Raw genomic sequence first — 116,674 nt, forward strand, 5'->3', positions numbered from 1 at the left:
TAACGAAGATGTGATACATCTTGCCAGATTCTCAGAAAATATGAAATTTATCTTTGATGTGTCTTCCTGGTTACTAGTATTCCTGTTCTTTGAAATTCTCTTTTCACAAGATTCTCTGTTCTCGGAAGGCAGACACAAACAAGGATATATCAACATATATTTGATCGGACTAAGGAATATATACATGTATTCAGTTGGTCTTAGTAGTTGAACACTTTCAGTTTGGTATGAACATTTATTAGGTATTGATCATTATGAATAATTGATTACTTTTATAATTATGGTGAAAACTGAAGTTTTGTCAATTCATAAAATTCATTCCTCAGGATATGTTCAGAAATCAGTCCTGTCAATACATTCTGAATACAGACAAGCGAGAGAGTATGGAGTTACACTGATTTGACCTATAATACAACTGTATTACAGCATACTGGTGGCCTGGCACCAAAGGAGTGAGTGAGTTAGTTTAGTTTTACACCGCACTCGGCAATATTCCAGCTATATGGGGGCGGTCTGTAAATAATCGAGTCTGGACCAGACAATCCAGTGATCAACAGCATGAGCATCGATATGCGATACCCTTAATTGCCTCTTATGATAAGCATGGGTTACTGAAGATCAACATTCTAACCCGAACCTTCACGGGTCTGGCACATAAGGACGGGCCTGCTCTTATTGTACCCACTCATCAAATGAACCAGAGCAGACAAGAGTTCAGATGCTTATCTTTATTAGGAGACATAATTCTTGAGTAGTTTTTTCACGCACATGGTTTGCAACACTTCTATATTATACTATGAGTTAATTAATATTGGTGCTGAGCACCTTGTTATTATTTTCTGTATACTTTGGGGCAAAGTAACCGAGAGATACGAATGGAACAATCCATGGATCAATAGCATGAACACTGATCTGTTCAATTGGGACACAATGACATATGTCAACCAACTCAGCGAGTCTGACCACCTGATCCTGTTGGTCGCCTGTTATGATAAGCATGGGTTGCTGAAGACCAATAATTCTAACCCAGATCTTCACTGGTGTTTTAAGAGGTGAAACCTAACATTTTTCACTCGCATTTTCTTCTATCATAAGACTAGTGGTACCAGCATTTATATGGCTTACTTTTGTCAACGTCAAACCTGTAATGCTTTGATTACATGCTGCCTTCAAAAATTTCCAAAAAGACCATAATTTGTGTTTTCATATTGTAGGTTAAATACAGGGGTAGAGTATGAGCAGAAAATCAGACAAACCTCCATGTATATCCTCCAGAAATACTGTAAGACTATAGTTTGCAGGACAGGCTGAACTGACCATAGATAACATCAAAATGCACCTCTTTACTTCACAACCACAACATTTACAGCCTGACGAAACATTCAAATATCTTTGAGAAGTTTGTTAATACTTCTTCATAAATTTTAAAACACAGCTTAACTATATAAGACTAAGTGTTTATTGTTTCCACCAGTCTGCAGATGTGGTTATTTCCTTCAGCTGAAATGAGACAATGTAACAACACTACCCTAGGATGTGACTGGTTTAGAAAGTGTCTTACACTTAATCACATCCTCTTAAACCAAATAACGTGGTATTCTTACCCACGTAACAATATTCATCAGGCTGTTGTAAACAAATGAATGGAAATATAAACTGAAGTTCAGGGTAGGCTAGAACAGAATTACTTGTTATATCTGGAACATTTTAACATGAGACTGCATATCATGAGAGTAAGATCTCCCTGCATCCATGGTGTCATCTGACCTGACACAAGTAGTATCCCCTGCAGCTGCCAATACAGTACTGGACAGTAAGACTGGTGACATTACCAGTACGTCTCACAAACACCACACAAATGGCACTTTCACTTATCTTCACATTATATTTGTACACAATTAAATAAGATTTACTTGCTTTTTATTTGCATGAAGTGGGGCATAACACAGCTATCTCCACCTTTCTCAATACAAAAGTCCATAGACAAAACTGTAGAGGTAATGACCTTCACACTTTTGAACGTGGGTATATTAACTTTACTTACTATTAACACCTGTGGTAGCTAGAACTACCTGTATGTCAAATGGTAACTTGATCATACACAATTATCAACTTGTCAAAAATATGAAAAACAATAACATCATGCAAAGTTCATTTAACATGGTGTAGTTTTTATTTTCTTCCTGCATTTGGCACTGTTTACTTTTTCATGAAGGCATGCAAAGAAAAAGAGGAGGTTGTCATACTGTCCTTCATATGTTGTCGAGAGGAACAGTTCATGGTAGTCACACATGAAGTAGTAAATGGCCTCTATTGTGGAGAGGTAGGTCTCGGGGTTACCTTGGTGATTTCGCCAGAAATTGGTCGTCCGAGACTGCAGCTCCACTTTCTGTAAACCTGTAATTGGGAACATGTATCAAGTATCAGAACTGTACAATGTGTGAACATGGTGAAATAAGTGCCTGCTTGTTAGCCTCTTTTCACATTCTTTCCATTATGGGGCATGATGGGGTAGCCTAGTGGTTAAAGCATTCACTCATCACGCTGAAGACCCAGGTTTGATTCCCCACATGACTACGATGTGTGAAGCCCATTTCTGACGTTCTGATATTGCTGGAATATTGCTAAAAGCAGTGTAAAACCAAACTCACTTCTCATTATGGCTTGTGAAAATTAAACAGAGGCATACAAAGTCTGACTACCACTGACGTCTATGACTATGAGCTTAAGGTCAGAGGAGTTACCCCCCTTGTTCAGTTAGTCCCAGTATGAGGCAGCTGGTGCTGTATGATGTATCAGCAGTGAGATGTCTTGTGTATCAGTGATAGTTATGTGTACCAGTGGTAACAGCGTTCGAAAGAATCACCGGCCCGGAGGCCCAGCGCCGGTTGTTATTGTATCGGGCCGGCAGTTTCAAATATTTGCAGGCCCTTATGGCCTTCAGTAAATTATACGTCATTTTTTTTTCAACTGAAATCTTTCCCATATTTTTTTTTATTAACGTTCGGGGGTCATCCATGATCCATCATGTTGTGATAACTTAAACTTTCACTGCCTGGTATTTCCGCGCTTTGCGCATAGGAATATCAACACCAGTCTTTAACAAATACAAACTTCTCTCTGCGCTTCCCTAATTGATTTTATAGAAACAGCATGAAACTTTGTACAGTGTAGTCTGTTTTGTTTTCATTGGTTTGACTGCAGATGGGCCTGCAGATTTCATTCAGGGCCTGTAGATTTTACAGCCTGCAGGCGACAGCAGGCCCTGATGGCCAACTACAAATTAAAGTATTGCAAACACTGAGTGGTAATACTCTCTATCCTGGGTAGATCAGGTTTCATAGGCGAGTCACATGCTCACAATAACGGACCCATGTGTAACTAGTCATGTTCAGGCACTGAACCCATATAATCCTGTAGAGGTATATAGAGAATCTCACCAGAGTGTCTTTTGATATCAAATATATCACCACGAGTTGATAAAGTTACAAATTTTTTTTACTTTTATCAACGAGTGGTTGATATATTTGATATCAGAAGACACGAGGGTGAGATTCTATTTCTCATCAAAAATCACTCTTCATTAGTTTTCATTGAAAAAAGTACATCTCTGACCACCGTTCTGCCATTAGACTTGCAGTGCAGCGATGTCATAGCATTGTGACGTCATCATGCTCATGACGTCATAGCATTGTCAGGATATTGTACAAAATCTACTGTCAAAATGATATCTCCTAGGAGATATCGTTTGATCTCACACAAGCGATATCTCCTGTGGAACACAGTTTTGGATGATAAAGCAATGCTGCCACTGCCATCAGTTTAACACATTGTTTAGACACTTGATTGTTAACATTGTCCAACTACAAAGACTAAAGTGTCCTACCTTTTAACCTCTCATCCTGTGAGATTCTGTAAGTTTGGTTCCATGTGGAGTCGATGAACACCACACGATCAAATGGTGGAGGTGAAGCTGCCTGGGCCTTCTTCTCCAGGCCATCACAAGTAGCCTTGCCCACATCTTCAGATGATAACTGGTTCCTTGGTGGACTGTTGTTCGGTGGACTGTTGTTAGGAGGAACTATGGTATCAGCTCCATTTGCATGACTGGGATGAAAGTTATCACTTGAGCATAATCTGTCTTTTATATCCAAGGAATCTGGAGGGTGAGTATTGTCACATTTGGTGCTTTCTTCTGTTTCACGTTTGTCTGAAGACGAAATTTCCAAAGAATGAAATACACAGATATCTGGGCACTGTAACAAATATACACAATCATATAATATCTAATGTTACAAATGCACTGAAGGTGAGAGGAGTTACCTCCCTTGTTCTGCACCCTGTGCCACCACTTTTGTCTAGTACTTGTCACAAATATGTATGAAGTGATTGGAATGGCCAGATAGAACTAATAAGTAATTTTCTACCATGTACAGGGTAGGCAAAAACAGAAGCACTTCTTACACACACATAGACACACACACACAAAGTTAAAGGGACAACAGAAAGCTTGAATTTTGGTGCTCTGAACAGTTTACTCTTGACGCTTGTCACAGTGAGTGAGTATGGTTTTACGCCGCTTTTAGCAATACTCCAGGAATATCCTGGCAGTGTAGACCAGAAATGGGCTTCGCACATTGTACCCATGTGGGGAATTGAACCCAAGTCTTCAGCGTGACGAGTGGAAGCTTTAACCACTAGGCTACCCCACCACCCTGTCACAGTGAGAGTTATACATATGAATAGTGACCTGCCATGCAGCACTAAACCTTTAAAGGATTTACTTCTTCATATATGACTTACAGAACAGTTGTCACACACTTTCAATGCCTGTTCTTTATGTGATTAAGATGGGCCTAAGCAGCGTTCGAAATACCTGCCAGCCTGAATGCCCGGGACGGGTTATTTTCAACGCGGACTGCCAGATTCTCAAATTCACCTGCCTGACGGTCCGGTTAACATTTAGACATGTATAACAAGTTAGTATTAGGTTTTTCAATATTTTACAAGTTTTAATTTAATTATACTAAGTAAATTAGTATTTTTTGTAGGCAGGTAAGTATTGGTCTGGGCTGACAAGTTTTACATCTAACCAGCCCTGTGGTCTGGCTGAAATTTTGGGAGTTTTCCGGTACATATCCAGACCTTAGTAGAATGTCTGACTACTGGTCAAGCCCTTACTTACACCACCCATCAATATGGCTCTCGAAAGGGATTGATTGTCTCTCATTGTCTCTTACCTGTAACAGGGTCTGTCAGCGAGGTCTGATGAGACAAGGCAGCCAAGTCTTTCAGCTGGACGGCATCCTCACCAGGAAACACAAGTAGTGTCTGTCAGATAGATACAGATTATGTACCTGGGGGGTGAATCAATCATAATGTGTGTGGAAAATACATGACAAATACAGTCAAAACACTGCTTTGCCAAAAGGTGATAGCTCCTATGTAAGAACTTTTAGTTACCAAAGGTTCCAGAGAGCCATAACATAATGACTCAATTAGGAATACACAAGGACCAAGTTTATAATTTAAAACAACCGTACGTCCAACATATCAAAGATTGACATAATGGCTTTGACTGAAAGTAGAACTTTTGTATGAACCTAAGGATGCAAATGTTTTAGACAATATTCTAAGATTTTCTGGATTATATTACAATGCAAAAGCACAAATGATAAATACTTAACACACAGAATTACTGATGGGAGTCTAAAGATTAAATTGTTTACGAATCCATGGACTTGTGGTGTTCTTAAGGCTGGTACGACTGCCCATAATATCATGTGTAGAATAAGGGTACCCCAAGCCAACTGCCAATCCAGGCATTCAACACACACAACACACTAACTTGGCTTACTGATGTTGTCTATATTTTAGTCAATCTGAAGTTATTGAACTATAATGATGGCACCACACTACTGTTGTTGAGTTAATTCTGAGGCCATTTTGAAAATGCATTTTTCACAGGTAAAACTGGTGCAACTCTCCATGTTTTTACAAAATTCTACAGTTGGAGAAATCACTAGAATCTGTTGACTCCAGAGGTAGAATCAATGAGCCCTTCTACGTCCGGAATCTACAGATTCGAGTGTTTCTTCATTACAGAATTACTAAACTACACAGAGGCTCTCCACAGTTGCCACTTAGTACAGTAGTAGATTCTGAGACTTATCACACTAAGTAGAATGACTCTGGTGTATGCTCTGTGACTGCATGAAGGTTCCTTACTCTGTTCTTGTCCAAGTCTGGTATAACTGGGAAGACATGGATGCTGACATCAGGGGAGATAACTGCCGCATGACATGCTGTGCTCTTGCCATCTCTTTCATAGGGATGTTTAATCACATCAACTTTTAATGGCAGCTGAATGAAATGAAACTACACATGATGATATATGTGAAACAGCACTGAAACGCTATTGAAAGACTGGAAATTTTGATAAAATCATGATCATGTTCTCAAAGATAATGATCATAGTAGCTATCTTCATATGATTTCATGGCAGCACAGAACAAACAATTAAGTAAGTAAATTGTACCAGTTGAAGAAGGACCCATTCACTTGTTGAGGATTATTGACAAAGTTTCAACTTAAAATACAAGCAAACAGAAATTCTGCTGATAAATACTCCATTAAATGTAAACTTAACTAAACCTGGTCTCCTGTCATTCCAAATTATAGACATACAGCAACTTTGAAGTGATAGATACATATGCCATTCATTGAAAACAATATGCATTAAAAGTGAATCAGATCCTGGTCTATCCAGCAAAACAAAAAAACAGTCAGTGTCAATGAATTAAATCATTACTGATATCCATATGAATTATCACAATATTATCATTTTTTTCAGGCAAGTATTTGTAAGTGTGACAGTTACTTTAAACAACATTGTGCAAAAATGAATACAGCTGAATCCATGATACCATACCTTAACTCTGGGAGTCAGTTCTTCTAGCCCTAAGACAGGACAGTAACAAGAGTAGCAGAAGTATTTCCGAGATTTGTTACATTTTTCACATGTTGTGCGTCCTTCCACCTCATCTAGCCTGTGATAGTTGTCAATCTTCAAGCCAGAAAATGGTGATTCATTATTCATGGTTGTCATCTGGTCAGCATCTGAAGAACAAAGCATATATCCATCAAATATTCTGGTAAAATGACTCAGCTCTTGCCTTATGATCCTATTTATACACTACAATGTTTAGAATAGACAGACAGACAGTTTTATTCAGTAAAAGGCCACTGGCCCATAATACAGACAGATGCATGGTGACACATCACATAAATCACATACACATAGAGTTATAAACAAGCTCTGCTCTTAATTTTAATTTGTACATTATATAAAAATAGACTTACATTCTTAATCACATCAACATTGGTAGATTGCATAATATTTAAGTTGTTTTTTTGTAGGAGGTTGACTAAAATATTTCACAATATATTTATCTCGAACATCAGAAAACATTCACAGATATACAAAATATGTAACACATCTTCAACAACATTAATACCTTTTGATTTACAAAATAAACCAAATCTTTCATTAGAAGCAATATTTTCATATCTCCCAGTCTCTATTGCTAAATTAACATTTCCACATCTGAATTTTGAAAGGGCAGACCTCAAATTTAAACAAATGTTACAATTTAAGTATTTTTCTACATCTAATAGGGTTTTATACTGACAATAATATATAGTTTTGTGTGAATTTTCAATTTAGAATACTCGGTAGAAGTATCATAAAATTGGTACTTGGTAAATTGACAACAAACTGGAGCATTTAATAAGATCATACAGTTGTATTTGTTTTCAGGCAAAATGTGGTAGAGGACAGACTTAGTTCAAATGTCCTTGAACTACATGTACATGTATACAGTATACTGTACAGTCGTTAATCAGTGTGTGTAGGCAGTTATATACCCCTTCTCCACAGACAGGATTGGAACACAAGAAAATAAGGATTTTGATGTAAATTTTCAGGCATGATATGATGAACATATTAAGAACAGATTGTTTGGGAAGCTTGTCAGAAATTGTGCAGGGTGGTTATACAAGAAGTGTTTTCACTAGTTTGGATATATAAACAATTTTTTTTAAATTCAACAAACATTGAGTTGAGAAGTTATTATAGAGAATAATGTCGTTTTATGCATTTGTATACAATGTATTCTATATTCGGTGTCCATTATTTATAGACTCTCTGATTACATTCATACACCTAATGCGTTCATATCACTAGTCCTGAGCTGAAGCACCGTCTAGACGCCTAAACTTATATCCACATGCAGACCACTGCGATTAGTGCGAACACGAATCTACAAAATAGGCCAAGTTTCTCAGCATTAAGTGTCAGTACTGCGTTTCCTTTGGCTATATATGTAACGGATGCATACCGGCCAACCCGCATTGATCAATATCATATTCATACCACAAAAGGTAACAGGAAAGATGAAACTACTCGTAAAGAAAAGTAGGCCATGCGATGATTCAACAACGGAAAGAGCGTCTGCACGTATCGCCCTGAACCGGAAGTTAACAGGTGCGCAAGGAATTCGTCGATAGACGGAATGTTCCTATCACTGCAAACCTTAAAGGAACAAAAATCTTTTGATCTCGACACGAACGTTACTACAAGACAGCGCCACGGCCTTTATGGCACACATATAAAGTTACAAGAATTCAGACAATCGTGTTAGAAAATACAACTGTAATAAGTTTGCTGATCTCCGAGGATACGAAATATATAATCTAAATACTGCAAACGTGATGATGGCTGATATACGGAATTTTCCTTGATGATGCGATAGAATTATATATTGATTGTAGTTTACCGCTGTTGTCAGCAGTCTTCCGGCTATAATGCAGACATGTTGAATGATCGAGTCTGGACCGAACAAACCAGTGGCTGACAGCATGAACAGCGACCCATGACATCGTGGAACGATGACCCACAATCAGTTAGCCTAACGACCATGGATGAAGTTGTCTTCACTATGCCAGGTAACTTACAATTACTGTTGTGTCTCAGGGACCTTCGGATGTCGCGAGGCTTTACGCAGGGTGCCAACTACACTTAGTATGCTGGTAACCACTTTAGTATGCCGGTAACCACTTCAGTATGCCGGTAACCACTTTAGTATGCCGGTAACCACTTATGCCGGTAACCACTTTAGTATGCCGGTAACCACTTCAGTATGCCGGTAACCACTTCAGTATGCCGGTAACCACTTCAGTATGCTGGTAACCACTTTAGTATGCCGGTAACCACTTTAGTATGCCGGTAACCACTTCAGTATGCCGGTAACCACTTAGGTAACCACTTCAGCCCGGTAACCACTTTGCAACCACTGCCGGTAACCACTTTAGTATGCTGGTAACCACTTTAGTATGCCGGTAACCACTTTAGTATGCCGGTAACCACTTTAGTATGCCGGTAACCACTTTAGTATGCCGGTAACCACTTAAGTATGCTGTAACCACTTTAGTATGCCGGTAACCACTTCAGTATGCCGGTAACCACTTTAGTATGCCGGTAACCACTTCAGTATGCCGGTAACCACTTTAGTATGCCGGTAACCACTTTAGTATGCTGGTAACCACTTTAGTATGCCGGTAACCACTTCAGTATGCCGGTAACCACTTTAGTATGCCGGTAACCACTTTAGTATGCCGGTAACCACTTCAGTATGCCTGGTAACCACTTTAGTATGCCGGTGGCATGCCCTGTTAAGTGATGTTACTCAACTTGGATACAGACACTTAAAGAAGGTTTGACCATGTGGATTGTCACGAGTTGATTCCCTTAAAAAAACTAAATTGTTAACCGGGACGAATATCCCAGGGTAGATAGTGATCGCACACTGTGTTGGCCTGCTTATACATTAAGATGTTATGTGAGATAAGATTCAATAACCGTCTCCCCTTGTATACCTGTCTTAGGCCGATGGTTCTGGAATAAGGCTCTTATAGGTCATTCTATAATATTCTTAGGGGCAGAACATGGTGAAAGACCTGTGTATAGACATATTCATGATTGCTAGAGATCGAGTATGTAGATATACGTGCGTATGCATAAACACTACAGACTATGTGGAAGTACACATGTGTTAAGACACATACCAGAGACTGACTATGTGGATGTAAACATGTGTTTAGATACATACCACAGACTGACAATGTTGATGTAAACATATGTTTAGACACATAACACAGACTGACTATGTTGATGTAAACATGTGTTTAGATACATACCACAGACTGACTATGTTGATGTAAACATGTGTTTAGACACATACTACAGACTGACTATGTTGATGTAAACATGTGTTTAGACACATACTGTTGATGTAAACAGACTGACTGATGTTGATGTAAACATGTGTTTAGACACATACAGACTGACTGATACAGAGACTGACTATGACTATGATGTAAACATGTGTTTAGATACATACCACAGACTGACTATGTTGATGTAAACATGTTGATGTAAACATGTGTTTTAGACACATACCACAGACTGTGTTAGACACAATACTACAGACTACTACAGACTGACAATGTTGATGTAAACATGTGTTTAGACACATACTACAGACTGACTATGTTGATGTAAACATGTGTTTAGACACATACTACAGACTGACTATGTTGATGTAAACATGTGTTTAGACACATACCACAGACTGACTATGTTGATGTAAACATGTGTTTAGACACATACCACAGACTGACTATGTTGATGTAAACATGTGTTTAGACACATACTACAGACTGACTATGTTGATGTAAACATGTGTTTAGACACATAACACAGACTGACTATGTTGATGTAAACATGTGTTTAGACACACACTATGTTGATGTAAACATACAGACTGACTATGTTGATGTAAACATGTGTTTTGAGACACATACCACAGACTGACTATGTGTGATGTAAACATGTGTTTAGAAACAGATTTTAGACACATACTACAGACTGACTATGTTGATGTAAACATGTGTTTAGACACATACCACAGACTGACTATGTTGATGTAAACATGTGTTTAGACACATACTACAGACTGACTATGTTGATGTAAACATGTGTTTAGACACATACCACAGACTGACTATGTTGATGTAAACATGTGTTTAGACACATAACACAGACTGACTATGTTGATGTAAAGATATAAACATGTGTTTAGACACATACTACAGACTGACACACATGTGTTTAGATACATACCACAGACTGACTATCTTGATGTAAACATGTGTTTAGACACATAACACAGACTGACTATGTTGATGTAAACATGTGTTTAGACATATACCACAGGCTGACTATGTTGATGTAAACATGTGTTTAGACACATACTACAGACTGACTATGTTGATGTAAACATGTGTTTAGACACATACTACAGACTGACAATGTTAATGTAAACATGTGTTTAGACACATAACACAGACTGACTATGTTGATGTAAACATGTGTTTAGACACATACCACAGACTGACTATGTTGATGTAAACATGTGTTTAGACACATACATGTGATTAGACACATACTACACAGACTGAGTTGATGTAAACACATAGACTGACTATGTTGATGTAAACATGTGTTTAGACACATACCACAGACTGACTATGTTGATGTAAACATGTGTTTAGACACATACCACAGACTGACTATGTTGATGTAAATGCATGGACTCTCAGTCACAGTTTTGAAAACAAGACAATGAAAGTTTCATGATGCATAATCAAGAAGTCTATATACATTATGGAATACTGGTTATTACGACGTAAATTGTAATAAAAGTTTATTACAATTTGCTGCAAATATTACAATTTACGTTTTTATTACAATTTACGTCGTAACACTGGTCTTATTTATGGAATACTCAAGAACATGGATGTCTATTATCCGTATGATTTGGAACCCTTATATGACCCTACACCATGTCTGTCAGATGGAACGACATTTCAACATCCACCTCGCATTTCAAATTTTCCACCCGTCTTGAAAGATTAGCTCAAAAGCTCAGTTTTCTTTCATCTTCCAGAAACAAGACTGGATTTCGAGTGTGACGGTGAGTTTTGTTTTAGCTATTCATCTTTTAGTGAATTGGATGTAAAGAATATATTGTCTGAAAGTTCAGAGAACTTACGATAAATCCCAACGAAGCATAGGGGCCGTAATGATTTCACTTGCTCTTCGCCAGTGCTGTTGTAATGCAAATACGTGGAATAGTCCGTGATTAAACCTGACGTACCATAAACATATCTTTACATCAGTATTTTTAATGACAAAAATTTGGCAAATTTCTCAACCACTTAAAAGTCTAGGTTCAAAAGCGCAAAAGTCTCAATTTTGTATTTTCACAATAAATACTAGAAACTAATCGCGCATCAGCATGTTTTGTACATTGAAGTACCATAGTACACATTATCGGAAGTTAGGGAGGGGGCGGAGGGACGGACGGCGATTTGTTCTTTTGACGTTTGGCATACAAACGTACATCTCTGATAGTAAGTACCGACAGGTGGGTGGAGGCAAAATCAAATGTGACTGAAGAGTCATCCATGTGCAATCGCAGATATCAACAAGACAGTTTCACTCCACTGACAATGCTACGAAAACTACACCCTATCCGATTCCAAACAAGCCTTTGTCGCCATACGGCAACTCTAGAATGGTAATTATCAGATTATGCGAAAACGCTTAAGTTATTATCACGTTTGACTTTGTTTATGTCAGGTTACGGCGTCTGCATATTTGACATTCCTGAGGTGAAGGGTCACATACCTGTACGAATACAAACCCATAGGGGGTCCCAGCCGACTATGTCAAGTGTACTGTTGCCTTTGTACCCGTCATAAAATGACAAGTGCGACTTGAAGCTTGTATTCATTCTATGTATATATTATAAGTCGTTTTTTACGGTGTCAAGGGAAATATTTCTCACATTTCTCAAGACTCTACAGCTCAACCAGAACGCAAGGCGCTGAACACTCGGTGGGGGCATGTGACCATGACAGCGGGGCCCCAAATGAGGTTAATTGTAGTTTGATTGAGGTGTCGCTTTGCCACCATATATAAGACTTGCGTTACAGTTGATTTAGCTCTTTCTCTGCGGTTTCACAGGCATTTCTGTTGACTTTTAGCAGACGATAGTTTTTACGTGATGACATGGCTTATCCATAGATGCAGTACATCATTGAGCATTGTCAGGTAGGTTGGTCCGTTTTGTACTCATTGCTTCTAATTGTATGTTTCTTAAAGCATGTCATTTGAATAATGACAACATAATTTGTTCATGATGCTGTGTTGATCATAATCAATAGGCAAATCATTGCAGCACGAATGATTAATAATAATCCAAACATAAAAGATATATTGTACCCTCTCAAACTTGCAACCATGATGATTGAAGTTCGTCAGGATTAAAAGATATTGTAAGTCCCGCTTGTCAGAGACCACTAAAATTCAGGATGGACTAGTGATTTCCTGGTGGTGTGCCACTTTCACCATTTGGCAGATGGCAACTCTGTGTCATGTCATTTTTGTGGACAAATGAAAATATGAAATAATTTTAACCCTGATGTTTTCATGCTTACGTTTTCAGTTAATTAAGAGATGATGTAGACCTATTTGGTAATTCAGTGGATAGTAATAACAATATCAGTTGATGAGTGCCATTTTAAATGGAGACAACTGACAAGGGGCAACCAACAGTGACAGAGGGGCTTACTTTATATGGACTGATCCTTGACTCTTTAACTAATGTTTTGTATCATTTTAGTCTTGTTGAAGGGATTATGCTACCATGAAACTGAATGAGACTGACACTGTTAACTCACATGAAGCTGGATAAGATTAATGTTTGTGTAAATCCGTAACAATATTTGTCATATTCTATTTTGTTGTAGTAAATATGACAGTTTAGTTAATACGTAGTGACATTACTGACTGGAGACATGCAATAGCTGGCCATGGAGATTCCAGGTTAGACTAGTCTTCAGCAACCTTAAAGCTTGTTATGTACAACAATTAAGATACTGACGAACATCGACTGAGTGATCAACATGGACAGATGATTGATTGATTGTCCATGTACCTTGACAGCATCAGACTCTGCTCATATTGTCAAACATTTGTTTGCATGATCCAGAATTAATCTGTTTTCACATGTACTATTCTAATAACTGGGACATTGCTGAGCGAGGCTCTGAAAAACATACAAACACAAAAACAAAATGCAGAAATCATTTTGTCTGTATGATACCCCAGGGTACAGTATTGTATGGATTAGCAATATTTTATTTAAGCCAAAATTCAGTGAGCCATTAACGTCTGTTTGCTAAGGTTGTTGTATGTTAAGTTCATTAGCTGCAGTAAATGTGTGCTATTTTGAGCATTGTTTGACAAAAAGTATTTATCTGTGTACTTTGGTGTTTCACCCCAAACTAGCATAGGATGGTTCTGTGATATGTCCGCCGTGATGTTGCTGGAATATTGCTAAAAGCAGCGTAAAACCAAACTCAGTCAGTCAGTCTGTGATATGTGCCTGGTAAGATGTAGTATGGTGCATCATCTATAAGAGCATACTCCATTGTCCTACATCAGTTACACCATTGTTACACATCCATCTCTTTTCATTAACAGAGCATTGCTGTCACATATGTTTTATTTGGGATTACACTTTCTTGGTAAAGTACAAATTCTAGTACTCTTTGGGTTGAGTCCCACCCGGGATTCGAACCCACACCCTCAGAGTCAGGCACCTATTCACCAGCACACAAAGTCAGTTGCCTAACCCGCTCAGCCAGCGCAACTTCCAGAAAAATGGAAGTCGGATAACTGGTAGTCTAGACTGCGGACTTTGTGTACCCCTCTGAGAAGTGTAAATTGGCACGGCTCCCACGTCCGAAAGCTGTGATTACACAATGTCATTTAGAAAGTGGTCAAATGTAACTATATGTTATATTTGAGATTACACTTTCTTAGTAAAGTACAAATTCTAGTACATTGCTGTCCCCTTGAAGAGCAAGATGTCTTTTCTGTGACAACGTATTTATTTTATAATGAATTGACATTTCTGTATAAATCATACTTAGTTTGTAAAGCAAGTGTAAAGTAAGACAGCACAGTACAAACCTGAATATGTCTGATGAGAATTTAAAAACAACTCAAGGGCATGCATGAAAGGGATTAACCACACTATCATTGATGCAGAAGGAATATTAGACAATCCGTCCAATATGAAATTCGTGCCCAACAAAAATTTCTTACTTGTACCTATAGTCCGTTTGGCTCAAAAGCAGACCGATGAATTGCAATCTAACTCGAAAAGTAATAAACATAAAATACTCAATGAAACGCTGATCATAATCAAAAGATCAGACCAACTCTATGATTTGTTTGCAGAATTTATGTTCTAAAATTACAAAAGTTGTTTAGCAAACTATCATTAAAATTTTGACACAGTTCACTATTTGTTACGAGGGAGGAGTGCAGAGAAAGGGACAGCCAGGTGTTAGAGAAGCAAGTGCCGACAACGTTATTGATTCATTAACCTGTGCTGTGCCATCTCCATCCTTTCTCGCACACCTGGCTGTCCCTTTCTCTGCTCTCCTCCCTCGTAACAAATAGTGAACTGTGTCAAAAGTTTAATGATAGTTTGTTAAACAATTTTTATTTTTAGGACATAAATTCTGCAAAACCTCACCGAGTTGGTCTGAGGACATAAATTCTGAGTATTTTATGTTTATTAGTTTTCGAGTTCGATTGCAATTCATCGGTCCACTTTTGAGCCAAACGGACTATATATTCATCAGATTCGTTACCTGACTTGGAGCTTTTGTACCCCTTTTGATTGACCTGTACCAAAAGTTACATTTATTCATATCCAAATTAAGATGAGCCATACCTGACTTCATTGCTAAAACGGGATTGCATTAAAGTGGGTCAGACAGATCTCATAACTTACAGGATTCCTGCAGCAATTTATTCTCCTATTACTTTGAAACACCATTAAACATTTTAACATTCATTCATTTGCTGCTATGGTCTCGAACACTGTATGGATTTTGCTTTTTCTAGTCCAGTTGTTTATGTACAAGTAGGTACAGGTTGTAAAACATTTGGGTTTGAGTCCACCCAAAACATTTGGGTACACAGTGGATACACATTGTCCAGTTGCCAATGAAAGATAATGGCTGATGGGATATAGCAACAACAGAAAGAAGCCATCTGTACATGACTCTGTATAAGTAGTACAGTCATCCCTCGCAATAACGCGCTTCGCGGTACCGCGGATTCGGTTAAACCGCGGGGTAAAACACGGCTCCCAAAAACTTCATGTGATTACACGTTGTGTAATGAGAGGTTAGGTGAGGTGAAATTGGGTTTAACGTCGCGCTTGAGAATATTTTGCTCATATGACGATGTGCATGCGTGTGTATGAGTATGTGCGGCTGCTTGTACTAGCCCAGACTGAAGCTGGTTTTATAGTGCTAGCTCACTGAGATACCATGCCGCAGTGAAGCATGAATACCCCACTCAGACACATTATACTGACTCCGAGCCGACCAGTCCTTGTTGTACCCATTAATGCCGAACGCCAGGCAGGGACCAACAAGTATCATATTTTAACGTCTTTTGGCATGACGCGGTCGGGGATCGAACCCGCGACCTTCCGCTCTCCGGGCGGACGCTCTAACCACTACACCATGGAGGCGATCGTGTAATGAGAGTAAATCAATGACGTAATAATCCGTCTGTTACAACGCGTGTTCTCCATATCTAATTGGGATCGTCAATTGATCCTTGATTGTTAAATAAACATCCACCTCATGTGTTGCAGGGGCTGGTGCTGCATTATCTGTTGTGTAAATCAATGACATCAGCCCTTTGAACTGTCAATACTAATTTGAACATCAAACATGCCGCGTGTTGTCATTGGAGTAACAACATGGCGGATGCGTACTCAGTGTCAACTGTATATGCAGCATGGAGACGATACATCAGGGTGTATTAGTGTTTGTCAGTTCATCATAGTCAGATGGAATGAGGGATCCTTCATCTTTGGAGACTGATAGTATTTGTGGGCAGATATAAAGTGGTTCTGATAGTTTTTTCTTTTGGTGATGTCATAGAAACTTACCAAGTTCTAAGTTGACAATCAAATACAGTAATCAGTCATCAGATCTCTTGCTTAAGAGTTTTGCAATCAGCTGTCAATCAATAGGACAGACCGGACAGACTCTTTGTAACAAGATTCAGGCATAGGCAGTATGAAACACTGTGGCTGAAAATGAACAAGCACTTGATGTATCTTGACTGGTCAAGAAATAGTTTAAAAACAAAAATTGCAAATTGCCACTGGCTGGAGATCGGAAGCTTATTTGTGAATGGGACTACCAGCCTGCTTTGTTTTATTTCTGAATTCATGCTGCAAGTCAACAGAAACCTATGATTGTTGGTTCAAATCCCTGTTCCCCCTAATCACGTTTCTAGTTCTATCACCGCCGCACCAAAGTGGTAAATGTCTGAGACCTGCATCACCCGTGAAGATCCTGGTTAGAATTGATCTTCAGTAACCCATGCTTGTCGTAAGAGGCCACTAACTGGATCGGGTGCTCAGGCTCGCTGACTTGGTTGACACATGTCATCATATCCCAATTGCATAGGTCGATGCCTATGATGTTGATCACTGGATTGTCTTGTCCAGACTCGATTATTTACAGACTGCTGCCATATAGCTAGAATATTGTTGAGTGCAGCGTAAAACTAATCACTTTTGCTCGCTCGCTCACTCACTCACTCACTCACTCACTCACTCACTCACTCACTCACTCACTCACTCACTCACTCACTCACTCACTCAGACCTGCAAGCTTTCTGCCCACACTAAGCAGGATTAAACCCTCTCAGTCTCACTCATGTGTGATGTAAAGTTGGCTGTGGCAGTAGAGTATGTAGCTCAAACCTGTACTCAAATTCTGTTCAGATTCACTCAAATGAAGTGAGGATTCTTAAATGAGGAGGGATGGAACTTTATGTCATTTAGCTTTTTAGTTAAAGAACAAACAGTTTGGTCTGTTGGTGTCTACAGGTGCTTGGATCTCTAACAGAGGTATTCTCTATTTCAGATGCAGGCAACCATCAACCCAAACAACTTCCTGTTGATTATGAGATTCCTAAAGACATGACAACGAAGGAGGACGAACACCCTAATGTCCGCTTCAGTATGCTTCAGATAGACATCAATGAAAATGGTGTTGCAGACAATGCTGCGGCCAAACGCGCCACCGCCTCCCGTCGACTGCTTCTAGTGGGGATTGTGTGTGTTCTAGCTGCTGTCATACTGGCTACCATTGCTCTGGCGGTTGGACTAACACTCACAGGTAATGGTCATTCTCAACGGTTTTATTATATGAACATTACACTCACAGGTAATGGTCATTCTCAACGGTTTTAACATATGAACATTACACTCACAGGTAATGGTCATTCTCAATGGTTTTAACATATGAACATTACACTCACAGGTAATGGTCATTCTCAACGGTTTTATTATATGAACATTACACTCACAGGTAATGGTCATTCTCAATGGTTTTAACATATGAACATTACACTCACAGGTAATGGTCATTCTTAACGGTTTTATTATATGAACATTACACTCACAGGTAATGGTCATTCTTAACGGTTTTAACATATGAACATTACACTCACAGGTAATGATCATTCTCAATGGTTTTAACATATGAACATTACACTCACAGGTAATGGTCATTCTCAACGGTTTTATTATATGAACATTACACTCACAGGTAATTATCATTCTCAACGGTTTTAACATATGAACATTACACTCACAGGTAATGATCATTCTCAATGGTTTTAACATATGAACATTACACTCACAGGTAATGGTCATTCTCAATGGTTTTAACATATGAACATTACACTCACAGGTAATGGTCATTCTCAATGGTTTTAACATATGAACATTACACTCACAGGTAATGGTCATTCTCAACGGTTTTATTATATGAACATTACACTCACAGGTAATGGTCATTCTCAATGGTTTTAACATATGAACATTACACTCACAGGTAATGGTCATTCTTAACGGTTTTATTATATGAACATTACACTCACAGGTAATGGTCATTCTCAATGGTTTTAACATATGAACATTACACTCACAGGTAATGGTCATTCTCAATGGTTTATTATATGAACATTACACTCACAGGTAATGGTCATTCTCAATGGTTTTAACATATGACATTACACTCACAGGTAATGGTCATTCTCAATGGTTTTATTATATGAACATTACACTCACAGGTAATGGTCATTCTCAATGGTTTTAACATATGAACATTACACTCACAGGTAATGGTCATTCTCAATGGTTTTAACATATGAACATTACACTCACAGGTAATGGTCATTCTCAATGGTTTTAACATATGAACATTACACTCACAGGTAATGGTCATTCTCAATGGTTTTAACATATGAACATTACACTCACAGGTAATGGTCATTCTCAACGGTTTTATTATATGAACATTACACTCACAGGTAATGGTCATTCTCAATGGTTTTAACATATGAACATTACACTCACAGGTAATGGTCATTCTCAAACATTACATTACACTCACAGGTAATGATCATTCTCAATGGTTTTAACATATGAACATTACACTCACAGGTAATGATCATTCTCAATGGTTTTAACATATGAACATTACACTCACAGGTAATGGTCATTCTCAATGGTTTTAACATATGAACATTACACTCACAGGTAATGGTCATTCTCAATGGTTTTAACATATGAACATTACACTCACAGGTAATGGTCATTCTCAATGGTTTTAACATATGAACATTACACTCACAGGTAATGATCATTCTCAATGAGTTTTAACATATGAACATTACACTCACAGGTAATGATCATTCTCAATGGTTTTAACATATGAACATTACACTCACAGGTAATGGTCATTCTCAACGGTTTTATTATATGAACATTACACTCACAGGTAATGGTCATTCTCAACGGTTTTAACATATGAACATTACACTCACAGGTAATGGTCATTCTCAATGGTTTTAACATATGAACATTACACTCACAGGTAATGATCATTCTCAATGGTTTTAACATATGAACATTACACTCACAGGTAATGGTCATTCTCAATGGTTTTATTATATGAACATTACACTCACAGGTAATGGTCATTCTCAACGTTTTAACATATGAACATTACACTCACAGGTAATGATCATTCTCAATGGTTTTAACATATGAACATTACACTCACAGGTAATGGTCATTCTCAATGGTTTTTATTATATGAACATATGAACATTATATGAACATTACACTCACAGGTAATGGTCATTCTCAATGGTTTTAACATATGAACATTACACTCACAGGTAATGGTCATTCTCAATGGTTTTATTATATGAACATTACACTCACAGGTAATGGTCATTCTCAATGGTTTTAACATATGAACATTACACTCACAGGTAATGGTCATTCTCAATGGTTTTATTATATGAACATTACACTCACAGGTAATGGTCATTCTCAATGGTTTTAACATATGAACATTACACTCACAGGTAATGGTCATTCTCAATGGTTTTATTATATGAACATTACACTCACAGGTAATGGTCATTCTCAATGGTTTTAACATATGAACATTACACTCACAGGTAATGATCATTCTCAATGGTTTTATTATATGAACATTACACTCACAGGTAATGGTCATTCTCAATGGTTTTAACATATGAACATTACACTCACAGGTAATGATCATTCTCAATGGTTTTAACATATGAACATTACACTCACAGGTAATGGTCATTCTCAATGGTTTTAACATATGAACATGAACATTACACTCACAGGTAATGATCATTCTCAATGGTTTTAACATATGAACATTACACTCTACGGGTACATGGTGGTGGTCATTCTCAATGGATTTTAACATATGAACATTACACTCACAGGTAATGGTCATTCTCAATGGTTTTAACATATGAACATTCACTCACAGGTAATGATCATTCTCAATGGTTTTAACATATGAACATTACACTCACAGGTAATGATCATTCTCAATGGTTTTATTATATGAACATTACACTCACAGGTAATGGTCATTCTCAATGGTTTTAACATATGAACATTACACTCACAGGTAATGGTCATTCTCAATGGTTTTAACATATGAACATTACACTCACAGGTAATGGTCATTCTCAATGGTTTTAACATATGAACATTACACTCACAGGTAATGGTCATTCTCAATGGTTTTAACATATGAACATTACACTCACAGGTAATGGTCATTCTCAATGGTTTTAACATATGAACATTACACTCACAGGTAATGGTCATTCTCAATGGTTTTAACATATGAACATTACACTCACAGGTAATGGTCATTCTCAATGGTTTTAACATATGAACATTACACTCACAGGTAATGGTCATTCTCAATGGTTTTAACATATGAACATTACACTCACAGGTAATGGTCATTCTCAATGGTTTTAACATATGAACATTACACTCACAGGTAATGATCATTCTCAATGGTTTTATTATATGAACATTACACTCACAGGTAATGGTCATTCTCAATGGTTTTAACATATGAACATTACACTCACAGGTAATGGTCATTCTCAATGGTTTTATTATATGAACATTACACTCACAGGTAATGATCATTCTCAATGGTTTTATTATATGAACATTACACTCACAGGTAATGGTCATTCTCAATGGTTTTAACATATGAACATTACACTCACAGGTAATGGTCATTCTCAATGGTTTTAACATATGAACATTACACTCACAGGTAATGGTCATTCTCAATGGTTTTAACATATGAACATTACACTCACAGGTAATGGTCATTCTCAATGGTTTTATTATATGAACATTACACTCACAGGTAATGGTCATTCTCAATGGTTTTAACATATGAACATTACACTCACAGGTAATGGTCATTCTCAATGGTTTTAACATATGAACATTACACTCACAGGTAATGGTCATTCTCAACATTTAATGAACGCGATGTATTCGGTTATTGCCCTGAGTTACTAGACTGAAGGTATATTTGGCATCATACAAACATATGGACTACACTGTTTGAAATAAGAATGGATGTTTTCCACTTATTGAAACCCTATTTCCTCTTTTGCATGAATGATAGTTACTATGGTTTCTGTCATAATCATATACATACACACAATCAACATTACTTGAGCTGTGGAGATGATTTTACTTGAAATTACATACATTTTATGTGGTTTTTGGTTGTTTCCGTGTACACAGCCTCCCTTTGCTGCACCAGAATTCATTAGAAGCCAATCTCAGATTCACTTGATTATTATCCCCCGCCGCGCGTTTAGCTCGCAGCGGGTGATAAAGTATTAGGCTCCGTCTGTCCGTCCGTTCGCATGAATTGGAATATCTTAAGAACCGTTGACTAGATTCTTTTCATAATTGGTACCTAGCTTCATCACAGTATAAGAAAGGACCAAGTCAGGTTTGGTGACCTTGACCTTCATCTCAAGGTCACAAGGGGACTTTAACGTTTTACCTGCATGTTAAGCTATCTCAAGAACCGTTCACTGGATTTTTTTCATATTCAATACCAAGCTTTATCTACGGAAAGCGCAGGGCCCAGTCGATTTTGGTGACCTTCACTTAATTTTCAAGGTCACAGAGACACTTTGAAGATTTCAGCATATTAACCTATATGTTATGCTTGTCAGCAATATATACCTTAAGAACCATTCACTGGAGTTTCTTCATATTTGACACCAAGCTTCATCCAGGGAAGGTGCAGGGCCCAGTCTATTTTGTTGACCTTCACATAATTTTCAAGGTCACAGAGACACTTTGAAGATTTCAGCATATTAACCTACATGTTATGCTTGTCAGCGATATACCTCAAGAACCATTCACTGGAGTTTCATCATATTTGACACCAAGCTTCATCCAGAGAAGGTGCAGGGCCCAGTCTACTTTGGTGACCTTCACATACTTTTCAAGGTCACAGAGACACTTTGAAGATTTCAGCACATTAACCTACATGTTATGCTTGTCAGCGATATACCTCAAGAACCATTCAATGGAGTTTCTTCATATTTGACACCAAGCTTCATCCAGGGAAGGCGCAGGGCCCAGTCGATTTTGGTGACCTTCACTTAATTTTCAAGGTCACAGAGACACTGAAGATTTCAGCATATTAAATTGCATGTTAAGATAGTCAGCAAGATATTGCAAAAAATATTCACTGGATTTTCTTCATATTTGACACCAACCTTATCTAGGGAAGGCCCAAGGCCCAGTCAATTTTGGTGACCTTCACATAATTTTGAGGGTCACGACGACACTTTGAAGATTTCAACATGTTAACCTGAATTGTCAGCAAGATATTTCAAGAACGTTTCACTGGATTTTCTTCATAGACTTTCAAGACTTTCCTTGAATGTTTTTCAATAAGCAATGTCTTTAGTACTAGTTTTGCATATTTCATACACTATGACATTCATGTCAAGGTCAAAGTCAGTCTTGAAAATATCTGTGTGTTTGAACAACTAAAGAGCCAGATATCAAGAGAGGTTGACTGGTCATGATTTTGTTGACATTTAACTTCATCTTGAACTTTCATTACTTTATGAGTTAGATTTGATAATTTGCGGCGGGGGATTATGTCACCTTAGTGACAATGCTTGTGAACCTTGAAGTAAACCCATCTCTTCCACTGAAGTGACAAACATCTATCACCTTCACTTAGGGCTTTTCTCCCTCATTAAAATGAGGCTGATCTTGTATCATTGTACCCAGATATTGCCGGGTCATTGTTTACAGTATCTGTCATGCCTTGTCCATGCTAGACAGTGATCCATGTGAGCCTGCTCAGAGGCTGATATTGAGATCTAAAGTCAGTCTTAGCAAATGACCCGTGAAGATCCGGGTTAGAACTGATCTCCAGTAACCCATGCTTGTTGTAAGAGGTCACTAACCTGATCGTGTGGTCAGGCTCACTGACTTGGTTGACACATTTCATCGTATCCCAGTTGCATAGATCGATGCTCATGATATTGATCACTGGATTGTCTGGTACAGACTCGATTATTTACAGACCTGTGCCATATGGCTTGAATATTGCTGAGTTCGCCGTGAAACTAAACTCACTCACTCACTCAGCAAATATGTCTCCAACAATTTCCAAGTTTGCAATGAACATGTTCCCAGTTCATGCAATTACTGAGATGTCAAATGTTATGCCTGTATGGATGTGGCTTGTATTTCACTAAGAGGACCAACTAATGGGAAGAGACTTCATTGTTTTAGGTCTACATTATAAAGTTGAATAGTATGTAAACATGCAATGTTAAAGTACCTGTGAATTTACTACAAATTAGTGTTTTAAGAAAATGCCAGGTTTCAACAATACAACCATATTTTCCCAATTTGTTTGCCAAGGGTAATATGGAATCTTAGATAAATTCCTGAGCCTTGATTATTTACAGGCTGCCGTCAAATAGCTGTAATGTTGCTGTGTGTGGAATCGAACAACAAACAACAACATTAACTTGACACAGTGGGATGTGTTTGGATTACTGTTGAAGGGGGCATTAAACCCAAGTCACTCACTCGCCAAATGCATCACGGTCAGGTGAACATTGTGCTGAGGGAGAGGGGGCACACCACCTGTTGTCATGCTTCATTCATTCTGTTTGTCCACGGCACACAAAACTGCCCAAGTTATGAATGTAGGCAGTGCTTACTGGTGTCGAGTTGTGACATGGCTCTTCAAAGTAATTTGTGGCAGGGTAGCACTTACAGGCCACCTGACCCCAACCCTCAGACAGGCCAATACATTTAATGACAGATTGGTCATATCAACTCTCTGAGGTAGAATTAGAAATATCTTGTAGCAACTTTACCCAACAAACTTGAACTGTTGACAGTGTACATCCTTTCAGATTTACAATTAAGCTTAGGCTTTTGTTCAAATATGTGACTGCCTCCGTGGTGTAGTGGTTAGAGTGTCCTCCCTTAGAGCGGAAGGTCGCGGGTTTGATTCCTGGCCAAATGATACCAAAAGAGGTTAAAATATGGTACTTGTTGGTACCTGCCTGGCGCTCAGCCTTCATAAGTGGGTGTAACAAGGACTGGTCGGCTTGGAGTCAGTATAATGTGTCTTATTGGGGTACATAATTCATCTTAACTGCGGCATGGTGTCTCAGTGAGCTAGCACTATAAACCAGCTAAAGTCTGGGCTAGTACAAGCAGCCACACACAACATTCTCAAGTACGGCGTTAAACCCCATTTCACCTACACATACACATACACACGCATGCATCAAATCATATGAGCGAAATATTCTCAAGCACTACGTAAAACCAATTTCACCTCACCTCACCTCACTAAGTGAGACTACTTTCAACAAATCGATAGATGAACTGGTTGACAAACTATCACTGAACACATTGTTTTTTCATCCTTTTCTAAGTACTGTGAATTATGCCAGTATATTTAGTAATTTGAAGTAACAGGTTATCTAAGAGTTATAAAACAAAGTGTATAACATCAACAATCAAAATATGACAATGTACTGGACCTATACATGATGTAATATTCTTCATCCATATTTTTCTTATTTTCAGTGATGTACAATAGACTGGATTTATGCCTGAAATAACAAACACCAGCATGATAATAATGAATGTGAATAATATTTAATCCATCCATGATGCTACTATAACTGCAATGGAAGAGTGTGAAGATTGAGTGTTGTGTGAAGTAGCATTGTTGCTGCTGCTCCCTGGCTTAATTGACTTACTGACAGCAGAGATTTCATGTTAACCCACCTAAAACTTTTAACAAAGGAACCAGATATGTTCTTTGTCTTCATCTGCAAAGTCAGGCATTTTCCCATTGAAGTGGCTCAGGGTTTGACCTGTATTTCTGGTGTTATGGCATGGCTAGAATTGTAATGGCACAGTTACATTCCAAGTGACTGCAGGGCACACTTAAGATCTCTGTGTTATCCGGCGACATCATCAGCTTGTGTGTCTCCTGCCATGCACCTGTTGGTCTGTTACAGGTGATATCAGCCTGTATTGATACAAAGGATGTCATTAGTTTGTGTATCGCTGGCTATGCACTATCTGTATGTGTCAGGTTATTCTGTATATTACAGGCGATGTCAGGTTATTCTGTTACAGGCAATGTCAGGTTATTCTGTATGCTTTAGGCGATGTCAGGTTTTTCTGTTACAGGCGATGTCAGGTTATTCTGTATATTGCAGGCGATGTCAGGTTTTTCTGTTACAGGCGATGTCAGGTTTTTCTGTTACAGGCCATGTCAGGTTATTGTGTATGTTACAGGCAATGTCAGGTTATTGTGTATCTTACAGGCGATGTCAGGTTATTCTGTATGTTACAGGCGATGTCAGGTTATTCTGTATGTTACAGGCCATGTCAGGTTTTTCTGTATGTTACAGGCAATGTCAGGTTATTGTGTATGATACAGGCGATGTCAGGTTATTGTGTATGTTACAGGCCATGTCAGGTTATTGTGTATGTTACAGGCGATGTCAGGTTATTCTGTATGTTACAGACGATGTCAGGTTATTCTGTATGTTACAGGCCATGTCAGGTTATTCTGTATGTTACAGGCGAGGTGAGGATATTCTGTATGTTACAGGCGATGTCAGGTTATTCTGTATATTACAGACGAGGTGAGGATATTCTGTATGTTACAGGCAATGTCAGGTTATTCTGTATGTTACAGGTGATGTCAAGTTATTCTGTATGTTACAGGCCATGTCAGGTTATTCTGTATGTTACAGGCTATGTCAGGTTATTCTGTATGTTACAGGTGATGTCAGGTCATTCTGTATGCTACAGGCGATGTCAGGTTATTCTGTATGTTACAGGCAATGTCAGGTTATTCTGTATGTTACAGGTGAGGTGAGGATATTCTGTATGTAACAGGCAATGTCAGGTTATTCTGTATGTTACAGGCTATGTCAGGTTATTCTGTATGTTACAGGCGATGTCAGGTTATTGTGTATGTTACAGGCGATGTCAGGTTATTCTGTATGTTACAGGTGATGTCAGGTTATTCTGTATGTTACAGGCGAGGTGAGGATATTCTGTATATTACAGGGCGATGTCAGGTTATTCTGTATGTTACAGGCAAGGTGATGTTATTCTGTATGTTACAGGCGATGTCAGGTTATTCTGTATGTTACTGGTGATGTCAAGTTATTCTGTATGTTACAGGCAATGTCAGGTTATTCTGTATGTGACAGGCGATGTCAGGTTATTGTGTATGTTACAGGTGATGTCAGGTTATTCTGTTACAGGCAATGTGAGGATATTCTGTATGTTACAGGCGATGTCAGGTTATTCTGTATGTTAGAGGCGATGTCAGGTTATTCTGTATGTTACAGGCGACGTCAGAAGGGCTGTGAATGCTGGTGAGGCTAACATGCAATCAACATTGAGCATCTCCTCTTCCATTTCATCCTCCTCAACAACCCCACCATCTCCACCAACCACAACCTCTCCCTCAGCGCCGCTTTCCCGGACAACTCATATTCCCATCACTCCTACGATCTCAATAAAACCATCTCCCACCGCTTCAGGAATGACTCTCCCTCCATCACATACATACCAGGTCTCTTCCAGTGTCGGTGACCACACCTCAGAAATTCCAACACATGTCTCCCCAACTCATGCCTCTGTTCTTTCTTCAACTGCTTCCACACCTGCAGCCGATACCTCATCTACAGCAACAGCATCATCCACCACGGTTGATACAACCACTTTGCCGGGTAAGCATTTACAGTTGTTAGACCATAAAATCATTTTCAATCAGTTTACAGGTATTTATCCTTAAAGGCACAATGTCACACATTTTCCACAATATTTTGGCCTATATTTTATATATTGGGGGCATATGCACTCACTTTAACTTCCTATTGATGCAATAAAAGACTTATTATCCCTTACGACTTGCCTGAAATTGATATTTGAAACTTTGAGGCGAACAGCTTCCAAACAGATAACACTTGCCATATATGGAATGTAATCGGTTGCTCTGTATATCGAAAAACTGTTGCATGCGGTGTTGTCATTGTTTACCGAGCTGGCCTCAATCACAGGTTGCGTTATAGGATATTCGTAAAGAGCGTTCCAAGGGACATAACTATATGGGGTTCGCTTGAAATAATGTTCGGCCGGTAGAGAGCGCAAGAGTCGATTTAATGCCACGTTGCATTAATTCATTCGAACTGTTTAATTTAATATTTTAATCTAAAAATGTGAAAATGTTTTGAATAAATTATGTGGTAGCTTCCCTGAAGGCTGATAGTATTATTCAGAGAAATGCATTGACTTTTGATGAATAATATCAGCGATGGTGTATCTAAAAATGGTCTCTGTCTAGTTAGCATGTGTCAGGAACTCTGTAGAATCAGCTTCAGTTCAGTTCACAGCATATTAAGAAGGGACTTATCGTAAGAGGGGACTAACGGGATTGTGTGGTCAGGCTCACTTACTTCCACAGTCCCAATTGCGTTGATCGATGCTGATGCTGTTGATCACTGGATTGTCTGGTCCAGACTCGATTATTTACAGACTGACGTCATATAGCTGGAATATTGCTGAGTGCGGCATAAAACTAAACTCACTCACTCGTTCACAGCCTAGACTGGGTATATACAATTACTCCAAGTGTGGAGGGTTTGCCTGGTGGTCTCACTGTTTGAGGGTCATATTGTTTCTATGTACTGGGATCATTGTTTAATAATGCCTGTGAGAGGTGTGTTGACTTGCTTGTATGTTCTTCCAGCTTGTCGGTCTGATCAGCTCCGCTGTGACAGTGGTCAGTGTGTGGATGGCAGTTCGAGGTGCAACCGGAAGATTGAATGCCTTGACCAGTCTGATGAAACCTCCTGTTCAGGTACATAATTTCCCACTGCTTGACTTTGTGATAAGGACATGTCCCTGACTGTCTTGCCTCAGTGAAACAACAAAGAGTTGATCACAAGCGAATGTCAAAGTCACCTAAAAATACCTGCTTTCAGCTAATGTCTGGTTAATCTTGTCCTGCTTCTTTAAGACGAACACGTTTTATGGATATCCAACTTCTCTATTGCAGTAGATGCGACATTTTAGTATCCATGCTAACACCATTTGTTTTCATTTGCACCAATTTCCATCTGTTGAATAGAGAAGTTGTCTATTCATGAAACTTGTTCATCTCCTTGCCCTGACATCCGTTGTTTTACCTTTGACATTTTGACATCACCTGTGGAACTACAAGGCTTTTGCTCTAAAACTGTTAAAAAACATTTATCTGATTTTAAACATGCCCACAATATAGGTTTTCACTTATGGATAGCATTGAAATAAAAAAAGTTGAAAAGTTGTGGTTCTATCAACAATGAGCTTAGCAACGGCCATTGGTAGCAAGCTTCATGCAGAGTTTCACCATCATACACCTGTTCAAGTTCGAGTAACTAGTGAAACAAGTTCAAGCAGGCCTAGACTGTCCACATACAACAGGCCAGTGTTTTTTATCTACTGACTGTTGTGTCAGTTTGCTTCAGTCATTGAAACAGTGGAGGCTAGGAAGCTTCAATGGTTGTCTGTCTCACAATCCCTGAACCACAGTATTTTCCCTTCAGTCTTACCCTCTCTGCAGTGCTAAAGCCCAAAATGTAGCAGGTCTACATTTGCCCAGGTTCAGGGATCTCTGGCTCCTTTTCAATTGAAATGGGTTTATTTGTTACAATCAAAATTATATGTATTCAGAGACTAAGCTTTGGTCTACTTCATTGGTTGAGAGATGAGAGGTGCCATTTGATTGTGACTTTCATGGTAACCAATGACATCACAGTATTCAGGAAAGAAGTGTTGGACAACATTTCAAGTGGAGGTGGATGATGAAAGTAGTTTTCATACAGCAGCAGTTACCCCCACCAGTGACAAGTAACATGATGGTACTGTTCCAGAGTGTCAGCAGTCAGGGGGGTACCAGTGCGCCTCAGGCCTGTGTTTGTGGGACGGCAAGCGTAGGTGCAACGGACGCTTCGACTGTGCCGACCTTAGTGATGAACTCAACTGTCGTAAGTTGATAATACTTTGAAATTATTTAGGGAGCTTTTGTCACTTTAGGAATAATCTTGTTTTTATGCTTCATAAACTTATATACTGAACAAACAACTAGAAATCATAAATATTTAAAGGGATATTTTTAGGAAGTTGTGTGGAAGGGAGGTACAGGAAGTATGTGACATAGACCACCAGTCGAACTCAGATACAACTCAACAACTGAGAGTACTAGACTTTGTACTTTACTGAGAAAATGTGAGTTTGACACAGGGCTCCAGATAATTTTTCAACATCAGGAGTATGTAGTCCTTATTTTTTCAATACAGGAGTACTTGAAAACCTTAAGAGTATATTTAGAGTACTGAATGGAAGCTAATCTTGTGTTACCTTTCATATATGCACCACAACATTGCTACCCTTGTGTAAACACGTCAATAAACAATACAACAATACTTTTTCAGAAAAATATGTCTGTAAATGATTCTAAGACCGTAAACCATTGCTCTGGTGCGTATCTGCTACGTTTTCTAAATTATTTCCTATCGTGCATATTTTATATCCGTACATACCGCCGATACGGCCATTATCTGGCGCCCTGTGACATAATATTGGTACTTTTGTATTGTGTGTTCACAATCACATGTTGTCATGAAAGCTTTTTGAATGTATCAGCTGACTGTGTTCCGATCAGTCAGGCTAGAGGGAGCAATATTCAGTCATCACGCATGGCTCAGTAGGTCTGAGAATTAAACAAGCAGCCATATGTGCCTGTCAGGTCTACCTGTGAAGGTCCGGGTTAGAATTGATCTTCAGTAACCCATGCTTCTCATAAGAGGCGACTTACAGGATTAGCTGGTCAGGCTCGCTGACTGGGTTGACACATGTCATCATTGCGTAGACTGATGCTCATGCTGTTGATCACTGGACTGTCTGGTCCAGACTCGATTATATTCAGATCGCTGCCATATAGCGGCGTAAAACAACAAACTGAACCAGCCTGTCAGGTCACTGTTTTTCAAATCTATAAATTCGCCTGTTATTTGCCATGTGGATTTTAAACAATCTTTGAACACCAGCTTTCATCTGTCACATTTCTATGTTAATATTATGCCTCTCTTGATTTGTTGTATGTTCTCAGCTCGGAGAAACAATTACCACGTGTGTGACAATGGAATGCAGATAAGACAAGCACTTGTGTGCAATGGCATTGATGACTGTTACGACAACAGTGATGAAAAGGACTGTCGTAAGTTACCATGGTTACGTAAAATGTTACATTGACTATATGTTATGTGCTGTTATACTCTCTATACTGTCAGAATGGGCTACAACCAGGATGGGATCCTGGCATCAGGAGAAACACTTTGTCCAACCAATACTCATTTTTCTAATGATTTATTGCCCCTCCTGAAATTCCTTGGGAATTAACCAAGTGAAGGTCCGGGATAGAATGAGCCTTCAGTAACCCATGCTTGTAAGAGGCGACTAACGGGATCAGGTGGACGGGCTCGCTGGCTTGGTTGACACATGTCATCGGTTCCCAATTGTGCAGATCGATGCTCATGCTGTTGATCACTTGATTGTCTGGTCCTGACTCGATGTTTTACAGACCGTCGGCATATAGCTGGAGTATGGCATAAAACTAAACTCACTCACTCACACACGTGGAATTGAATTCCTTATATTTATACATTAGGAATTGGATTCCTTATATTTATACATTACCCTTGTATTTATACTTTAGGAATTGGATTCCTTGTATTTATACTTTAGGAATTGGATTCCTTGTATTTATACATTAGGAATTGGATTCCTTATATTTATACATTAGGAATTGGATTCCTTGTATTTATACATTAGGAATTGGATTCCTTATATTTATACATTTAGGAATTGGATTCCTTATATTTATACATTAGGAATTGGATTTTATACTTATATTTATACTTTAGAATTGGATTCCTTATATTTATACTTTAGGAATTGGATTCCTTGTATTTATACATTAGGAATTGGATTCCTTATATTTATACATTAGGAATTGGATTCCTTATATTTATACTTTAGGAATTGGATTCCTTGTATTTATACATAAGGAATTTGATTCCTTATATTCGTACAATATTGGGAACTGGATTCCTATTTATACATTAGGAAGTGGACTCCTTATATTTGCACAATGGCTAATGGCAACATTTTTCCGGAAAGGATTAATTTTCTTGCTTTCAGTGTACAGTAGCTAGAATAGCCTGAAATGGTTAATGTGTGTCGCAGTATAGAAATGTATTACCTGGCTGAATGTGTGTTGTATTCCAATGATGTGCGATCTGACTCACCAAAATGACAGAGGGAGTTAATTATATTTCTCGTATATTGTTTAAGCCATATTCAGTGAAAACATGCATCGAAAAAAATGTCATAAGTACATCAAGGTTATATTAATATGTCATTCCCAAACATTATTTTTCACAGCAATAATATCTACGACTATAAAACATAGACAGCAATACCATTAAGTTGACAGTAATTCATGCCTCTGCCTCCGGTTTGCCTGGTTGAGAGTTATATGCTATATGAACACTTTACTGTATTGCCACCACATATTGCACAACATTCACTAGGTACCTTGACAGAACAAAATATATTCCATTAATCTGCTCCTAAATATAGAAGTGCTCTAACTTAGATATGACATTCACAAAGTATGAAAGGTGTGCGGGCCTCAGCTTAATACGTCCTACACATTACGGAACACATTTCAATAGCGTCATATGCTACCCATGATATTCAGTTTGTGTTCGACTCAATAGACTGTTTCCATCAAAGACACATCTGTACCTGTCATTGAGCTTGGCGTGCCACATTATCAGTAAATCAATACTATCCTTCATTCACTGGAAACATTATAAGGCATGTTATGATAATTGCCAGTCATTAATGTTTGCTGTAGAGGACATGACAAATCCCTCTGTATAAATGCATGTAGAAAATGAATATACCGGTAACTGAAAACACAAGCTACTGAGGACAGTTATTATTGCTGAGCAAACATGACAGAGGTATTGATACTTGTCATGGTTGCTGAACTCACAAGTGTTTTAGTTCCTCTTTAGCTTGTGCTGTCCCAGGTTTGGGAAGTGTGTTTAGATGTGGGAGTATCTGTGTATACTGTCACTGTATTGACAAACCCATGAAGCATTCACCAAATAAGTAACCATAAACATTTACGTAGTTAGAAAAATTCTTTGTATCTGTCAAACATGTTTATGAATAGTAGAAGTAAGCTCTGTACCTACAAAAACATTTAATCATTACTATTGTTGTGAAAGTTATGTCAGCCCTGCCATATTTCAGTGTATCCAGGGTGTAACAATGTTATTCCATATTTCAGTGTATCCAGGGTGGAACAGTGTTATTCCATATTTCAATGTATCCAGGGTGGAGCAGTGTTATTCCATGTTTCAATGTATCCAGGGTGTAACAGTGTTATTCCATGACAGTGTTATTCCATATTTCAATGTATCCAGGATGTAACAATGTTATTCCATATTTCAGTGTATCCAGGGTGGAACAGTGTTATTCCATATTTCAATGTATCCAGGATGTAACAATGTTATTCCATATTTCACTGTATCCAGGGTGGAACAGTGTTATTCCATATTTCAATGTATCCAGGGTGGAACAGTGTTATTCCATGTTTCAGTGTATCCAGGGTGGAACAGTGTTATTCCATGTTTCAGTGTATCCAGGGTGGAACAGTGTTATTCCATGTTTCAGTGTATCCAGGGTGGAACAGTGTTATTCCATGTTTCAGTGTATCCAGGGTGGAACAGTGTTATTCCATGTTTCAGTGTATCCAGGGTGGAACAGTGTTATTCCATGTTTCAGTGTATCCAGGGTGTAACAGTGTTATTCCATGTTTCAGTGTATCCAGGGTGGAACAGTGTTATTCCATGTTTCAGTGTATCCAGGGTGGAACAGTGTGGAACAGTGTTATTCCATGTTTCAGTGTATCCAGTGTTATTCCATGTTTCAATGTTATTCCAGTGTTATTCCATGTGTGTATCCAGGGTGTAACAGTGTTATTCCATGTTTCAGTGTATCCAGGGTGGAACAGTGTTATTCCATGTTTCAATGTATCCAGGGTGTAACAGTGTTATTCCATGTTTCAGGGTGTATCCAGGGTGTGTAACAGTGTTATTCCATGTTTCAATGTATCCAGGGTGTAACAGTGTTATTCCATGTTTCAATGTATCCAGGGTGTAACAGTGTTATTCCATATGTAACAGTGTTATTCCAGTGTCAGTGTATCCAGGGTGGAACAGTGTTATTCCATGTTTCAGTGTATCCAGGGTGGAACAGTGTTATTCCATGTTTCAGTGTATCCAGGGTGGAACAGTGTTATTCCATGTTTCAGTGTATCCAGGGTGTAACAGTGTTATTCCATGTGTTATCCATGTTTCAATGTATCCAGAGTGTAACAGTGTTATTCCATGTTTCAGTGTATCCAGGGTGTAACAGTGTTATTCCATGTTTCAGTGTATCCAGGGTGTAACAGTGTTATTCCATGTTTCAACAGTGTATCCAGGGTGGGTGTAACAGTGTTATTCCATGATCCAGGGTGTTATTCCATGTTTCAGTGTATCCAGGGTGGAACAGTGTTATTCCATGTTTCAGTGTATCCAGGGTGTAACAGTGTTATTCCATGTTTCCAGTGTATCCAGGGTGGAAGGGTGTAACAGTGTTATTCCATGTTTCAGTGTATCCAGGGTGTTTCAACAGTGTTATTCCATGTTTCAATGTATCCAGGGTGTAACAGTGTTATTCCATGACAGTGTATCCAGGGTGTTATTCCATGTTTCAGTGTATCCAGGGTGTAACAGTGTTATTCCATGTTTCAGTGTATCCAGGGTGTAACAGTGTTATTCCATGACAGTGTTATTCCATGTTTCAGTGTATCCAGGGTGTAACAGTGTTATTCCATGTTTCAGTGTATCCTGGGTGTAACAGTGTTATTCCATGTTTCAGTGTATCCAGGGTGTAACAGTGTTATTCCATGTTTCAATGTATCCAGGGTGGAACAGTGTTATTCCATGTTTCAATGTATCCAGGGTGTAACAGTGTTATTCCATGACAGTGTTATTCCATGTTTCAGTGTATCCAGGGTGTAACAGTGTTATTCCATGTTTCAGTGTATCCAGGGTGTAACAGTGTTATTCCATGTTTCAGTGTATCCAGGGTGGAACAGTGTTATTCCATGTTTCAATGTATCCAGGGTGGAACAGTGTTATTCCATGTTTCATTCCATGTTTCAAGGGTGTGTTATTCCATGTTTCAGTGTATCCTGGGTGTAACAGTGTTATTCCATGTTTCAGTGTATCCAGGGTGGAACAGTGTTATTCCATGTTTCAATGTATCCAGGGTGGAACAGTGTTATTCCATGTTTCAATGTATCCAGGGTGTAACAGTGTTATTCCATGACAGTGTTATTCCATGTTTCAGTGTATCCAGGGTGTAACAGTGTTATTCCATGTTTCAGTGTATCCAGGGTGGAACAGTGTTATTCCATGTTTCAGTGTATCCAGGGTGTAACAGTGTTATTCCATGTTTCAATGTATCCAGGGTGTAACAGTGTTATTCCATGTTTCAGTGTATCCAGGGTGTAACAGTGTTATTCCATGTTTGTATCCAGGGTGTAACAGTGTTATTGTATCCAGGGTGTAACAGTGTTATTCCATGTTTCAGTTATTCCATGTTTCAGTGTATCCATTCCAGTGTATTCCATCAGTGTATCCAGGGTGTAACAGTGTTATTCCATGTTTCAGTGTATCCAGGGTGTAACAGTGTTATTCCATGTTTCAATGTATCCAGGGTGTAACAGTGTTATTCCATGTTTTCCAATGTATCCAGGGTGTAACAGTGTTATTCCATGACAGTGTTATTAACAGTGTTATTCCATGTTTATGTATCCAGGTGTGTAACAGTGTTATTCCATGTTTCAGTGTATCCAGGGTGTAACAGTGTTATTCCATGTTTCAGTGTATCCTGGGTGTAACAGTGTTATTCCATGTTTCAGTGTATCCAGGGTGGAACAGTGTTATTCCATGTTTTAATGTATCCAGGGTGGAGCAGTGTTATTCCATGTTTCAATGTATCCAGGGTGTAACAGTGTTATTCCATGACAGTGTTATTCCATGTTTCAGTGTATCCAGGGTGTAACAGTGTTATTCCATGTTTCAGTGTATCCTGGGTGTAACAGTATTATTTCATGTTTCAGTGTGTCCAGATTGTAACTCTTATTCCATGTTTCAGTGTATCCAGGGTGTGTAATAGTGTCATGCCATGTTTCAGTGTATCCAGGGTGTAACAGTGGCATGCCATGTTTCAGTGTATCTAGGGTGTAACAGTGTCATGCCATGTTTTAGTGTATCCAGGGTGTAACAGTGTCATGCCATGTTTCAGTGTATCCAGGGTGTGACAGTGTCATGCCATGTTTCAGTGTATCCAGGGTGTGTAATAGTGTCATGCCATGTTTCAGTGTATCCAGGGTGTAACAGTGGCTTGCCATGTTTCAGTGTATCTAGGGTGTAACAGTGTCATGCCATGTTTCAGTGTATCCAGGGTGTAACAGTGTTATTCCATGTTTCAGTGTATTCAGGGTGTGTAATAGTGTCAAGCCATGTTTCAGTGTATCCAGGGTGTGTAATAGTGTCATGCCATGTTTCAGTGTATCCAGGGTGTAACAGTGGCATGCAATGTTTCAGTGTATCTAGGGTTTAACAGTGTCATGCCATGTTTCAGTGTATCCAGGGTGTGTAATAGTGTCATGCCATGTTTCAGTGTATCCAGGGTGTAACAGTATTATCCCATGTTTCAGTGTATCTAGGGTGTAACAGTGTCATGCCATGTTTCAGTGTATCCAGGGTGTAACAGTGTTATTCCATGTTTCAGTGTATTCAGGGTGTGTAATAGTGTCATGTCATGTTTCAGTGTATCCAGGGTGTAACAGTGTTATTCCATGTTTCAGTGTATCCAGGGTGTAATGCCTTATGCCATTTATTGCAGGATGTCACTCCGGGCGTGGTCATGCCTGGATGGCAGTTGCATCATGAGGGAGTGGGTGTGTGACGGCTACCCTGACTGTGTCAACGGCACGGATGAGGCTAACTGCAGTATGTGACATGTCTCTCATGTATTACTGTATATAGATGCAGTAGTGTTTTTGGAAACTGTTGGACAGACAAAACAGGGTTGTCACTCTACGTCAGTGAATGAAAAGGGCAGAAGCATATCTCATTGTAAAAACACAAAGAAATTACAGTTTAAATACTAATGTCAGAATCCAAAGTTCATGTGGCAGAGCTAACAATGAAACTACTGTGCTAAGCACCAGAAGATCGTACATATCACACATAACAACAGCACTACTGTGAGGGCAACTTTCTGCTCTAACTCATATGAACACTCCTTGAACATTCAGCTTTATTAATGTTTACCCAGTGGAATACTTAACTTGAACAACTTTCAGTTCTTTGCTGAACAATAAACCTAAGTTATGGAATCTCTTCACTTCAGGCTCATGTTTTGCCACTGAGTTTATGTGCAAGGACTACTATTGTCTCAACTATAGTTCAGTGTGCAACGGAGTCTTTGACTGTGAAAAAGGGGAAGATGAACGGACCTGTGGTGAGTTTCCTCATACATTCCACAAATCTTGCTTGTGCTCTGCAGTTCAATAACTCTGGATATGCCACCAAGGTGTAGCAACCAATTACGTTAGACCTCGTATTACTGGGCCTTCTAGCACATCCCCATACCACCTGTGGGAGGAGCCAAGCATCACACCTGCTACAGTGGTTTAGCCAACACCATGTAGAGTTATGTCACTTATTGGGATGATTGACAAGTTTGATTGACAGGTCTGTGCTACAAAACCTTTATTGAATGTCAGACTTGTGTAAATTGTGTTATAGTCGATATATAGTCGACGCCTCGTCCGACTGTCTGTCCGTCCGTCCGTAATCATTTTGTTTCTAGAGCATAACTCAAAAACCATTCAATATTTTTCAACAAAAATTGGTAGATATATCAAACAGAACCTAAGGTGGTGCCTTTTGCTATTAACAGATTTTTGTCCTTTTTATTTTTCTTGGTTTCCATGGGGTTTTGGACTTAGTCTTAAAGGGGGGTGGGCTTCGTTTCCGGAGCATAACTGGAAAACTTCTTAATATCTTTCAGCAAAACTTGGCGGATACATGAGACAAATCTTAAAGTGGTGCCTTTTGCTATTTACAGATTTTTGTCATTTATATTTTTTTTGGTTTCAATGGAAACAATTCGAGCTTAGTCCCAAAAGGGAGGGGTGGGTTTCTTTTTCGGAGCACAACTGGAAAACTTCTTAATGTCTTTCAGCAAAACTTGGTAGATATGTGAGGCAGATGCCAAAGTGGTGCGTTTTGCTTTGGCATAATTTTGACATATTTATTTTTCCTGGTTTTCCTGGAAACGATTCGGACATCGGTAGAGTTATGTCACTTATTGGGATGATTGACAAGTTTGATTGACAGGTCTGTGCTACAAAACCATTATTGAATGACAGACTTGTGTAAATTGTGTTATTATCCCCCCGGCATGTAATGCAAGGGGATATAGTCGACGCCTCGTCTGTAATCATTTTGTTTCTAGAGCATAACTCAAAAACCATTCAATATTTTTCAACAAAAATTGGTAGATATATCAAACAGAACCTAAGGTGGTGCCTTTTGCTATTAACAGATTTTTGTCCTTTTTATTTTTCTTGGTTTCCATGGGGTTTTGGACTTAGTCTTAAAGGGGGGTGGGCTTCGTTTCCGGAGCATAACTCAAAAAACGTTCAATATTTTTCAACAAAACTTGGTAGATATATCAAACAGAACCTTAAGTGGTGCCTTTTGCTGATTTTTGTCATTTTTATTTTTCCCGGTTTCCATGGAAACGATTTAGACTTAGTCCCAAAAGGGAGGGTGGGCTTCGTTTCCGGTGCACAACTCGAAAAGCGTTCAGTATCTTTTAACAGAACTTGGCAGATATATTAGGCAAATTTTGAAATGGTGCCTTTTGCTTTTTACAGATTTTTGGCATTTATATTTCTCATGATCTCCATGGAAACGATTTGGACATAGTTTAGAAAAAAGTCAAGCTGGACTTTAAGTAACTGTCAGATGATTTGTTCTTTAAAATATGTGGGGGCCGGGGGGATATGTCATCTTCTGATGACTCTTGTTTTGTCAGGGGGGACTGACTGCCTCTCAAAATATCTCCTGATGCACTCATCAGTAGTTGTTACTTGTTATGAGATGTGGGTCAAGGAATAATTGGGCACTGTTTGTTGGTTGTAAGAGCTGACAATCAATGTACAATATCATCAATATCAGATTCTATATTATTTATTTAAATCAAGGAACATTTCAGTTTACAAAAATACAGGTACTGGTATATTTCTTGTGGATAACAACTTCTTTATTGTATGTAACAATGCTATTTCTTGTTTGTCTTCAGGTGAATACTGAAAAAGTGTATTGTGGTAATATGTATGTATTGTAGTAATATGTGATCATACATGCACACTCAGTCACTCAGTTGGCCTATTGTGAAAATGATATTCTTGTCATAATGTCATGAACAACAGATCAATTATTTTCCATGATAATTCATATGACATCACATTGGTGTAGCTGTCTTTATTCATATTGTGAAACTGGAATGAAGAAGCCAGTAAGAATGAATCATTAAATATACTGAGAGAAACAATTAAAGGATCACAGGAATATTCAAGTGTTCCTTTATTATTTTCCTACCCGAAGGTCCGGGTGAATATTGATCTCAGTATACTTCGTAACGGGATCGGGATCGGTCAGACTCGCTGTTGGTTGATCATCGGTTCCCAATTGTGATTGCTCTGTTGATCACTTGATTGTCTGGTCCTGACTCGATTATTTACAGACTGCTGCCATATAGCTGGAATATTGCTGAGTGCAGCGTAAAACTAAACTCACTCACTCACTCATTATTATTATTTTCTAGTTTTCATCACAGCGCTATTCAAAGCTGGTATTAAAAACTGGAACATATTCAAGTAATGCTTGAATTTTCCTGTGATCCATTATTTGTTTCTCTCAGTATATATCCCACAGTGAGAATTACTGAAATATTGCACTGATGTCTGTGTCTCCATTGTTAATGTTAAATCTTCCAGTACATCTACAGAACCCCAACTCAACAGTTCCAACCGAACTCACCATACAGAAGGGTGAGGCTCGGTTCTTGGTGTGTGGCGATGAGTGGACGGATGCGAACAGCAACTTCCTGTGTCAAGAGTTAGACATGTAAGATGACTCCTTTACCTCAACCCATATGGAATCAATCCTAATCAGAATATGGTTGATATTCTATACCCTTGGCAGCCTTAGATTCTAGTTTACACACCTCGTCTAGAGCTATATGTAATAAACATGTACCATCCTATAGAAATTTAAGCACCTGGGTCCAGTTTCCCTGGTCATAACACTACGACAGTCGTAACTCCTATAGTTTAACATAGACTTACAAGAGTCGTAGCGCTACAATCACTTTGTGAAACGGGACCCTGGATGCTGTCATCGGTATGGACTACTGTGTCATGATGCTGTGTTGTAACAGGTCCTATCAGTCAACAAGCTTTCAGGAAGTAAGAAACACCTCTTCTGATGCTGCCTACCTTCTCCTGAAGCCAGGAGCTACAAAGCTGAGTCGAGATCAACCACTGGGCACTTTCTTCACTCAAAGGTACACACTGCCTACAGTCTTCACGCTGACTTCAAAATGATTACACCCTGTCTGCACTTTGTCTACTCAGTGTCTACACTCACTCACACTGCCCACTGTCTACACCTGTCTACAAATTGTTTACACAGTAGTTGTGTACACTTTGTCTTCTGAAAGTTTATTCCCAGTCAGCCTACTATCTACATAGGGCCCCTTGTCCACACTTCCTACACATTTCATCAGCTGTGGGAAAAGATGTTCCTATATGTCAGGCCTACCAGAGAAAACTTTCCCACTGTGCAGAAAAACGCAGAAAAGCCCACATTAATCGTGGAAATAGCAAAATAAACATAATACCTCACTACTGAAACAGTAAAAACGGCAACTTTAAATTGCTACACCTGGATAAAAAAACAAAGAGCGATTTTTGCACATGCGCACATGGAAGAGGAAGTCTTAACCGCATGTTGACATTGACCAGCTTGGACAAAACATGAGGGTATTGTGTATTGATTTGTATTGTGTTATTTGTCATTTATCATCGACATACTTATGTGCACACTTGTTTACTTTACTTTCCATTCATATGAATTGATTGACAGCAATTATTTCGACATATTCAATACATTTTCTACGCGAGGTGATTCACGGTTGCTCGGAAATAGTTTTCCAGGTCAGATCGTAACGCGCATGCGCAGTAGAGGTCAAAGTTTGCTGATGTAAACATATTGCAGTTTCATAGTCTTTCGTTGCCGTTTTTACTGACCTGTATTGTATGTGCTGTATTCTCAATTCAATCCAAACTATAAGGGAGATAACTCATAAGTTTTGCAAACCTGAGATCCCTGCCTGCCACAGTAGTTGGTTCTTATGTAAATCACAAGTCAATATATCAATATTCTCCCTACAAACATAAATGCCAATTTTGTCTCGCACTGTCAACCCTCCTGATTTTCATCCTTGCCACTGCTGTCCTGGTGACTGGGAGAAGGGTTTGAATCCGAGATGCACCCAAACTGTCACTGCCCCACCAAGCTTGCAGGTTTCACCGTAAAACATCGGAGTCAAGCATCACTAAAGCTTTCCTCCTACATCAAGCTGACATGTTCACAAATGTATTAAAAACAGATCCTGTATGTAACAGATCAAATTATTCTGGTATCCTGAATTATGAAGTAAATTCAAGCAAGTGAAACTGACTGTATGTGTTGTTATGGTGGTGTTACATTCACAAGAAACATGTAGTTATGCCAGACACCATGACAATATGTTTTCATGAATATATTACTTGTTTTTATGATTTTTGCTCAGTTTGTCATAGAAAAAGGTGGATAAGGTACCACACTTTCCAGAGGACTTGCCTCGCTTGTCTGATCCAGGATCCGTTGGTGGTGGGTTTAAATCTCAGATTAGCCCTCATCATGATCATAACATGCACTATATCTGTGCTTGAGGGTTTCTCGGATGTGGTAAATGTCTGTGGCCTGCTTGACGTCAGACAACAGACCCAGTGATAGAACTGTACAGGATGAATGGCAGCGTCATTCTTGGATACTTGTGCTTTTCTTCATTCTTGGATACTTGTGCTTTTCTTAGCCTAGTCACAGCATGGCTGTCAGTTTAGTTTGTGATTAGGAGAAATTGTACAACAAACTCAAGCTGCTGTCGTCTAGAAAATCTCCAATTGATGTTGACAGATTTCATAATTTGAGTTTAAAGAATATTATGTTTTTAAAAATAGCTGTTCTGTGTGATTCTGTCAGACTTGGGACGTCGTTGATCGTGATGGCATTTTTTGTTGCTCATGCTTTTAGTCATCGGCTTGCCTGAACAGACTTGATACATGACTGAAACAAATTTCTCACTGAGTTTTATCAAGGACACAGTGTTTGTAATGTGACTGTACCCAAGACTTCTATGAATGTTATCAACAGCTTCTATAGTGTGAATGTGGCTATGTTCTTCTAAAGAATCATATGTCTTTGGCCTGGCACTTGTGGGAATGTTAGGGACCGTTCATAGTTTATGGCTAGGGGGGCTGATGATGATTTTTATTGTGAAGCATGTACAATGAGAATGACCTAAAGAAAGTCATCCCGCCCTGCATGTCATGTACAAAATCAATGCCCACCCCCACACCCACCCCCACCCCTTCCCATAATTTTTAGCATATTTTCAAAATATTTTCATGTACAAAATTGATGACCCTCACTAGTTCATGTGTACAAAATTGATGACACCCACCACCGCTGCCCCTCCCTAGAACAAAATGGGTGACACCCCACCCCCATCCCCTTAAAATCATCATCACCCCACCTAGCCATACATTATGAACGGTCCCTTATTCCTGAGTTTCCATCTGAATATAGTGAGACTGTGGCTGATCAAGAGCTTCTATAGTGTGAATGTGACTGTACTTTTCTCTCTCTCCCTGCATGCAGGTCTGCCTGTCCATCACTGACGACTGTAGCCCTGTCTTGTGTACAGCAAGGTTAGAACTCTTTATTTCTCACCTGTTAAAGAAGCACCTGTAAAATCATTCTACCTCCTTGTGTATTATATATGTGGTACCTCTCTTTGTGGGGCATGTACAAATGTAGATGCAACCACAGTGTTTATTTGTCATTTGGATGTCTAGTTGTTAAGACATGTATTTTATTAAAAGGTCGTTTCTCTTACAAGTATTACACTTGATCATTATGATGTTTTCAGAACTTGTGATTAAACATGTGGATCATCCTCTACTCAGAAAGAAGAATACAACAACGTCTTTCAATGGGGAAATTTTATGGATATAAAACTTCTTTTTATGTCTCCCCTGAGGGTTGGGAAACATTGTTTTGGGTTGAGTTTCCATCAGCGTCGGCATCGGCGTTCACATTGTTTACGGAACATAACTCTAAAACGACTTGAAACAATCTTCACCAAATATACTGAGTCAAAAAGAAACTTCACATTCTTTCTTCAGGGCACTCTAAAAGAACAAGAGATGGTAAGATGGTTAAATTGTTATTATTTCATTGCTGAGATCTGTGATGTACTCGATACACTGATAGTGCCATAATCAGTTCCATTAGGCTACACCGCCGTTCCAAAACATGGGTATACAGAATGTCAAGTCACAAGAATAAAAATGCGAAATTTCTCAGTTCAGTATCGTGTATGGCCGCCCTGCACGTTCACCACTGCCAAACACCGTCTCCACATCAACTGCCTGATGCTTGTGAACACGTGGTTGGGGATTCTGCGCCATTGCTCTTGCAAGGCAGCGCCAAGTTCCTGCAAATTCTGAGGTTGGTTCCTAAGACCACGAAGCCTTCTCCCAAGTGCATCCCAAACGTGCTCTATTGGATTAAGGTCAGGGGACCTCGATGGCCAGTCCATGACGTTGACTCCAGCGTTTTGGAGGAAATTTCGTGTCAACATCGCGGTATGTGGCCGAGCATTATCATGCTGGAACTGTAGACCTGGGCCATGAGCCGCCATGAAAGGAACGAGTTCAGAGGTGAGCACCTGGTCGCGGTAAGCAGCAGCTGTGAGGTTTCCACGGATGACCAGAAGTCGGGACGGTTGTTCCCACAGAAAGCACCCCACACCATGCAACTTCCGCCCCCGAATCTGTCGACTTCCTGTACACAACATTGGGCATACCGTTCACGACGTCGTCTCCAGACTCTATGCCTGCGGTCCGCGAATCTGAGGGTAAACCTGGATTCATCGCTAAAGACGACTCGATTCCAGTCTCTCTGGGTCCATCGGAGGTGACGTTGGGCCGACAGCAGACGTTGACGTTGATGAAACGGCGTCAATATTGGCTCACGATATGGACGTCGAGAATAGAGATTGGCAGCCCGCAACCGATTTCGAATGGTCTTTGAGGACAGTCGACCTCTAAACATCTCAGCCCTGGTTCGTGTAGCCGGCAGAAATCTGTCACGTAGGTGACGTAGGACGATTTGATGGTCTTCTGCTCGTGGCGTCACACGTGGATCGACCGACCTTGGGCGATCAGAAGTGGTGCCAGTTTGTTGTAGACGACCTCGCAAGTCATACACAGTACGACGGCTGCATCCCATTGCTCTTGCGACGTCAATAACTGATCTTCCTGCTTGCAACATGCGGCAAATTCACATTGCACATTTGACAATCGTGGCATTTCAAGTACTGTTAGAACTGTGGTTTAAAAGTGTTTTTTCAATTCTTGAGGCCAATGCAAACACGTGCATATGAAGAAAACTTCGATGCGAAGATCACGTGATCGACTGCACGTACAAAACCTGATTTGGCACTAATGTCATTTGCACGACGAATGGATGGGTTTGAGTGGGTTTTGCTAACGTTTTTCTAGAGTCGACAGATAGGGATCCCATTTCTGAAACATAGATGTATCATCAGAGAAAAATTATTCATTATTTTTCAAATTACATTTTGTGAAGTTTCTTTTTGACTCAGTATATGTTATACTGCCTCTCCATGTAGATGTGCCTTTTGGGGGTTTGAGGTGTTTTCAATTTATTTTTTCTGTTTTCATTGCAACAATTTGGACTTTGTCTTTTTGAAGGGTAAAGTTTGTTTCCGGAGCCAAATTCTGAAGCTAAACAACCCATCTTCACCATATTTGCTATACTGCCCCTCCATATCATGTAGAGATGTGCCTTTTGGGGCTTTGAACTTTTCTTTCAATTTTATTTTATTTGCTTTTCATACTTAGAGATTTTGAAATTGAAGGATTCAAATGAATTGTTTGAGGTCTCAATATTGAATTGGGGGAAGGGGGAGACATCTGTTTTTATGAGTAAAACCAATTTCTAGTTTATTAATGTAAGCAATGTTTTGGTGTAGATGCATATACCGGTAGGTGTTAGCAATTACATCGAAATGTAGCTTACAATAATAATAATGAAGTTGTATACCCATAGAACTCTCCCCGTTGTTCATCACACCAACTTCTAAATGCCACACAATGAAGTGTCTTTCAGACTTTCAGGGATGAACTTTCCACAATTGTTACAAAACAATCAAGCATTTCACTGTAATGCCAAAAGAATCTGCCTTTCCGATTTCAGACGATAGTTTTTAATGCAGGGTATTCTCTTTTTCTATTATTAATTAGTGGGTTTTGTGTAGTGAAGTGCAACCTTTGTACGCTTATTGCATAAAATGTTAGTGATATGGGATTTTGATAAGAGATGCATGGCAACATATCATAACATGTTCAGGGTTTGGGGGCTTCAGATTTGGTTTGGTTAATAACCAGAATTGACCAAATATTTCACTGTAAGAGAAGGTTGAAATATAGGTTCATTCCTGTAAGATACTGGACCATAATATTAATACCTAGCCAAACTTGGAGTAGAAAACACATATTTCACAGATGACAGAACCAGCAGGTGAAGGGAGTTTAATGATTAGTGAGGTTTCTTTGTAGTAAAGATTTAAAGGTAATATACAATGTCAAATTACATCTGAAATTTACAAAAATGAGAATTTGCATAAATTCCTGTTGTCAACAAAATTAGGACTGTTTCTCCATATATCCTGCCAGGGCACTTAGTTTGGAATCCTAGATAAATCCTCACGTGTGTGGAATATTTGGAACTTAACATTGATTTATGAGTGTTTTTATTACTCCTTGTACTGTTGGTTTGAAGGAGTGGGTGGTACACATGTTTTATGCTGTATAGGAACCTTATCAAATGTTAATACAGTATACAATTTGGAATCAAGGTTCTGTCTGTTGTTTTTATCCTGTCAGCATGTTACATAAATCCATTATCCATTGCATAAACAGATGTAATCTCATATAATATCCATCTTGTCATGTACAGATTGTGGACAGCGAAAAGCCACCATCATCACTCCATATGTTATTGGAGGGAACATACCACAGGAAGGGAAATGGCCCTGGGTTGTCTCCCTTTCCTACCAGGGCTCTGCACAATGTGCAGGTGCTCTCATCAACAAGCAGTGGGTGATCACTGCAGGACACTGTGCTTCAAGGTGAGAATATAGTTGGAACATGGAAGTGAATAACTCATTACACACGAGAAGTTCTCATAGGGTGATTTGGATTGTTTTAAAAGTGCAGATTGGAGAGGATGAATATTTGCAGAAATTGGGAAAATTAGAGCATGCCTGACTAAAGATGCTACGAAAACACTGACCCTTTCACTAATAATTTCAAGGATAGATTATTGCAACAGCCTCCTAGCCGGATCTAAAAAAAAATGTCATCAGAAGGTTGCAATCAATCCAGAGCAAAGAAGCCAGACATGTTTCACTCTCCCCAAAATCAGACCATATCACCCCGATCCTCAAAGAACTTCATTGGCTTCCTGTTCAACAGAGAGTCAATTTCAAACTTCTCTGTCTAGCTTATCAGTGTCATTCTCATATTGCTCCATCTTATCTCTGTCACCTCCTCCAGCCCTACATTCCATCCAGATCACTCCGCTCAGAATCTCAACAGCCATTCATTGTGCCTAAAGTCAAACTGTGCAGTTATGGACAATGGGTTTTTTCCCATTCAGCAGCTTATCAGTGGAACATTCTCCCTCAAGAACTACGTACCTCTCCAACCTATTCTCCTTTTCCGTACCTATTTAGATTCTCCTATTCTCCTTTTCCTTCTTAGCGCTTTGAGCAAGATATTCATCCTTGAATGGCGCTATATAAGTGAACTATTAAATATGGACTAATATTAATATAGAATTATACTATACATTAGCTCATGACTCATGATGCTCTGGAGATGGTTAAGGATGAACACCATAAGGTATCAGTGGCGGTGGGGTAGCCTAGTGGTTAAGGCGTTTGTTTGTCACGCAGAAGACTGGCACAATGTGTGTTGTCCCCAGCCGTGATATTGCTTGAATATTTCTAAATGCAGCGTAAAACTAAACTCACTCACTCACAGAAAGAATCACTGGTTGAAATCGATAAATATTCCAAAGTTGTCAATTGTATGCTACACATATGTGACATTTCATAGCTGTGAGCAACATACTGAGGGTGGCAATATCAAAATTTCCTTAATCTTACATTTAAATCCCCACTTTTGATATGCTTCTGATGTCAATAAAATTATTGGAAGTCAAAGAAAGCATAAAATGTCACCACCTGCTGGACCCACGTTCATGTCTTTGACCTGCACCCATCCACCCTACTATATAGAACATAGACCCAGGTAAATCCCTGTATAGCATGGGTCTCAGTAAAGGGTAGATGGCAGGTAGGTACAGGAAGCTGGCTCCAGCTTTAGGGCAGCAGGGCAACCTAGAACCTATAGCTTATGCTTATGATGGCTAGCGAAAAGTGTTGCAAGAATATATCCACTTTTACAATGTGTAGCCCAGAGTAATTGAACATGAGATGGTGTAATCATGCTGTGGTTGAATTTGCTGAAATTGTGTTTGGTTGCAACACCTTGAGGTTGGAAATTGATAATTCTAAGAATATGTGTCAGTTCTACAAATATGTGTAAGCCCGTAGGTATAGACAAGAACCTCAAAAATATGTTTTTTGTCATACCTTACCTGGGAAAAATCCAGTGTCAATTATTGATACAAACTTTCGGTGACAACAACTCTTCAATCAGTGCAAACATATGTTTGAGTGAACATATATGTGAGTAAAATCTGCTATAAGCTGTGAAATCTTTCAGACCAGGTCATTTTAGCTACGTGACAACATTCTCAAACCTGGAGATTCTCCTTGGCACTGTGGACAGACAAGGCAGGTCAGCCCATGCAGTGAGAGTACGTGCCGCCAACATCACCTACCACTACAACTTCACCGCAGCCCGGCCCCTGGACTGGGATATGGCCCTGGTGAAGCTGGAGAGACCTGTGGAGTTCACAGACTACATACAGCCAATATGTCTGCCTTACGAAGGACAGACCTACACATACCCCTCCCTGTGCTATCTGGCTGGATGGGGACTAGTCAACAGTGTGCAATGTGAGTATAGTGTTGAACTAATCAACAGTGTGCAATGTGAGTATAGTGTTGGACTAGTCAACAGTGTGCAATGTGAGTATAGTGTTGGACTAGTCAACAGTGTGCAATGTGAGTATAGTGTTGGACTAGTCAACAGTGTGCAGTGTGCAATGTGAGTATAGTGTTGGACTAGTCAACAGTGTGCAATGTGAGTATAGTGTTGGACTAGTCAACAGTGTGCAATGTGAGTATAGTGTTGGACTAGTCAACAGTGTGCAATGTGAGTATAGTGTTGGACTAGTCAACAGTGTGCAATGTGAGTATAGTGTTGGACTAGTCAACAGTGTGCAATGTGAGTATAGTGTTGGACCAGTCAACAGTGTGCAATGTGAGTATAGTGTTGGACTAGTCAACAGTGTGCAATGTGAGTATAGTGTTGGACTAGTCAACAGTGTGCAATGTGAGTATAGTGTTGGACTAGTCAACAGTGTGCACAGTGTTGGACAGTGTGCAATGTGAGTATAGTGTTGGACTAGTCAGTCAACAGTGCAATGTGAGTATAGTGTTGGACCAGTCAACAGTGTGCAATGTGAGTATAGTGTTGGACCAACAGTGTGCAATGTGAGTATAGTGTTGGACTAGTCAACAGTGTGCAATGTGAGTATAGTGTTGGACTAGTCAACAGTGTGCAATGTGAGTATAGTGTTGGACTAGTCAACAGTGTGCAATGTGAGTATAGTGTTGGACTAGTCAACAGTGTGCAATGTGAGTATAGTGTTGGACTAGTCAACAGTGTGCAATGTGAGTATAGTGTTGGACTAGTCAACAGTGTGCAATGTGAGTATAGTGTTGGACTAGTCAACAGTGTGCAATGTGAGTATAGTGTTGGACTGTGCAGTGAGTATAGTGTTGGACAACAGTGTGCAATGTGAGTATAGTGTTGGACTAGTCAACAGTGTGCAATGTGAGTAGTAGTGTTGGACAACAGTGTGCAACAGTGTGCAGTCATGTGAATGTATATAGTGTTGGACTAGTCAACAGTGTGCAATGTGAGTATAGTGTTGGACTAGTCAACAGTGTGCAATGTGAGTATAGTGTTGGACTAGTCAACAGTGTGCAATGTGAGTATAGTGTTGGACTAGTCACTAATGTGAGTAACAGTGTGCAATGTGAGTATAGTGTTGGACTAGTCAACAGTGTGCAATGTGAGTATAGTGTTGGACTAGTCAACAGTGTGCAATGTGAGTATAGTGTTGGACTAGTCAACAGTCAACAGCAAATGTGAGTATAGTGTTGGACTAGTCACAGTGTGCAATGTGAGTATAGTGTTGGACAACAGTGTGCAATGTGAGTATAGTGTTGGACTAGTCAACAGTGTGCAATGTGAGTATAGTGTTGGTCAACAGTGTGCAATGTATAGTGTTGGACTAAACAGTGTGCAATGTGAGTATAGTGTTGGACAATGTAGTCAACAGTGTGCAATGTGAGTATAGTGTTGGACTAGTCAGCAATGTGAGTATAGTGTTGGACAGTGTGCAATGTGAGTATAGTGTTGGACTAGTGTTGGAACAGTGTGCAATGTGAGTATAGTGTTGGACTAGTCAACAACAGTGTGCAATGTGAGTATAGTGTTGGACCAGTCAACAGTGTGCAATGTGAGTATAGTGTTGGACTAGTCAACAGTGTGCAATGTGAGTATAGTGTTGGACCAGTCAACAGTGTGTAAGTGTGGAGTCATAGTGTTGGACCAGTCAACAGTGTGCAATGTGAGTATAGTGTTGGACCAGTCAACAGTGTGCAATGTGAGTATAGTGTTGGACTAGTCAACAGTGTGCAATGTGTGAATGTGTATAGTGTTAGTGTTGGACTAGACAACAGTGTGCAATGTGAGTATAGTGTTGGACTAGACAACAGTGTGCAATGTGAGTATAGTGTTGGACTAGTCAACAGTGTGCAATGTGAGTATAGTGTTGGACTAGTCAACAGTGTGCAATGTGAGTATAGTGTTGGACTAGTCAACAGTGTGCAATGTGAGTATAGTGTTGGACTAGTCAACAGTGTGCAATGTGAGTATAGTGTTGGACTAGACAACAGTGTGCAATGTGAGTATAGTGTTGGACTAGTCAACAGTGTGCAATGTGAGTATAGTGTTGGACTAGACAACAGTGTGCAATGTGAGTATACTTTTGGTTGTCAAAATCCCTCTTGGGTCTTTATTTATCAGGAAGTGAGAGACTGCCTAACTGTTATTTCAGATTTACCACCAGAGAAGTTGCGAGATGCGAAGATGATGGTGTGGGATGATGGAGGGTGTGTGGACAGCAACAACTTCACCCTGTGTGCTGGCTACCTGAACGGCCACCCTGCAGGCTGTCAAGTAAGGCTCTCACCCACAATGTGAAAACTTACCAACACATCAGTCTCAATATTGGTAGTCCTATCACATCGAGAATTGAGGCTCTTTGATATGTCTACAGTGGAAACCACTCCTCCTTCCCTGCAGGAAGCCATAACATTTTCTAATCTTATATATGATTAGTCAGTTTCATACGCCACTATCTGTTGTTCTTCAGTCAGTGAGGTGTATATCAACTGGTCATATCACTTCTGTGTTGGACATTAAAAACACTGATACTAAAATAAGAAATGCGTGTTAGGTTATGTGATATATTGAGCCAGAATTCTGTCATTTTTATGACCCCCATGGTGCCCCAGCATTGCTCTGTACTAGACCGGGTCGGGAGCTTACAGTCCTCGCCCCGGGTCTTCAGTCTTTATGTCATTCTTCATTCGCATCCCTGAACCCAGACCCTAAGAATGAAACGGCAGGTTCTATATTCTCCATCATTGTGTCACAGTTGAAGTTTCTGTTGCCAGGGTGACAGTGGAGGGCCTTTGATGTGCCAGGAGAAGGCAGGAAGTGGCTGGGTGTTGGCGGGGGTGATGAGCAGCGGGAGGAGCTCCTGCGAGGACACACCCTCCTCCCAGCCCAACAGGTTTGCCAACATTGGCAGTGTCAGGAAGTGGATTCAGTCAATCATATCTGTATCCTAGCATTACCATTGGTCGATTGACCAGGTACAGAATCAGTAATAGCTGGATCTTCGTGTAACACATGGCTGTTTGCCAAAATATTGTCCTTAGTAATTACAGGATTCTGGTTACAGTGGTTTTAGAAGTGGAATACTGCTGGCCTCGGCAAAAGCTGATCATATTGAGGGAATTACCCAAGATCTCCTTGATCCTACTTGCATGAGACTTATTTAAGACGTGACTTCCAACACCTTTCACTAAGACTGGTCTGATACAATGCAGAAAATGTTTTTGGTTTTAGATTTTTTTTTGTATTTGGTGTTTCAATTTCAGAATGAGGAATTTATTAAGTGCTAATTACCATGTAATTATGCTAATTATAGTGTTGAATGATTTTGTGGATTTCACAGAGGAATCACCTTCATATGAAGTTAGCAGTGTGAAATTGGGAGTGAGTTGAAAGTGTTTTAATTTCTTTGTTGATATATGATATCCAAACAATGGTTGTGTCACTGATGGATCTCCTGAATTGTGTTGATGATATCATAATATACCGATATTGTATTTATTATCAAGAGTGTATATATGTTATAGCTTGTTTTTATTGGCAGTTCTGGTTGTGCATTTTGATATCTTGTGTTACATGCCCTGGTCTTTCGTGTTACTTGTTATTTCATTGGTTGTGATCTGTATGATAGTATCCTGCAGGGTTACCATGGTTACCACTGGTCAAAACCTGTAGTAAAAGGATTCATAGAATTAAGCGGAGATGCAACAACATATTTGCATTTTTTTAACTTGTTTCATATATTTCGTTTTGTATGAAGCCCTTTCGGTGTGTTCTTATTCATGGTTGTAATTTTTCATTTGTTGAGTTTTGTCTTAATTTGTCATGACCTTTTCCTCCGTGAGTGAAAGTTTTAGTGCTGTTTTGAGAAGAGCTTGTTTAGATCTCCAGATGGGATTGATATTACAATGTGCTAATCTGTGCTTCAGTGAATTGTTGCCCCCTTTTAAATTGTCAATTAATTGAATGAATGATGAAGAAAACATATGTGTGATTTATCCTTCCACTGATGTCCACTGCCAAATGCATGGGGAGCTCAGCTAGCTATAAAGTTTGTTGTTCTGAATTGTCTCCCTTATGCATACTGTGATCCAATGTTTCTGGGTTTGAATCCTAGGTGTATCTTGAGTATGATCCTTGTCACATATCATACTTGCTTGTGGGTTAAGAAAGTGGTAAATGCTGTTGTATATGTGAAACAGACTGTACACTGTGTTCGGTAGGATGTTTGTCTCCTGTATACTGATGCTGTTGATCACCGGATTGTCTGGTCCAGACTCGATTATTAACAGACCGCCGCCATATAGATGGAATATTGCTGAGTGCGGCGTAAAACTAGACTCACTCACTCCTGTATACTGAACCTCTTCTGTCTAACATAGAGGAGATTTTTTATGTCTTCCATCCTCTGGGTTGCTTCATTTAAAACAACTTTCCAGATCAGGAGTTCCGACTTGTGAGTCGGTTGATAATATCGATCTCTTGCGTGTGGGTGAGACTTATTTGATATTGTCATATAGCTTGAATATTTCTGTGTGCAGCATTCAATGCCATACATTTGTCGTGATAACCTCAACAAAATCGGATTGTTAAAGGTCACATGCAACCAAAAAAATTAACGTAATTAAGACACAACTATCATTTATTCATGACATATAATATACATTGCTGATTATGAAAAACAAATAAAATTTGTCAGTCAGTCACCTAATCGCCAGCACACAAAGTCAGCCGCCTAACCTGCTCAGCCCTGCCAAAAGCCACAATCCCAGCCCGACATCTGGGCTGGTAACTTCAAAATGTCAAAATGGATTTAACCCGACCAGACAAACCAAAGAGAATAACTCAAATTTAAGTTATTGTTTTGTGGCTGTTTTAGTGATAATATATGTCAACTCAGTGCGTCTAAATGTAACGCTTAATTTGAAAAATAGATTTTAAGATATGGTGAATTTACTCAGATGCATGGAACATGTATCTTACATTTTTTCCCAGAGCATCGGACAGGCTAGCTGTAAATTTTGACCATCTGTCAGAAATCTAGCCCGTCTCGGGCGGTCGGACGGGCGGGCCTTATATCATACACTGATTAAACAGCTGTTTAGTTATTTGCAGGAATAAGTGTAATTAATTCACAGACATTTTTTATATTCTGTGAGAATATTCTTTAAAATATTCCTTATTTGGTCAGTCTCTTGAGTTTCATTCATTGATTATAAAACCTGTGTTGATTGATAGACTGATAGATGATGAGGGAGTTTAGTTCTTTATTGATAACCGTCCCCTATAACTGTCTTTGTGTGATTTCTGTCCTGTTTGTGTTGACTTGAGGGCAAATGATGATGCCCCTTTAGTTAAGCTGCACCTGCTTGTCCTTCTAATTTACCAGTAGAATTATGTGTTTGGAGATTTACACATATTTGAAACTCCAATCAAACTGACTGATTCTGATTCAATCAGATGGGGTTTATTGTGATTTATTAACCTCTGATTGACCAGTCAGAATTGAGTAATTTTCAATTTCATTGTAGCATAACTGCTTTCCCTTCACTAAGTAGCTGTTCGTGTAAACGATCTATGTAGATTGTTTCTGTACATGACTGTTTTGCTGTTGTCAACATTGTAATGTCTATTGTGTTCACCCCTTCCCAACCATATCATAGTCTTTTCATTCCAGGTCAAGTCATTATCATGGTACTAAGCCTGATTATAGTCCAAAGGACGTTCTATACTGAATTTAAGGATTTACATTTCCAGTGTCAGGTTTGTATTTTATCTTGAAACACCTTGTGATCATATGGAACACCTGTGTTCTCCTTGTTATATTTGTGTTGTTTCCAACCAGGTGTTGTCATGTAGCCAAGCAGTTAAGACTTTAGCTTGTCAGTTTCATATATTTGATCAGTGTGTGCTGCCATTATGAAAAAATCCCCCAATTTGGTGTAGTCTCTTCCATCCATGCCAATGTTGCCTGTTCCTCTCGTAGTCTTCGTCCAATACCGTATTGACAGTATGTAACTACCATCACTGTCCATACAATACAGAACACTTTCCCAGGAAGTGAGGTTCTCACCTAAAAAGTGTTCAAAAACAATGTACACATGTTGTGTGAAACATGTGAACAATGGTTATCTTACAGATAAATCATGTATTCTATTGATGTGTATTTATGACAACCAGTGTGTTTTGTATTAATGTGGAACCTACAGAAGAAGGGCACAGAAAGTGTAAACATGGACAGGAAACATACAAAGATAAGCCCTCCTGTCAAAATGAGTGACCCCCTTTATGGGCATGGTCAGATGATCCTATGATGTGGAAAAGTCAGGGGAGCCTTGGACCCAGGGTTTGGCATGTTACTTACCTGTATTTCTAGGTGCTGTTGTGCAGCATTGATAAGTGCTTCTAATTGCTTCTCTGAATGAAATCTATGCATTGTTTTTTATGATTATTTATTGACCCTAATAAACATTTCATATGATCTAATCCATGTTAATATTGTTTGTATATGAGTAATGTAATAGGAATCAATCTTGGAGTGGGCGTGATTCATTCATACTAAATCACAGATGTGTCCTATATTAGGACCAAAGCCAGTTCTTCTACTGTAATCAGGAAATGTCCTGTATTGTAACCCAACTAGGTGGAATGTTGTAGTCTTATCTTACCACCATGTAAATACTTTAATTTCATTGGTCAATGACGGTTTAACAAGTTTCTGTGTCACCCTCTATTGGAAAAAATATTACCAGCTGCCACGGTAACCGCCAAGCTCTCCGCTGAGAAGCTGAAGTGCTAACAATCGTATGATGTCACAATATGATGCATGGAGTGCCCGGAGTTCGAAACCGTTCGATCAGCTGTTTTTGTGTTCACTTTGTACAGATTTATTTTACCGACTTTCACTGCTGTATTTAAGCTATTTTATACATTGAATGGTTTGCACACTCAGCTTAAACATAATTGACATGTTTTATAGCAGTTTTAAGCTTGTCAGAATATGTTTCACTGATGTTAAAAATCCAGTCGAGAGGCAGACACCATTTTGTTTGCATGTCATGTAGTCGGTAGCGATCTTTAACATAAAATAAATGATATTTTGTACATTTAACATGGCGGTAAGATAAATACGTTGTATGCTTCTCCCTCGGGTAATATGGTCTGATGTACCCCTCTTTGTAGCAGTGTCATGCCTTGCCTACCGGCTCGGGGAACACTGACCTTATAATAGCCAGGTCTAAACCCAACCAGGTCCTATGTTGTAATCACTGGCAGGTCCTCTGTTGTAATCACAGCCAGGTCCTATGTTGTAAGACCGCTGCCATATAGCTGGAATATTGCTGGGTGCGGCGTAAAACTAAACTCACTCACTCACTCCTATGTTGTAATCACAGGCAGGTCCTCTGTTGTAATCACAGCCAGGTCCTCTGTTGTAATCACAGGCAGGTCCTATATTGTAATCACAGCCAGGTCCTCTGTTGTAATCACAGTCAGGTCTTATGTTGTAAGACCCGCCATATAGCTGGAATATTGCTGGGTGCAGCGTAAAACTAAACTCATTCACTCACTCCTATGTTGTAATCACAGCCAGGTCCTATGTTGTGATCACAGTCAGGTCCTGTGTTGTAATCACAGGCAGGTCCTGTGTTGTAACCACTGCCAGGTCCTATATTCTAATCCCAACCAGGTAATGTGTTGTAACCAATGCCAGGTCCTATATTCTAACCCCAACCAGGTCTTGTGTTGTAACCACAGCCAGGCCAGGTCCTATATTCTAACCCCAACCAGGTCCTGTGTTGTAACCACAGCCAGGCCAGGTCCTATATTCTAACCCCAACCAGGTCCTGTGTTGTAACCACAGCCAGGTCCTATATTCTAACCCCAACCAGGACCTGTGTTGTAACCACAGCCAGGTCCTATATTCTAACCCCAACCAGGTCCTGTGTTGCAACCACTGCCAGGTCCTATATGCTAACCCCAACCAGGTCCTGTGTTGTAGTGGCGGTGGGGTAGCCTAATGGTTAAAGCGTTGGCTCGTCACGCCGAAGACCCGGGTTCGAATCCCCACATGGGTACAATGTGTGAAGCCCATTTCTGGTGTCCCCCGCCGTGATATTGCTGGAATATTGCTAAAAGCGGCGTAAATCCAAACTCAGTCAGTCAGTCAGTCCTGTGTTGTAACCACAGCCAGGTCCTATATTCTAACCCCAACCAGGCCGTGTGTTGTAACCACAGCCAGGTCCTATATTCTAACCCCAACCAGGTCCTGTGTTGCAACCACTGCCAGGTCCTATATGCTAACCCCAACCAGGTCAATCTGGTCTTTCGTATTTTTTATCACATTCATGTGTACCTTAGCAGCCTTCAAGGATAACCATTCAACTGAAATACGATACTGACAAATATTGAAAACCGACAGTCATTTAAATATATGGATATACATGTATATGCGTACATATTGTCTGCTCTACCTGAACATGACCTCATCTTGTTGTGTACACAGACACTTTAGACTTTGGACTTACACACAGTTGTGCACATGACAGCAAAATCATTCTAACAAGTATCTACTTCAGCCACTTTGTAAACGTATTGAACATTTTGACATAGCTGGTGACACTATCTCAGGTACATATACTACATGGGGTACAGATGCAACAATAGGTACAGAATAAACAACATGAGGATAGACACTACATGAGGAATAGACACTTCATGGGGAATAGACACTACATGAGGAATAGACACTTCACGGGGAATAGACACTACATGAGGAATAGACACTTCATGGGAATAGACACTACATGAGGAATAGACACTACATGAGGAATAGACACTACATGAGGAATAGACACTTCATGGGGAATAGACACTTCATGGGGAATAGACACTTCATGGGGAATAGACACTACATGAGGAATAGACACTTCATGGGGAATAGACACTTCATGGGGAATAGACACTACATGAGGAATAGACACTTCATGGGGAATAGACACTACATGAGGAATAGACACTACATGGGGAATAGACACTTCATGGGAATAGACACTTCATGGGGAATAGACACTACATGAGGAATAGACACTACATGGGGAATAGACACTACATGGGGAATAGACACTTCATGGGGAATAGACACTTCATGGGGAATAGACACTTCATGGGGAATAGACACTACATGAGGAATAGACACTTCATGAGGAATAGACACTTCATGAGGACACTCTTCATGGGAATAGACACTTCATGGGGAATAGACACTACATGGGGAATAGACACTACATGAGGAATAGACACTACATGAGGAATAGACACTTCATGGGAAATAGACACTTCATGGGGAATAGACACTACATGAGGAATAGACACTTCATGGGGAATAGACACTTCATGGGGAATAGACACTACATGGGGAATAGACACTACATGAGGAATAGACACTTCATGGGAATAGACACTTCATGGGGAATAGACACTACATGAGGAATAGACACTACATGAGGAATAGACACTTCATGGGGAATAGACACTTCATGGGGAATAGACACTACATGGGGAATAGACACTTCATGGGGAATAGACACTACATGAGGAATAGACACTACATGAGGAATAGACACTTCATGGGGAATAGACACTACATGAGGAATAGACACTTCATGGGGAATAGACACTTCATGGGGAATAGACGCTACACTACAAGGGGAATAAACATTTCATGGAGAATAGATTCTACATGAGGAGTAAACAGAAGAACAGAAGAAGATTGTTTTATTAACCTGTCACAGATTACACAGTACACGGTACCTACATAACAGTAAAATAATATGCAATATCCGGCCAAAAGGCGCACGAGACGAGTGTCTTCCATTAGCATTAAAATATAAATCGTGGTTTTAAAGTATACATATCACAAAAATGCTAAAATCATATCACAAAAGAGTCATACTTCTAAAATGGAAGTTAATTAATCTTGTGAAATTGTCTACATTGAATCATAGTGGAAATAGTAGCGGCTAGAGGTTTACATAAATAATCACATTGCATTAAGTAAATGGCTTGATCACATGGGGATAAGATAGGAAACTGCGAATACATACTGGAAGCTAGTTTCCATACCTAATATCACAATAAAAACTGCAAGTTGTAAGGAAATGAATTCCATCTACAGAATTACTATAACAATTCAGATATATTCGTTCATGTAATGGGATAGGTATGGAATACTGTAAGGGACATTCTCGCGATCTCACATTCTCGCACTTTTGGCATTTTTAGCTTGTTTCCAAAGGTCGAGATCGCATAGATAGGCGGACGACACAATGGCAACTTATTCAAGGTGAGTGAGTGAGTTTAGTTTTACACCGCACTCAGCAATATTCCAGCTATATGGCGGCGGTCTGTAAATAAACGAGTCTGGACCAGATAATCCAGTGATCAACAGCATGAGCATCGATCTGCGCAATTGGGAACCGATGACATATGTCAACCAAGTCAGCGAGCCTGACCACCGGATCCAGTCGCCTCTTACAACAGGCAAGGGTTACTGAAGGGACATTCTAACCCGGACCTTCACGGGACACTTACTCAAGGTGCTTCTATGTCGTCTGTTGAGTACATTACGAACATAGGGTTCAACTGTTGGGTTTAAAGTTTAAAGTTTAAATGACCAATAGGTAAGTAATTTATTACCATTGACCCTCCCTGTGCCGTTCCATAACTCACTGAACCATTTTTCTGCATTCATATACGCTTTATGTTATCAAAATGGGGTTTGAAATGTTTTATAAATCTTAAATGTGAATATCAAGGTTATTCAATAATGACAATGACAATACGATAACGTATAGACCAAGCAGTAACAATTCTAACACGTCTTTCTGAATCCACGGAGAACAGCTTTTTCTCGTAACACTTCGATTCGTTGTATCGTAACAGATGATAACCAGCCCCTAACAGCAGCATTTTGGGTCTAACGACCTACGCCTACGAAACATCGACAGGCACGGTGTTGGACATTGTATTACACCGGAATTCCCTAGTGCTCCATATTGCAGAACCGTAAGACAGAAAAGGCTGCGCAAGGTCACCATATAAGGTGTTAAATACGTCATAAGCCATTCCACCAACGGATTTAAATCTACTTATAACAACACCCAGAGCTCTGCTGGCAGATTTAGCCAACTGTTTGGCTGTATAATTAAAATCCAAGTGTTCATGAAACCATGATCCCAAATATTTGTTAGCATTGGTGTTATCAATGGCATCATTACCAATAGTAAAAAACACATTTGATTTTGAGTGTTACTTTGTCGAATAATCACTACATTAGTCTTCTTAGCATTGATAAGTAATAGCCATCTGGAACACCATCTGGCCACCGTATCTAACATGGGCCGTAGACTATTCTCATCTGGAGCAATCAGAACAATGCCATCTGCATTTAGGAGTATACTTATCATATCCTCCCCAATATTTACACCACACCAAGGATGGCTAATTTCACTGGTTAGGTCGTTAAGGAACACAGAAAATAGCGATGGAGACAGAACACAACATTGTCTTACCCTTGAACCAACAGGAAACACATCTGTCAGGCAACCATTAATACGTATTTGACTCTACATGGGGAATAAACACTACACTACACGAGGAATAGACACTAAATTTACATGGGGAATACACACCACACTAAATGTGGAATAGACACAACACTACATGGGGAATAGACACCACACTAAATGTGGAATAGACACTAAATTTACATAGACACTAAATTTACATGGGGAATAGACACCACACTAAATGTGGAATAGACACAACACTACATGGGGAATAAACACTACACTACACGAGGAATAGACACCAAATTTACATGGGGAATACACACCACACTAAATGTGGAATAGACACAACACTACATGGGGAATACACACTACACGAGGAATAGACACTAAACACTACACTACATGGGAATACACACCAAACTAAATGTGGAATAGACACAACACTACATGGGGAATACACACCACACTACCACATAGACACAACATACACAATAGACACCCACACTACATGAGGAATAACACAACACTACATGGGGAATAGACACCACACTAAATGTGGAATAGACACAACACTGGAATAGACACAACACTACATGGGGAATAACACTACACACTAAATTTACATGGGGAATACACTACTAAATGTGGAATAGACACTACATGGGGATGTGGAATAGACACAACACTACATGGGGAATAGACACCACACTAAATGTGGAATAGACACAACACTACATGGGGAATAGACACCACACTAAATGTGGAATAGACACAACACTACATGGGGAATAGACACCACACTAAATATCGAATAGACACAACACTACATGGGGAATAGACACCACACTAAATGTGGAATAGACACAACACTAAATGGGGAATAGACACCACACTAAATGTGGAATAGACACAACACTACATGGGGAATAGACACAAAAAAACATGGGAATAGACACAACACTACATGGGGAATAGTCACAAAAAACATGGGGAATAGACAGTACATGAAAATAGTCACTACACTACATGAGGAATAGGCACAACACTACATGGGGAATAGTCACAAAAAACATGGGGAATAGACACTACATGAAAACAGACACTACACTACATGAGGAATAGACACAACACTACATGGGGAATAGACACAAAACTACATTGGGAATAGACACTACATGAAAAAACACTACACTGCATGAGGAATAGACACAACATAAACATAGACACCACACTAAATGTGGAATAGACACAACACTACTTGGGGAATAGACACCACACTAAATGTGGAATAGACACAACACTACATGGGGAATAGACACCACACTAAATGTGGAATAGACACAACACTACATGGGGAATAGACACCATACTAAATACCGAATAGACACAACACTACATGGGGAATAGACACCATACTAAATGTGGAATAGACACAAAAAACATGGGGAATAGACAGTACATGAAAATAGTCACTACACTACATGAGGAATAGGCACAACACTACATGGGGAATAGTTACAAAAAACATGGGGAATAGACACTACATGCAAACAGACACTACACTACATGAGGAATAGACACAACACTAAATGTGGAATAGACACAAAACTACATTGGGAATAGACACTACATGAAAATAGACACTACACTACATGAGGAATAGACACAACACTACATGTGGAATAGACACACAAAACATGGGGAATAGACACTACATGAAAACAGACACTACACTACATGAGGAATAGACACAACACTACATGGGGAATAGACACAAAACTACATTGGGAATAGACATTACATGAAAAAAAACACTACACTGCATGAGGAATAGACACAACACTACATGGGTAATAGATACAAAACTACATTGGGAATAGACACTACGTGAAAATAGACACTACACTACATGAGGAATAGACACAACACTACATTTGGGAATAGACACAAAAAACATGGGGAATAGTCACTACATGAAAATAGACACTACACTACATGAGGAATAGACACAACACTACATTGGGAATAGACACAAAACATGGGGAATAGACACTTCATGAAAATAGACACTACACTACATGAGGAATAGACACAACACTACATGGGGAATAAACACACAACTACATTGGGAATAGACACTACATGAAAATAGACACTACACTACATGAGGAATAGACACAACACTACATGGGGAATAGACACAAAACTACATGGGGAATAGACACAAAATTTACATGGGGAATAGACACCATACTAAATGTGGAATAGACACAACACTACATGGGGAATAGACACAAAACTACATGGGGAATAGACACTACATGAAAATAAACACTGCACTACATGAGGAATATACACAACACTACATGGGGAATAGACAGAAAACTACATTGGGAATAGACACTACATGAAAAGAGACACTACACTACATGAGGAATAGACACAACACTACATTGGGAATAGACACTACACTAAATGTGGAATAGACGCAACACTACATGGGAATAGACACTACACAGGGAATAGATGCTACATGGGGAATAAACACTACATGGGGAATAGACAATACACTAAATGTGGAATAGACGCAACACTACATGGGAATAGACACTACATAGGGAATAGATGCTACATGTGGAATAGACACTACATTGGGAATAGGCACTACACTAAATGTGGAATAGACGCAACACTACATGGGAATAGACACTACACAGGGAATAGATGCTACATGGGGAATAAACACTAAATGTGGAATAGACACAACACTATGTGGGGAGTAGACACAAAACTACATGGGGAACAGACACTTCACTACATAGGAAATAGACACTACATGGGGAAAAGATGCTACATGGGGAATAGACACAACACTACATGAGGAATAGACACTACACCATATGGGGAATATACACTACACTACATGGGGAATAGAAACTACACGAGGAATAGACACTACAAAGACAATAGACACTAAACTACATGAGGAATAGACACTACACTACATGAGGAATAGACACTACACTACATGAGGAATAGACACTACACTACATGAGGAATAGACACTACACTACATGGGGAATAGACACTACACTATATGAGGAATAGTCACTACACTACATGAGGAATAGACACTACACTACACGTGGAACCAACACTACCTGAGGAATAGATTCTGCATTAAGAAAGACACTACTAAGGGGAATAGAAAACATATGATACAGAAACTACATTGGGGATAGACACTACAGTGGATGCAGACACAACATGGATATGGGCACATCAACGGATTTGGACACTACCTAAAGCATGCCACAACAATGGTTTATGAACACTAAACCGATGCAGACACTAACTAGGGAATGACACTGCATGGTTTATGAACACTAAACTGATGCAGCCACTACCTAGGGAATGACACTGCATGGTTTATGAACACTAAACTGATGCAGCCACTACCTAGGGAATCACACTGCATGGTTTATGAACACTAAACAGATGCAGGAACTAAATAGGGAATGACACTGTGTGGTTTATGAACACTAAACAGATGCAGCCACTACCTAGTGAATGACACTACATGGTTTATGAACGCTAAACGCATGCAGCCACTACCTAGGGAATGACACTGCATGGTTTATGAACACTAAACAGCATGCAGCCACTACCTAGGGAATGACACTGCATGGTTTATGGACACTAAACAGATGCAACCACTACCTAGGGAATAACACTGCATGGTTTATGAACACTAAACAGGTGCATCCACTACCTAGGGAATGACACTGCATGGTTTACACTAAACAGATGCAGCCACTACCTAGGGAATGACACTGCATGGTTTATGAACACTAAACAGATGCAGCCACTACCTAGTGAATGACACTGCATGGTTTATGAACACTAAACAGGTGCAGCCACTACCTAGGGAATGACACTGCATGGTTTATGAACACTAAACAGACGCAGCCACTAACTAGGGAATGACACTGCATGGTTTATGAACACTAAACAGATGCAGCCACTACCTAGGGAATGACACTGCATGGTTTATGAACATTAAACAGATGCAGCCACTACCTAGGGAATGAGACTGTACAGTTTATGAACACTAAACGGGTGCAGGCACTACCTAGGGAATGACACTGTGTGGTTTATGAACATTAAACTGATGCAGTCACTCTCAATGGTAAAATGGTAAATGAGACCTACTTAGGGTAGCCAGCGTTTCTGTCCAGTTACTAAACAGGTCAAAGTCCTGGCCCTGTTATCACGGTACAACGAACATAACCCCATATATTTATGAACACTGAACAGATACAGCCACTACCTAGGGAATGACACTGCATGGTTTATGAACACTAAACTGATGCAGCCACTACCTAGGGAATGACACTGCATGGTTTATGAACACTAAACTGATGCAGCCACTACCTAGGGAATGACACTGCATGGTTTATGAACACTAAACAGATGCAACCACTACCTAGGGAATGACACTGCATGGTTTATGAACACTAAACAGATGCAGCCACTACCTAGGGAATGACACTGCATGGTTTATGAACACTAAACAGATGCAACACCTAAACGACACTGCACTAAACTGATGCAGCCACTACCTGAGGATGAATGACACTGCATGGTTTATGAACACTAAACTGATGCAGCCACTACCTTGGGAATGACACTGCATGGTTTATGAACACTAAACTGATGCAGCCACTACCTAGGGAATGACACTGCATGGTTTATGAACACTAAACTGATGCAGTCACTCTCAATGGTAAAATGGTAAATAAGACCTACTTAGATTAGCCAGCGTTTCTGTACAGTTACTAAACAGGTCAAAGTCCTGGCCCTGTTATCACGGTACAACGAACATAACCCCATATATTTATGAACACTAAACAGATACAGCCACTACCTAGGGAATGACACTGCATGGTTTATGAACACTAAACAGATGCAGCCACTACCTAGGGAATGACACTGCATGGTTTATGAACACTAAACAGATGCAGCCACTACCTTGGGAATGACACTGCATGGTTTATGAACACTAAACTGATGCAATCACTACCTAGGGAATGACACTGCATGGTTTATGAACACTAAACAGATGCAGCCACTACCTTGGGAATGACAGTGCATGGTTTATGAACACTAAACTGATGCAGCCACTACCTAGGGAATGACACTGCATGGTTTATGAACACTAAACTGAAGCAGCCACTATCTAGGGAATGACACTGCATGGTTTATGAACACTAAACAGATGCAGCCACTACCTAGGGAATGACACTGCATGGTTTATGGACACTAAATGGGTGCAGCCACTACCTAGGGAATGACACTGCATGGTTTATGAACACTAAACAGATGCAGCCACTACCTAGGGAATGACACTGCATGGTTTATGAACACTAAACTGATGCAGTCACTCTCAATGGTAAAATGTTAAATGAGACCTACTTAGATTAGCCAGCGTTTCTGTACAGTTACTAAACAGGTCAAAGTCCTGGCCCTGTTATCTCGGTACAACGAACATAACCCCATATATTCAGTCAAGTGCTAATGTATCTCAGGCTTGTCATGATGAGCGTTATTGGTTGTACAAATGTGCAAATTGGTTCACTGCAAATGTTATGTGTGATGCAGTCTGATTGAAATGTTGCTTTAATTGGGTTTTTAATATGTCGCCATGGTGGAACAATGTACCTGATAGAGGGGAGAGAGCTGGCATTTAAAAAAACATTTAACTGGAACAGATTGTGTATTGAAAGGGTGGTCAAATTGGGAGTAGGCATAATGGGAGCGAACCGTTGAAATTATTCAGTGTATGAATGAATAGGAGGTAAACGGGCTGAGCATCTACTGTAGATAAAGGCCATCGGAATATTTAACATGTTATACTGAGTTTCGACCTGAGCTTCGATTTGAGTTGATCAATCCGAATCATGTAACTGTAAAGTTAGGGAGCAATGAACCTAGCTTTGTATTTTACAATGTAGATAAACACAAGATTAAGTGTTCTTTCAGATCATTAACATGTAATGTTAATGTCTAATGAATATACAGTTAATTTTGATTCCATTAAACTGCCTCACCAATAACACAAGACTAACGCTTAGTCTCTGAATACATATATTATTAAACTGCCTCACCAATAACTAACGCTTAGTCTCTGAATACATATATTATTGAAAGAAACAAATAATTCCATGAACTTCCTTATGTTGCATTTAGAAGTTTGTATAAAAGTGTTTTACATTGAAAAGGAGGCTCAGTAAGATTGGGAATTCAGAACCTGAGGAAATCTAGACTTGCTTCATTTAGAGTTTTAGCACTGCAGGGAGAACTGGGCAGAAGGGGAAATCATGCGGACCAGGGCACAGGGGCGTGTCACGCTTAGAAACAGCGGTAGAAAGACATATAGGTATATACACTGGGTACAATGTGTGAAGCCCATTTCTGGTGTCCCCCGCCGTGATGTTGCTGGAATATTGCTAAAAGCGGCGTAAAACCAAACTCAGTCAGTCAGTCAGTCAGTCTAAGCGTGACACGCTCCTGTGGACCAGGAAGTGTGAGACGACGATAATACCTCCTCGCACACTATCACAACCCCTATGAAAACAATCGGTTTACCCGTGCGTCAACTTACATGATAAACTGCGATAAACACAACAAGGCCTGCAGATACGGGACAAGCCTGCCCAATACATCGAACAGGAGCTTTATATTTTCACATGAAACAGTTTGGTTATTACATAACTGTGTCAAATCGGTTTCAGTCTAGTGAACCCATTCACCGCGTCAGTCTGTGTGTCGGCCGAGATATAGCTCAAAGCATAAACTTTGAAGGGACGATTGTAATAGGGCAGGAAACAAACCCATTTTTGGGAGGTGATTTGATCAAATTGAGAGGTATACATGAACTATATATCAAATTAAAGCTTAAGACCTATAGAATAATAATAGACATGATGTGGAAATATTCGTGTGAACACTTTCTGGTAAATCCGGATTTGGGGGCAAAAACACTAAAAATCATAATTTTGCCCATTTTGTTTTAAATTTTCAAACTAATGACCCCATTCAAACAAATTCATCACCAAATGATATTCTCTTTACAATTGAAAAATGATAGTGATTCCAATATTTAGACATAAAATTTCCATTTCATGCTTGAAGAATTGGGTGAAAATTAAAATTTTCACTGATGCTGTTTGACAATTTTTTCAAGGTATGATACAGTAGACAAATAATAAATCTAAATGTTTTGATTTCAAAATTACCTTTCTATCACTCTTCACTGTCATCCTTACAGGTAGAGATACATTAATATCTCTAAAATAGAACATCTTTAAAGATACTGAATTACATCTGTTAATGTGTTCAGAACCGGAAATCCTTTAAACTCGTTTCATTTGCTGTTCTGTTTTACAATGTAAAGCAATGGTAATTTTTGTGTTAAAGGTTATTGGTAATAACAACTTGGAAAAGCAACGAGCTCAAATATGAATTTAACACAAACATACTGACCATGCATTTCTTACTGGACTCGTCTAATTTCAGGTTTAGTTACACATCAGATCAAGGTTATTGCTTCTGTAAGATTCAAAGTTCTATTTAACATCTTCATGTCATACATCGAATAGATTTATGATTATTAAAAAGGTCATTCTTCATTGTCACTGGTTTCTTCATCAACATCATTCATGGGGTTATTGCAATTCCGTCCACCCTGTCTGTGTTTGCAATAACACAGTTCAATACAAGGCAGATTGTTCTGTCTACAAATGCACTGCATTGAGGAGCATGGGGACTTGCAGCAGGTGCAAACAAGGCAGTCAAGAACTTCTGAAGCAGTTTGATGTTCAAACAATGTAGAGGTGAGCAATCCATTAACCCTGGTCCAGCCAAAATCTTCAGGGTTACCAAGCTCTGGCTTACCACAATGAGAATTTGTCCAGATTCTAGTTTGCCACATCACACGCTTAACGTGCTGTCGAAAGCTGTCTTCGCATGGGGGAAGTCTGGCAAGCTCAATATCACTTAGTCGACATAGTTGAAGTCTCATGTCATTCAAAGAGTGGCATGGTTTAAGTTTCTTCCTGGGGTCATACAATACTGATGTTAGTTGCCTGCAGACCTCCACTGCTGCATCAAGGTTTCCCGAAGACAGGACTTGAGCACTTGAAAACAGATCTTTGTCTTTCATCATAGCCTTGTAGACTGTCTTCTTGCCAACATGAAAAAATGCCGATGATGTATCGCAGCCAGTAGGCATGGATTCCTGGCAAAGCAAATGACATTGATGATCCAAGAAGATGGCAGATGTTATGGACAGGAATGAACCGGTGCTTGTCTGTGACTGCAGAAGACACTCCAGTTTCGAACCAAATTTCCCGGACATGCTCCATTTGATGATAATAGTAGATACATAGTATGAGAACATCTGTATCAGGGGACTTGATGATGATACGTCCTTGGGTATGCCTCTCTGCAAACTCATCATTGCAATACATGGCGTGGAAGAGCATACGTGTATCGGCTTCTTCTTGAGAACATTGAAGTTCATCAATGCACGCATCCCCAGTGGGAGTGATCAACTTGGTCACCATTCCATCTTCATATCCTCCTGAGAGATACAGTCTTTCTTGTGGTTTCATTTCTGGTGACATTGTAGCCTGCACTTTGGTGCACAAGAAGTTGTTGAACTGTGCCTTGTTCTCAGATACACCTAGAAACTTGTTCCACTGTGGAATCTGTCTGCCTGATGACACTTGATACTTCTTGCCATTGTTGAGGTCTGCTCTTCGGGAACGTTCTGCAGACTTAGTGGAGTTGGGAGTGTCATACTGGTCGAACACATCTATGACAGTATCAGCTCTGGTGAAACACTGCTTCATATTTCGCATATAACTGTCAGCAACACTGTCAAATGTGGAGGTGATGGCAGGTTTCATACTTCTCAATATTGCCATTGCATCACGAATGTAGACTGTGTCTTCCTTCTCAAAGTCTGGTAAAGTGTCAGCACTCTCAACCATTTCTTCTAATTTGTGTGTTAAATCGGCTTTGGATGTCTTCCTCATTGACCAATCTTCATTGAAGAGTGATGTAGGAACTGATCCTATGGGATGTGTGAGAACCTTGGCCATTGTGACATCATCACGACAAGCTGTCAGACATAAAGCTCTTCTAAAGACCATTTCTGCACTCAAATGCACAAGTCGAACAGTCCCATCTCCACTAAGTAGCTTTGTTTTCTTCTTCTTTTCAGTAAAGGTGATCAATCCTGACCGAGGTATTGGACTATAGAAAGACTTTTGCCCAGATGTAGACAATGTATCCTTTACAAATGCCTCCATCCTCTTCGTTCCAATCTTGACGATGCTGCTCAGTGAATGCTGAACTACAGAGGAAGCAAACACCCCAGTTGAAATGTTGATAACAGAGTCTGGGTGTTTCTCTAAGTCAAAGGGATCAGTCATTCCACTTGACAGGTGATTAGACATTGCAACTGCATGGCGTTCATCTCTTGTAAGTGATGATGGATGGTTTTCCTAATGAGATGCTGAAGTGTCACAAGAAATTCCTGATCGGCCTTGCATGACAGTGGAATATTCTCCAATGAGATGGCGAGAGATTGTCCATCGAAGAAGAGCGCTATTTCTTCTGGTGAGACCAATGACACCACCGTCACTTTTAGAGTCACGAATGACTGTTTTCTCCACTCCCATGTCTGTCCAAAGACTGTTGAACTTTCCTGATTTCTCCCTGTATGTGTGTTGGCCTTGAAGAAAAGTATCTTTTATCTCTTTTGGCAAATTCATCATGTCTAAGATATATACAGGTATGTATCTGGCATAATTTGTTCTATTTGCAGCAAAGATGAATGGCAACATTGCACCTTGAGTTGCCAAATGAGAATCCCAATCACTCTCCCGTTCTGCACGAATATTCCACAATAGAATTTGGACAGCTTCAAGATACGTCATCCAGTAGTCAAATGTTGGAGATTTTGAGCGTCCCAATGTCTCAAACTGATCCAGGAGTGGTGTCAGAACATCACTTACAACAGCTTGTAAGGAGTTTATGTCACATTGTCCAAATCCATTCTCCAGTTTTGGTACCTTCTCCAACACTGCTTTGAGTGCTTGACCATGACTGTTGTTGTCACACCACTTGAAAAACTGCGTAAGCAAAGCTTGAGAAAGGACTTCATAAGTGAGTGTAAGTCCACGGATTGCTCTGTGATGTTGCTTGCCTGCTAACATCTGTTCAGCTGTAGCTGATGCATAAACACCAGAGTCCACAAGTAGATCAAGTAGACCTCCATCTCCCCAGAGTTTACCAATTGCTTCTATGAAACACTGGACTTCATGAAAACCTCCAAGTCTCACAACATGAGAACTGAAGGTGTCTTTTAGGTTCCACTTTACATTTTGAGCAACTGCATACAGCTGAAGATCCATAGTCTGCACAGAATAATTCTGCCCAAGAGCATTAGACATTTCATGGCCTTTCACCATTGCTGTATACACAGTTGATATGTCTGATGGCTTAGCATCTATTAAAGGTGCATAGGATGCAACTGTGTAAGAAAGATTCTTTGGCGAGTTCAGCTGGTTGTATCCAGACCAAAATGGAACTGTTTGGCCGTTTATCGAAATGAACTGAGGGATTTCCACCACCCCACGACCCAACATCCTTAAGAGAACCCATGTGACATCTTTACCTCTGCTCAAGGGTTTCATTGAGTACTCAATTATTTCCAGTGCCTGATCATGTCTAGGCGGTTCAGGTCTTTTGCTTGGCTTCTTGTAAGGAAGAACTCTCATTATGTCTGTCAATGTATTGTTGTTGGTTAGTGATCGATTGCCTCCTCTCTTGATGGCTCTTGAAGGACGTTTTGACACAGAGTCTGATTTAGTCATCTGGAAAAAAACACGGGTCATTGAATGAAAGGTATTTTTCCCGTCTACAGTTTCAATGTTTAAATCAACATTATCATCCCCTTCTTGGATAAGACAGCCACCTTCAGAGTACTAATCCACTTGGCACATACACACCATTAACAATCTTCTTTATCTCATCTTCTGCTACACTTGTCAGAAAAAGTCTTAACTCAGCGTAACTCGCACAGAGTCCATATGAATGAAGAGTGTCAATCAACTTCTTTGAGCCATATGCATGATGTAACTGGACAGCAAGTCCAATATAAAAAGGAGTCACAACATTTTTAGCAGCATGAAGGATACACTCTGATAATGTAACAGCCTTCCTATGGAGAATGTCATTAGTCTCATGATTCTCTTCACTTGATTGAAAACGCTCTGGGTCCAACAACATGGTCATAAAACTGATCAAGGATGATGGAACATATTCCTCAGAACTGGTCTGGCCTACTTCAGCTGGAGAGGGGTAAGTATCGGGTGTTTTTATATCTGCCATGTCATTTCGAAGTATTGCAGCTGCTTCTCGCAGTGTTTCTTTGATGTAACTTTCATGCGACAAGACATCATTAGTTGAACTCTGAGATGAGGTAAGTTCTTCTTTCAATTTCTGCGCAGCATAAATGGCATCACTGAGTGAAATGCTACTGCTGAAAATGATATTCGGACTGCCTCTTGCAGGAAGTGTTTGGATTGCAATTCTTTCTCCATAGAAACTTGTAAGTTTTAACTTTAAGTGGGCACTGGTTAATGATGTCTCACTAGTTTCTTCTACAAGTTCATTGTATCTGTCAAGCAACGTAGTTAAACCCAAGGCTCTTTTCTGTACAAAAAGTCTGTCCTGAATTTCCTGAGTCAGCATCTTGAACGCAGCTGTTGGTTTAGGTCCCGCCTGTGTGGTATTAGGGCTTTGACTTGGGTTTTCACTCAAAGACAGTCTCAGAAATCTCTTGACACATGTCTCATGGTAGAGACCTTCTTTTGCAATCAAATCCTCCCCTAGGATTCTACTCCGAACTGTGGTGTCCTGCAATCTTTGAGCAGCATTTAGTATGTCCTCTGCTCTCTCGAATGTCTGGATGACATGTAGCTTCTTATCTCCCTTGTGTTTCCTGAATCCACATATGAGGCAAGATGACCAGAATATCGGATCTGATGAGCGGGTCCTTTTACTTTCAAATGTGTTGTGGAAAATGGTTTCTTCATGATCATTGTTGTCAGAAATAATTTTTCTATGCTGAATGTTTGTCTTGCTTGTGTATTTTTGGAAACATAATCTATGATAAAACAAATCCTGACCACAAAGATCATTTCCAAACAACTGCACAAGTCTGGTATAAACATCGTCTTGGCACAATTGGGCAGTGGTTATGATTTTCAGTGATGATAATTTTCCAGATGATAAATTTGTTCCCGTATTACATATGATGCAGGACTCAGCAGACAGGGTTAGAAATCTCTTTGAAAAGTCTACTAGCCATGAGGACTAGTGACTCTCACCAAACTACTAGTCCTCACACAAGTTTGGTAGTCCTCAAATTTCAATCATTAATATGAAAAATGAAATTTGACTTAGTCAAGCAGTATTAACAACATCATAACAAACAAACACACAATCTGTTTTTTGTTTAATTCATGCATCTGTCACAACAGACTCTGTCACACAGACGTATCAACCCATTGACAAAAGTGACTCCTTGAAAAGAGCAAAAGCCCTTTTTTCCATCAGCTGAAGGTCCTCCTGCTGTTCATCTGTGTCAGAATAATCAGAACAATAATCTGAGACATCATCAAAGCCTTCGTCATCATCTCCTCCAATGACTACTTCAGCATGACCAACAGCCTGACCAACAACCTCTGGTTCTTCACCAGCACCCTCACCAGCAACCACATTATCATTATAATCAACATCATCAACAACAGCATGAGCTGCAGCATTTGTGTGCTTGGCTTTAACAGATCCACTGAAAGATGGCATCCTCTTGGCCCCCAAATGCCATGCCATCACGGAGGGCTCTGGATTGAAATCATCAATGCCAGGAGTCTCCAGCTGCACTGTCATCAGACTGGAGAGAGAAGAACTAGACAATCTTGATCTCCAGTCTGACTTTGTGCTTTTCATAAGGGAAAAACCCCTCTCTGCATCTGCAGAGCTGGCAGGAAGTGCAAGCACCAGGTCCATCAGGGCCAGGACAGTAGGAGACTTGTCCCTCAATCCTTGGTTCACTCTCTTCCAGGTCAAACTGGGGATGTCATTCAAGCTGCAAAGAAAATTGGAAGATGTTCTAATACTAATGATATTTACACATGTTATAATTGCAGGTGACCACAAAAGGATATTTGCTATGTTTCTTCATTAACATTTTAATCATAAGTGATATACATGTATGTGAGACATTTCAGTATATTTTATTTGAAAAGAATATATGACATAACGTGTCTAACTAATTGTTAATTGTACAGATATTGTCTGTTTATTTTTATTGAGGAAGATAGACAAATTCACCTGTTGTACAACAAGGTCTTGAACCGGGACCACTCTGCACCTAGGTCCTCAGTTAAGTACCCGTTGGAGGTCAGAATGGTCTCAAACCGATCACCCAGTAGCTTGATGCTTGCATCACCAAATCCTGGTATTAAAAAGTACATATTAAATAAATAATTCAATCAATTTCAAGGGGTTCAAACTTTTTTTTAAAAAGTAATTTGTCCTGACTTGTTTTCCACTTACCCTGATTTTATGAAATAATCATGATGATGTAATTATGAAAGAATATATCAATATGGTATTTGATGTTAATGTTTACTGGACTATTTATTGAAAAGTGATAAATAGCAAAGAAAGATAACTCTACTTTATTATCATTGCGAAATTTAATAGCTACATTTTGAGCAGATATGAAATTAAATTTAAGTTTATTTGCAGTTTGAAACCACAAGTGGAAATTATAGTAGCCCACGGACAAGTAAGATACCATTATTTGTTTGCCCGAAATGAAAACTGACTTGTCCTGGGCTTCGGGCAATGGGATTTTTGAACCCCTGTATACTTCATTATAATTTGTACTGAGGTAATTTTTATTTAGTTACCTACCGTATATTACTGTCTATAAGTCCAAATTTGAGGACCAAAAAAAGCAGTTAGGAGAAGGGGGTCGTCTTATCTATGGGTTATACTTTCGTGAAATTTTTACCAGGGGTAAGAAAACAACATTGTATCGCGTGAACAAACAACAGAAGACGACTTTGTCAGTAGAGACGTCAAATTTGCAAGTAAACATCACTAGACAAGATTATTTACCTTTTAAGTTCTAAGTTGTTTTTGCTGGGCATTCTATTATTTGCAGGGATTATGATTACCGTGTGTATTTGAGCCGGTAAATGATATTTATTGCTAATGCAGACTAGTATGAATACCTGGTTCATCTTTAAGTTTACTAGGCCAAAGTGATAGCGTTGCCACACTGGTGGCTTTGAGCAAATTCCTATCTGCATTGAACCTCTTCTCAAGACTTGAGATCAGGAGATCAAGGAGCTTATGTCTCGAGGAAGGAAAGCTGACTAGATTCCCTGTCAGTTCCTGGTTGTCAAATACAGAGGTCCCAATCACAGACCCAAGACTAAAACCATTCCTATAATGAAGGAAAGCAGGACAGGATGCAAAAGCAAGACAGGATGCAAAAGCAAGACAGGATGCCGGAGCTCATTCACTCAGGGATTAGACAGAAAAGCATACAGAGCTAGAATGCAGGGAGAATCTGGGTTATGGTAATATCTATTTTTAGGAGAGTAACTACTGCTAAGGACTAAGGTGACAACATGCAATTGTGTTTAAAAGTTTGGTTTCGAGTACCACCACCTTCAGAATAGATAACTTTGTTAAGCAGAAGAGCAGAGTTTGGGCACAACCAAGCATTAGAAGGAATGAACAGTGTCATATCAAACTTACTCTGTCTTGTATGAGTCCAAAAGAGTCTTTGCCGCCTCCAGTTCACCGTACATGTCACCTACTGTTGTGGATGTCTTTTGGAAGGCCAGGGACAACTGGGAAAGGCAAGCGGTCATTTCTAGCAGGAAATGGAGGAAGTACAGTCCATCCTTGGAAGTCAGGACCTTAAGAAAATTCCTAGCTTTTGCTGCCCTTTCAGTTGTCTTCTGCCCATCACTCTGAAGCTAAAATATTATAAATATCATTTAATGGATATCATTCATGGGTTTGATTATTGTAATCATAATGAGATATATAACTTAGTAGTTACAAAATGTGTCCAATGAAATGAAAACAACTTTTGTAACTATACAGGTTTTGGCTTTGGAGTTAGTTCATGCTGAAAGAGTGATTTTAGGCAAAGCTATACTACAATTTACTTACTTGTTTGAGGTGTGTCACGATTGGTCCAAATGATTTAAAAAGGTTCTTTAGAGCCCTGACAGTGTGCGGCAGCCATCTCGTTCCAGCGACTCGAGTTGTCATTACTGGCTTGCGATCAAACACTTTGAAAGCTTCCTTCAAGTTGTGGCGGTTAAGAGGACTGTTCCTGTAGAAGTAGTACAAGTCGAGCCGGTGAGCTGAGCAGTGGACTGCGAAGATGGGATGCTGAATCCTGTCGGACATTCTCTTGACAACCCAAGACAGCTTCCCTGTCATAACACTGGCACCATCGGTGCCCATACCAACATGTTTCTTAGGCCAGTCTGAAGGGAGGGTCTCATCCAACATCCGAGTCAATACTTGTGAAATGTTCTCTGCATCAGCCTTGCCAACTGATTTAATACCTAGAAAATGGGTCTCACTTTGTCCATGACATGAAAGCTTTATGTAGCCTATCTCGGCTTCTGTGTGTGAGGCATCGGTAGCGCCGTCACTTATGAGAGACAAAAAAGTACTGCTTGCCACCTTTGAACTCAGCTCCTTCTTCTGAGTAGCAGCAATGAAATGAACGAACGTGCTTGCAGCCTTGTCGTTCATGTAGGTGCTTCCTACATCAAGTCCTTTGATCTTGTCAAGCTTGCAGAGCCAGACAAAGTCCCTACAAAATGATTGACAGTTTTTTAAGAATTTGTTTTATATCATGAACTTGAATATAGATATTTTGAATTAAAGGACAAAGAAGTATTTTAATTTTTTATTTATTAATATGATTAAAAGGAGAGATTTATGAATTTGAAACCATTTTTAGTGGCATTGTGACAAAGTCATGACCTTTCCCTACAGGGTGTCATTCCATTTGGTTAATAACCAAACAAATCTATTTTTATTGAAACAAACAGGTTCATAAGTAAAAAATTCAACAAGTTAAATTTTTTTCTTAATTTCATCTATTTAAATTATTTATCATAATTTCATCTATTTCAATTATTTATCATAATTTCATCTATTTCAATTATTTATCATGATCTTATCAATATAATTAATTTTTGACATTTATTGATTTATTAGGCAATCAATAAATACTTAGCAGATGACCATCCCTCCCTTTACTTTATTAATTTCACCTCCTTTTTGAGGAGTGTGTCAAAAGTACTAAATATGTCTTCAAACAAAATAAATTAAAAATATTTTACATTCTGTTTCAATGTTATACATCTTAGGGACTGTTCATAATTTTTATGGAGAAGCATGTTCAATGTGCAATGAAACCCTCCTCCCTTCCCCCACCGTAACATTTATGAACAAAGTAAATGACCCCCACCCCACCCCGCATGTCATGTACAAAATCAATGACCCCCTTCCAATATTTTTAAGCATAATTTTTAAACATGTTTATGTACAAAATTGATGACCCTCCCCTAGAAACAAGTGTACAAATTGATAACCCCTACCTCCCCAGAACAAAATGGGTATCCCCTTAAAATCATCATCCCCCCTCTTCTCCGTTTCTTTCTCCCCCAAATACCATCATCCCCCCACCCCAGGGGAGGAAAAAAATATGAACGGTCCCTTACCGGAATATTCTTATTTTTATTGAACCTTGTAGTATGGAGCTGGTCTGTCTTTGTCACGAATGCCACAGCTGTTGATAATTAAACTTACATGTAAGGCCGGGAATGTTTTGCAAGTGCGTGGGCATTACGGAAAAGGTAACACATTCTGTGGAAGACATTCCTGTCCAAACTCTGTAAGGTCTTCTCAGCTTCCGAGGTTCCAACTGCGCTTTGTTTTGCTTTGAGTGCAAGGGAATGTTTTATGTGGGATTTTGAAATTTCATGTGCTCGTAAAGCTTCTATCTTAAAGTTAGTACAGCCTGTCACGAAAGAACCAGCGGTGTCTTGTTTACGACACAGCTTACAATACATTTTAGGCTGATTGTTTGTCGTATGACATTCGAGCCAGGAGAAAGAAGATAACCATTTGTTTTGGAAACTACGTTCGCGCTTGTTGGAATCATTTTCCTTGTGTCGTTCATGTTTTTGCTTCTTGGGTGGGGGGGCGATGCCTAGGAAGCGGTGCATCGTGAATGTTTTGGCGGGTACCGTTCGAACCCTTGTCAAGAGTATTTTCACAGTTGTAAGAAGCGATTTTATTGGATAAAGATTGGTTTCTAATGACGCTTTTTCGCCACACTCTACTATAAGGATTGTGATTGGTCAGAATCGTACACATGACCTAAGGCAGCCAATCATATTACAGCAATGGATACCGTCCTCGTAAACAAAAACTTGAAGATTTAGACGAAAGTTTTCGGTAAAATCAAGCTATTCTGAACGTGTTACGCAAACAAATCACTACCTATGCGTATATTATGGAACTTAGTGGACGTATCGTGCTAGGTTATGACCTGTGACAAAAATACTTCATGCATATATTTTAGCATTAAACATCGTGTCAGAGCGTGAAGTTCGAGGCGACGAAAGCCGAGATGTTACTTGAATTACATTACACGATCGCTCGAAAAGATGGAAATAGTAAGTTATAATGTACGTTTGACAACTTTTATGAGTACTGTTGTGTATTTTATTCTTCAGTTTATTCTGTTTGCTTAATTATTTCCTCGAAACATTGTTTCTTTGCTCTTTGACAACTTTGCTGTGGACCGTTGCCGAAGCATGTGTCTGATCTATAGATAATTCTAATACTGTCGATAATATACGGTCATTTGAAATTTAATACGTGTTTTCAGACATTGCAAAAAGTGACAGATTTGATAAAAGAATCATATGTTAGTTACGTTCCTAAAATTATGTATCATTTTGATGCGACTACTGCCTGGCCGGTTTACCGGCCTGCGGTGTCAGGGGACTAGTGACGTCTTGGTTGATTTTCCGGCCTACGGTGTTGTTCTTCTGTACTAGCCCGGCGGACTAGTACTGTTAGATGTTTTGGTAGTCCTCCGGGAGATTTACTAGCCTTGGGCTAGCGGACTAGCGTAGATTTCGAACCCTGAGCAGATGGATGTTTTCCCTTTCGGACCTGTCCTAGCTTGACTGGACTTAGTCCTTGTGATTCCATTTCTCTTTGAAGTGAACCTGAAATAAGAAAGTTGTATCACTAAACAGGGCTCGACAAAAAGCAATCTAGTTATTTGTCTAACTTGCACCAGGTGCAAGTCAATTTTTGAGAAATATATCAACAATAAATCGAACATTATAAGCATAATTAAGTCAGCACATTTTTCTTATAAACTTTGAATAATTCAATAGCATAGTTCTTTCATTACATATTGCAATAAAAGCAGTGCAGCTGGAATTTGGCTGGTTCAACTAGGTTTTGTTATCTTAGGTTGCACCTGGTGCAAGTAGGTTAACATCTCTTAAATCGAGCCCTTCTACTCTTATATATTTGTTACAAGTAGAAAATATTTCATAAAGATAATTCCTTTCTTAAACACAAAGGTCATTTCGTGTTACACAAAATAAGAGCAAGATTTACTTCATTTCTTACAAAAAGAAAGATTGGATTTTATCAATAAATAAGTAAATGTGTGTGTAACTACAGTGATACTATATATACCTAAAAGGCTCATGAAAGTGATCTGTTTTGGGCTTGTCAAAACTTGACTGGCTTTGCCTCCATTTCTTCAGTTTATTGGACAAGCACCTAAAATGAGAAAATTTTAAACATGAAATCTTCAAATATTTGAAATATATGATTGTGACAAGGAGAAAAACACTTCATGAAGAGAAATGCCCTTCTTAAACACAAAATTTCACTTTATCACAACAAAATAGGAGTTTGCTTTTTTTAATATTTAGAATCTGAAAAAAAGAGTTATGATCTCGTCACTGAATAAGCAACTGTTTGTGAAACTACTGTGAATACATACATACCCAAAAGGTTCATGAAGGTCTTCAACTTTGGACCCATCTTGACAAAATATGGCATTAGTCCATGTGTATTTCATGTGCACCTGAAATTAGACAGAGTTTAATCATTAAATCTTTTTACTTTTGAAATGTATCAAGAAAAAGAAGAGAAAAACTACTTCATAAATGGAAATGTTTTTTTCAAAATACAAACTTTCACTATAATACACAAGGAAATTATAGCAAAAGTTAAAAAAAATAAAAAACAAGACAATGTATACTACTAAAGGTTAAACTTTTACAAATAAAGACAAACAAAAATACAATTTATTTTAGGGAAAATATTTTTTTTATTTTTATGACAGCATGCACACATACAGATTGAGTTATATCTATGTTAACAAAAATAATTAAATCTAATAAATATTTTTGAAGGAAATGTTCTGTCAAATGTTCTTTATTCTTTTTTGGTCAAAGAAATATGTATTAAAAAATTCTGTTTTTGTGAAATTATATATACATTAAGAAAGATATTATGAATAAACATTTATAAATTTTAATAGCTAACTTAACTATATACATCAAATCACTTAAAAACATCCTTTGCTTAAATTTGTGATTTAAATTCAGTTGAGGTTCACAATCAGGTAATATTATATTGTAGGGATATATCACTAACATGTTTGGGTCACATGATTACACTGACCAGGCATTATATACATGGAGGCCCTTTTAGGGTTTTGGAATGTTATCAGTGCATGCTTTCAAAAATTCTTCGAAAACAAATCTATAAAAACCTAATAAAACCACAATTTTATAATATTTGAAAAGTAATTAGACCACAATAAGAAAGATAAAGCATAAGATTCTCTGAATAGGATTTGATGAATATTTTCATCCTCAAAATGGCCTCTCAGGGGTTTTCATCAGTTAAAACTTGAGACTTAATTATTTTGAAATCTGTCAATGAAACACTTAACTTTAAACATGTAAAATGCCATGAAAATACCTTAGAATATCAGGTACCATAACAAATTAGCTATTTGAAATGTATTTCAAATTTTATCATCAAACAAGATTAGTGCAGAACTAAACCCACTGGTAATCTTCTGTCATGTCTATCATTAAAACATAAGGTTCTGTTGAAAAGTTCACAATTAAAAAACAGCTCACCTCAATAATGATGTAGAAGAAATCCGAAGACTTGTCAATGCTTCAGGTGGAAATCTTTGGAAAAAGATCTGACAAGCTGTGAAGTTCCAAATGACAACACTGCTAGAACAGGAAGTGGTCTCAGCAGACTACAGGAAGTACTAGTAGTACTAGTGTCTTCATGACTCATATTACTGTAATGTTTCTCTAAAGACTTTATTGGTTCGTTTTTACAAGAGAATGTCCACGTAAATTTCACCACATCATTTTTTTTCTCAATACTCAGATCACAAGCTTTCATTTCATGTATAGGTTGTATATACCTCTCTCGGATATCAAAAACAAATGGTTTTTGAAGGAATATCAGGTTTGTGTCCTGCCCTATAACCTTGACCCCCGTTTGAGACCGGTTAGGAGCGAGCGTGCGAACATGTTGTGGAAAGGCAAGCCTTTACATCTGCCATGTGTTTCTTTGGGGACATTCATGACGGAAAGGTTCGATCAGCTTGGAGAAAAGGTTGCCTTGGTGAGTAAATTCGACACTTGTCGCATTCGAGTCGACCTCCTTTCCCCCTATCTATAGCAGGGGCTGTTGACCTATATGGATTTTCTAGATCTCTCGTTACTGTCAGTGTTAAACTGGCGTATCTCAATGGTCAGGCTCATCCTTGTGGTCCGTCCGTTAGTAACTGAAAATCTAGTCTGTCTCACAGTCCCTGAACCATATTATTGTGCCTATAGCCCTGCCTTTCCTGCAATGCTAAAGCCCTAAATAAAGCAAGCCTAGATTTCCCCAGGTTCTGAATCTGTGCCCTGGGACTCCTTTTCAGTATAAAAGGGTTTATTTGTTACTATCAAAATTATATATGTTCAGAGACTAAGCCTTAGTCTACTGAAAATGTTCATTGTTCTGTGCCCAAGCGTGTGTGTGTGTGTGTGTGTGTGTGTGTGTGTGTGTGTGCGTGTGTGCGTGCGGGCGTGCGTGCGCGCGCGCGCAGCAGCCACGGTCCTGTGTATTGCCTCCATTATCAGATTTCTACCAGCTGATAAGTTTACACGATACCATTGGAAAGCTGGGCGTCAGATGTTTTCTCAACTAGATATTCTAACGTTTAGGTATCGCAAGAATTTGGCAATGAATATTGCAACGCAACTCAATTCAAACAACGTCTAAGATATGTGGGGCGTTGGGGTAGCCTAGTGGTTAAAGCGTTAGCTCGTCACGCCGAAAATCCGCCTTTGATTCCCCACATGAATACAATGTGTGAAGCCCATTTCTGGTGTTCCCCGACGTGATATTGCTGGAATATTGCTAAAAGCGGCGTAAAACCATCCTCACTCACTCATTCACACAAAGATATGTTCATGCTTGAGTGAACAACGTTTATAAATACTTCAAGCTACTGAACACATTATTCAAAACTTCAAACTTTGTTTACAGTATGAAATTACAAGATAAATAATTGATACGATGGTTATGTAAATTCAGATTTGGTTTACATGATTTAAAAAATCACTGATATATGGCGTTGAATGACTTGTATGTTCGCAATATAATACAGGAAACTAACGAAACCAATTCCATGTACTGTTGGTACGTACTTTTAGCCTGTCTCTGAACCACATTATTTTCCCTAATGCCTAGCCCTCTCTGCAATACTAAAGCCGTAACTGAAGCAAGGATAGATTTCACCAGGTTAAATCTCCCAACTCACTGGGGCTCCTTTTCAATTTAAATGGGTTTATTTGTTACTATCAAATTTATATATATTCAGGGACTAAGCGTTAGTCTAGTATGTACTAATCTTTGAAACAAATATTGTCATGGCTGTCCTAACTTAAAGCGTCTAAATACAGTGTTCTTTATATAGTATGGCAAGCACGCTAACATCAGGATAATAATGATGTTAAATGATTACCCCAAAACAGGTCGTACCATGACCATGTCAATTTTAATAAGTATATGAAAATATAATGGATAAATCTCCAATCCTCTCAAGGTCTGTTGCAAAATGTGGCAAAGTTTTCATAATATCTATATGGGGACACAGGTCTTTTTAATTCTGAAAATAATAAAATAAATAATTTCTGTGTATGGCCAAGAAAATTATGAATGCTTTTTAGAAGAACACAATTAGCCTCACTAACAACGCACAATTATACCAAATATATACGACTTCCTGAAATTGTCAATATTAAATTTCACTTCTCCTGAAGACATATCATTCAGAGGTACAGAGAAGCTGCGTATGTGTGTAAATTACGCAAATATTTATGTGAAAAGTCAATTCTGTTACGTCCATCGGTACAAGTACGCTTGAATTTTTGTAAATACTCAATAAATTTGATCTTACATGCTTACACACAAACATGTAAAATCTTAGCTTTCGTACCGGTGAATTAGTTCTTGTCACTAAACCTACTAGAATTTGGAATAAGCAGACCCATGTGCTACAGATGGAGGTTACTGAGGATAAAAATACTAATAAAATAACTGAGGTATATTGAGAGGTTCTATTTTATTACATGAACTTGTCAACTTGCAGTCTTTCTTATCGTTTCTCATATTACAGATCAAATATCGTAACAAAAACGTAAATCAACACTTAAGCTTTATTATATTTTTACAATTAATTGAAAATGGCAAAATACCCAGTTGAGTTTGAGTTAGTTGGGTACAAAATTTATTTGGTTTCTCAAAGGATATTATGATACCCAATTGAGATGAACACAAGTGAGTACATAACTCAATGACCCAAAATGTTGTCTGTAGCTCTACTGTTAGAATTTCGATTACACTTTCTCAGTAATGAAGAGATAATAGTACTTCTTCCCAAATATAACATGAAATATGATCACTAAATGGTATTGTGTGTATTCTTAGCTTTCGGTCGCGGGATCAGTCCCGGTTTACACTTGTCAGAAGGGTACACAAAGATCGTGATCCAGACTATCATTTTGTGGTGGCTGAGTGGGTTACATTGCTGAATTTAGACGATAAGGTGCGTGACTCTGAGAGGATTGGACCTAACCCCCCAAAAGTACTAGAATCTGTGCTTTACCGAGAAACTGTAATCCTAAATACAACGTGTTATACTGAGAAATTTACTATCAAGTGCATTCATGATCATATTAACACGCTTTCTCAGGTCGACTCGAACACTGGCCGTTCCATGTCTTACCGCGAGCTCTCTGCCACAATCCGACGTCTGGCCCGTGGACTTAGTAACCTCGGATTCAAGAGAGGCGACGTTCTCTGTATCTTCTCCCCGAATGTCATTGAATATCCAATCGTGTTCTACGCAGTTGCCTCCCTTGGTGGTGTACTACAAGCGACCAACCCGCTCTACAATGCAGGTAAGAGATTCAGATCACTTTTTTAGTTGGCATATCGCAAACCACAGCCGAGTTAAATTAATGAAAAAAGTTGAAAATTGCCACAGGACAACGTTTTTCTGCTAGAATATGTGGCAAGTCTAGATTTCCACAGTTTGAAAATGAAGAATGTCTCAGGGCTCCTTTTTAATATATTTTGTTGGTATTATGAACTGTTTTTTTCTGTAAAATATGTTCATTTCAGAGACTAGTTGTTAGTTTAAATATCAGACTCTTTCAAATGAATACCGACAATGATCAGTGCCTTGCATGCTGAGTTCCACGGGTTACACCTTCATTACCCCTGGGATGTAATGAACCATGCCAGTCATGAATATTCACAGGGGTCAACAGTTAAAGGTCAAGAGGTTCTTTTTCTTCGTTGATCTGAGGATTGGGTGACTAACATAGGCCTGCTAAAGCACAGGGGTTCGAATCACTGTTTGGACAATAATTTATAAAAATAAAAATCTAGATTTTTGCAACCGTATATTGTTTTTATATTTTATGAGTAACTTGTATTTCAAATTTGAACGAAATCGGTGAAGAAATGGAATTTTTAGAAAATTCTCAAAACATGTAATGAGTGCAGCGGGAGAATTTTCTAAAAAATCCATTTCTTCACCGATTTCGTTCAAATTTGAAATACAAGTTACTCATAACATATAAGAACAATATACGGTTGCAAAAATCTAGATTTTTATTTTTAAAAATTATTGTCCAAACAGTGATTCGAACCCCTGTATGCCAAAGTCTAAGAAAAACAGCAGGGAACTACCAAACTATGGGATATGAACACAAAGTAGACCGAAATAGACACACAAACACGATCCCCGTTTCCCACGTAATCCTAAGGACCCGGCAGAGTTTCAGTGCAACCAAACAAAAAATAAAAGTCAGAAAGGTGACTGTGCTTTGTTCACTGACAAGGCCTAGTAATTCCATGCGGATGGCTGCAGACATAGCGTGGAGTCACTCGCATCACAAATATACTGGTAGGTTCAATTATTCAGGTTGAGCTCTAAATTGATTTATATATTCGAGGGCCCAGGTCGCCCATGGCCAGTTGCCTCTCTTAGGTCTGCCAGGATCCAGTGATCTTGTGTTCAAATCCCGTTTACCCTTATTGTGATCCTTTGTTTCTCATCACCAGTGTTCGTCTTTATTACGCCTCCCACCCCCACCCCCAAAAAAACCACAACAAAAAACCAACACCCCCAAAAAAAATAAAAAACCCTAAAAAGTAACAACAAAACAATCAAAAGCAAACAAACATAACAACAACAACAACAACAACAACAACAACAACAACAAAAACACACCCACAAACTGACATACTGTGAAGCATAAATCCAACTCACTCTTTATGTGTTTCTCCAGATGAACTCAAACACACCTTCGACATCTGTCACAGCAAGTTCCTTCTGACCCTACCGGATATGCTACCAGTTGTCAAACAGGCCCAGGGTCACACCATCCAGGTGAGAGGGGTTAGAAGGTCACCTGTCCTTCACCAGCATATATTATTGAGCTGCCCCATGTGAAATCACTTGGTAGGTTTAGAGTATAAGCTGACTATTCCCATACATTACAGGTATGGCATATATATGTTTAGGCTGTATGTCCATGAAAAGCTTCACTACAAATTTGATGTGATGCATTAAAACAGATACCACTCACTCACTCACTCACTCACTCAAGGTTATCAAAGACCCTTGAAGATCCAGGGTAGACTTGATCTTCAGTACCCCGTGCTTGTCATGAGAGGCAACAAACGGGATCAGGTGGTCAGGCTCGCTGACTTGTTTGACACATGTACTGTGCTTATGCTGTTGATCACTGGATTGTCTGGTCCAGACTCGATTGTTTACATACTACCGCCATATAGCTGGAATATTGCTGAGTGCGGCGTAAAACAACAGCCAATCAATCAATCAAGGTCATAAAATACATACAGATGTCTGTAACTTGTACATTTCAGAAGGTTATCGTGCTGGGTAAGGCTGAAGGGTGTGTCAGTTTCTCCTCTCTCATCACGTCCGATATTTCCGATGCACCAATCAGCGACCGAGGCATCGACCCGAAGAACGACGTCGCGGCAATCTTATTTTCTAGTGGCACGACCGGAAAACCAAAAGCGGTGCAGATATGCCACTATGCAATGACCTCCAACGTGCTACAAATGTTGTATGTATTATACTGTATGTTATCTGTTTATTTGTGTGCCTTCAGTTACTAACACAACAACACCCTAAATGGGGCACTTAAGATTTCTTAATAGTTATGTTGGGCTCTGTTTTCGTATACCAGCTACCGACGTTTTCACACCGCACTGACTCGCACTCGCACTCGCCCACGCACCCACGCACGCACGACCTCACACCTATCCGTTCTTGTGTTTGTGTGTGTGCGTGCGTGCGTTAGTGAAACAGTAGCTTTGATGTTAAGAGTACTAAATTTCTTCTACACACCCGCTGACATTTACTTACAACTTGCGGAAATTCACATTCATTGAAATAAGGGACGGTGGGGTAGCCTAATAGTTAAGTGTCATGGTTACAGTGTGCAAAGCCGATTTCTGGTATCCCTCGAATATTGCTAAAAGCGGCGTAAAACCATAGTCACTCACTCACTCACTTATTGAAATAAACAATTTCACAAGTAGAATTAATTTTCAGTTTACAGTGTCCATGGCAACAATTCTACATGTTTATGAAATGTGGCCCCCAACTGAGGGGATGGTGCTTGGTGTTACGTTGCATCAACTTTGGAACATTTGTTTGGTTGTTGATGTCTGATTTTCGATGTTTTTTAATGTTATTTTTAGGTCAATTTCTTAAACAATTCAACTCTTATATAATAAACCATTAGATATAACTTGAAGCGGTATGATCTTTTCTGGTGCCTTTAGTTCCATCCGCAGACTAACGTTTAGTCTGAATATACATAACTTTGATAGTTACAAATACTCCCATTTATATTGAAAAGGCGCCCCAGTGAGATTGGAAATTGAGAACCTGAACCTGAGGATATCTAGACTTGCTTTATTGAGGGCTTCATGTAGGGAAAATACAAGTAATGTGGTTCAGGGACTGTGAGACAGACTACTTCAGCCGCTATGTTCGAATTCTTTTTACTGTAAGCATCAAACGAATATGACTGTCAGGAACTCGGTATAATGCCAAGTGTACAGTTATGTTTGATGGGTTCGTAGTGCCACCCTTTTACTACGGAGTACTTCGAAAATAAGGAATTCCTTTTGTAACTCTATTACATTGTCAACAAGTTAGACAATATCATCCCTCCCATACAGATGGGAAACTGTGCCGTGGTGATGATTGTTTAACTCAACGAATCCCCACAGGGTCACGTAACCGGCCTTGTTTTGTTGCCACATCAGACTGAAAGTCACGTGAGCTTAGGTCATGGTACCCGTGAAGCTCCGGGTTAGAATTGATCTTCAGTAACCCGTGCATGTCGTAAGAGGCGACTAACGGGATCGGGTGGTCAGGCTCGCTGACTGGGTTGACACATGTCATCGTGTCCCAATAAGCCATTTTCCAGTTTCGCGAAATAAGTTCGTTTAGAGTGATGTCCCTTTGCAAAACCACGTGACCGCGGGCAAACTGTCAAAACAAACGGCTGTCAAAATTTGTAACGTAATTGACTGTGCAACGACCGCTATCTGACGTGTACACCGAGAAAAGCAGAAGATGCCTTACCACCACTGTTGCTATGGATTGTGTAAGTCTGATAACAGGTACAAGGATCGCCATGAGATGGAAAACGTGTTTTTTATTCCTTTTCCGAAGCTGAAGAGTCAACCGGAGAAATGTTTGAGGTGGACGAGGGCCTGTGGTCGAGAGGGATTTGACGTCAAAAACATCACGAGGCACATATATTTTGTTCGAAACACTTCGTAGGTGAGTTTTGTCTGAATATGCTACAATTTTATGTTTCCATCAGGTGGAATTCTAAAATAGTAACTATATCGTCAATGCAAATCATTAATTTCTCGGACAATGATAAAAAAGTGGTTACATGGTGTAAAATAATGTACCCATGCATAGTTTTAAATTGCCGCTTTAGTGCTTGTGTGAACTACAGTTGATTTATAAATATCCTGTCAGGTGGCCGTGGACCAACTTTGGATTTCCCAGACCCTGTCTCGATAACTTCCACGCCCTTGAAGCCTAGGCCACCACCTCGACAAAGACAGGCAGACCCAGTAGCCTCTGACACCCCAAGCAAAAAGAGAATGGTAGAGGATGATGTCTTACCTACCAAATGTATGTATGTTCAAAAGAATATAACTTTAGCATGTTGTTTTATAATTAATTCATTCTCACATCCACTTGTTTTGATTGAATCGCCCCTTTATGAAATAATTTAATCTGAGTGTATATATTCTGTTATAATATTCTTTTGGTCTAAGTATGTTAATATTATTCAACAGGTGAAGTTCAGATGGGAATGGACATTGTTGGTCCAATGACAGCTCTTGGTGATCACATCTACAGCACTATCAAATCTACTGCTGATGCCTCCACACAAACAAACTTGTGTTTTGATGACATCAGCTCATACACAGATGATGTGCTGCAGAACCCCAAGATGCTGACCAAAAAATTAACAATGGATAACATCACAAGAAACAACAAAAGCAGCAAGTTTTACACTGGTACATATATTACATGTTATTGTGTTTAAAGGTATATACATACAAAATACCAGCATATATAAAATAACTAAGTATTACATTTATCAATCCTTTGGGTTGGGCACTGTAACCAAAAATATCAGATTCATGTTTCATTTATGGTGGTGGTTATTATTCAATGTCACATTGTCAATGATGTTTGATGACCAGTGTTACACTTTTACAACAGGGCTCAGTGTTGCCATGCTCATGCTGGTGTTCAACTGGTTGAAGGACAAGGCTGCCAGGATGACTTACTGGAGAGGTCAAAGTGAGACAAAGCAAGATGGGGTGTGTTTTGTCATTAATACTCATGTCAGTTAGTACATACCAAATGACATTACATATTATATAAACCATTTGATGCTGGTTAACTTTTCAGAAATATTCAGTTTATTATGGTCAGAACATTGGGACATTTTACTGATAATACAAAAGTTTCCAATTAATACAACTCTGAATCTTGGCTGGCAACCAATGCATTATTTCACGCATAGTTTCTGATATCAGTTCAGAATGTAAATGGTACAGCACTGTAAATGTTCAAAATTAGTTGTGTACAATTTCCTGCTTTTGTATTGCAGCAAAAATCCAGCAGAGGCCCGTCAAGACTTCTCTCTCTGTATGAGGAATTTATCATCACTCTGATGCGCCTACGACGAGCTAATGATGTGGAACAGTTGTCTGACTTGTTTGGTGTTTCGAACTCTCACATTAGTAGAATTTTCAACACATGGATCAATCTGATGTGCAAAGAATTATGTTTTCTTATCAAATGGCCTTCCACAAGACAGGTGAAACATAATCTTCCTAAATGTTTTAAATATTTTCCAAATACCAAAGCAGTTATTGATTGTACAGAATTTCTACTTCAAAACCGAGTATTCCTTCCAGCCAGAGAGTAACATGGTCATCTTATAAACATAGAAATACTTTAAAGTGTTTAGTTGCTTGCTCTCCAAAAGGTTCATTTACTTTTGTTTCAAAGTTATGGTCAGGCAGCATTTCGGATAGGAAGATAGTTCAACAATCTGGTTTCTTAGATTTACTCTCTGAACATGATGACATCATGGCTGATAGAGGCTTTTAATTAGAGATCTATTAGCCTTTAGAAAGACAACTCTCAACATACCACCATTTTCTCATGGGAGACAACTCAGTTCAGTAGCAGTTACTAAAACTAGGAGAATAGCAAATGCTAGAATACATGTGGAGAGAGCTATTGGGAGACTAAAGGAATATAAACTATTACAGGGTGTTATTCCTTTGAAAATCAAAGGTTCTCTTTGTCAGTGTGTAAATGTAGCAGCGTCACTGTGCAACTTGGATAATGTTCTTGCTAAATAGATGTCCAAGTCACTCAAAAGGAATATCTCTTACAGTAACCAGGAAGTTTCAGCCAAAGCTGACAAATATCTTCATCTATTTTACTTGTTTAAAGTCTGCAATATTGAAGGAAGTAATATTTTTACATATATATTTTTGATTTTTCTAATCATAGACTCAAAGAATTGTTCATGAAAAGGTACATTAATAACATGTATACCTTTCCTGGTGTATATTACCAAATCACAGGACTGAAATCCATATATACCTAATTGGCCTTGAATTTGATAATAATAATCACTATCATCTTTAAGATACCAATTACCATCTTTCAGGTAACATCCCCTACATTGTGCAGCAGTTTTAGGATCACAGTCTCAAAAGCCCATGGACATTTAATTTCTAATAATTTGTTTTGATGATTTTCTTTGCATTGACATTCAACTGTACCATCCACTGAAGTACCAAGGAAAGGATTTTCTTTATCAATCAATAAACCTTTGATTTTCACTAATAATTTTTATGTCTCCTTCTTTCAATCTGTTTATACATTTCTTTGGCCTTGCTTTCTTTCTTTCTACCCCACACAATAGAAGATGGTACATTGCTATTGTCAATGCTAAGACTGTCATGGAGCAAACATTTCACTAAATTTGAACAATCAATGTTATTGTTTTTTCAAAAGAGTCTGCCCTGGTGCAAACACGTTTAAAATTGGAAGTGGTCACCATGCCTTTTCTCTCATAACTGACCATGTAGGATTCTCACTCTGTCCTGTGGTTTCATGTTCAATGTAAGTAATGTCATCAGTACAGTATCTGAGTCTATTAATTGCATCCTGAGATATGTCAGTATCTGGACGCAAGTCAAGGGCCTGTAGTTTGTTGACTATGGACATGGCAGCACATTCCTCATTAATTTTGTTGCTTGAGTCTCTGTGTCAGTGGGATCAAGTAGGCTCTCCAAGGCACAAGCATTCGGATTTATCTGCAATTATGAAACATGTTCATAAGTTCTCTGCAAAATGATATCATTCATTTGGGTTACAACTAGCTCTGAGCATTGGAAGTTGTCCATTTCTGTCATGATACCAAGCTGAAAGTTGGAAGTGTCATCCCATGAAGGTATGTATATATTGAGTGTATTGTTTTACAGATAGATATTCATTGCTTTTATGAATGTTTGAAAGTAAAACAATCTGCATTGAAAACACCTGTTCCAAAAACGTTTATATGAATACTTAACATTTTCATGCTTTAACTACCGGTACATAATGACTGTTGTATGTTGTGGACTGAAATAGGGAATATTCAACTCATTTCAACCTGGTGCAGGGAGGCTGCAAAATCGGCCAGCTGTTCAAGTGATGGATTTGCTCGGTCACTTATTGGTCGAGGATCAAAATTCTCCTGTCCAAGGTCACTGTTCGTGTCTGCTAGTGTTTGTCCATAGCTGCAACACATTTTACATGGGTCATTTGTACAGCAAAATAAAAATATCTCCCATGTATTTCATGTTGGTTGTGATTTATTTAAGACCAGATTTTAATGTAGAATATTAACTACTTGCAGACTAGTGTTCTGAAATTTCCCACATGTCCTTGTTTTTCTTTTTGTACCTGATTTTCTTGACTTTTAGGTGACGCAGTGGCACAGGCTCATCATGACTTCTTGGTCGCTTGGTCCATAGGGATGGGCCATCAGTGACGCTCTTTTTCTCAAAAGCTTCAATGTCAAAAAGTGTTGCTGCTATATGTCTGCAGGCTCCATCAGATCTGAAATATGTGAAAAATACATGTACACTATTTGTTTCAAGACAAAGGGTTATTATAACAAACATTGTACATGTAACATTATACATGAGCAACATCAATAACTGCTTTCACAGTATTATGAATAGGTCTACATGGATATTAGAAATGTATAAATATTGGCTAAGATCCACTGAAACATTATGGAGTTTGGAACTGGTTGTTTCTCTTTAATTCAAGCATCATTACGAGCTTTAGACCTTTTCAATGTATAATGCCAGCTAGCTCACTTACCCTCCTGGACACTGACAGTAAGCGCTCTTAATGTCAACATTATTTTTTTTCCACAGCAATCCATAGGTTGTAGAACTCGGACTTTAGGTAGGTCTTGTCCCGTTGTGTTGGCTTCACAGACGCTTTAAAAATTCCAATTGTGTCAGTAGCATCAGCATACTCCACACTGTTGACATGCCCATCAGCAAACAAGCGATAGTCTTGAAAAGACTTGTAGGCGCGAAGCTTCCTTCTGTCATAATCGGGCCTGAACGACACCAAGTAATTAAATACGTCATATATTCCAATTTCCGGACATTGTGACAAATTGTTTGAGTAGCCTTGTAACAGGAATGGGTCACAGTTAATGTTCAGGTGTGAGAGTGTTTGGGGTGTGTAGCTTACATCGGAAACATCCTGGAAGACGGGCAAATCCAAGCTGGCAACACACTCGCACAAAGTGATCAATTCGCGACGAATGTAGCCTGTAAATGTCACACCACGGTCTTTCAAATACATCTTCAACTGTGGAACAGTCTTGATAGGAACATACTTGATATTTTCTTCAAATAGTGATCGTAGACCAAAAGTAAACAATATCGTCTGTAGACAGAAACGGCACGTCAACCTTGTTTACGTGTTGTCATGCCCGCGGTCACGTGTCACAGTGGGCAGATAACTCTAAACGGCAAAACTGGAAAATGGCTCCCTATCGGGTCTCAATGCTGAGGGGAAAGGTCAAGATCTAGGGTTGTTGCTGGCAATGGATTTCTGTGGGCATGGACGTGCAAGTGAACTGAGATAAATCGGAACGCCTTCCTCCATTGCCCGAAGAAGGTTTGCAGCAATTTTACTGGCCGTTTCAGCTCGATTTCGTAGAGCCTTCTTCCCGCGTAAACAATGAATGAAACCAAGCAAAACAAATGTTTGGTGAGCAGAAAAAATTGTCCACAGAGTTTAATGGTTCTTTGAATAAAGTCTGGAATGCTGTCCAGTGCAGTTGTATAGAGCTGCTTTGGGAGGCACGCGGAAACTATCGGATTTGTTTTGATGTTAAGTTTTTCAGACAAAGCTTTTTGAGAAGGGGTGGGGTGGGGTGGGGTGTGGTTTGCACACTATTGAGAAAGGAGGGGTGCACACTTCATTTTCACGAGAGTTTCAATGGTCATTTAATAAACTTTCAGGAAAGGGGGGGGGGCACCCCTGCATCCCCCCACTGGATCCGCCTATGCAAGCGTTCCCGCATAGTGCGTTTGTCATCAGAAATCATCTTTGTTCTTATACTTGGTATGAACCTTTATATGTCTCTAATCGTTACATTTCGGAGTAATCTGCTTGTTCCACCAGGGAGCCGGGAAACCTGACTGACAAAGACTCCTACGTGACGTTCCTACCCTTCTTCCACATCTATGGACTTGTTACTATCATCTCCGCCGGCTTGTACAGCGGGGCCAAGAACGTGGTCATGTCCAGGTTCGAGATCCACGAGTACCTGCGCAACATACAGGAACACAGGGTGAGTGTAACTGTGCAAGGGCTGTATCTTGTACTACATATTTCAACATGACCCTACGATAGTCGTAGCGCTAAGACTGCTTTATGGAACGGAGCCATAGAGAGTTGTCCGTTGAGTCATAAAGAGTTGTCCGTTTTTGGTCGATTTCCGATCCGGCTGGGCGGTGGGGTAGCCTGGTGGTTAAAGCGTTCGCTCGTCACGCCGAAGACCCAGGTTTGATTCCCCTCATGAATACAATGTGTGAAGCCCATTTCTGGTGTCCCCCGCCGTGATATTGCTGGAACATTGCTAAAAGCGGCGTAAAACCATACTCACTCACTCACCCACTGCGATCCGGCTACGAATATGACTTGTATGGCGAAAATGAGAAACATAATGATATCTATATTTGTTCACTGCGCTAAATTCTGCTTTTTAATGAAAACATCAGATGCAGCAGTCTATGAGAATAGTATTTTTAGCAAACATCTTGTTATTAGAAACAGGTTGGGATCAGGTCGGATACCAACAGCACAGTGCTGGAGACAGGCTTAGATTAGCAGTTACATTCAGAACAATGTTCTTCTTCTCAGTACTGACAACTTGTCTGTTATAAACAGTGCTGTTGTGTAGGCCATCATCAGGCGCCACTATCTCTACTCAGATTTCGCCATTGAAGATGTTGCAAAATCGTTATCCTGCATCTCAGAAACTGATTCACCAAGCACAGTGCTGCTGTCAAAATTATATCAGATATTCTATTTACATATTTAAATCCTACATATAACCAAATAATGTTGGGTGAGATTGGTGGTGCCAGTGTCTTCAGCTCTCCGTGTCACGCAAAGTACCTCATATATTTTTATATATATTTAGTCACGCAAAGTACCTCATATATTTTTATACGGACGGACGGAGCCTAAAACTATACCCCCCGCTTCGCGCTAAAAGCACGGCGGGGGTTATAGTTTTAGGCTCCGTCCGTACGTACGAAGGAATATCTTAAGAACCGTTGACTAGATTCTTTTCATATTTGGTACCTAGCTTCATCACAGTATACGAAAGGTCCAAGTCAGGTTTGGTGACCTTGACCTTCATTTCAAGGTCACAAGGGGACTTTAACGTTTTACCTGCATGTTAAGCTATCTCAAGAACCGTTCACTGGATTTTCTTCATATTCAATACCAAGCTTTATCAAGGAGAGGCGCAGGGCTCAGTCAATTTTGGTGACCTTCATATCATTGTCAGGGTCACGACGACAGATTTCAGCATGTTAACCTGAATTGACAGCAAGATATTTCAAGAACGTTTCACTGGATTTTCTTCATAGACTTTCAAGACTTCCCTTGCATGTTTTTCAATAAGCAATTTCTTTAGTACTATTTTTTCATATTTCATACACTATGACAGTCATGTCAAGGTCAAAGTCAGTCATGAAAATATTTGTGTGTTTGAACAACTACAGAGCAAGATATCAAGAGAGGTTGACTGGTCATGTTTTTGTTGACATTTACCTTCATCTTAAACTTTCATTACTTTATAAGTTTGATTTGATAATTAGCGGCGGGGGATTATGTCAACTTAGGGACAATGCTTGTTCTCAGTTGTTTCAACTTTTGAACGTAAGCCCAACCAACAATGGTTGAAATATTGTGACTTGCAGCCCTGCTGATGGTCAGCCGCCAGTTGTACAAACAACCCATCACCACATTTCATGCTTTGATTAATGATGCAAAAACATTAATTGAGTAATTCTGTAAATATCTGAAATGATCTACGATTTAACTTTCAGGACTGCTCTTCACTCCATAACTATACTAGCAGGAGCAAGAAGAATACAAATATCAAAGATTAAAAAAGAAGTCGTTATCCATATAACGTGTCATGTATTCATATGCTTAACACTACCTGTTCATTAGGAATATTGTTTGATCATGTCAGGTTCACGCCGACACGGTACACCGGCCACGTCATCAATACAAACAACACCTTCATCCTCGATTCCGGAAGATTGCACTTTTAATATTAACCTCAATGTGATGGCATCTTGTGAGCATTAGCGTCTTCTGAAACGACATAATAGGTATATATTCAGACACAACCTACCGACTCCTTAAAACCTTTCATGGCATAAATCTGATAATATACAGATGATTTTTGCAGCCATAGCTGATCAGAACACTAGTTGGACGCCATATTGTGAAACATATTACGATTATCTCACATAAGGAACAAACTTTGCTACAAAGATGCGTATGACTTCTTAAACAAATATGATTCAATGTATCCTTTACTCCTATATACGACCGCCCCCGTGGTGTAGTGGTTAGAGCGTCCGCCCGGAGAGCGGAAGGTTGCGGGTTCGATCCCCGATCGCGTCATACCAAAAGACGTTAAAATAATGTACTTGTTGGTCCCTGCCTGGCGCTCGGAATTAATGGGTACAACAAGGACTGGTCGGCTCGGAGTCAGTATACTGTGTCTGAGTGGGGTATTCATGCTTCACTGCGGCATGGTATCTCAGTGGGCTAGCACTATAAAACCAGCTTCAGCCTGGGCTAGTACAAGCATCCGCACATACACATACACACGCATGCACGTCGTCATATGAGCGAAATATTCTCAAGCTCGACGTAAAACCCAATTTCACCTCACCTCACCTTACTCCTATATACATGTACGTCGATATAAGGTGACAGTACTGTTTCCTAGGCAACCGTGCTGCATCTGGTACCCCCGGTGATGGTTCTGCTGACCACCCTGCCTGCTGCAAGACAGTATGACCTGGGTAGTGTCCACCGAGTCATCTGTGGAGCAGCGCCCCTCAGTCAGGACATCGAAGGGAAGATTCTAAAGATATTCAACATCAAACATGTAACACAGGGTAATATTGGGTAATATTCCATTTCGATTAGAATAGTTGGGCAGCTTTTGTTCTTAGAAAAACAGAAAACTATAAATCTATAAACATAAAACCAAGAACTTTTCATTCGTTGACCTTATTATTATTTGGAGGATAAACAATCACATTTATGTCTTTCAGTGGCATTTAGAAGTTGTACACTTTGTACAATTTCTCTCACAACGCTTGGAAATAAATGATTAATCGTCACTTAGACTCAATATAGATAAACAATAAAAATAACTTGGAAATCACATTTATGTTCATAGCGTTCTGCACAAACAAGTGGTCCGTCAGGTTGTTAACATAGCTGATAAAGATGATTAGTTTTAATATGTGTTTTACAATGTTACTTTCAGGCTTCGGAATGACAGAATGTTTGGTGACTCACTTGTCACTGGATGAGAAGCACAGGTTCGGATCGGTGGGGATTGCTATTGCAGGAGCTGAGTGTAAGGTAGGGCATACATGTCTAATACAGTACACGCCCTGAACACTGCAGGCTGTTCGCGTCTCTGTTATATATAATACTCCATGTTTAGTAATAAGATGATTATAATGTCATAACCCATAAGAGCAGAGGCTTCGTGCCCAAGGGCGGGAAGGGTCGCGTACAGTCGTGCTCAAGGGCGTGGTCAATACTGTGTATTTGTGTCCATCGGCGTGGTCGATAGTGTGCAATCGTGCCTAAGGGCGTGGTCGATAGTGTGCAATCGGCGTGGTTGATCGTGTGCAATCATGCCAAGGGCTTGGTCGATAGTGTGCAACCGTGCCCATCGTGGAGTTGATCGTGTGCAATCGTGCCAAGGGCGTGGTCGATAGTGTTTAATCGTGTCCAAGGGCGTGGTCGATAGTGTGCAGTCCTGCCCAAGGCGTGGTCGATAGTGTGCAGTCCTGCCCAAGGCGTGGTCGATAGTGTGCAGTCCTGCCCAAGGCGTGGTCGATACTGTGTACTCATGCCCAGCGGCGTGATATCCCTAACGTCATGGTTGATCTTGTACAATCGTGCCCCGAAGACGTGGATCGTTTCTTAAGTTGTCTATCGCTGTTTTACCATGCCGGGATTCGATCACTACAGACTACAGACATATAGTTGTAATGTTGCCGACTACGGTGCAAACAGTATTCACATGTACATTTCACAGATAGTCGACCTGGAGACCGGCAAGGCCCTACCCGCAAACAGAGAGGGTGAGCTATATGTACGAGGACCAAGCTTGATGAAAGGGTACCTGTCGAACCCTGTTGCCACGAGGGCCATGATTACCGAGGATGGGTGGATGAAGACAGGTAGCGAATTATAGTGACAACAATAGTTAATCATATTTTCAAAAATATCATTCTTTCATGAAGAAAACAATTTTCAAGTATAAATTTTTAACATTTCGTGATTTTCTGCGTCAGATTGAACAATATACTCGTGCGTTTCGTTATAGTATGTGTCAAAAATCTTGGTCAAATACATTTCAATCGTGGGTTTCTATAGTACGACCCCGTAGGCTCCCATACTTGATACTTCACTCCTTACTCCCAATACGAAGTCAGGAACTATGGCCTTCATATTCACAAATGCCTGAAATTGTTTGATCAGTCAAATATTCAAAACATTGGTTTACTCTTTCGCGACACCACTGAAAATATTGTATCGTCCTCTAATTCTTGAACCTCCGAATGCAACTGAAGCTGTTTGGCGCGAGAATGAGGGAATAGCACAAATCTCACCTGGTCAAATACAGTATGAGGGAGTATATGTTTCCCCAGAATGTTTCCCTCTAGTGTCCTGATGAAAGCAACGACCTATAGGCGGAATACTGCCAAATTATCCATGAATTCATAGAGGCCTTTTGATGTCGGTGGAACGCCACTGTCACAATACAAGATTCACTCACTCAAGGACTTCTCGGAAGTTATTTTTGAAAGTATCTATTCGTGCATTGAGTTACACAAACCGTGTATATTTAATGCACAAATCTCTTTGTCATGTTTGTCCATATACTTATCTGCCTTCTCAATAGGTGATGTTGGCTATGTTGATGATGACGGGTTTCTCTTCATTGTTGACCGACTGAAGGAGCTCATCAAATACAAGGGATTCCAGGTAATGGTGGGGGAACGAGATGGTCCCCCTGACATAGTTCAGCTACTGCCCAAATGGCCAATCTCAAAGAACTGACCTTCATCTTCGCTGTCTAGAATAACACTATATGTATTATTTTGATAGAAACAAGTGACTCCTTTTAAATTGGAAAGAAGCCCCAGTTGGATAGGAGATACTGAACCTGGTAAAAAGGTAAAATAATGCCGCCCCGAGACTATTATGACAGGCTATTATGACAGGCTGTCTTTCACCGTTAGCTGTTTTTACAGCCGAGTGGGAAACACGATTTACAGGAAGCGCTCGTTAAATCACAAACATCACCATGTAGTATGTATGTACGTGAATGTGCTTGTCATCTGGGGAAGACGACTCCTTTTAAACAATGATGTATCCTGGTTACGTTTATATGTGAAAGCTTGTTTCACGCCTCAGTAGCTGTCTCCTCATCTGATCGGAGGAGGATGTAGATGTATTGGGGCGGTGGGGTACGTAGCCTGGTGTTTAAAGCTTTCGCTCGTTTGTCAAAGCCCGGGTTCGATTCCCCAAATGGAAACTAGGTTTGAAGCCCATTTCTTGTTTCATCCGCCGTAATATTGCTGGAATATTGCTGAAAGCGGCATAAAACTCACTGACTGTTAACGTATGGGTACGTAGAGTTATGCGCACAGATAGTACAGGGAGTGGCCAATTTTGCATCCGTATTATCCGTATCATCAAATTTTGCTCTAAAGAGCCGAAGAGCCATGAACCTCAGCTCAAATCAGCCTAGAGTGAAACGACACTGAAAGAGATCGATTTGAATCTGTTACATCCACAATGGAATAAACACATTTGAGCTAGACATGGTTTTCACTTTCACAAACACATTAATTTTTTCCCAGAATTCTTTACGTGTCATGGACTGTCAGTTGGACGTTTTGACTATTTGCAATGTATTTGGTTTTTGGGGGAAATGACAGAAAATGTTCGCTGTAACTAATCCCCGTCTTCTGGGCGGGGCGTGTGACGACCAGTAAGGTGGTCTCTGTCTTTGTACACGAGGTTGTTCCCATTCATCCTTCCTGGACATGCATTTCCTCACCAGGTGGCGCCAGCTGAACTGGAGGACATGCTGTTGAGTCACCCCGGCGTGGCAGATGTCGGTGTCATCGGTATCCCGGATGTCGAGGCAGGAGAGTTGCCCAAAGCGTTTGTTGTCAGGAAGCCGGGGTCAAGGACAACAGAACAAGAACTGCAAGATTTTGTGAAAGGCAGGAAACACCATTTTTTACGTACAACTGGGAGCCTGTCTTTTCCTTTATTTGATGTTTATTGTTATAGCTCTGCACTTAACATTCCGCCGTTATATCAGGGCTGTCTCTTTATATAATAGTATCTGGACAAGCCAGTGACTGATATGAAGAACACGTCCAATGCCATAGGGGAACGGTGACTCGCAATAGCCCATGGCTATATTTTCTTGGGAAGTTTCAAGAAGCAAACATGTTGCCTGATAAAGCTCGTTTGAAGAAATACATGTTACGTGATTTAAACAGTTTTAATGTACCTGAATGCCTGAATATTGTCTAGTTTGGACGAAAACATATATGGAACATGGTGTTAAATCTCAACTCTTGACATGTGGCGGTAACAATGTGATAATACAACTTTAGAGCGGGGAATCATTTTAGCAGTAAGTGTTTCAGTCCATGACTTCCCACCTTGCAGGTAAAGTATCGGGGACCAAAAGACTCAGGGGAGGAGTGACCTTTCTTCAAGTAATTCCAAAGAGCGCCAGCGGCAAGATCCTCAGAAGAATACTTCGAGACATGGAAAAAAACACTCGATCAAAGTTGTAAAACGGGAACCAAGGACAAGGAGAAAATCTATGTTTAAACGGAAAACCTTTAACAATGACATCCCTATGACAATTCTAATTAACAAATTTTAACGTATGTACTAATAATATGTTTAATTATCTACGTATTATTATTAAATAATGTGCGATTTTTTAAGAACACACGTTCCCATGGCAACATATATTTATATTGGGACCACATGATTAAATTGACATTAATTTATTATTAACATTTGAAATTATGTAAATTCAGTTAGTGAAATGTATAGGTACTGCTTAATAGACTATTGTCTATTGTCATTTTGTTAGCATTCTGACAATCGGTACTTGTGCATTAAGGAGAATATTGGTGAAAAATGATAAATATGTGAATGTAGAAATACCATGGAGACCGAGCTAAGGAAAAATGTCAAATGCACACCAATCCAATGACTGGTTTTATATTGATGATACGTGATAGTATTGTCTGAGTGGAATGGCGAGTCAAACCGCATCTCGAGTTATCAAGCTAATCGCGACGAGAGTGAATGTCCGCACTATAAATGGATATATGTTGCTTCTTGTGATGAAGTCGATAGGTTTTGTGTTTGTTTTAAAGCATGATACTTGTATAAAAGAACTATCCTTAATACATTGTTTTACCATGCTTCCAAGAAATCAACTTTGTGTGTGTTGTTTTATATTTATGTCCAAGTCATATGATGTGCGGTGGGGTAGCCTAGTGGTTCAAGTCTTTCTCTCGTCACGCTGAAGACCAGGGTTCGATTTCCCACATGAGTTCACTTGAAACTCATTTCTGGTTTCCCCGGCTGTGATATTACTGGAATGTTGCTAAAAGTGGCGTAAAACGTTACTCACTCACTCACTTAATGATGGGCATAGGAGGACCCGTCATGTGAGGCGCCGAAAATTGCTTCACAGAGTTGCTTGGGCGTGCATATTCTTATGGTTTCGGTTCGAATCCCTGATTAATAATATATGTTTGTCAGTTTCATATCGTTTCTCACAGATTTTACCTGTGTGGTAAGACCGATCACAGGGACTAAATGCCATTGCTCTTCAATCCTCACTTTGAAGTTCCATGAATTGCAAACATCATTTGTGCGCATTGCACCGCCAAGATTTCAATTTGTAGGATACATCAACGATATTCCTCTGAGGGAGCATTGTGAAAGCATTAATTTTGTTCAACATCACACTGCATAATAATTAATGTATTTATACAATATCTGGAATAATATGGATTATAAATAATCACTAAACGGGCGAATAACGCAGACGCAGATCACCGACACAGATGCAGATGGCCGACACAGATGCAGATGACCGACACAGACGCAGATGACCGACACAGATTCAGATGGCCGACACAGACGCAGATGACCGACACAGATTCAGATGGCCGACATAGACGCAGATCACCGACAGACGCAGATCACCGACTAGGATGCAGATGGCCGACACAGACGCAGATCACCGACACAGACGCAGATCACCGACTAGGATGCAGATGGCCGACACAGATGCAGATGACCGGCACAGACCCCTGTGATCGTGGCCTCGCCACGGTGGTGTTTCTAGGTTTGTCAACACTTAACCGCTTTAGTGGGTTTCACCAAATCGGTAAACTATGACGAGCCTCACCACTTCGGGGTTTCCTCCTACAATTGCGGACCCTTTAGGATGTCACTTGACTACTGTTCAAAGTGCCGCTAATCGACAAAGGCAACGCCAGTCTGTTGCACTACGGAAGGGAGAGATCCCAGAGCCATACACTGAAGGTTGAATAGTCGATCATAGGACATTTAATACAAAACGAAAGGGTATTGCTTCCCTTTTGACGCTTAATCATTCCGACATAACTGAATTTCCCATCCCCGATAAACGGTATGCAACTTTGTTTTCAATATTTATTGTATACATTAGGTTCATACAAAAAGCTACACGTATTTCATTCATACACTCACAGGACCAAAAGCCGGATAGTAAACCATTGAAATAATCGTAAATACAGTAGGAAATACATGCCATGACCGGATTTACGTATGTTTTCAGATATTTCCTAACTTCGGGCATATATTTCATATGAATCTATACCTTTGAAACATATGCTCATCGTACATTTTCGTATGCACAAGCACCTCGTTCATGTATGCCCTGACCGGATTGTTAGGGATTTCCAAACATGAATTGCAAAACAGATACCCCGGTAAATACATGATCATACAGTATTTCCAATGCATTCCTTTGAATTTCAATGGGTGCTGAAATTTCCAATTTCGTTCTAAGTTTACTCGGGTTGGAAACATGTGAATTTACTTAGGTGGGGAAACACATGTAAATTTGCAAATTTGCAAATATTTACACACCTTAGATATGTATGTATCATACCGGATTTCAGGGGTATGTATATGAACGGTTCATACACCTTCATGTTACCTGTACTCAAGCAATATGATCATATATATCCATCATGTGAATTACTTGGTTCAAAGGGCGATGCGTTGCCCCTTTGTCCTCGCAAGTTTCCCTAGCTGTCACAATAGAATAGCACTTTGTCTTTCTTGGAGCCCAGCCAAATATGCTACACGAATCAACTCGTAATTTCTTAAGTCTGTTCAGCTCGCGCATCACTACTCTAAAATATGTTGTGGCAGTACATAATTGGAATATTATTGCACTGCATGTGACCTTCCTTAATAGTCCCACAGTGCCTGAACAATGTTATTTCTCCATTCGCTCAGCCTTTGCTGTAATAACGCCATACATAAACTTTAAAGTTGTCCACATTTGTTTCACTAACGCAAAAGTATACGATAACAAACAATGCCATATCAAATTATATATTCTGTGAGACATGAAATGAAAAATTGTTTTTATTGTGTAGCGATTATGACCGGATAGCACAGGCGGATGCGTTCTCTGAGTATATCATAGGCATGTTGGATCTCTATGCCTTTCGTGAAATTCGTCTATATTGTCCTGTTTAAATTGACGATCCATAACTCAGATCACGTAAGTAATTGTGATGTCGCATTGCTGTAAATTTCCCTATCGGAGAAGTCATTCCCACAAGATATATATTCCCTTGTTTGGAGAAGATCTATGGCTATTACGCCCCAGTGTTGCTAAACATCTTGTAGGCCTTTAGTCTGACACAGACGCAGACCTCGCATGTTAAAGTTCAGATCTGACAGGGGCTGAAAATATCATTCCGACATGAATACAATATCTCAGTGTTTTCCAAAGTAAGTGGAGAGCTTTCTACAACATTGGAAATAACTGTATCGTTGTCCTTCTGATATTCCCCGAACGAAAGCTCTACCCATTTAGGGTACAATGTGTAAGTTACGGAATTGTAGGGAATAGTCTTAAGACTTTTCTACTTTGACCAGGACTCTTCGAACTTGTAACAGTCGTTTGAGAAGATCAAAAGAGAAAAGGGTAGTGCACAATGTATCTGACGGACGTATTTAGAGAACGTTCGAAGAACTTTATAAATACAATGATAGAAATACCGGTTATGTTTAAAACGTCCCTTCAATCTGATAGCCAGAGGGATTATTGTGAAAGATCGCAGTATATATCATCATAAACGGGCCAAGATAAAAGTACATGTCATTCATCCCCACATTATATCCCTTTTATAGACACGGGACATCGTTGTTACAGGTAGGGCAAACACTTTCTTCTAAAGTGTCTGCCGGTTTCACGCTACATACTTGTGTTCAGAATATCGAGAAAACTAGCGACGCAAGTTCTCCTCCATCACACCAGAGACCACATAATCTATCATATGGCCTTTGATCACACATATAATTGTTTATTACCCACGTGGTCAACGTATGGGTAGTTGCATACTAATCTCGTACGTCACACGAGTGTCGTATCGCGTTGACCTGAGAAATTCTAACGATTTGATTGGATAACCGATGACCTCTCAATTAGGTCACATTCTGACGTAACTATTTTTTCATTCATAACAAACACGTGAATTCATTCATTCTACAACTTAAATGCATTGTGGGAATGTAAACATCGCGAACGTTGCCGTGTCGCTGTTTAATTGTGAGTCGAACTGAGACATTATATCCGTCGAAAAACGTAAACGCAATGTTTCCACCAGTGATGTTAGCCGAATGTAGCAACTGCAAACCAAGAAACGGGGTGCTACGGAGTAGTTTACTGTAGGAGGCTGTACGAGGCGATGACAACTGACATGAATCGTGACGTCGGTTACCAAGGCAGTGACGTCATTACAGTGTGATGTCATGCAAATATTGTACTACAGTACAAAACTCTTCCGCAACCTCTTTATGAAACCGGTTTCGGGTTGAAACCAAAATATTAACAAAAATACACCATTTTGTCAATTTAATGCATGTAAGACCTTCTTATGTTATCTGACCTTGCTTTCGCTCGGTCAGATACCATAGGAAGGACACTCGTTTCGTATAGTTCGTATGTAATGAGACCTCGTGTAGTATTCTCTATAAAGATACCCAGTGTATTGATAGCGATGAAGTAATTTATCAACTTGTACGGCCGACAGTATCATCTGCATTACTCTCTTACATAAGGTGAAATATCACAGGGTTGTTATGGTAACGATAATTTGGCATACTATTTATTGTGTTATTCTTTAATCTGCGATTAGAATTTAAATACGTTTTGACGTGAGCATGTTAAGAAAAGAGAAGCTGTAAAACGAAATGTATTGTGATCGAACCTATAGGCCTTTGTAAAAGCGAGGATCAAGCTACCTACATAAAAACCTGTTTTCGTGATAAATATCTGTTAATCCTTGGCACGATTCCGACCATATCATGGGCATGTGTTTGTGAATCATAATCAAATAGTGATGTTACAAGGCGTCCATGCCGCGTCAACAACACATGCAAACAGGGGCGTAGCTACCATTATAAAAAACAGCTCGAGCTTACACATGATCTTTGCTAAACAATAATTTTTCTTCTAATTCTTGCCAGAAATACCTACAAACACGTTCCATTTAAAAAGTGGAAATCCCTCTATGAATCATACTGACTACAATATTCTTTGACTAAAGCATTACCATGTACAGTAAACAGGTTATTCTTCATATCATAACTTTCAGTGATGATTGTTTTTCCATCGACATGTATGAGGATGTTTTGTTACAGTTATGATTATATGTGAATCATCACTGAAATGCAGTTGTTTATTTTTCATTTGTTTATCAATTATTTTAGAAAAAACACCAAATACTCGATGTATGGTATTGTATCGATGCAGCAGACATGTGTAAACTATGTCCAAACATATTTGTATAAGAGGAAATCACATTTCAATTTCCATGGTGGTAAGACTTCCGTCCGAATCAGAATATGTCTTTCAGAATATGTCTTTCAGTATGTTCAGATACAATAAACAAATCGCGTTAAAACTCATCCTTATCAGATGAGGAATATATACAGTATATATTCAGGTGATATGATTTGACTAGAATGAAATTTAAGGGGGGATACAGGCGGAAGTCTTTCCACAATATTTTGAAGCTATTGAAATCATCAAACGTCAAACGATAACTCTTCAGGTCTCATAAAAAATGAAATTTGGGCAAGCCCCCAATACCACCTACATATGCCCCCAATACCACCTAAATATAAGGCTTTGCAGCCCATAGGGCTTACACGAAAAAAATGGCTTGCTACGCGCCTGGCAAACGCACGAGAATTGCAATACCGGCCTCTTACCACTGATTCTCCGTGACCTGGAGACACATGTGACTGAGCGTATGTTGGGACGTCGTCTGTCATACAGACCCTGAAGCAAATATATCCAAGCCCACGCAAGTCTACAAAATGTGGCAAGTCTAGATTTCCACAGCTTCGGGAGAAAGTCTCAGGGCTCCTTTTCATTATATTATATTTCCTTTCACTATGAACTTTTTTTCTGTAAAATACGTTTATATCAGGGACTAGTTGTTAATCTAGTTCTGACGGGTAGAAGACAAAAGACAAAATGGATACTAGTGCTGTTACATTTTATTATACATATACATTCGTCCTTGTCTCGGTATAAATGTATATTTTCCACCAAATTTACCTATCGGAGGATATCGAAATCTAGGTTAAGCTATTTGAATCATATTTACAATTAAAAGACCCAAACAATGGTTTGTTGTCCAAATTTTTGGTTTTCCATAGTCACAGAACGATAGTTTTCCCCTTCCGTCTCTAGGAAAACTCACTGCAGGGTTGGGTTATGGAGTGCCATACCAAACACCCACAGCTAGCGGGACCAACATCTCCAGTAACATTTACATCTGCCAACGCTTAATTCGCAAGTGGTGAGGCAATAAGCCAATGAGGCTAAGGGTCCTGTACCATGTTTGTGAAATACCTATGATGCCTTATATGAAGTCTATCATCTAAGCAAGTCTAGCTATGTATGGCGTTAAGTCACTGCTTGAAGAAAGGCTCCTTTAGAATTTTATTTGGTAAATACATGTATTAGTATTTTCATCATATTGGAAAATACATAGACTAACGCTCAATGTCTGAATATATATAATTTTGATAGCAACAAACAAACCCATTTAAATTGAAAAGGAGCCCCAGGCAGACACGAGATTCAGGCCGGCTAGCCATGGCAGTTAGCTATAGATATGTTTACTTTGTAACCCGACCCCCAAAGTGAGTTAGGTTTCATGCAGATGTTAACAGACCCTGGACCTGAGGAGATCTAGACTTGCTTCATTTAAGGCTTTAACATTGCATAGAGGGCTTGGCAGTAGGGGAAATAATGTGGTTCAGGGACTGTGAGACAGACTAAGCAGTAAGGAATATAATGTGGTTCAGGAACTGTGAGACAGACTAAGCAGTAAGGAAAATAATGTGGTTCAGGGACTGTGAGACTAGAAAATGCATGGCAACCTACACTTCATTGTGACTATGATTAAGGCATCATTTCAAAACACAAGGGTTATTTCCTTTGCGTTAACTGACAGGCTTTCGGTGTCAAATTATTTGGAACTCCAGCCCAAGGTGGTGTTATGCTGTCTGGAAATATGGCCTTTTTGTAATGCTTTGGTTGCACATAATGATAAGTGATTGTTGTACATATGATGTTTTTGAAGGATAATCTCAGCTGACTAATACTTTGCACGTGTTTCCCCCCACTCTTTTCATACCCGTAAAAGTTAATTTTCCATATATATGTCTGTAAGAAAAGAGTGTACGTAAAGTAATGGGATGGCTGAATTTGGCCACCTGAGGTAGTGACCACAGCACTCTGGTTATACTGCATTGAGAGAGGACAGAGCTTGGCAAGATACCAATAAATATGCTTGTCATTTAAACCTTTATCTGATGTTTGTGGAATGTGATTTTATAATTGAAGATGATTCCTGCACCTGTAGCCCCAATATAGACGTTGTTAGTCTGTGAATCTTCCAAATTACTTCGTCTCTTTTTTTCAATTGAAATTAAGATCTTTGCCTTTTATCAAAATAATATATTTTCAGTCTTAATGTGCCTATGTCGGAAATCAACCACCGGTTTTTGACCTGACAGGCAAACGCTTTAACCACGAGCGTACCCCATCATTCCTTGATACTGTTAAAGAATATACATTGGTACATTTATTATACATTCAAGATTGAACCCAGTTTTGTCACCATAAATCCTTCAGTTTTTATGTTAGTGACATGATCTGCACACTGATAATTTAAAAAGTGAAATATAAATAATGATTGTTTGCGATCTTTATCCAATTTAGTTTTCCATTGATCTAGTAATTTTCAGTTTCTATTTCCTCGAATTTCTGTACGAAGGTACTTTTAACAGTTTCACCCAATAACAGTAAAGCATACAGATAATACGTTTCGGTACTTTGATAGATTAATAAGTACACATTATATTCCATGATATTGAGATACCAAAATGATTAACATAATTATAAAATATATAACAAATTAGACAGCAATAAGCAAAAGCAAGAGAGAAAACGCATGAGCAACATAATGCTGTCAGGTAGTAAGCTTTCAATAATTATCGAAACTGCTTAGTTATGAGCTAATTGCAATCACTACAATTTTCTATAGTCTACCCAAGAGATGGAAACAAAATAGGTCTATTATGAAAATTATGAGCTAATTGCAATCACTACAATTTTCTTAAGTCTACCCAAGAGGTGGAAACAAAATATGTCTACAGTATATTCCGTCGGGTAACTGAAATTTGAGAAAACGTCCGTATGGAATAATACCTGTATTCCGAATCAAAAAGAGGTCATACCAAGTATGTGCATGTTCACACATTTACAACAGTAATTTACACCGGGAATCATTAATACATTGTAATCATCTTTTATGAAAGTATAGATAATGAAATTTGTTCAGTTATGATCAGTCGGATAATTCATACAAGTGAGCAGTAAAATTAGGGACCTACCGGTTCATGTCTGTGTGAACACATCTGTCTGTGTTTTATTGTAATTAGCAGTGTCTCCTTGTATAGCATATTAAGAAGTGTACCTAAGGTCAGTTATTTAAACTGTTATGTAATTTCCATTACAAAAAGTATAAACGATATTACCTACTGGTCAGAAAGACTTATCAGTACCCAACACCGACCCACCACCACCACCCCACCCTAGGCCTACCCCATGCCACACCCTCTCCCTCGCACACACACACACTCCCTAACATACATATCGCTCTGGCCCATAGACCCGATATTTGAACCTGTTAAACAGACACCATGTGTATGTCAAGAAAGACACGCACGTTATTAGTGGTGCTCAGTCATGGGTATCACTTCACCATGTGTTTCTAATTATCTCAGTACATTATGGCGTGGTCGGACGCGCTAACGAACCCTATGTGACAGTTACATTACAGAACCATTGAAATACATGTTAAAGTAGTGCTAATCTTGTAACACTATATTTACCCATTTCCAACCATTTACGCATGTACTAAATATATGACAAACCTAACCCTGGTCATACGAGATTTCAAGGGTATTGAAATGCAGGTCCTACAGTCACAGCATTTACATATGTTACACATGTTAGGAAACACATGGAAACAATGGCCAGATTTACACACCTGTGAAATACATGTAAATGCAGAGTTGAATGTTCGTTTATTTTAACACCCCTTTAAACGTGTGTAAATCTGACGGCCAGATGATACGTAGATTTCAAACGTTGTTCATATGGCCGCCGGATGAAACGAGCATTTCATGACGTTAGTAAATTTGGTTAATACAGTCATTTTGTGTGGAATAGACACTACATGGGGAATAGACACTACACTACATGAGGAATAAACACTACACTACATGAGGAATAGACATTACATGGGTAATAGACACTACACTACATGAGGAATAGACACTACATGGGAAATAGACATTACACTACATGAGGAATAGACACTACATGGGAAATAGACACTACACTACATGAGGAATAGAGGGGACACTACATGAGGAATAGACACTACATGAGGAATACACACTACATGGGGAATAGACATTACTACACTACATGAGGAATAGACACACACTACACTACATGAGGAATAGACACACATGGGGAACACTACATGAAATAGACACTAGACACACTACATGATGGAAATAGACACTACACTACATGAGGAATAGACACTACATGAGGAATAGACACTACACTACATGAGGAATAGACACTACACTACACTACACTACATGAGGAATAGACACTACACTACATGAGGAATAGACACTACACTACATGAGGAATAGACACTACACTACATGAGGAATAGACACTACATGGGAAATAGACACTACACTACATGAGGAATAGACACTACATGGGAAATAGACACTACACTACATGAGGAATAGACACTACATGGGAATAGACACTACACTACATGAGGAATAGATGCTACATGGGGAATAGACACTACACTACATGAGGAATAGACACTACACTACATGAGGAATAAACACTACACTACATGAGGAATAGACATTACACTACACTACATGAGGAATACATGAGGAATAGACACTACACTACATGAGGAATAGACACTACATGGGGAATAGACACTACACTACATGAGGAATAGATGACACTACACTACATGAGGAATAGACACTACACTACATGAGGAATAGACACTACACTACATGAGGAATAGACACTACATGGGGAATAGACACTACACTACATGAGGAATAGACACTACATATAGACACTACACTACATGAGGAATAGACACTACATGGGAATAGAATACACTACACTACATGAGGAATAGACACTACACTACATGGGAATAGGAATAGACACTACACTACATGGGAATAGACACTACATGGGGAATAGACACTACACTACATGAGGAATAGACACTACATAGGAATACATGGGAATACACACTACATGAGGGGGAATAGACACTACACTAGACACTGGGGAATAGAATAGACACTACACTACATGAGGAATAGACACTACATGGGGAATAGACACTACACTACATGGGGAATAGACACTACACTACATGGGGAATAGACACTACACTACATGAGGAATAGACACTACTACATGGGAAATAGACACTACACTACATGAGGAATAGACACTACATGGGGAATAGACACTACACTACATGAGGAATAGATGCTACATGGGGAATAGACACTACACTACATGAGGAATAGACACTACACTACATGGGGAATAGACACTACACTACATGAGGAATAGACACTACATGGGGAATAGACACTACACTACATGAGGAATAGACACTACATGGGGAATAGACACTACACTGAGGAATAGACACTACATGGGGAATAGACACTACACTACATGAGGAATAGACACTACATGAGGAATAGACACTACACTACATGAGGAATAGACACTACATGGGGAATAGACACTACACTACATGAGGAATAGACACTACATGAGGAATAGACACTACACTATAGACACTACATGAGGAATAGACACTACACATGGGAAATAGACACTACATTGGGAATAGACACTACACTACATGAGGAAATAGACACTACACTGGGGAAATAGACACTACATGGGAACATAGACACTAGACACTACTACATGAGGAATAGACACTACACTACATGAGGAATAGACACTACATGGGGAATAGACACTACACTACATGGGGAATAGACACTACATGGGGATAGACATAGACACATACATAGACTACATGAGGAATAGACACTACACTACATGGGAATAGACACTACACTACATGATACATGGGGAATAGACACTACACTACATACATGAGGAATAGACACTACACACTACATGGGAAATAGACACTACACTACATGAGGAATAGACACTAGGAATAGACACTACACTACATGAGGAATAGACACTACATGAGGGAATACATGAGGGAATAGACACACATGGGGAATAGACACTACACTACACTACATGAGGAATAGACACTACATGGGGAATAGACACTACACCACATGACATGAGGAATAGACACTGCATACATGGGGAATAGACACTACACTACATGAGGAATAGACACTAGACACTACACTACATACACTACACTGGAGGAATAGACACTACACTACATGAGGAATAGATGCTACATGGGGAATAGACACTACACTACATGAGGAATAGACACATACATGGGGAATAGGACACTACACTACACATAGGAATAGACACTACACTACATGAGGAATAGACACTACACTACATGAGGAATAGACACACTACATGGGAATAGACACTACACTACATGAGGAATAGACACTACATGGGGAATAGACACTACACTACATGAGGAATAGACACTACACTCTATGAGAAATAGACACTACACTACATGAGGAATAGACACTACATGGGGAATAGACACTACACTACATGAGGAATAGACACTACACTACATATAGGGGAATAGACACTACATGGGAAATAGACACTACACTACATGAGGAATAGACACTACATGGGAAATAGACACTACACTACATGAGGAATAGACACTACATGGGGAATAGACACTACACTACGTGGGGAATAGACACTCTACACTACATGAGGAATAATAGACACTACATACATGAGGAATAGAATACACTACAAATACACTACACATGAGGAATAGACACTACACTACATGGGAGGACACTAGACACTACACTACATGAGACACTAGATGAATAGACACTACACACATGAGGAATACATGGGAAAAAGACACTACACTACATGAGGAATAGACACTACATAGGGAATAGACACTACACTACGTGAGGAATAGACACTACACTACATGAGGAATAGACACTACACTACACGTTGAACCAACACTACATGAGGAGTAGATTCTACATTGAGAAAGACATTACATGGGGAATAGACAACATATGATATGGAAACTTTATTGGGAATAGACACTACAGTGGAGGCAGACACTACGATGGATACAGACACTACAATGGATGCAGACACAACATGGATATGGGCACAACAACGGATTTGGACACTACCTAAGGAATGACACAACTATGGTTTATGGACACTAAACAGATGCAGACACTACCTAGGGAATGACACTCTACAGTTTATGGGCACTAAACGGATGCAGACACTACAGGACACTGTTTGGTTTACGGACTCTAAACGGGTACAGACACTACCTAGGGAATGACACTGTATGGTTTATGGACACTAAACGGATGCAGACACTACCTAGGGAATGGGACCGCCTCTGTGGTGTAGTGGTTAGAGCGTCCGCCCGGAGAGTGGAAGGTCGCGGGTTCGATCCCCGACCGCGTCACACCAAAAGACGTTAAAATATGGTACTTGTTGGTCCCTGCCTGGCGCTCGGCATCAATGGGTACAACAAGGACTGGTCGGCTCGGAGTCAGTATAATGTGTCTGAGTGGGGTATTCATGCTTCACTGCGGCATGGTATCTCAGTGGGCTAGCACTATAAAACCAGCTTCAGCCTGGGCTAGTACAAGCAGCCTCACATACACATACACACGCATGCACGTCGTCATATGAGCGAAATATTCTCAAGCACGACGTTAAACCCAATTTCACCTCGCATCACCTAGGGAATGGACACTGTATGGTTTATGGACACTAAACGGATGCAGACACTACCTAGGGAATGACACAACTTTGGTTTATGGACACTAAACGGATGCAGACACTACCTAGGGAAAGGACACTGTATGGTTTATGGACACTAAACAGGTACATACACTACCTATGTGATCAACACTGTGTGATTTATGGACACTAAACGGGTACAGACACTACCTAGGGAATGACACAACTTTGGTTCATGGACACTAAACGGATGCAGACACTACCTAGGGAATGCAACAACTATGGTTTATGGACACTAAACGGATGCAGACACTACCTAGGGAATGGCACAACTATGGTTTATGGACACCAAACGGATGCAGAGACTACCTATGGGATCAACACTGTGGGATCAACACTGTGTGATTTATGGACACTAAACGGATTACCTAGGGAATGGAACAACTATGGTTTATGGACACCAAACGGATACACTACCTAGGAATGCAACAACTATGGTTTATGGACACCAAACGGATGCAGAGACTACCTATGGGATGGACACTGTGTGATTTATGGACACTAAACGGATACAATGGGAATGATACAACTATGGTTTATGGACACTATATGGATGCAGACACTACCTAGGGAATGCAACAACTATGGTTTATGGACACTAAACGGATGCAGAGACACTACCTAGGGAATGCAACAACTATGGTTTATGGACACCAAACGGATGCAGAGACTACCTATGGGATGGACAGTGTGTGATTTATGGACACTAAACGGATTCAGACATTATTTAGGGAATGATACAACTATGGTTTATGGACACTATATGGATGCAGACACTACCTAGGGAATGCAACAACTATGGTTTATGGACACTAAACGGATGCAGACACTACCTAGGGAATGCAACAACTATGGTTTATGGACACCAAACGGATGCAGAGACTACCTATGGGATGGACAGTGTGTGATTTATGGACACTAAACGGATTCAGACATTACCTAGGGAATGATACAACTATGGTTTATGGACACTATATGGATGCAGACACTACCTAGGGAATGCAACAACTATGGTTTATGGACACCAAACGGATGCAGACACTACCTAGGGAATGGAACAACTATGGTTTATGGACACCAAACGGATGCAGACACTACCTAGGGAATGGAACAACTATGGTTTATGGACACCAAACGGATGCAGAGACTACCTAGGGAATGGACCTATGGTTTATGGACACCAAACGGATGCAGACACTACCTAGGGAATGACACAACTATGGTTTATGGACACTATATGGATGCAGACACTACCTAGGGAATGACACAACTATGGTTTATGGACACTATATGGATGCAGACACTACCTAGGGAATGACACAACTATGGTTTATGGACACCAAACGGATGCAGACACTACCTAGGGAATGGAACAACTATGGTTTATGGACACTAAACGGATGCAGACACTACCTAGGGAATGATACAACTATGTTTTATGGACACTATATGGATGCAGATACTACCTAGGCAATGCAACAACTATGGTTTATGGACACCAAACGGATGCAGACACTACCTAGGGAATGCAACAACTATGGTTTATGGACACCAAACGGATGCAGAGACAACCTATGGGATGGACAGTGTGTGATTTATGGACACTAAACGGATTCAGACATTACCTAGGGAATGATACAACTATGGTTTATGGACACTATATGGATGCAGACACTACCTAGGAATGCAGACAACTATGGTTTATGGACACCAAACGGATGCAGACACTACCTAGGGAATGAACAACTGTTTTTATGGACACCAAACGGATGGGAATGCAACAACTATGGTTTATGGACACCAAACGGATGCAGAGACTACCTAGGGAATGCAACAACTATGGTTTATGGACACTAAACGGATGCAGACACTACCTAGGGAATGACACAACTATGGTTTATGGACACTATATGGATGCAGACACTACCTATGGAATGATACAACTATGGTTTATGGACACTATATGGATGCAGACACTACCTATGGGATGGACAGTGTGTGATTTGTGGACACTATATGGATGCAGACACTACCTAGGGAATGACACAACTATGGTTTATGGACACCAAACGGATGCAGACAATACCTAGCGAATGACACTGTATAGTTGATGGACACTAAACGGATGCAGTCACTCTCAATGGTAAAATGGTAAATGAGACCTACTTAGATTAGCCAGCGTTTCTGTACAGTTACTAAACAGGTCAAAGTCCTGGCCCTGTTATCTCGGTACAACGAACGTAACCCCACATATTCAGTCAAGTGCTGGCGTATCTCAGGCTTGTCATGATGAGCGTTATTGGTTGTACAAATGTGCAAAAAGGTTCAACGCAAATGTTATGTGTGATGCAGTCTGATTGAAATGTTGTTTTAATTGGGTTTTTTAATATATCGTCATGGTGGAACAGTGTACCAGCTGATAGAGGGGAGAGAGCTGGTAATTAAATAAACATATAACTGGAACAGATTGTGTATTGAACGGGAAGTCAAATTGGGAGTAGTTATAATGGGAGCGAACCGTTGAAATTATTCACTGTGTATGAATGAATAGGAGGTAAACGGGCTGAGCATCTACTGTAGATAAAGGCCATCGGAATATTTAACATGTTATACTCGGTTTCGACCTGAGCTTCGATTTGAGTTGATCAATCCGAATCATGTAACTGTAAAGTTAGGGAGCAATGAACCTAGCTTTGTATTTTACAATGTAGATAAACACAAGATTAATTGTTCTTTCAG

The 116,674-nt window shown here is 39.5% G+C and overlaps 6 protein-coding genes across 7 annotated transcripts; 3 read left to right on the forward strand and 3 right to left on the reverse strand.

Moving 5' to 3' along the window:
* Positions 1 to 2,150: 2,150 nt before the first annotated feature.
* LOC124270717 (tRNA-uridine aminocarboxypropyltransferase 1-like) lies at positions 2,151 to 8,537 on the reverse strand. Of its 2 annotated transcripts, none has more exons than XM_046705750.1 (6): positions 8,435 to 8,537; positions 6,932 to 7,119; positions 6,229 to 6,363; positions 5,241 to 5,331; positions 3,887 to 4,210; positions 2,151 to 2,397 (listed from the first exon to the last, which is right to left on the reverse strand). In XM_046705750.1, exons 2-6 carry the CDS (start codon positions 7,106 to 7,108, stop codon positions 2,156 to 2,158), a joined length of 969 nt encoding a protein of 322 aa, XP_046561706.1. In that variant the 5' UTR covers positions 7,109 to 7,119; positions 8,435 to 8,537; the 3' UTR covers positions 2,151 to 2,155. The 2 variants fall into 2 exon arrangements, with proteins under 2 accessions (XP_046561706.1, XP_046561705.1); XM_046705749.1 differs by having other exon boundaries at positions 8,400 to 8,535.
* Positions 8,538 to 12,548: 4,011 nt separating this feature from the next.
* Positions 12,549 to 55,542, forward strand: LOC124270698 (atrial natriuretic peptide-converting enzyme-like). Its single transcript, XM_046705732.1, has 16 exons — positions 12,549 to 12,701; positions 18,160 to 18,414; positions 27,569 to 27,952; positions 28,972 to 29,082; positions 30,137 to 30,250; positions 31,375 to 31,482; positions 36,549 to 36,558; positions 37,302 to 37,408; positions 37,812 to 37,922; positions 40,471 to 40,600; positions 40,914 to 41,039; positions 43,460 to 43,509; positions 46,847 to 47,018; positions 48,682 to 48,977; positions 51,212 to 51,333; positions 51,834 to 55,542. Exons 2-16 carry the CDS (start codon positions 18,216 to 18,218, stop codon positions 52,008 to 52,010), a joined length of 2,217 nt encoding a protein of 738 aa, XP_046561688.1. The 5' UTR covers positions 12,549 to 12,701; positions 18,160 to 18,215; the 3' UTR covers positions 52,011 to 55,542.
* A 17,633-nt stretch (positions 55,543 to 73,175) lies between these two features.
* Positions 73,176 to 74,237, reverse strand: LOC124270694. Its single transcript, XM_046705726.1, has 2 exons — positions 74,097 to 74,237; positions 73,176 to 73,851 (listed from the first exon to the last, which is right to left on the reverse strand). The coding sequence occupies exon 2, from the start codon at positions 73,770 to 73,772 to the stop codon at positions 73,263 to 73,265; it is 510 nt and encodes a 169-aa protein (XP_046561682.1). The 5' UTR covers positions 73,773 to 73,851; positions 74,097 to 74,237; the 3' UTR covers positions 73,176 to 73,262.
* A 7,153-nt stretch (positions 74,238 to 81,390) lies between these two features.
* Positions 81,391 to 102,375, forward strand: LOC124270699 (4-coumarate--CoA ligase-like 7). The gene is made up of 12 exons (XM_046705733.1): positions 81,391 to 81,512; positions 84,136 to 84,343; positions 85,742 to 85,842; positions 86,343 to 86,548; positions 93,757 to 93,925; positions 96,617 to 96,788; positions 97,166 to 97,263; positions 97,952 to 98,096; positions 98,822 to 98,904; positions 99,989 to 100,217; positions 100,612 to 100,738; positions 102,039 to 102,375. The coding sequence occupies exons 1-12, from the start codon at positions 81,417 to 81,419 to the stop codon at positions 102,373 to 102,375; spliced, it is 1,971 nt and encodes a 656-aa protein (XP_046561689.1). The 5' UTR covers positions 81,391 to 81,416.
* Positions 88,283 to 90,032, forward strand: LOC124270719. The gene is made up of 4 exons (XM_046705752.1): positions 88,283 to 88,650; positions 88,818 to 89,042; positions 89,251 to 89,351; positions 89,645 to 90,032. The coding sequence occupies exons 1-4, from the start codon at positions 88,620 to 88,622 to the stop codon at positions 89,963 to 89,965; spliced, it is 678 nt and encodes a 225-aa protein (XP_046561708.1). The 5' UTR covers positions 88,283 to 88,619; the 3' UTR covers positions 89,966 to 90,032.
* Positions 91,626 to 92,473, reverse strand: LOC124270720. The gene is made up of 2 exons (XM_046705753.1): positions 92,005 to 92,473; positions 91,626 to 91,838 (listed from the first exon to the last, which is right to left on the reverse strand). Exons 1-2 carry the CDS (start codon positions 92,253 to 92,255, stop codon positions 91,697 to 91,699), a joined length of 393 nt encoding a protein of 130 aa, XP_046561709.1. The 5' UTR covers positions 92,256 to 92,473; the 3' UTR covers positions 91,626 to 91,696.
* Positions 102,376 to 116,674: the final 14,299 nt, after the last annotated feature.

This window comes from Haliotis rubra, unplaced genomic scaffold, assembly GCF_003918875.1.
Source record: "Haliotis rubra isolate DU_JTF1 unplaced genomic scaffold, ASM391887v1 Scf154, whole genome shotgun sequence".
NCBI lineage: Eukaryota > Metazoa > Mollusca > Gastropoda > Lepetellida > Haliotidae > Haliotis > Haliotis rubra.

Excerpts from the sequence above, each read along its gene's own strand:
- LOC124270717 (XM_046705750.1), bottom strand. The coding sequence starts at position 7,108 with ATGACAACCATGAATAATGAATCACCATTTTCTGGCTTGAAGATTGAC. Across the intron at positions 6,364-6,931 it reads AACTGACTCCCAGAGTTAAG|CTGCCATTAAAAGTTGATGT; the intron begins GTATGGTATCAT and ends CATTTCATTCAG. Across the intron at positions 2,398-3,886 it reads ACAGGATGAGAGGTTAAAAG|GTTTACAGAAAGTGGAGCTG; the intron begins GTAGGACACTTT and ends TCCCAATTACAG.
- LOC124270698 (XM_046705732.1), top strand. The coding sequence starts at position 18,216 with ATGACAACGAAGGAGGACGAACACCCTAATGTCCGCTTCAGTATGCTT. Across the intron at positions 27,953-28,971 it reads TGATACAACCACTTTGCCGG|CTTGTCGGTCTGATCAGCTC; the intron begins GTAAGCATTTAC and ends ATGTTCTTCCAG. Across the intron at positions 47,019-48,681 it reads GCAGGACACTGTGCTTCAAG|ACCAGGTCATTTTAGCTACG; the intron begins GTGAGAATATAG and ends GAAATCTTTCAG.
- LOC124270694 (XM_046705726.1), bottom strand. The coding sequence starts at position 73,772 with ATGGACCTGGTGCTTGCACTTCCTGCCAGCTCTGCAGATGCAGAGAGG.
- LOC124270699 (XM_046705733.1), top strand. The coding sequence starts at position 81,417 with ATGTTGTGGAAAGGCAAGCCTTTACATCTGCCATGTGTTTCTTTGGGG. Across the intron at positions 85,843-86,342 it reads CCCAGGGTCACACCATCCAG|AAGGTTATCGTGCTGGGTAA; the intron begins GTGAGAGGGGTT and ends TGTACATTTCAG. Across the intron at positions 100,739-102,038 it reads AAAAACACTCGATCAAAGTT|ATGCAGATGGCCGACACAGA; the intron begins GTAAAACGGGAA and ends TCACCGACACAG.
- LOC124270719 (XM_046705752.1), top strand. The coding sequence starts at position 88,620 with ATGGTAGAGGATGATGTCTTACCTACCAAAT. Across the intron at positions 88,651-88,817 it reads TGATGTCTTACCTACCAAAT|GTGAAGTTCAGATGGGAATG; the intron begins GTATGTATGTTC and ends ATTATTCAACAG. Across the intron at positions 89,352-89,644 it reads GTGAGACAAAGCAAGATGGG|CAAAAATCCAGCAGAGGCCC; the intron begins GTGTGTTTTGTC and ends TTTGTATTGCAG.
- LOC124270720 (XM_046705753.1), bottom strand. The coding sequence starts at position 92,255 with ATGTTGCTCATGTATAATGTTACATGTACAATGTTTGTTATAATAACC. Across the intron at positions 91,839-92,004 it reads CTAAAAGTCAAGAAAATCAG|CTATGGACAAACACTAGCAG; the intron begins GTACAAAAAGAA and ends AATGTGTTGCAG.